This window comes from Saimiri boliviensis, chromosome 14 (assembly GCF_048565385.1).
Source record: "Saimiri boliviensis isolate mSaiBol1 chromosome 14, mSaiBol1.pri, whole genome shotgun sequence".
NCBI lineage: Eukaryota > Metazoa > Chordata > Mammalia > Primates > Cebidae > Saimiri > Saimiri boliviensis.
Window position 1 is genome coordinate 76,718,130 of NC_133462.1, and position 131,298 is coordinate 76,849,427.

Genomic DNA, 131,298 nt, shown 5'->3' on the forward strand with positions numbered 1-131,298 from the left:
GCCACCTGGAACGTCCACCCATGATGAAAAGATCCAAGCTACTCTGAGACTGTCTGTTGACGTTCCAGAATGCAGAGAGACAGGACAGGGATTGTGCTCTCAAAGAACCTCCCAAGAAAGAGATCCAGTTAGCCACAGGGAGTGATCAGGTGAAATCAGTGCTCAGGTGCTGTGAGCAAGGAGACTGGGGCGTCTATGCTCCTCTCCTGAGCTCTTGCACTGCGGTGGGGCAGTTCCCACGGTGGACCATTCTCTTTCAACAAGGAGGAGTCAGTGACATCCAATTCGACAGACATTCACTAAAGGCCTCGCCCCAGGCCTCACGCAGAATAGGTGTACAAAGTAGACGCTCAGTAAACTCAGAAAGGGAGAAGTGGGTTCCTGCTTGCTAAGACTTTGTAATCTAGCAGGGGAAGCAGATCGAGAAACCATAGCACAAAGTTGAAAATGGGAGCTTTCAGAGCCCCGGGGGCGGAGGAAAGAATGAAGATTCAGAGCGTGTGGGAACTTCATAAGGTGGCTTTCATCTCCACCCATCCCAAAGACGGGTCTTGAGCATTTAGTGTCTCCAGAAAGGTCAAATTGCGCGTCTCCTCTGCTAATACGGCATGTTGCCAACCCCGCCCTACCTAGGGTATCCTTATTGGTGGGCCCAGGTACGTTCCAGCCAGAACACCCTCCACCCTCCACAACCCATTTAATCAGGAGCAATGTGCTCCCCCGTTGAGATGGATCCCTTTATCTTCACCCCCCACCCTTGGATTCAGGATGTGTTAGGGAGGCTTGCAGAACTCAGGGGCCAGGCTGTTTGACCAACCTGGTACAGGGTCTAGCACATAGCAGGGGTGGTAAATAAATAGCTTTGATGAGGACAGGCAGGACCAAGGCAAGGGGCAATGCGGACCATGTGAGACACAGGCCGGGAAAGGCCCTTCCCCTGCTCTGATCGGGGATCCGACCCAGAGGAGGGAGTTCTGCAGCCAGCGGCCCGCACACCCGGGCTCCTCGGGGCTGCCCCTCCCGGGCAAACAGTCTTTCGGGGATGTGTATTGCGCCGGCGGGGCGGGTAGGCGGGGAAGAACACGGAGGGGGCCGGGACCCAACTTCACGCCTCCCTCCTGCATCCCGAGGCCGGCGGAAGCGATTATTCCCCAGTGTCTGGCAGGGCCGGGCAGGCTCGCACCTCGGGGAGACACGGGACTCCCCGCGCCCACCTTTGATCGCGCCGCGCCGCCGCCCCGCCCCCGACCCCGCCCGGGCGGGTATAAGTGGGGCCCGCGCCCCTCCGGGCGGCGCGCTCGGCTCCGGAGCGATGGCAGCAGCTGAGTCCCGTGCGCACCAGTTTGCCGAGGGCGCCGCGTTCCCCGCGTACCGAGCCCCCTACGCCAGCGGGGCGCTCCTGCCGCCCCCGAGCCCCGCGGCCGCACTGCTCCCTGCGCCCCCCGCGGGACCCAGCCCCGGCTCCGGTCCGGCGCCCTTCGCGGGCTTCCTGGGCCAGGACCCCGGGCCGGCCCCGCCGCCCCCCGCCGGCCTGGGCTCGCCTGCGCCCCCTAAAGGCGCGGCCGCCCAGTCGGCGTCGCAGCGCCGCAAGCGCACGTCGTTCAGCGCGGAGCAGCTGCAGCTGCTGGAGCTTGTCTTTCGCCGGACCCGGTACCCCGACATCCACCTGCGGGAGCGCCTGGCCGCGCTCACCCTGCTCCCTGAGTCCAGGATCCAGGTGAGGGCCCGCGGCGTTCGCAGGTGCGCGCTGGGGCGAAGGCGTTGCGGAGTCGAGGTCGAGACTTCGGGCTCCTGAGGCCACACCCCCGGGACGTTGCAGGCAAGGTGCTTCCCCTGAGCGTCTGTGTCCTAGATTGAAATAGGGGTGATGTCGGCACCTGCTACACAGGGTGATTGTGAGGCTTATGTGAAATAATTCAGGCCTGCACTGAACGATTTCTAACTCTCATAGTTAAATATAATAAGGGCTTCTAGGAGGCTAGCTGGCCCCTTGAAATGGCCAGAAAGTTAATTCCCAGCAGGAAGAGGATAAGTTTTGTACTTTTTCCTTATCCAGGAAGAACACACAGATGTTTTCGTCGGGCTTTGAGTGCGAGAATGGTAGCTGAGAGCGGGCAGGGCTGGCTCGGCAGGTTACCTCCTTATGCTGCTTTCTTAGCAAGTGTTGCGTTCTGGGACTTGGATTTGAAAGGATGTAGCATCTTGAGGTAAAGCGAGAAGAACCTAGAGCTTGTTGGCAGTTTGAAAAATCTAATGCAAGGCGTGTTTTATTTATTTATTTGAGATGTAGTTTTGCTCTTGTTGCCCAGGCTGGAGTGCAGTGGCCCGGTCTTGGCTCACTGCAACCTCTGCCTCTCCAGTTCAAGCGATTCACCTGCCTCAGTCTCCCGAGTCGCTGAGATTACAGGCGTCTGACACCATGCCCAGTTATTTTTTTGTATTTTTAATAGAGATGGGTTTCACCATGTTGGTCAGGCTGGTCTTGAACTTCTGACCTCAGGTCATCCACACCCGCCCAGGGCTTCCCAAAGTGCTGGTATTACAGGCCTGAGCCACCGCGCCAGGCCTTGTTTGTCGTCTGAAGTATTTAGATTAGAATCTTAGAGTTGGTAGGGAGAAGTCTAGCTTTTTGTCTGTTTGTCTGTAGCAGCTTGGTCGGTGTCCAAGCACAGTTTTAAGGAGCAGCCCTCATCTAAACACTGGGAGAGTGGACTTGTTCTCTCTGCATTCCTGGTGATCATACAGCTCTCAGTCTCAACAGCTGTCATGAGCAAAATACCTCCTTTGTTAGTTTGACAAGGGAGTACAGACCTTCAAGAATCGATTTTCTTATTTTTAATGCAGTTTTTTCCTAAGAATTCTAAGTGCTTCTATTTTTGTGACCCCCATTTTTCATGAAAATGTTTCTAACTAAAGAAGATATAGAATGAGGCGTTATTCCACTGTTTGCATCTGGGAATGGGGAGGCAAGGAAAGCCAGGTGCTCTGAGCTTCTAACCCTCAACCTAAGTGCTTTGGAGAGGAAGCCAGGGGATGTTAAACTGCAACTTACTAGTATGAACTGTGAACATTATGTTAGCATAAAAACTCCAACCAAAAGCAGTTTTTTTCCTCCCCTCTTCCAGGTATGGTTCCAGAACAGGCGTGCCAAGTCTCGGCGTCAGAGTGGGAAATCCTTCCAACCTTTGTCTAGGCCAGAGATTATCCTCACCCACTCTGCTCCTGGAACTGAAACGAAATGTCTGAAGCCCCAGCTGCCTCTTGAGGTGGATGCGAACTGCCTGCCCGACCCAAACGGGGCTGGAGGGGGCATCTCTGACTCTAGGTCTCAAGGTCAGAATTTTGAAATCTGTTCCCCTCTCTCTGAAGACATTGGTTCAAAGCTGGACTCATGGGAGGAACACATCTTTTCTGCCTTTGGTAACTTTTGAGGATTCTGGGAGAATTAAGAATAAGCTCTCAGGAGCCATGACTGACAGCCTGGGAGAGACACATCAGCATATTGTCCTTTCTCACACCCATGCTAAGGACATGGTCTTGTTAACCTTGGTGATGGTTTTGACAGCACCTCTCACATTTGAAGGTGCCCCCGCCACTTTGTCAATGAATTTTGAAGCCAACACTCCCACCCCAGAGTTCTGGCATTCAGTACCTCCAAGTCTGCACATTGCATTTGGTCTGCAGCCCTGTGCCTTCTTGCCAGGCCTGGTCTTCTTTTTTAGTGTGGTTGTTCAGAACTCATGATCTTCTTCACAAGAATGCCTCACCTTGACTCAGTTTCCCCTTGTGCTTGACAGCTGCCATTTTCTCCTGGTCCCTCCAAGCCTTATAACCCTAAACTTACTCTACCCCATCTCTTCAACCCTCATCCTAGTTTATTACTTTTTAAAATTGGGCCTATCATCTTCACATTTGATCATAGCTCCAATAACTCTGCATGCAAATTATTTCAACAGCCCCCCTGCCTCTAGCTTCTCAACTACTTTGGGCCAGGTGCAGTGACTCACTCCTGTAATCCCAGCACTTTGGGAGGCCAACTGGGCAGATCACCTGAGGTCAAGAGTTTAAGGCCAGCCTGGTCAACATGGCAAAACCCCATCTCTACTAAAAATACAAACATTAGCTGAATGTGGTGGCAGGCGCCTGTAGTCCCAGCTACTTGGGAGGCTGAGGCAGAAGAATCACTTGAGCCTAGGAGGTGGAGGTGGAGGTTGCAATGATCTGATATCGTACCACTGCACTCTTGCTGGGTGACAGAGGGAGACTCTCTCTCAAAAAAGAAAAAAAGAAAAAGAAAAAAAAAACTGTGGTTCTGTGGTAGCCTCTAGTTGCAACCAAATTATAAAAAGCTTTCAGTTCCCCTCCCAAATGACTGACATCATCCTTAGCCTGCAGAGCAGCTATGCAAATCTGAAGGTCAACTGTTCACAGTAGATGCTTTGGTCTCAAAGTCACTCCTTTCCATTTTGTATCAAATTCATACCTTTAGCTTTCAAGGTAGGACTCCCCTGCTCCCTTTCTGAAGTCTGAAATTTTCTCCAAGTAATCCTGATTTTGCAGCTGTTACTTCGATCACTCCATTACCCTTAGCACTTCTTATTGAACTTCCTGTGCAGCTTTTGTGGATTATTAAATGTCTTTCACAAATGTTTCAATGTAATTTCTATTTAAATGAATTATTTTAGATAAATCCTAGTACAGTGCTTCACTCTACAATTGTTCAGTACATACTATGTGGCCGTGAAAGACATTTCTTTTTTTTTTTTTTTTTTTTTTTTTTTTGAGACGGAGTTTCGCTCTTGTTACCCAGGCTGGAGTGCAATGGCGCGATCTCGGCTCACCGCAACCTCCGCCTCCTGGGTTTAGGCAATTCTCCTGCCTCAGCCTCCTGAGGAGCTGGGATTACAGGCACGTGCCACCATGCCCAGCTAATTTTTTGTATTTTTAGTAGAGACGGGGTTTCACCATGTTGACCAGGATGGTCTCGATCTCTCAACCTCGTGATCCACCCGCCTCGGCCTCCCAAAGTGCTGGGATTACAGGCTTGAGCCACCGTGCCCGGCCGTGAAAGACATTTCTTTTTTTTTTTTTTTTTTTTTTTTGAGACGGAGTTTCGCTCTTGTTACCCAGGCTGGAGTGCAATGGCGCGATCTCGGCTCACCGCAACCTCCGCCTCCTGGGTTCAGGCAATTCTCCTGCCTCAGCCTCCTGAGTAGCTGGGATTACAGGCACGCACCATCATGCCCAGCTAATTTTTTGTATTTTTAGTAGAGACGGGGTTTCACCATGTTGACCAGGATGGTCTCGATCTCTCGACCTCGTGATCCACCCGCCTCGGCCTCCCAAAGTGCTGGGATTACAGGCTTGAGCCACCGCGCCCGGCAAGACATTTCTAAAAGTTTCTGCAAATGTGGTTTTTAGCCAGTAAACAATATTCTATCAGCAGGCCACTGAGCTGAGAAATTTAGTTTGGTTAAAAACGTATTTTTGCTTGAATGTTTAGTAATATTTTATAAGTATTTTGGCTTTGGGAGATTTCTCTTTGCAATTTATAATTCTAAATGTATGTAAATAACTGTTTCTAAGTTAGCCTAAGATTAAAATATTTTGATACTTTGAGAGTTTTCAAACTCCTTTAGAGTCAAAGGAAATGGTTTGTGCATGAGGTGACTACAGGTGAGGTTTCTTTGTAAACTGTGCTTTAAAGTAGGCTCAGGCCGGGCACGGTGGCTCAAGCCTGAAATCCCAGCACTTTGGGAGGCCGAGGCGGGTGGATCACGAGGTCAAGAGATCGAGACCATCCTGGCCAACATGGTGAAACCCCGTCTCTACTAAAAATACAAAACATTAGCTGAGCATGGTGGCGTGTGCCTGTAATCCAGCTACTCAGGACGCTGAGGCAGGAGAATTGCCTGAACCCAGGAGGTGGAGGTTGCAGTGAGCTGAGATTGTGCCATTGCACTCCACCCTGGGTAACAAGAGCGAAACTCTGTCTCAAAAATAAATAAATAAATAAATAAAGTAGGCTCATGGGATGCCATAGCTACAAGGGCCAGAACATCTTTTTTGAGACAAAGTCTTGCTCTGTCACCCACGGTGGAGTGCAGTGGCACAATCTCAGCTCACTTCAACCTCTACCTCCTGGGTTCAAGCGATTCTCCTGCTTCAGTCTCCTGAGTAGCTGGGACTACAGGCATGTGCCGTCATGCCTGGCTGATTTCTGTATTTTTAGTAGAGATGGGGTTTCACTAGGACTTCATGTCTTGATGGTTACTAGAAGAGCCCGAACTATGCTGAATGTCCTAGAGACTATACATGCCAGATGCCCTCATTTTCATAGAAATGTTATTCAAGTGTTTTGTACTTTTGTTTTTTTGAGACAGAGTCTTGCTCTGTTGCCCAGGCTGGAGTGTAGTGGCATGATCTCAGCTCACTGCAACCTCTGCCTCCTGGGTTCAAGCAATTCTTCCTGCCTTAGCCTCCCGAGTAGCTAGGATTACAGGCACCCACCAACATGCCTGGCTAAATTTTGTATTTTTAGTAGAGACAGGGTTTTACCATGTTGGCCAGGCTGGTCTCGATCTCCAGTCCTCAGGTGATTCGCCTGCCTCGGCCTCCCAAAGTGCTGGGATAACAGGTGTGAGCCACTGTGCCTGGCCTGTACTTTTTAGAGTAGCAAACCCACCATTTAAAATAACTAGGAGCTGGGTAATAGAGCAAGACTGTGTCAAAAAACACCACCACATACAAAAATTAGCTGGGTGTGGTGGCGGGTGCCTGTAATCCCAGCAACTCAGGAGGCTGAGGCAGGAGAATCGCTTGAACCCTGGAAGCGGGGGACGTCACAGTGAGCCAAGATCGCACTCCAGCCTGGGCAACAGAGCAAAACTCCATCTCAAACAACAACAGCAGCAAGCAACAACAACAAACAAGAGTTTCCAAGCACTTAGAAGTTGAGGAAAAAAGCAAGCAAGCAAGCAACCAAGAGGTTGGGCACAGTAGCTCATGCCTGTAATTCCAGCACTTTTGGAGGCTGAAGTGGGAGGTCTGCCTGACTCCAGGAATTTGAGACCAGTCTGGGCAACATAGCAAGACGCTGTCTATATATATATATTTAAAAAAAAAAAGGCCGGGTGCGGTGGTTCACACTGTAATCCCAGCGCTTCGGGAGGCTGAGGTGGGTGGATCATGTGAGGTCAGAAGTTTGAGACCAGCCTGGCCAACACGGTGAAACCTGTCTCTACTAAAAATACAAAAATTACCCAGTGTGGTGACAGGCACTTGTAGTCCCAGCTACTTGGGAGACTGAAGCAGGAGAATTGCTTGAACCCAGGAGGCTGCAGTGAGCCGAGACTGGGCCACTGCACTCCATCCAGCCTGGGTGACAGCGTGAGACTCCGTCTGAGGAAAAAAAAAAACAAAAAATAGCCAGGTATGGTGGCATGTGCTTATGGTCCCAGCTACACAGGAGGCTGACATGGGAAGACTGCCTGAGTTCAGGAGTTCAAGGCTGCAGTGAGCTGTGAGCGTGCCACTGCACTGAACCTGAGTGATAGGGTGAGACCTCGTACTTGCCATTCCCCCAATAAAGAGCAGCCAAGACAACATAGTTGAGGCTTTAGCAGCCAACTGTACGTCTCAATTCTTTGAAAACCGTTTGAAAACAGAAATGAGCTGATTAACATCAGTTGTTGACTTTGTGCTTAGGACCGATCCTGCAGGAGCTCAGGAGGTCTCACAATCACAGAGCTTTTACATTTAAACTTGTGACATGGCCAAATGAAATACTACAAATACATTCACAAAACTGAAAGACAGCCGGGCGTGGTGGCTCAAGCCTGTAATCCCAGCACTTTGGGAGGCCGAGACGGGTGGATCACAAGGTCAAGAGATTGAGACCATCCTGGTCAACATGGTGAAACCCCGTCTCTACTAAAAATACAAAAAATTAGCTGGGCATGGTGGCACGTGCCTGTAATCCCAGCTACTCAGGAGGCTGAGGCAGGAGAATTGCCTGAACCCAGGAGGCGGAGGTTGCGGTGAGCCAAGATCGCGCCATTGCACTCCAGCCTGGGTAACGAGAGCGAAACTCAGTCTCCAAAAAAAAAAAAAAAAAAAAAAAAACAACTGAAAGACATATAACGCTTTAAACTTATGGTCCATTAATCATACTTAAGAACAAATCTTGTGATTATTGTATTATTGCTTTTATATTGTCTTACGTTGCTTCCTCAGTGAACAACTGTAAAACTCTAGAAATATGTAAATCCTGTTGTCACATTTTAAATTGTGGGATCTTCTAAGAAGTAGCCTGAAGCTCTCTCAAACTCTTTAAGAGGCCCTAACTGCTAAATGTGTTACAGACATTATCTATTTAATCCTCACACCTACCATGTAGACAGGGGCTAATCTTCCCACTTTAAAGATCAAGAAACTTAATCTAAGTAGGGGTTCACTATTGTAGAGCTTTTAAGTGGCATGGCCAGGACTCAACTCAGCCCACTCATTAGTCTACTACCATACAGTGCCTCCTACATTGCACTGGTCTTTTTAGTTAGGAATAATGATAAAGTAATGTGGTAGGTTTAAAAGCAATCCCCAAGTCAATTTATATATATAAATATATATATATATACACACATATACATACATATATATACTATATATATATATATAGTATATATATATATATAGAGACAGAGTCTTGCTCTTATTGCCCAGGATAGAGTACAATGAATGGCATGATCTTGGCTCACTGCAACCTCTGCCTCCCAGGTTCAAGCAATTCTCCTGCTTCAGCCTCCCGAGTAGCTGGGATTACAGGCACCCACCACTATGCCCACACCACCATGCCCACCTAAATTTTTTTTTTTTTGTATTTTTAGTAAAGATGGCATTTTGCCATGTTGGCCAGTCTGGTCTCAAACTCCTGATCTCGTGATCCATCCATCCACCTCGGCCCCCCAAGTGCTGGGATTACAGGCGTGAACAACCGTGCCCGGCCGCCAAGTCAGAATTTCTACACGCCAGTCACTGCTGTCTCATCTTTCAAAGAAATCATCATGGAAGACCACACACTTATTCCGATGACATTAATGTTGCTTAGAGCTTTTTTGAAACTCTCATTTGCCCATTCATTACACAAGTATTTATTTGTTGCCCATGAAGAGGCACTTTACCAGGACCTGGAAATGTGAACAGAAACAGAAATAGTTCCTCCACTCATGGAGCAGAGGCCAGTAGGGAGACAATAGATCTCCAAGAATTATTAATATTAAATTGCAAATGTGACAAGTGCTGGAAGGAGAGAGATATGATCTGGAGACATTGTAATAGGAGATGTGTTGTGGTCAAGGAAAGCTTCCTTAAGAAAGTAATGCTGAAGGTGAGATCTGGAGGATGATCAGGAGTTACAGAGGAGAGGAGAGGGAACGCAGGCCCTGTACATGCGAACTCTGTGGAGTAGCAAGCTGATAAAAAAGTAGGGAGCGCCAGACCACGTATGGCTTTGTAGGTCTTGTAAAAGAGTTTTGAATTTGTCCTGAAAGCCAAATGAAGACTTTAAAGGCATTTATAGACAGAGGGATAACATGATCAATTCTGCATTTTAAGATGATCCCTGTGGCTGCATTTGAAGAGGGCTGAGTAGATGCTGGAGGTGAGTTAGGAGACAACTGCAGGGTACAGGCTATTGACGACGGCAGCTGGGCTGCAAGTAGTGGTAATGAAGACGGAGAGGTGCATGGATTCAAAAATGCTAATGGGCAAATCTTTTTGTAGATTCTCAATGGTTGCGAGTGAAAATGACTTTTGGAACAAACTTAAAAGTAATCAAATCAGAACCAAATCCATATAAATAAAAGCCATGTATGTGCTTGCATGTTTGCTCAATCTGGCTTTGATAGAGCTTTCTTTAGAGCTCCAAAAATGGGTTAAGCAGTGGCATACCATTCAAATAGATCTACAGCTGATCCAACATGAGTACTTTGAAATCGAGATTTCTTCCTAAACAGAAATAAAGTTCAACTATAGACTTCGGCACAGTTTCTGCTGTCAACACATGAAGGCACTGAAAAACAAACTGTGCTCAATTAAATATGTGTGAAATGAGGTACTATTTCAGCATACGTAAGCCTGAAGAAATGTAAGAGAGGCCAGACAGGTGGTTCACGCTTGTAATCCCAGCAATTTGGGAGGCTAAGTGAATCACTTGAGGTCAGGAGTTGGAGACCAGCCTGAGCAGTATGACGAAACTCTTTCTACTAAAAATTAGCTGGGCATGGTGGCATGCACCTGTAATCCCAGCTACTCAGGAGGCTGAGGTGGGAGGATCCCTTGAACTGGGGAGGCGGAGGTTGCAGTAAGCCTGGATTGCACCACTGCACTACAGCCTAGGTGATAGAGGGAGACCCTATCTCAAAAAAAAAAAAAAGTAAAAAAGGCACAAAATACTCAATTCTAGGTAGAATATATTAAAATCAACTTTTCACTAGGTCTGTAACAGGCCAAAAAACTTACTTGCTTAATACCATACCACTGGATGGTATGGTATGGTAATAAATAAAATCTATACCATTGGATGGTACCTCAGAGTGACTTGGTAATTAATCTGTACTGCTTCCCCTAAAAATGTAATTTAATGGAAATTACAATTCTTCAAAACTTTCTAAACAGAAGGAATGCATATCAACTTGAATTAAAATATAGGAAATATTAATTTTCATTCAATTTATTTAGAATTACAAATATTAAGAATAGATTTATGCATTTAATTAACATAACAGTTTAGCTAAATATAAACTCTGCACTAAAGTTCTGCAGTGGCACAATACCAATGAAGAATACGGAAGCATTTTTAAACTATACAAAAATTTCAAATGGAAAATAATCTTGTTTCAGTTTTATTATACATTAACATATAAAAAGTCTCATTTGATGAGACATCTAAAGGAATTAAAATCACCTCTACAGCTATATCTTAAACTCCAAATTTGAAAACAATTTATTATATTTAGACTTTATAATATTCTATATTAAAACAAAGAAAATTCCAAATACATACTTTTTACAAGATTAACATTTTAGGCAGGATTTTCCTAAAAAAGAAAAACAATCAAAACAAACCTTTCTTCTGCATTTCACAGCACTGGTTATTATATCTGTTTTCCTTATAAAATCTTTTTACTTTACAAATTGTATACTGTTGGATTTTAACCAGTAATCTGGTTTAAAAGTTGTGCAAATAAACAAAAAAAAAATATGAAAATAGTGTGTTATCAGTCTTTTTTTTTTTTTTAAATAAATCTCATAACAATAGCACTTTTGACCTAAACTGATGGGAAGCTTTGCCAAATCCATTTGCAGAAATTTAGCATTTTGCAGTTATGTTTTTTCCCTATTCCTTCATTTTATTTCAACAGACAACAAAGGTTTCTTTTATATAAGTTATGATAAATTTAAATATTATTATAAAATGATCTATAGAACCATGTCACATTGCAAGTATATATCACATATACCTGTAAAGTCCATACTTCCCATCTATATTTCAGTGGCTTTCCTTAAAACTAGGACTTCCCACACTTCATGATGTTATCTTTTGAAGACTGAGATGGTGATTAACTAAATCAAGTGGAGTTGTAATTTTCTGGATGGAATTTCCACATTGCCACCGACATGAACAAAAAGACCAGGTTTCTTCAGACTCTCCATTGCAGCAGTTGTCTGAGTTGTCTCCATGTGTTGCGGTGAATTCATGCACGTTAAAAAAAATGGTCAATGCATTCTTCCATGAAATTATATTATGTTCAGATATTTTCAGTTTAAAAATATTTGCTAATATAAACATATGTAACATAAGCAATGCTACTGCATTTCAATAATAAAAGAAAAATAAATATAATGCTGGTCAGCAATGCTGGTTTAAAGAAGCAGTACAGTCTATTAAAATGCCTTATTTGGAGATTTAAATTTCCCTTGTTTTCCAGCAGTTAGGTTATTTGGTGTTGGAAGCCTATATAAAGGAAAAGAACAATGTCCTGTGCAGTTGGAATAATGAAATCTTCTACTCAGTCTCTGTTGGTGTTATTTGCTGCAAAGGCATGTAAGTTTCCCATCTGGCTCAGGCCACTCTGAATATGTGCAACATGGATTTCTACATTATTCTGAAAGCAGCTGAAGAAAGATGAAACATGGTTAACAACTTCATTTCAAAAAATTAAGAAAGTTTTTAAAAAGGAGAGCTGAATTTTAGTTAGGAAACAGCTATGATAAATCTTAGAGAAGGAATAAACTTCCTCTACTACATTAGCCATAATTCTACTTCAGTAGTCATTGAACAAACGTACTCTAAAGAAGCAAAGGAGCCATGGGGAGCTGGAAGGAGAGGATGAGCCTCTCACTGACTGGGGAAGCTCAACTTCAAAGCTGAACCTCCACGCTAACCCCAAACCTAAATATACTTCCTAATTTCTTTATATACAAAATCTATGTGAAATTTCTATTCTGTCAACAGGCTGGATATAAATGAAAAGCTCTTAAAAATATATTTAATGGAGAATAAAATAATACTTAACAAATATGCATAATTCTTTTTTTTTTTTTTTTTTTTTGAGACGGAGTTTCGCTCTTGTTACCCAGGCTGGAGTGCAATGGCGCGATCTTGGCTCACCGCAACCTCCGCCTCCTGGGTTCAGGCAATTCTCCTGCCTCAGCTTCCTGAGTAGCTGGGATTACAGGCACGCGCCACCACACCCAGCTAGTTTTTTGTATTTTTAGTAGAGACGGGGTTTCACCATGTTGACCAGGATGGTCTCGATCTCTCGACCTCGTGATCCACCCGCCTCGGCCTCCCAAAGTGCTGGGATTACAGGCTTGAGCCACCGCGCCCGGCCTAAATATGCATAATTCTTAAAACTTATACTGAAAATCACTACGAACTTCACATTAAAAAGATTAGAGTGTACCTAACAAATTACCTGATATTAGAAGCATCTATTGTACTCTTGATATCATTTAATGAGTCTGTAAGTGATTTGAATTCAAAGGAATTCAGGTCTCCTCCTTCTGCTAGACACTAAAGGGAAAAAAATTCCAAAACTTAATTGAATTATAGCTCAAATATAAAATACCTGATATAATCAATGAATTAATTTCTTTGCAATAAATCAGCATGGGTTGCTTTATGTCAAATTAAGAAAATATTTTCTCTAAGATTTACCTTAATTTGTAACAAAATAGCTGTAAGCCTGGAGATTAAGTCTGTCAGATTTTCATTTTCAACACAGGGCTGTCCTGTTGAGGAATTTGCATGCCGAACAATTTCCTGTGCTTCTTCCTCACACCTTCGTCTCATATCTGTCGGCTGATCTGCAGGCTGCAGCCCCTGGTCTGGAGCAAGCTGAATACAGATGATTAAAGCATGAGATGCATGTTTGAGAAGCCATGATTATTTCTGTATGTGTTTGTGCCCTATTTTCGATTTTAATTTTTATAAAACTAGCGTTTAAAACTAAAAGTGGTACTCTTACCTTTGAAGGTTTTTTCTTTAAGTTTCTAATTTGTTTCTATTTGTTGTAACTTTTAATTTTGATACAATTTCAAACTTCTAAAAAAAGTTAAAAGAATAAAACAAAGAACTCTTGATAACATTTACTTAGATTCACTGTTTATGTTTTACTACATTTGATCTCTCTGTGAATGTGTAATTTTTTCCCTTAGTAATTTAAGTTGGAAACTTTGTGCCTTATTACCTCTAATCACTGATTTGTATTTCTTTGATATTTTTGAAGAGTAGGAGCCAATTATTTTGTGTAATATCCCTCAACGTAGGTTTGTCTTGTTTCTTTATGATTAGACAGAAGTCACACATTTTTTGGCAGAAATACTACAAAAGTGATGCTGAGTTCTTTGACATCTTTATTAGAAGGCACCTGATGTTGACCTGTCCCATTACTGGTGATGCTATCTTTGGTCACTTGGTTAAGTAGTTAAGTGTCTGTCTGCCAGATTTTCCTACAGTAAAGGATTTCTTTTTCATAAGTACTAAGTAGTTGCGAAGAGATACCTTGAGGCTATGTAAACATCCTATTTGTCATCAAACTTTTACCTACCAATTTTAGCATCTGTTGATAATTCTTGTCTGTATCAATCCTAACTATGATGGTTGCAAAACAGTGTTTTTCTCATTCTTAACACTGCTTCTCTATTTATTACGTGGCCTTTTACTACAAAGCAGTTTCCCTTAAAAAATGCATTAATGGCCAGGAGCGGTGGCTCACGCCTGTAATTCCAGCACTCTGGGAGGCCGAGGCGGGTGGATGATGAGGTCACGAGATCGAAACCATCCTGGTCAACATGGTGAAACCCCGTCTCTACTAAAAATACAAAAAATTGGCTGGGCATGGCAACGTGTGCCTGTAATCCCAGCTACTCAGGAGGCTGAGGCAGGAGAATTGCCTGAACTTAGGAGGCGGAGGTTGCGGTGAGCCGAGATTGCGCCATTGCACCCCAGCCTGGAGTGCAAAACTCCATCTCAAAAAAAAAAAAAAAAAAAAGCATTAATGTTAGTATGAACCCATACTAATGTTAATTTTATTCTATGGGTTATAATCTCTTACTATATTTATTCTGAAGCTCAAATTGTCAAATTGTCCCAGATTTGGCCAGTGGGAACTCTGTCAAGCTGGCTCTTTTTGACACATCCCCATAATTTGGGGGCACATTTTACTTCCTTGGCATAATAAGGCGGGCCAGGCTTATCGTCTTTCTCTGCCCCAGGTCTGGGTCTAGGTGCATTCTTTGCTATTAGGGTGTAATTGCTTTTTTTTTTTTTTTTTTGAGACGGAGTTTCACTCTTGTTACCCAGGCTGGAGTGCAATGGCACGATCTCGGCTCACCGCAACCTCCGCCTCCTGGGTTCAAGCAATTCTCCTGCCTCAGCCTCCTGAGCAGCTGGGATTACAGGCACGCGCCACCATGCCCAGATAATTTTTTGTATTTTTAGTAGAGACGGGGTTTCACCATGCTGACCAGGATGGTCTCGATCTCTCGACCTCGTGATCCACCCGCCTCGGCCTCCCAAAGTGCTGGGATTACAGGCTTGAGCCACCGCGCCCGGCCTAGTGTAATTGCTTTTAGCTCTCTCAGCAGACGTATACACTGACATACCTATTTTATAAAAATAAAATAAACCATGAATTATTAGTGATTTCCCCTATTCCAATCTAATGCCACAAGTTTCACTCTAGTCTCCCCCATCTTCATAATTGCCTTCTTCAACAGTGAGAAACGTGGCTCCTGTTATCCACAATATGTATATACATACATACACACACACACACACACACACACACACACACACACACACATATATATTTTTTCTTTTTTTTTTTTTTTTGAGGCAGTCTCACTCTGTCACCCAGGCTCGGGTGGAATGGTGTGATCTCGGCTCACTGCAACCTCTGCCTCCCAGGTTCAAGTGATTCTCCTGCCTCAGCCTCCTGAATAGCTGGAATTACAGGTGCCTGCCACCACGCCTGGCAAATTTTCATATTTTTAGTAGAGATGGGGTTTCACCATGTTGGCCAGGCTGGTTTCGAACTCCTGACCTCAGGTGACTCAGCTTCCCAAAGCACTGGGATTATAGGTGTGAGCCACTGTGCCCAGAATCAATATACTTATTTGCTCATTTGCTCAGTCCTAGAATACACAGTAAGAGTTTCAGAACTGTTATGCATGTCACCAAGAGAAAAAATTCTACTAACTAAAATTCAGTGTTTATTTAAACTTTGGTTTAGACTAAGGGTATACAGTCAAAATACAGGTTGAGAATTCCTTATCCAAAATGCTTAGGACCAGAATTGTTTTGGATTTAGCATTTTTTCAAATTTTAGAATATTTGTATTATACTTAGTGGTTGAGAACCCCAAGTAGAAAACTCCAAAATCTGAAATGCTTGAAATGCATTTCCTTTGAGTTTCACTTCGGCACTCAAAAAGAAATTGGATTTTGGAGCATTTCAGACTTGCGATGCTCAACCTATGCTATCTTCAAGCTTTCCAAGTCAGTTTATAGCCCCTTCAGTGATAGCAAGTTTATATCACTCCTTTGAAAAATAGGTTCGTTTATTTCTGTTTGTTTTCCACTTTAGAGTTTACTTGCATTTGTTGGGGAAACAAACACTCAGAAAAATGTCACTCCTTCTTACTCATCAACTCTTACCCCAGTTCCAAATTAGTTTCTGGTGTATCCTGTGTTTCCTTTTGAAAAAATTAAGTTGATACATATATATTGTATTTCCACTTATTTCCTACTCCAAAGGTAATATACTTGGGAATATGTATGTGTATTTTTTGTATTTGCTTTTTGCAACTAACAATATATCCTGGAAATCACTCCGTATCAGTAAGTAGAGAGCTTCCTCTCTTACAGCAGCATAGTACTCTCATTGTGTGGATGTACCATAAATAATTTAGTCAGTTCCCTATGTGTGGGCATGTATGTTTTTTCCTAATATTTTATAATTACCAATAATGCTTCAGTGAATAACTGTATCCTCTAATACTTTACTAAAATTTTAATTGAGGCACACATAAGTATGTAAAAGTACGAAAATCATAAAGTGTACAGATTAATGAGTTGTCACAAATCAAGCATGCTTGAGAAGTCAGCAACTAGATAAAGAACTGGAATATTACCAAAGTCCCAGATACTTCAATAATGCCATTGTCCAGTACTACCTCCCTCAGGGTAACCACCATCCTGGCTTCTAGCATCATAGATTACCTTTTGAGCTTTATAAAAACAGAATCATACATTATATATTCTCTTGTGTCTGACTTTATTTATTAAACATTGTATTTGTGAGATCCATCCATGGCACTGAGTTGTAGTCAAGTTCATTCATTCTCCTTGCTGAGTAGTATTTCCACTATGTAGCAGTAATTATACCATGTTTATTGGTCCACTGTAGTACTGATGGGTATTTGGGCAGTTTCTGATTTCTGGCTATAATGAACAATGACGCTATGAACATTCTAGTATACGTATTTTGGTAAATACATGTTGATATATCTTTTTGGTATATATTGAGTAGAATTGCTTAGTCATAGTGTCCTCTCAGATATGTTCTTATTATTATTATCTTTTTTTTTTTTTTTTTTTTTTTGAGACGGAGTTTCGCTCTTGTTACCCAGGCTGGAGTGCAATGGCGCGATCTTGGCTCACTGCAACCTCCACCTCCTGGGTTCAGGCAATTCTCCTGCCTCAGCCTCCTGAGTAGCTGGGATTACAGGCACGTGCCACCATGCCCAGCTAATTTTTTGTATTTTTTTAGTAGAGACGGGGTTTCACCATGTTGACCAGGATGGTCCCGATCTCTTGACCTCGTGATCCACCCGCCTCGGCCTCCCAAAGTGCTGGGATTACAGGCTTGAGCCACCGCGCCCGGCCATGTTCTTATTATTTTTTTAGAGATGGGGTTTCACGATGTTGGCCAGGCTAATCTCAAACTCCTGACCTCAGGTGATCCACCCACCTTGGCCTCCCAAAGTGCTGGCATTACAGGCATGAGCCACTGCGCCTGGCCGATATGTTATTTTTAAAATCTATATTATAGTTCCTTAAGAGCTTTGAGAAGATTAAATCACTTTACTTCATTAGAAAAGGAGCCTATCACAAATGGCCTTGGCTACTACAAAAAGATTGATGAGCAATCCGTTTCTACATGTACCATCCTGTTATGTGTCATCCTGGGCTGCATAGTCTGCATGTTTTGTGAATAGTTGCTAGTCCAGGAGAGAAAATCTATTACTAATACAATGCATATTGTTAGGTGGATGACTGACAACTGTCAGGAAAATAAACCAACTGTTTAAAAATCTGTTATCACGGCCAGGTGCAGTGGCTCATGCCTTTACAGCACTTTGGGAAGCCGAGGAGGGCGGATCACCTGAGGTCAGGGGTTCGAGACCAGCCTGGCAGATAACCTGAGGTCAGGAGTTTGAGACCTCAGGTTTTGTATTTTTATTGTAAAAATACAAAATATTAGTTGGGCCTGGTGGTGTGCACCTGTAGTCCCAGCTACTGGGAAGCTGAGGCAGGAGAATTGCTTGAACCCGGGAGGCGGAGGTTCCAGTGAGCCAAGATTGCACCATTGCACTCCAACCTGGGCAACAGAGTAAGGCTCCGCCGTCTCAAAAAAAAAAAAAAAAAAAAAAAGGATCTGACATCACAAGTAGAGGTGGCTTTCCTGGAAACACACAACCCCAAAGTGTGCAAATGCAGGAGCATACTGAACTCACCTGAATCATTTTAATTCTTACCCTGTAGTAAGAAACTCAAACTTTAGATAAAACTGTTGAACCACTTTCATATATATAATCACATGTGAATGAAAATTCACAAATAACCTTGTGATTTATGTATTTGAAATTCAAGAATTCATAGTTCTAATGCTAATTTAAAGTTTAAAAGAGAAGGCAACAAAATTATATAGCCAGCACAATCAGAACTGTATGAGAAAAAGCATGCATTGTTTTAACACACATACACATACACACACACACACACACGACTAGAGAGAAATAAACAAAAATTTGGTCTCTGGGGCTGGGTACAGTGGCTTAAGCCTATAATCTCAGTGCTTTGGAAGGCCAAGGTGGGAGGATTGCTTGAGCCCATGAGTTTGAGACCAACCTGGGCAACATAGTGAGACTTCACCTCTACAAAAATAAACAAACAGGACATGTTGTGCACCCGTAGTTCTAGCTACTCAGAAGGCTGAGGTAGGGGGATAGCTTGAGCCTGGGAAGTTGAGGCTATAGTTAGCCAAGATTGTAAGACCAGCCTGGTCAACAGAGGGAGACCCTATCTAAAAAAAAAAAAAAAGAAAAAAGAAAAAAGAAAAAACAACAAAATTTGGTCTCTGGGGTAGTGGAATGAAGAGTAATTAGTTTTCTGGATTTTTCCAAATTTTTTTGGAGAGCTTTATCATTTGTAACTTGAACCAAAAAACTCAGAACTGACAGCTAACTGTGTATAAAGTAGTCTTCAACATTGATGCTAGAAGGAATAAGAAACTTTATATAACACAGTTCTGCTAAAGGACTTTATAAAGATATTGGCTTGGTATAGATTTTCTTTTTCTTTCTTTCTTTTTTTTTTTTAAGACAGTCTCGTTCTGTCGCCTAGGCTGGAGTGCCATGGCACAATCTTGGCTCACTGCAGCAATCTCCGTCTCCCAAGTTCAAGCAATTTTCCTGACTCAGCCTCCTGAGCAGCTGGGATTATAGGCGCACACCACCACGCGCGGCTAATTTTTGTATTTTCAGTTGAGACAGGGTTTCACCATATTGGTCAGGTTGGTCTTCAACTCCTGACCTCATGATCTGCCCACCTTGGCCTTCCAAAATGCTGAGATTACAGGTGTGAGTCACCACACCGGGCCTGGCTTGGTATGGATTTTCTAAAGTGTGAAGGTAAAAGTATTAAGGTTCAGAGAAAAATACGGAGGGAAATCTATACATATCACTTACCTCATAGCAATACTGTTGAACTTTATGCAAAACTTTATTTAGGTCCTTGTTCAGCTGTTCAAGCTCTAGAACAATAGTTGCATATCTCCGCTGAAATTCAATGCTGATGGGCATGGAATATGATTTCTGAGAAAAAAAAAAATCAGATCTTGGCAAGAGTTTGTTTTTTAGCAATGCAATTTCAATGATGTAAAAGGAGATTTGACTTATCTAAAAAGCAAACTAAAGGTTATTAAATGTCTGTTCTAATTGTTATAGTTCTTGTCTGTGATAACGGCATTGCTATTTAGGAGATTGTCCTTGTTCACTGGAGCATCATGTCTGCCATTTGCTTTTCTGAAAAGGAGATCTGACACGGAGATAAATTAAATGAAGCAAAATGTTAACTGATAAATGTGCATGCAATGTTCATTATGTTTGTCTTTCAACTTTTTCATAGGATTGTTAGTTGTTAAACTGTATGTCCTCATTTGAAACATCCTAGATTTTTAAACCAATTGATGCTGTACCTGGAATCAATTCAGTATAGCATAAAATTAAGAGCGTGAGTGTTAGAATAAGATGATATATGTTCAAATTCCACCTCTTATCACCCCCTAGCTGTGTGATGTTAAGCAAGTTCCTTAATCTTTCTGTGCCTTGTGTTCCTCAACTGCAAAACTGGGATACTAAGAATATCTACCTAGCGGGGTTGTTGCAAAGATTAAATGAGATAATACATGTTACCACAGTGCCTCCCACATAGCAAATGCTCAATGAATATTAACTTTTTATTGTGTCATCATTCCATATATGCTCTCTACCAACAAGTGTTAATGGACTTCAATGCCATTTCCTTCTCTCTCTTCACAGTACTTCCAATAAATTATACTCTCCATTTCATTTCTGCTAAAAATGCTGGCAATAAAACCTCTCTAGTCAAGGATAATTAAACCACATTTTTTTTCCAGAGGATTTCTGAGAAAGCACATTGTCATGTGCTGAGGAAGCAAAACTACTCCTTCTAGTAAGTATAGGTAGGGAAAAATAAACTTTCCGAGGCCGAGGGATGAACTACTTATATAGGTCCCAAATAACAGAATTATAGACTGAGCTAACAGAAAACTCAGAGATCATCTAGTTAAGCTATGCCATTATACAAAGAAAACTGAGGCATAGAAAAGTTAAATGACTTGTTTAATAGCACATACTATTAAAGATGTGTTGATTACTTAATGATGACAGCAACAGATGTACTAAGTAGAGCTGACTAATGTGCCATGCACTAAGTGTGGTTTTGTGGTTGTTTTTGAGATGGCATCTTGCTATGTTGCCCAAGCTAGACTTGAACTTATCGTCTGAAGCAATCCTCCTGCCTCAGCCTCCCAAGTAGCTCAGATTATAGGCATGTGCCATCACACCCAGCTTATTCTAAGTTTTTTTTTTTTTTTTTTTTTTTTTGAGACAGGGTTTCATTCCCATCACCCAGGCTGGAGTGCAATGGCGTGATCTCCACTCACTACAACCTCCGCCTCCTAGGATCAAGCGATCCTTTTGCCTCAGCCTCCCAAGTAGCAGGACTACAGGTGCACACCACCACACCTGGATTTTTGTATTTTGAGTGGAGACAGGGTTTCACCATGTTGGCCAGGCTGGTCTTGAACTCCTGATCTCAATGATGCACTTGCCTTGGCCTCTCTAAGTACTGGGATTACAGGCATGAGCCACCACGCCTGGCCTGTTGTTTTTTAGAGATAGGGTCTCACTCTGTTGCCCAGGCAGGACTGTAGTAGCACAATCATAACTCAGTGCAGCCTCAAACTCCTGGACTCAAGGGATCCTCCTGTCTCAGCCTCCCAAGTAGTTTGGACTACAGGCATGTGCCACTACGCTTGGCTAATATTCTAAGTGTTTTCAAAGGATTTCCTTGAATCCTCACAATAACCACATGAAAAGGATATTACTTTTTATTGTCTCCACTTTACATATGAGGCCCATGTACTACAGCTAGTAAGTGGTGAGCTTGTGGGATCTGAAGCCAGTTTGCATCAGTCAGAATTCCTCTGCCACTATGGATCTGAAGCAGTAAAAGATGAAAAGGGGAGGGAATGCCACAATGGGAGCAGGGAAGGGATAAGTTCCATGTAGACCTGGAATCATATCCAGGACATCTTACTTTTAGTTTACCTAATTGGTGCTTCCTGAATTGCTTCCTCTTTGTAAACCTCAAGTTTTTGTTAAAACCATTGGACCATTCAAAAGATTTTCTATAAGAATGCAGGGATAATGCTGGACATGCTGAATATATTTTCATTTCCTTGTTGGCAACTGGGGGTTACTGAGGACACAGTGTAACGTAAATTGTAACAAAGTATTTGATCAAACCTCTTCTCGGGGATAAGTGTATACTTCTACAGACTCAGAACCAGTTGATCAAAATGACAATCATCTCTCTTTTTTTTTTTTCTGAGACGGAGTCTCGCTCTTGTTACCCAGGCTGGAGTGCAATAGTGCAATCTCGGCTCACCGCAACCTCCACCTCCTGGGCTCAGGCAATTCTCCTGCCTCAGCCTCCTGAGTAGCTGGGATTACAGGCACGCGCCACCACGCCCAGCTAGTTTTTTGTATTTTTAGTAGAGACGGGGTTTCACCATGTTGACCAGGATGGTCTCGATCTCTTGACCTCGTGATCCACCCGCCTTGGCCTCCCAAAGTGCTGGGATTACAGGCTTGAGCCACCGCTCCCGGCCCTTATAGAGAATTATTTTTGAGGGTGTCAAAAGTCTCTATTTTCATCTTTTGTGTTCAACATTTTAATGAATTACTTAAAGATGTACAAAGGGTTTACATATATAGTATCCATCAAAACAGGTAAAAAAATGTATGAAATTGAAAGATGGCTAACGCATTACAAAATAAGATGATGTAACTAATGAACCATAAAAAAACCCCAAAACTAAACAGATATATACTTCCCTTCAAAAGTATTATCTATTATATATTCAACTTCTAAAAATATTTTTGAGACCCCTTTTTTGAAGCTGTTCTCAAAGTCTTTATCTTTTTGAATATCCCGCAATGATGAAAAAAAAAATTCCCTTATCTTCTTAAACATCTAAAAAAATGAAGTGTTAATATAGAAGAATAAATGTACAAAAGTGACCAGCCAATTCTGAAAGAGAAAGACAAATGGAGGGACCTGTACTGTTAGTTATCAAACAGTGTAGTGTTCACATGGGAGATAAATACACTAATGGGAGAGAACAGTGGCCAGTCTTTATACTAAATTCCAACATATATGTATATGTATGCCTGGCACATATGCTTGTGTATGAGTGTATATTCATGTTTGGGAATTTCACATATAATAAAGTTGGCCTTTCAAATCAGTGGGAAAGGATGAACTATTAATAAATTGGGACAATTAGCTATTTGAGGAAAAAAGTTACATCTCTATACTCAAATCATTCACAAAAGTAATTTTAGGATGTATCGAAAAAGTAAATATAAAAAAGCTATAAAAGTACCATGAGAAGACAGGAGAATATGTTTATGAATAAGAGGTAAAGAAGCTATTTTAAACAAGTTACAAAAAACAAAAACCAGAAAAAAGAACATACAGTTGACCCTCAAACAACACAGGTTTGAACGGTGCAGGCCCACTTACATTACTTAAATGCAGATTAAAAAAATTTTTGTAACAGCCCACCAGATCGTATACGTGTAGATTTTTTCAAAAGTTATACCGGTGTGCCTGCCTCTCCTGCCTTCCCTTCCATCTACTCTCCCTCTTCTGCCTCTGCCACCCCTGAGACAGCAAAACCAAACCCCTTCAATTCCTCTTCCTCCTCAGCCTACTCAACGTGAAGATAACAAGGATGAAGACCTTTATGACCTACTTCTACTTAATACTGAATATGTTTTCTTTATCTGATGATTTTCTTAATAACATTTCCTTTTCTCTAGCTTAATTTATGTAGGATACAGTATATAAGGCATACATAAGACATGTATTCATCTACTATTTAGGTTATCTATAAAGCTTCTGGTCAACAGTAGGCTATTAGTTAAGTTTTGGAGGAGTCAAAAGCTGTATGTGGATTTTTTTTTTTTTTTTTTTTTTTTTGAGACGGAGTTTCGCTCTATTACCCAGGCTGGAGTGCAATGGCACGATCTCGGCTCACCGCAACCTCCGCCTCCTGGGTTCAGGCAATTCTCCTGCCTCAGCCTCCTGAGTAGCTGGGACTATAGGCACGCGCCACCATGCCCAGCTAATTTTTTTTTGTATTTTTAGTAGAGACAGGGTTTCACCATGTTGACCAGGATGGTCTCGATCTCTTGACCTTGGGATCCACCCGCCTCGGCCTCCCCAAGTGCTGGGACTACAGGCTTGAGCCACCGCGCCGGCTGTGTATGTGGATTTTTGACTGCTGGTGAGGGCTGCACCTCAACCCCCACATTGTTTGAGGGTCAACTGTATTGATTACACCAAAATTTAAATTTTCTGTACTATGAGAAATAATTTTCTTAATATTAATAAAAATGACCAATTAACATACAAAAAGATGCTTAATTCCACTAGTAGCCTTAGAAATACAAAATAAAACAATGAGTTATTTATATTTCACCTATCAGATTGCTAACAATTTAAGGATTTTCTAATACTAGGATTGAAGAGTCATCCATATTTACTAATACTATAGAGTGAAAGGCAGGATGTTATGCAGTGTAACATTTATTTAAAAATGTCCACCTTGGCTGGGCGTGGTGACTCACACCTGTAATACCAGCACTTTGGGAGGCCAAGGTGGGCAGATCACAAGGTTAGGAGTTACAGAGCAGCCTGATCAACATGGTAAAACCCCATGTCTACTAAAAATACAAAAATTAGCTGGGCATGGTGGGGCACATCTATAATCCCAGCTACTCAGGAGGCTGAGGCAAAAGAACTGCTTGAACCCAGGAGGCAGAGGCTGCAGTGAGCCGAGATCACGCTACTGCATTCCAGCCTAGTGACAGAGTGAGACTCCATCTAAAAAAAAAAAAAAAATGTTTACCTTTGGCCGGGTGCAGTGCTCACACCTGCAATCCTTGCATTTTGGGAAGCCAATTTGGTGGATCACTTGAAGTCAGGAGTTCAAGAATATGGTGAAATCCCATCTCTACTAAAAATACAAAAATTAGCCGGGTAAGATGGCACATGCCTGTAATCCCAGCTACTTGGGAGGCTGAGGCACGAGAATTGCTTGAACCCAGGAGGTGGAGGTTGCAGTGAGCTGAGAGTATGCCATTGCATTCCAGCCTGGGCAACAGAGCGAGACTCTGTCTCAAACAAACAAAAAAGTCCTCACCTCAAAAAAAAAAAACCCATAATATATATCCTATAGGTATTTATACATTAAAAAATACAAAGAAAGTAAACCACATCAAATTCAATAAGAATGGTAATTTTTTTTTTTTTTTTGAGATGGAGTTTCGTTCTTGTTACCCAGGCTGGAGTGCAATGGCACGATCTCGGCTCACCGCAACCTCCGCCTCCTGGGTTCAGGCAATTCTCCTGCCTCAGCCTCCTGAGTGGCTGGGATTACAGGCACGTGCCACCATGCCCAGCTAATTTTTTGTATTTTTTTAGTAGAGATGGGGTTTCACCATGTTGACCAGGATGGTCTTGATCTCTTGACCTTGTGATCCACCCGCCTCGGCCTCCCAAAGTGCTGGGATTACAGGCTTGAGCCACCGCACCCGGAAAGAATGGTAATTTTTAAAGAAAAGTACATTTGCTTTACCCATACAATTAAAAATTATTATTATTATTTTTTGAGATGGCGTCTTGCTCTGTTGCCCAGGCTGGAGTGCAGTGGCGCAATCTTGACACACTGCAACCTCCACCTCCTGGGTTCAAGCAATTCTCTTGCCTCAGCCTCCTGAGCAGCTGGCATTTCAGGCACGGGCCGCTGTGCTAGACTAATTTTTGAATTTTTACTAGAGACAAGGTTTCACCATGTGGGCCAGGCTGGTCTTGAACTCCTGGCTTCAAGTGATCTGCCCACCTCGGCCTCCCAAAGTGGTGGGATTACAGGCATGAACCACCATGCCTGGCCTAAAACTTACTTTGGGAGGCCGAGGTGGGCAGATCACTTGAGGCCTGGAGTTCAAGACTGGCCCTCATGGTAAAACCCTGTCTCTACCAAAAAATATAAAATTAGCTGGGCACGGTGGTGTTTGCCTGTAATCACAGCTGCTTGGGAGGCTGAGGCAGGAGAATCACTTGAATCTGGGAAGCAGAGGTTGTAGTGAGCCGAGATGGTGCCACTGCACTCCAGCCTGGGGACAGAGTTAGATTCCGTCTCAATAAATAAAATAAAATAAAAATAAGGCAAAAATATGACATCAAATTAGACCTGTATGTATAAGGTGAGGCATTTGAACCATTAGAAATAACAAATACATTCTGATAAAAAAAACAAGTATGATCACAAAGTAATAAAAAATTTTCTTGTGTGTCTTATAGGTTGATGCTGAAAGCAAACAGTCGGTAAAAATATGAGTTTTTAGGGGACAAGATGGAAAATATCAGATTTAGCAAATCATGATTAAGGGTGTGGATTGATTTGACTAGTCCTCGACAGATATTCATTTAACCATTTACAATTTTTTGCTATTACAAACAATGCTGTGATGAACATCCTTGGAATCCTGCACATCTTTGGAATGATGCTCTAAAAGTAAAATCCCTGGCCCATCAATATGGCCAAGTTACCTTCCAAAAAGTCTTCAATTAACTTATATTCCCACCTAGAATGTATAAAATGTGCTCACTTCACCTGTTCACTAATACTTTATTTGAAATATTTACAAATCTGATGGGAAGACCAGTAATATTTAGTCTGAATAGGAACAGAAGATGGTAGAAATGTAGGTTGTCTTCAAATTACTTTTTATTTTGTTTTACGTGCGCAGATTGTATAATGATCAAGTCAGAGTATTTTGGGTATTACCCTGAGAAACAAGAGACCTTGAAATGGATTTTAAAACTATTAAAAATAAAGTTGGAGATAAAACCAGATGATAATTTTGAAAAGGAGAATACATTCATTTTGTTTTAGAGTTTCTTCATAGTTCATTAGTCACATCACTCTATTTGGTAACATGGCAGCCATCTCTCAACTTTGTACATTTTTTTTTTTCTGAGACAGAGTCTCACTCCGTTGCCCAGGCTTGAGTGCAGTGGTGCGATCTCGGCTCACTCCAACCTCCGCCTCCTGGGTTCAAGGAATTCTCCTGCTTCCGCCTCCTGAGTAGCTAGGATTACAGGTGTGTGCCACCACACCCAGCTAATTTTTGTATTTTTAGTAGAGATGGGGTTCCACTATGCTGCCACGCTGGTCTCAAACTCCCGACCCTCAAGTGATCTGCCCGCCTCAGCCTCCCAAAGTGCTGGGATTACAGGCGTGAGCCACTGTGCCTAGCTACTTTGTACATTTTTATGTATACCATATATGTAAAACCCTTTGTCCATCTTAAAGTGATTCATTAAAATACTGAACACAAAAGATGTAGACTCTGACACCCTCAAAAAAAAATTCTCTGTAGGAGATACTGAGTGCTTAATAATTTTCATTTTGATTAACTAGTTCTGAGTCTGCAAAAGTATACATGTATTCCCAAGAAGAGGCCTGATCAAATACTTATAGTTTATGTTACACTATGTCTTTGGTAACCCCCAATTCCCATTTGAAAAGATAATTCCAATCTGAAAGACAAATACCTCATATTCTTACTCATGTGGGAGCTAAAAAAAACACGAATTCATGGAGATGAAGAATAGAATGATAGATACCAGAAGGTGGGAGGGGGAGTATTACCCAAAATACTCTGACTTGATCATTACACAATCTATATATGTAAATACTCAAGGTATTACCTTGAGTATTTATTATCTCTAATGTGATTATAGCATTTAAAATCCTCTCTTCTATTTTGAAATATATATTTTTGCTATAGTCACTCTAGTCTGTTATCAAAAATTTAACTTACTTATTCTGTTTGTACCCATTTAACAACCTCTCTTCATTTCCTCCTCACACCCTTTGGTTTCTATCATTCTATTCTCCATTTCCATGAGTTCAAGTTTTTTTTAGCTCCCACATGAGTAAGAATATGAAATATTTGTCTTTCTTTGCTTGGGTTATTGCACTTAAAATAATGACCTCCAGTTCCATCCAGGTGGCTGCAAACGACAAGATTTCATTAGTTCTTACGGCGAAATAGTATTCTATTTCTTTATTCATTTATCCATTGATGGACACTTAGGCTGATTGCATATCTTTGCTATTGTAAATAGTGCTATTATAAACATGTGAATGCAGGCAGAAAATCAGAAATATACTGATTTTCTTTTCCTTTGGATAGACACCCAGCAGTGGGACTGCTGGATCGTATGGTGGTTCTGTTTTTAGTTGTTTGAGGAATCTCCATATGTTGTACGTAGTGGTTGTACTAATTTGCATTCCCACCAACAGCGTATAAGAGTTTCCTTTTCTCCACATCCTTGCCAGCATCTGTTATTTTTTTGCCTTTTTAATAACAGCCATCCTAACTGGGGTAAGATGATATCTCACTGTGGCTTTGATTTGCATTTTCCTGATGATGAGTGATGTTGAGCTTTTTATTTTTTTTTGAGATGGAGTCTCGCTCTGTTCCCCCAGGCTGGAGTACACCGGTGGGATCTCAGCTCACTGTGACGGCTGCCCCCCAGGTTCAAGCGATTCTCCTGCCTCAGCCACCCAAGTAGCTGGGATTACAGGTTTCCACCACCACTACAGGCACCCAGCCACTTTTTGTATTTTTAGTAGAGTCAGGGTTTTACTATGTTGGCCAGGCTGGTCTTGATCTCCTGACCTCGTGACCCACCCCCCTCAGTCTCCCAAAGTGCTGGGATTACAGGTGTGAGCCACTGCACCAGTCAGAGCATTTTTTTCATATACTTGTTAGTTATCTTTATATCTTCTCCTGAGAACTGTCTATTCATGTCCTTTGCTCACTTTTTAATGGAATTATTATTACTTTTATTGTTGAGTTGTTCTACTTATTAGTCCATTGTTGCATATATAATTTATAAATACTTTCTCCCATTCAACTGGCTGTCTCTTCACTCTGTTTTCTTTAATGTGCATGTTTTAGTTTAAAATTGGACCATTTGTCTATTTTTATTTTAGTTGACAGTGCTTTTGAGGTCTTAGTCCTAAAATCTTTGCTTCAACCAATGTCCTAAAGGGTTTTCCTTATGTTCTCTTCTGTTGTTTATAGCTTCAGATCTTATGTTTAAGTCTTCAGTTCATCTTGAGTTTTGCATATGATCAGATAGGGGTCCAGTTTCATTCTTCTTCATATGGATTTCTAATTTTCCCAGAATCATTTATGGAAGAGGGTGTCTTTTCCTCAGCGTATGTATGTTCTTGGCACCTTTGTCAAAAATCAGTTGGCTATAAATAAATATATTTCTATGTTCTCTACTCTCTTCCATGGGTCTATGTGTCTATTTTCATACCAATATCATGCTGTTTTGGTTACTGTACTCTTGTAATATAATTTGAAGTCAGACAGTGTGATGTTTCCAGATTTGTTCTTTTTGCTCAGAACTGCTTTGGCTATTCTGGCTCTTTTTTGTTTCAGTATAGATTTTAGGATTGTTTTTTCTATTTCTGTAAAAATAACATTGGTATTTTGATTGGCATTTTATTGAATCTGTATATTGCTTTGGGCACTATGGTCATTTTAATAATATTCTTCCAATCCACGAGCATGCAATATTTTTCCATTTGTTTGTGTTATGGTCATTTTTAATGATATTAATTCTTCTAATCCGTGACCATGAGATGTCTTTCCATTTGTTTGTGTCCTTTTCAATTTATTTCATCAGTGCTTTTCTTTGTTGAGATCTTTAACCTCCTTGGTTAACTGATTCCTAAGTATTCAATTTTCTGGCTGGGGGCAGTGGCTCACGCCTGTAATCCCAACACTTTGGGAGGCTAAGGCGGGCAGATCACCTGAGGTTGGGAGTTCGAGACTAGCCTGACCAACATGGAGAAACCCCGCCTCTACTAAAAACACAAAAATTAGCTGGGTGTGGTGGTGCCATGCCTGTAATCCCAGCTACTCGGGAGGCTGAGGCAGGAGAATAGCTTGAACCTGGGAGGCGGAGGTTGCAGGTGAGCCAGGATTACATCATTGCACTCCAGCCTGGGCAACAAGAGCAAAACTCTGTCTCAAAAGAATTTGCTTTTCTTTGTAGCTACTGTAAATGAAACTGCCTTCTTGATTTTTTGGCTACTTGATTATTGGTATGTAGAAACATGACTGATTTTTTTATGTTGATTTTGTATCCAGCAACTTTACTGAATTTGCTTATCAACTCTAAGAGTGTTTTGTTGCAGTCCTATGGTTTTATTAAATATAAGATGAAGTCACCTGCAAAGAGGGACAATTTAACCTCCTCTTTTCCGATCTGGATGGCTTTTCTTTCTTTTCCCTTGGTTGACTGCTCTGGCTATGACTTCCATTACTTTGTTGAATAAGAATGGTAAAAGTTTGTTCCAGTTCTTAGAGGAAAGCCTTTCAACATTTCCCCATTCAGTATGAGATCATCTATGGCTTTTATTATTTTGGGGTATGTTTCTTCTATGACTAGTTTGCTGATGGTTTTTTTTTTCTTTTCTTTTTTTTTTTTTTTTTTTTGAGACGGAGTTTCGCTCTTGTTACCCAGGCTGGAGTGCAATGGCGCGATCTCGGCTCACCGCAACCTCCGCCTCCTGGGCTCAGGCAATTCTCCTGCCTCAGCCTCCTGAGTAGCTGGGATTACAGGCATGCGCCACCACGCCCAGCTAGTTTTTTGTATTTTTAGTAGAGACGGGGTTTCACCATGTTGACCAGGATGGTCTCGATCTCTTGACCTCGTGATCCACCCGCCTCGGCCTCCCAAAGTGCTGGGATTACAGGCTTGAGCCACCGCGCCCGGCCCGGTTTTTTTTTTTTCAATCATGAAGGAATATTGGATTTTTATCAAATGTTTTTTCTGCATCTATTGGGATGATCATGTGGTTTTTGTCCTTCATTCTGTTGATGTGATATATACGTTTATTGATTTACTTACGTTAAATCATCCTTGGATCCCCAGTATAAATCCTTTTTTTTTTTTTTTTTTTTGAGACAGAGTTTCACTCTTGCTATCCAGGCTGGAGTGCAATGGCACGATCTCGGCTCACCGCAATCTCTGTCTCCTGGGTTCAAGCAATTCTCCTGCCTCAGCCTCCCGAGTAGCTGGGACTACAGGCGTGCACCACCATGCCCAGCTAATTTTTGTATTTTTAGTAGAGATGGGGTTTCACCATGTTGACCAGGATGGTCTCGATCTCTTGACCTCGTGATCCACCCACCTCGGCCTCCCAAAGTGTTGGGATTACAGGCTTGAGCCACCGTGCCTGGCTAAATCCCTCTTGATAATGGTATACTATCTTTGTTATGTGCTGTTGAATTCAGTTTGCTAGTATTTTATTAAGGATTTTTGTGTATATATTCATCCGGGACACTGGACTGTAGTTTTTTTTAGTTGTGTCCGTATCTGGTTTTGGTATCAGGGTAATGCTGGCCTTGAGATAGGGAGAATTCTCTCCACTTCAATATTTTGGAATAGTTGAAGGAAGATTGGTATTAGTTCTTCATATATTTGGTAGAATTTGGTAGTGAATCTACATGGTCTTGGGCTTTTCTTCGTTGGGGAGCTATTTTTATTACTGTCTCAATCTCACAACTTGTTAGTGGTCTCTTCAGGTTTTCTATTTCCTTCTGATTTAATCTTGATAGTCCATTTGTGTCCAGGACTTTATCCATTCTCTCTAGGTTTTCCAGTTTGTTAGCATATAGTTGTTCATAACAGTCTCTGATGATATTTTGTCTTTCAGTGGTACCAGTTGTAATGTCTTTTTTCATTTCTGATTTTATTTAGTTCTTCTCTCTTCTTTTCTTTTTTTCCTCCAGTACTGGGTATAAGCAATTATCTCTTCTTTTCTTGGCTAGTATAGGTAGCAGTTTATAAATTTTGTTTATTTTTTCAAAAAATCAACTTTTCATCGATCCTTTGTATTATTTCGTTTAGTCTCTACTTTGCTTAGTCCTGTTCTGATCTTTATTATGTTTTTCCTTCTGATAATTTTGGGTTTGGTTTGTTCTTGCTTTTCTAGTTCCTTGAGGTACATTGTTAGATTGCTTACTTGAAATTTTTACCTTTTGGATATAGGCATCTATTGCTATAAACTTCCCTCTTAGAGTTGATTTTTCCATATTCCACAGGTATTGGTATGTTATATTACCATTTTCATTTGTTTAAGATTTAAAAAATTTCCATCATAATTTCCTCATTGACTCAATGGTTGTTCAGGAGCATGTTGCTTAACTTCCACATATTTGTATAGTTTCCAAAGTTCTTCTCAGTATTGTTTTCTAGTTTTATTCTATTATGGTCTCAGAAGATACTGAATATCTTGGAGAATATTCCATATGCTGATGAGAAGAATGGGTATTCTGTAGTTATTGGATAAAATATTCTGTAAATGCCTGTTAGATCCATATGATCTAAAGTCCCTTTTTTTTTTTTTTTTTTGAGATGGAGTCTCATTCTGTCACCCAGGCTGGAGTGCAGTGGCACAATCTTGGCTCACTGCAACCTCCGCCTCCTGGGCTGAAGCAACTATCCTGCCTCAGCCTCCTGAGCAGCTAGGACTACAGGCACACACCACTATGCCCAGCTAATATTTTAAAAATTTATTTTTAGTAGAGATGGGGTTTCACCATAATGGACAGGCTGGTCTCAAACTCCTGACCTCGTGATCCACCTGCCTTGGCCTCCCAAAGTGCTGGAATTACAGGCATGAGCCACTGCACCCAGCCTAATTTTTGTATTTTTTTTTTTTTTGAGTCAGAGTCTCGCTCTGTCACCCAGGCTGGAGTGCAATGGCGCTAGCCTGGCTCACTGTAACCTCCGCCTCCTGGGTTCAAGCGATTCTCCTGCCTCAGCCTCCCAAGTAGCTGGGATTACAGGCATGTGCCACCATGCCCAGCTAATTTTTGTATTTTAGAGTAGAGATGAGGTTTCACTACGTGCTCTTGGCCTGTCTCTGCAGCATTCCTTCCTTTGGGTATGAGGCAGTATCCTGTCTGGAATGAAGGTCTTATGACCTATAGTCAAAGTAGATCAAATAATTCCTTTACAGCCAGTTTTCACATAGAAAGGTGACGGGGAAGCTGGAGTAATATTCTCAGGTTTTATGTAAAGCTGGCTTCGGGGAAAAAGAGTTCTGGTTTCTGTGACCTGCTTTGTGGGGGGGATGGATTCTGGTGTCTATGGTTAGCCTCAGAAGAAAATGAGAGATCAGATAGGTGGGCAGAAAAAGTCAGGGAGAGCTGCTACTGAGGCTTTCATTTCAGGGTATCACTTTCTGAGACCCTATACACCCTTCATAAAAGGTGTACCAATTTATGTGTAAGAATGCCTACTTGTCTACCTCCTTACCAATAGTTTTGTTAAAGTTTCTTAGTTCTGCCAGTCACATATTTGAGTCTTTTTTTTTTTTTCCAAGATAGAGTCTTGCTCTGTCACCCAAGCTGGAGTTCAGTGGTATCACTCTAGCTTACCACAGCCTCAAACTTCTGGGTTCAAGCAATCCTTCCACCTCAGTCTCCTGAGTACTTGGGACTATATCATGCCTGGCTAATTTTTCTAAAAAAACCATTTTTTTTTTTTGGAGACAGAGTCTTGCTCATGACAGATACTGATAATCAGTCATAGCACTTTGTCCCTGGGCATAGTCACTGAGCCCTCCCTTTCATACTTCTATAAGGTCATCTTCAATAAACTGGAGATGGTACATTTTTTTATAACCTCTGTTATTACAACTCCTTTGGTCACAGGTACCAGTCTGAGCAATTCTAGAATCATGTAAACTGTTCAAAGAACCTCACATACCCATTAATCCTATTCAACTGTACAGTCAGTGGCATAATGAGGTCTGGGGCAATGCATTGCCAGTTTACTTAGCATATGTTCAGTACAACAAGAGTTAGTGATAGCAATGAGGATTTGCTTTTTTATGTATGTATGTATGTATGCATGCATGTATGTATGTATCTATTCCTGTATTCATTAATTTACTGAGATAGGGTCTCACTATCACCCAGGTTAGAGTGTTGTGGTAGAATCGTAGCTCACTGCAGTCTCTGACTCTAGGCTCAAGCAATCCTTTTGCTTCAGCCTCCCAAGAAGCTGGACTACAGGCGTGGACAACCTCATGCAAATGAGGATATAAAAATAATATTTATCTGAAGGTTTTCTCCCACAGATATTTTTAAATCATTAGATATAGATGGTCTCACCATTTTAAAATTAGACAAGCAAATGAAGAAAAAAAAGAGAGGAACAAATTCTTACCAGTTTTTCTGCTTCTGTGTTCATTTCCCTTAATTTCTTGATATGTTCCTTTTTAATCATGAGAATTTTTGATAATCTGGTCTACAGAAAAAGAAGATATATTTTAGAATAAACAGAGGTATTTAGGTATATTAGTTAAACATTAAATTTCCAATTTTTAGTAAGATATTTTAGCATAGATTTTAGTGTTTCAACATATATATATAGCATAGCATTGTCTTGTGTGGTTTTTCTTCTGAGACACAGTCTCGCTCTGTTGCCCAGGCTGGAGTGCAGTGGCTCAATCTCAGCTCACTGCAACTTCTGCCTCCCAGTACAAGCAATTCTTGCCTCAGCCTCCTGAGTAGCAGGTGTTACAGGTGCATGCAACCACATCTGGCTAATTTTTTTGTTTTTGTTTTTTGAGATGGAGTCTTGCTCTGTTGCCCAGGCTGGAGTAAAACAGAACAATCTTGGCTCACTGCAAACTCTGTCTCCCAGGCTCAAGTGATTCTCCTGTCTCAGCCTCCCAGTAGCTGTGATTATGGGCGCTCACCACCATGCCTGGCTAATTTTTGTATTTTTAGTAGAGACGGGGTTTTGCCATGTTGGCCAGGCTAGTCTCGAACTCCTGACCTCAAATGATCCACCTGCCTCGGCCTCCCAAAGTGCTAGGATTACAGGCATGAACCAGGGCACCTGGCCATTTTTGTTTTAGAAGAGATGGCGTTTTACCATGTTGGCCAAGCTGGTGTTGAACTCATGACCTCAAGTGATGTGCTCACCTTGGCTTCCCAAAGTGCTGGAATTACAATGAGCCACTACACCCAGCCTCGTAGCACTGTATTTTATATATCTGATCAGCTGACAAGCAAATAGTATTTAAAAAATCCATTGCAGGCCGGGCGCGGTGGCTCAAACCTGTAATCCCAGCACTTTGGGAGGCCGAGGTGGGTGGGTCACGAGGTCGAGAGATCGAGACCATCCTGGTCAACATGGTGAAACCCCGACTCTACTAAAAATACAAAAAACTAGCTGGGCGGGGTGGTGCGTGCCTGTAATCCCAGCTACTCAGGAGGCTGAGGCAGGAGAATTGCCTGAGCCCAGGAGGCGGAGGTTGCAGTGAGCCGAGATCGCACCATTGCACTCCAGCCTGGGTAACAAGAGCGAAACTCCGTCTCAAAAAAAAAAAAAAAAAAATCCATTGCAACTAGAACATGTCAAAAGGACTAAGGAGTCAATCTGAACAAGCTTTCACTGGTTCAAAATTCTGATCTTCATAGCAGGGTCTGCCCTCAGGAAAAACTATTTAACCAGAGGCTAACATGCTAGGGTTTTAGCAGAGGCTAACTGACCTTCGCTGGGGAATAGAAACACCCAACCCCAGCCCACTCTAGCCATACTGCAACACCTAAGAGGAGGAAAAACTGAGATGCATTTGTGAAGTTCACAGTCCAGAGGCTCAGGCTGACCAAAAGACTGAAACCTACTCACAAGACTATAGAATGCTTCATCATATCCCCTACACCTTACCACCATTATCACAAAAACCTATTTACCACAGTTCCTTTTACATAGTCTATCATGTTTGGCAATCAAGAAAAAATTACAAGGCACACCAAGAAGGCAAAAAACAGTTTGAAGAGACAAAGCAAGCATAAAACCCAGCCTCAGATATGGCAGGGATGTTGAAATTTGCAAGAACTATGAGTAATACGCTAAGGCCTCTAATGGATAAAATAGTATGCAAGAACAGATGGGCAATGCAAGCAGAGAGATGAAAATTGCTCGAGCGTGAGGATATATTATTTCTTTTTCTTTTTTTTTCTTCCACAAGAGTTACCTCAGAAGAGGATATATTAATAGGAACTTCCAAAACTAAAAAGCAAAGAGAACAAAGACCGAAAAAATCAGCACAGAATGTCCAAGGACTGTGGGACAACTACAAAAGGTATAAATTAAGCTTTAATGAAATACAAGAAGGAGACAAAAGAGAGAAAAAAGGAAGAAATATCTGAAATATGAGAATTTTCCCCAAATTAATGTCAGATACCAAACCAAAGATCTAAGAAGCTCAGAGAATACCATACAGGAAAAATGCCACAAAACCCTCAACATTTACATATAATATTCAAACTACAGAAAATCCATGATAATGAAAAAATTCTGGCCCAGCTATGGCGGCTCACGCCTCTAATCACCGCACTTTGGGAGGTTGAGGCAGGCAGATTGCTTGAGCCCAGCAGTTCGAGACCAGCCTGGGCAACATAGCAAAACCGTCTCCACATATTTAAAAAAAGGAAAAAAGAAAAAAAGTCCTGAAAGAAAACAGTTCACTGATACATAAGCAAAGATAAGAATTTCATCTGACCTCTCCTCAGAAACCAGACATGCAAGAAGATCCTGGAGGAAGATATCCTGTGTTGACAGAAAAAAAAATCTGGCAGTCTAAAACCTCTGCACCCGATGAAATTATCATTCCAAAGTAAAACAGGACTGGGCATCAAGGCTCACACCTGTAATCGTAGCATTTTGGAAGGCCAAGAGGGAGGACTGCTTAAGCTCAGAAGTTCCAGAGCAGCCTGAGAAACACAGCTAGACCTTATCTCTACAATAAAAAATAAAAATTTTTAAGTGAAAGAGAAATGAAGACCTTCTCAGAGAAAAAACTTGAGAAAATCTGTCACTAGTAGGCCTGCCTTATAAGAAATGTTTTCTTTCTTTTTTTTAAAGACGGAATCTTGATCTGTTGCCCGGGCTGGAGTGCAATGGCACAATCTCTGCTCCCTGCAACCTCCACCTCCTGGGTTCAAGCAGTTCTCATGCCTCAGCCTCCCACGTAGCTGGGACTATAGGCACACGCCACCACACCTGGCTAATTTTTGTATTTTTAGTAGAGACAGGGTTTCACCATATTGGTCAGGCTAGTGTTGAACTCCTGACCTCAAGCAATCTGCCCACCTCGGCCTCCCAAAGTGCTAGGATTACAGGCATGAGCCACTGCATCCAGCCAGAAATGTTAAATTATGTTCTTCAGAGAAAAAGAAGATGACACATATCAGAAACTCAGATATAAATAAAGGAAGTATATCAAAGAAAGAATAAGTTGAAGGTAAAATAAAAACTTCTATTTTCCTTATTCCAACACATAACAGTTTGTTCAAAACAATAACAGCAACAGTGTATTTGATTATGTATGATTATGTGTATATATGCTTATGCATGCTTAGGTATAGATAAAATAGTGAAAGCAGTGATACGAAAAAAAGGGAGGGGTGAATTAGGATTATTTTGTTATTACTGGGTACTAGTACTACCCATGAAGCTGTCTGGTGTTATCTGAAAGTGGATGTGGATTAGTTGTAAAAGTATATCATGTAAACTCTAGAGCAACCATTAAAGAAACGTAAAAGAAAAAAAGTATAACCAACATGCTAAGAAAGCAGAGAAAAATTGAATTATATAAAGTAATTAAACCATGAAAGGTAAAAAACAGAGTGGAATGTAAAAACAAGAACAAGGAATATGAGCAACAAATACAAAATAGTAATAAATATGATAGATATTAATTTAACTATATCAATAATCACTTTGAAATCTACTTTTAAGTATAAAGACACAGATAGATTAAAAGTAAATGGATGGGGCAGGGCGCGGTGGCTCAAGCCTGTAATCCCAGCACTTTGGGAGGCCGAGGTGGGTGGATCATGAGGTCAAGAGATCAAGACCATCCTGGTCAACATGGTGAAACCCCGTCTCTACTAAAAAATATAAAAAATTAGCTGGGCATGGTGGTGCGTGCCTGTAATCCCAGCTACTCAGGAAGCTGAGGCAGGAGAATTGCCTGAACCCAGGAGGCAGAGGTTGCTGTGAGCCGAGATCATGCCATTGCACTCCAGCCTGGGTAACAAGAGCAAAACTCCATCTCAAAAAAAAAAAAAAAAGTAAATGGATGGAGACTAGGTGTGGTGGCTCATGCCTATAATCCCAGTACTTTGGGAGGCCGAGGAGGGTCCCATTGCTTGAGCCAAGTAGTTCAAGACCAGACTGGGCTACAGTGACACCCCATGTCTATACGAAAAGATAAAAAATTAGCAGGTGTGGTGGCTTGTGCCTGTAGTCCCAGCTACTTGGGAGGCTGAGGTGAGAGGAATGCTTAAGCCCAGGAGGTTGAGGCCATAGTGAGTCAAGATCATGCCACTGCACTCCAGCCTGGGCTACAGAGGAAGACCCTGTTCTCAGAAACAAAACAAAACACAACAAAAAGGGCTAGGCTCGGTGGCTGACGCCTGTAATCCTAGCACTTTGGGAAGTTGAGGCAGGCAGATTGCTTGCAGTTAGGAGTTCCAGACCAGCCTGGCCAACATGGTGAAACCCTGCCTCTACTGAAAATACAAGTATTAGCCAGGTGTCGTAGACCACACATATAATCCTATCTATGTGGTAGGCTGAGGCACAAGAATTGCCAGGAGGCAGAGGTTGCCTGGGCAAAAGAGCAAGACTCTGTCTCAAAAAAAAAAAAAAAAAAAACAAGGGATGCCAAGGCAAGTGGATCATGAAGTCAAGAGATTGAGACCATCCTGGGCAACATGGTGCAACCCCAACTCTACTAAAAATACAAAAATTGGCTGGGTGTTGGCAGGTGCCTGTAATCCCAGCTACTCGGGAGGCTGAGGCAGGAGAATTGTTTAAACCCTGGGAGGCAGAGGTTGCAGTGAGCCGAGATCATGCCACTGCACTCAGGCCTGGGTGACAGAGTGAGACTCCATCTCAAAAAAAAAGTAAATGGATATAGAATATGCCATGCTAACACTAATCAAAAGAAAGCAGGAGCAGTTATATTAATTTCAGACAAAGCAGACTCCAGAGCAAGAAAACATGTAAGGAAGAAAAAGGGGCATTACATAATAAGAAAGGGGTCAATGTTCCAAGAAGACATAACAATACTTAATTTTTTGTTTTTCTTTGAGACAGAGTGTTGCTCTGTTACCCAGGCTGGAGTGCAGTGGCATGATCTTGGCTCACTGCAACCTCCACCTCCTGGGTTCAAGCAATTCTCCTATCTCAGCCTCCTGAATTGCTAGGATTACAGGCGCTCGCCACCACACCTGGCTAATTTTTGTATTTTTAGTAGAGATGGGGTTTCACCATGTTGGCCAGGCTGGTCTTGAACTCCTGACCTCAACTGATCTGCCTGCCTTGGCCTCCCAAAGCACTGGAATTACAGGCATGAGCCACCATACCCCACCAACAATACTTAATATTTATGTACCTAACAAGTGAACATCAAAACATGAGGTAAAATGATGGACAAACTATTGACAAACAGATCAATCCACCATTATAGTTGGAGATTTTGATCTCTCTATCAGAAATAAACCAATCCAATGGGCAGAAAATCAGCAAGGACACAGTTAAACCAACAATACCATCAATTTACTGAATATAATTGACATCTATAGACTACTTCATCGAATAACTGCAGAATATTCTTTCTACCAAAGGCTGTAAGGAAAATTCATGATGATCTCATTCTGGGCCACAAAACACACCTTAACAAAATTAAAAGAACAAAAATCATACAATGTATGCTCTTAGACCACTACAAAACTCTACTAGAAATCAATAACAAAGAAAGCTGTAAAATCTGAAGACACGTCTAAATAATACATGAGTCAAAAAAGTAATCTAAAATAGAAATGGAAAAAAATTCTGAAGTAGATAAAAATAAAAAGACAACTTGTCAAAATTTGTGGGATGCAACAAAAGCAATGCTTAGTGGGAAATCTGCAGTATCAAATGCATATGTTAGTAAAGAAAAAAGACCTAAAATCAGTAATTTAAGCTTCCACCTTAGGAAACTAAAAGAAAAGAAAAGAAAATTGAATACAAAATAAGCAGAAGAAACAATATAAATTAGAACAGAAATCAATAAAATTGAAAAAAGGAAATAGAAAAAAAAATTAACAAAACCAAAAGCTGATTCTTAAAAAAGATCAATGATATTGATAAGCCTCTAGCTAGGCTAAGAAAAAAGAGAGAAGACACAAATTATTAACTTCAGAAATGAAAATGGGACATCACTATAGATCCTATGGACTTTAAAAAGATAATAAAAGAATACTATAAATAACTCTATGTCCACAAATTTGATAACCTTAATAAAATGAACAAATTCCTTGAATGACACAATTTCCAAAACTCACACAAGAAAAAAATGGAGAGGCTCTGAATAGGCTTCTATTAAATGAATTGAGTCAATAATTAATAACCTTTCAAAACAGAAAGCACCAGGCCCAGATGGGTTCACTGAGGAACTCTACTAAACATTTGAGGAAGAAATTACACCCAATATCTACAATGTTTTGGAGGATAGTAGTACAGGAAATACTTCCTAACTCATTCTCCCAGGTTATCATTACCTTAATACCAAACTCTGACAAAGACACTATAAAGAAAACTATAAGCCAGGCACAATGGAATGTACTCATAATCCTAGCTACTGGGAGGCTAAAGTGGGAGGATCACTTGTACTTAGGAGTCTGAGCCCAGCCTGGGCAACACAGATCCCTTGTCAAAAAAGGAAACAAAAAAAACTATAGCCTAGTATCTCTCATAAACACAGACACAAAAATTCTCAATAAAATACTAGCAAATTGAGTCCAATGATGTATAAAAGGATTTAAGATCACAGCCAAGTGGGATTTATCTGAAGTATGCAAGGCTGATTCAATGTTTGAAAATTAATTAATATAATCCCTCACATCAGTAGGCTAAAGAAAAATCACATAATCAGACTGATACAGGCAAAGTATCTGACAAAATTCAACACTCACTCATGAGAAACTCTCACTAAACTAGGAATAGACAACTTCCACAACCTGATAAAAGATATCTACAAAAAAAACCTCCCCATATTTAATATCATACTTAATGGTGAGAAACTAGAAGTTTTCCCACTAAGATCACGAACAAGGCGACACTGTCCTCTCTTATCACTCCTTTTCAACATCATACTAGAAGTTCTAGCTAATGCAATAAGACAAGAAAGAGAAATAAAACGTAGAATAATTGGGAAGGAAAAAAAACACTGTTTTAGGCGGGTGACATGACTATCTATGTAGACAATCTGAAAGAACTGACAAAAAAAAATCCCTGGAACTAAGTGACTATAGCAAAGTTGCAGCATACAAAGTTAACATACAAAAGTCAATTGCTTTGTCATATATCAACAATAAACAAGTAGAATGTGAAATTAAAAATACAATATTGTTTACCTTAACACCCTCCAAAATTAAATACTTTTATAAATCTAACAAACTATGTGTAAGACCTATATGAGCAAAACTATCAAACTCTAATGAAAGAAATAAAAGATCTAAATAAATAAGAGATATTCCATGTTCATGGATAAGAAGACACAACACTGTCAAGATACCAGTTCTTTCCAATTTGTTCTATAAATTCAATGCAATACAAGTCAAAATCCCAGCAAACTGTTTTATGGATATTAAGAAAATGATTCTGGTCTACACTGAAAGGCAAAAGACCTACTATAGCCAACACAACACAGAAGTAGAACAACAAAGATGAAGGACTGACACTACTCAACTTTGAAAGATACTATAAAGCTACAGTAATCAAGACAGTGTGGTAGTGGCAAAAAATAAAATAAATAGATCAATGGAACAGAATAGAGAGCCCATAAATAAATCCACATAAACAGTCAACTGATCTTCAACAAATGAGCAAAAGCAGTTGCCCAGCAAATTGGCAACAGTGGAGAAAAGTCAGTCTTTTCAAAAATGGTGCTGGTAACAACTGGACATCCACATACCAAAAAAAAAAAAAAAAAAAGAATCTAGACAAAAAACCTTATACCTTTCACAAAGGGAATCACAAACACAGAAGTAAAATCCAAAACTGTAAAACTATAAAGTGGCCAGTCCAGTGGCTCACGCCTGTAATCCCGGCACTTTCGGAGGCCCAAGCAGGCAGATCACCTGAGGTCAAGAGTTCGAGACCAATCTGATCAACATGGAGAAATCCCATCTCTACTAAAAATACAAAATTAGCTGGGTGTGGTGGCACATGCCTGTAATTCCAGCTACTCAGCAGGCTGAGGCAAGAGAATCGCTTGAATCTGGGAGGTAGAGGTTGCGGTGAGTTGAGATGGTGTCACTGCACTCCAGCCTGGGCAACAAAAGCAAAACTCCGTCTCAAAAACAAACAAACCAACCAACCTCTAGAAAGTAACACAGGAAAAAAAATCTAGATGACTTTGGTTTTGTGACAACACTTTAGATATGACACCAAAGGCATGATCCATGAAAGAATGAATTGATGAGCTGAACTTCATTAAAATAAAAAACTTCTGCTTGGTCAAAGACATTATAAAGAGAATGAAAAGACAAGTCACAGACTGGGAGAAAATATTTGTAAAATATACATCTGATAAGGAACTGCTTTCCAAAATATACAAAGAACTCTTAAAACCCAACAATAAGAAAACAATTGGATTTTAAAACTGAGCCAAACACCTTAACAGACACCTCACGAAAGAAGATATACAGATGGCAGATAAGCATATGGAAAGATGCTCAATGAGGAAATATGTTATCAGGGAAATGCAAATTTAAATAATGAGATACCACAACAAACCTATTAGAATGGCCAAAATCCAGAACACTGACAACACCAAATGCTGACGAGGATGTGGAACAACAGGAAATCCCATTCACTGTTGCTGGGAATGCAAAATGGTACCACCACTTTAGAACAGTTTGTCAGTTTCTTATACAACCAAGCATACTCTCAGCATATGATCCAGCAATTACACTCCTTGGTATTTACACAAAGGAGGTGAAAACTTATGTCTATACAAAAACCTGCACACAGATATTTATGGCAGTTTTATTCTTAATTGCCAAAATTTGAATGCAACCAAGATATCTTTCAGTTTGTCAATGAGAAAATAAACTGTGGTACATCCCGACAATGTAATATTACTCAATGCTAAAAAGAAATGAACTATCAAGACATGAAAGAAACTTAAATGTGTATTAGTAAGTGAAAGAAACCAATATGAAAAGGCTATATACCATATGACTTCAAATATGTGACAGTCTGCAAAAGACAAACATCAGTGACTTCTGGGGCTCAGGGAAAGGGATAAAAGGTGAAACAGATTTTTAGGGCAGCGAAAACAACTCTATATGATACATAATGGTGGATACATGTCATTATACATTTGTCAAAACTCTTAAAATGTTCCACATCTTTAAATACATTAATGTGAACTATGGTCTTTAGGTGAAATGATGTGTTAATGAAGGTTCATTGATTGTAACAAATGTACCACTCTGCTGGGGGAGATAATGGGGGCAGACTACACATGTGTGGGGTCAAGAAGTATATGGGATATATCTGTATATTCTTTTCTATTTTGCTATGAATCTAAAACTGCTCTAAAAAATAAAGTGTTTTGAATTAAAAATCAAATATAACAAAAGTCAATAAAAATACTTTAGACATAGTGTAGTAGTACTTAGCTTCTGGATCCCTCTTTTACAGATCTCTCTCTCTCTCTCTCTCTCTCTCTCACAAACTCTCTCCAACACACACACAACACCTGTTCAAATATAAAATACTAGCTTTGTTTATACTTCCACTATTTAAAAGAAAGAATTAAAAACAAGTGTCGTGGAAAGAGTAAGTCTTGGCTTTCATCACATTTTCAATCTTTCATATAAAAACATCCATCTGCCTTGAGAAGCCAAAGGTATAAGAAATTTTATATTGCAAAGATAACTAACAATGTATCATTAGCTAGGCATGATGGCCTAAGCCTGTAATCTCAGCACTTTGGAGGACCAAGATGGGAGGATCATTTGAGCCCAGGAGTTCGAGGCTAGCCTGGGTAACATAGTGGGACCCCATCTCTACAAAACTAATAAAAAACATATTAGCTGGGAGTCGTGGTACATGCCTGGGGTCTCAGCTACCTGCGAGGCTGAGGTGGGATGACTGTCCGAGCCCGGAAGGTTAAGGCTGCAGTGAGCCATGATGGCACCACTATCCCCCAGCCTGGACAACAGAGCGAGACCTTGTCTTAAAAAAATAAATAAATAGGCCAGGTGCAGTGGCTCATACCTGTAATCCTAGCACTTTGGGAGGCCGAGAAGGGCAGATCACTTGAGGTCAGAAGTTCGAGACCAGCCTGGCCAACATTGTGAAACTCCATCTCTACTAAAAATAAAAAAAAATTAGCGGGGCTTGGTGGCGTATGCCTATAATCCCAGCTACTTGGGAGGCTGATATGGAAGAATCACTGGAACCCAGGAGGCAGTGGCTGCAGTGAGCTGAGATCATGCCACTGCACTCCAGCCTGGGAGACAGAACAAGACTCTGTCTCATATAAATAAATAAATAAAAATTTAAAAATGAATTTAAAAAATGTGATTGAGGAACACAGAATACTATACACATACACACACACAACTGACAAGACTTTTCCTCAAAATAACATCAACTGCAAAAGGTAAACACTATGAATATTTTCATGGATTATGTTTTATATATATATATATATATATATATATATATATATATATATATATAGAGAGAGAGAGAGAGAGAGAGAGAGAGAGAGTTAGTTAGTTTTGCTCTTGTTGCCCACGCTGGAGATCTCAGCTCACTGCAACCTCCACCTCAAGGTTCAAGCAATTCTCCAGCCTCAGCCTCCTGAGTGCTGGGATTCCAGATGTCCGCCACCAGGCCTGGCTAATTTTTGTATTTTTAGTAGAGTCAGGATTTCATCATGTTGCCCAAGATGGTTTCAATCTCTTGACCTCATGATCCGCCTGCCTCGGCCTCCCTTTTTTTTTTTTTTTTTAAATATTTTGAGTTGGAGTCTTGCTACGTCACCCAGGCAACCTCTGCCTCTTGGGTTCAAGCAATTCTTGTACCTCAGCATCCCGAGTAGCTAGGATTACATGCACAGTCCACCACACCTGGCTAATATTTGTATTAATATTTTCAGTAGAGGCAGGGTTTCACCATGTTGGCCAGGCTGGTCTGGAACTCCTGACTGCAAGCAATCTGCCTGCTTCAACCTCCCAAAGTGCTGGGATTACAGGTGTCAGCCACCGAGCCTGGCCCTTTTTGTTGTGTTTTGTTTTGTTTCTGAGAACAGGGTCTTCCTCTGTAGCCCAGGCTGGAGTGCAGTGGCATGATCTTGACTCACTACAGCCTCAACCTCCTGGGCTTAAGAAATCCTCTGACCTCAGCCTCCCAAGTAGCTGGGACTACAGGCACAAGCCACCACACCTAGCTAATTTTTGTACTTTTAGTAAAGACAGAGTTTTGCCACGTTGGCCAGGCTGGTCTCGAACACCCTACCTCAGGTGATCCATGTGCCTTGGCTTCCCACAGTGCTGGTATTACAGGTACACCTGGCCTGTTGTAAACAGTTTTATTTATAAAAATCATATCGGCTGGGAGCGGTGGCTCATGCCTATAATCCCAGCACTTTGGGAGGCCAAGGTTGGGGAATCATTTGAGGTTAGGAGTTGAAGACCAGCCTGGCCAACATGGTGAAACCCCATCTCCATTAGAAAAAAAAAATTAGCCAGGCATGGTGGTATGTGCCTATAATCCTAGCTAATTGGGAGGCTGAGATAGGAGAAAAGCTTGAACCCGGGAGGTGGAGGTTACAGTGAGCCAAGATCACACCACTGGACTCCAGCCTGAGCGACAGAACGAGACTCAGTTTCAAAAAAAATAAATTACTAAAAATAAAGATCATATCTACTCCAAGCCAAAGTAGTTTTTATTTTCCAAAAAGGAAAAGAAATGAAACAATACATGAGTAGACTATGATTCAAACTAAAAAAATTATTTAATCTAATTTTCAAACTCATTACATTTTTAAGAGTCTGACTATTAAGAAAACTTTCCAATATAATACTTCTCCACTTATTTCAGTTTAGGCTTAGATTTCTTAGTACTTAGCAAGTGAATACCTGTTTCTAGTCTCTGAAAAGAAATAAAATTTATTCTAACCATATAAGCATCATAACTGTTGAATTGACTGATGATGGCAGAATATGCTGAGGTTACTAAATAAAAGCCTTCATAGTTATCCAAGTTATTAACAGCCAAACATTCAGAATTTCACAGAACATACGCTAGAATGTTTGAGCCCTTAAAATAGCAGAATAATAAGAACTCAGACAAAGACACAAGACAAAGCTCAAGAAGAAAGATCTGTAACTCTTTTTTTTGGTTTTTATAACTTTTATTTTCAGGCTTTGTTGGAAATAGCAGTTCTTAAAACCTACACGGTGATAAATATGTGGTCCTAGAAAAATTTTCAACTTTAATAACACAGAAGACATTGAGTTTTTAGACAAACTGCCAAGATATTCAGAACAATTCTTACCACTTGTATAAGAAATTCTACTGGAAAACCACCTAATGTTTCAGTGTCAGAGCCAGAAATTTTACTTCTCCATGGCGACTGTCCTAATAAAGGATCATTATCCTATGGGAATAAAAGAGAATCATTTAATCATTGACTATTCAGAGGAGGTATCTTATTTTCAGAAAAAGAGAAAATTGTTATAAAATCCAATGAAAAGGAAATATTTCTGGAGTTGAAGCAAGTATTTATTTTATTTAACATTTTCAACTCAAAATAGTGTGCATACCTTTTGAAGTTGTTGTAGTAGATGTGTATTTCTTAAGAACAAAGTTCACCTTTATAATAATCAATCAAATTATTGATGGTATTTCTAAAATATGCTTACTGTAATTGGTGACTGGAGAGGAGGAGTATAATGTAAACGTGGTGGGGTCATAAAAAATCGAGAAGGCCGCTGTTTTTGTCCAAAGGCAGCAATTGGCATTGTCTCATGAGGCTCGTTACTCTGAGAAAACAGAATAATCCACAAAACTTGAAATTTACCAATCATTTATGCTTTATAATCACTGGGCTTCAGCTTGAGATATATACTCACACATATTCTATGATTCATATAGAATTTATTACTTATATTTTATAGAGTAGTATATTAGTCTATACAGATCAAAGGCTAGAACATAAAACAGAATATGAAAACACTACTTTACTCCCAAAAGAATGAACCTACAAAAGAAAAAAAGAAATAAAAAAAAAAAAGGCCAAAATAGTTTAGAGAATCAAAAATTAATATTAAAGTGTTCTATGGCCACCTTTGGTTATCTTCATTTAGGCTGTCTGAATATATCCTACAATAACTAAAATTAACTCTTATTTAGTCAGGGAGAAATATTTGGGTGATCTCATAAAAATAGTTAAATTAATTAAACAGAGACGCAGTTTACTTGTTTTTTTGTTTGTTTTTTTGAGATGGAGTTTCACTCTTGTTGCCCAAGCTGGAGTGCAATGGCACAATCTCGGCTCACTGCAACCTCCACCTCCTGGGTTCAAGCAATTCTCCTGCCTCAGCCTCCCGAGTAGCTGGAGTTACAGGTGTGCACCACCACACCCAGCTAATTTTTTGTATTTTACTAGAAACAGGGTTTCACCATGTTAGCCAGGCTGGTCTTGAACTCCTGACCTCAGGTGATCTGCCAGCCTCAGTCTCCCAAAGTGTTGGGATCACAAGCATGAGCCACTGCACCTGGCCAATTTACTTTTTTTAAAAAGAGAGTTTAAAGATTTCACCCTTTAATGTAAAAACTTAAGAACAGTGTACTTTGCTATATATTTAGTTCCAATTTTCTTTCTTTCCTATTGTGGAGAGATATCAAGAAATACTGTATTTCTGCATTTAGGAGATAGAGAAATATATATATATATATATTTTCTAGGTGGAGGTTGCAGTGAGCCAGGATCACACCACTTCATGCTAGCCTGGGCAACAGAGCAAGATTGTTGATTCGAGTTTCAGCCTAACAGAAAACCAGATCTAGAGCCTTGAATAAATTACAAATTGTACTTTATGTCTGAGATGTCTGAGTTTCACCACGCAAAAAGTGAAGGTAATTAACACCCATCCTGCATACCTCTGAAGATAAAACAGGAGAACAAATAAGCACATGATGTTACTTCATACTTTAAAAATAATTTAGCAAGAGGACTACACTTTAACCTAACAGCTGCAATGAAAATGTTATGTAGCTTCTTCTCCAAGGTTATTTCATCAGGACTCATCAGTTTGGTTATACTAAAGTGCTGTGTCATTAAGGTCCAACAGACGAATCCCAGTTCCTGGAAAACAGAAGACTTAAATATATTTCTGAACTAGGGGTCTAGCAGATAGGGCTGGGGACCGCTAAGGATCTCTTCCTCTGTGAGCTAAAGTCAATTCTATCATAAAACACAATTTCTAAAAAAAACTCTACATAACATATTTAACAGGCATAAAACACAAATGTATTATGAAATACTACTTACAAGAACTTCATAGTCAGGGATGGTATGGGTTCCAAGTCCTGTCCTATCAAAAGTTACTCTGTAAGTAGCATTAAGAGTATCCACAGCATCTATTTGTCCAGTGAACAAACCATCATGAACACCACGTAATCGTGCTGAGAAAAGAAAAAAGGCATTATGATGTGTGGGAGATACAAAGAATAGTCAAATATAAAACTTCCAAGCATGTAATTTAAATCACAGTACAGTATTTTGTCTATTAGAGTTTGAAAACAAGCACATACTTTATTTTTGGCTTAGAAAAACAACAGAAAGATTTTTTTTTTGAAACAAAAACCAAAACTATAAATGATGATCCCTAATTTCATATATGAATAAAATTACATTACTTCCAAATTAAGAGAAAATTATTTTTAAATCATTTGGGGTTCAAACCCCTAATTGCAAAAAAGCCAACAAAAGAAGTTTGGTCATTATACTCATGAGTGAAACACCAGAAGTAGTTCAATTAAAAAAAAAAAAAAAAAAGAAAAAAAAAGACAAAGATGTTGTATAGAAAAGAATTAAAGAATTTAATACAGCAGGCCTGAGACTGCTATACTTAAATAAAACTCCTTGCAAGGCTGGCCCTTGTCTGGTATCTGGGAACTTGGCTTTCAGAAGTGTTCCTACTGTTCCCTAATTAATAATGGTGGTTTACTGTGTATACATTGTGCAAACGATGTGGTTAATGCTGGACACCTGCTTTCCCTCTGGAAGACTGGGATTTTAGTATATACTAGGCAAAAGATGCCTAAATACTTAGTCCCCAGTAGAAACTGATCACCGAGTCTCTAATGAGCTTCCCTGTTAGAAAACACTTATAAGCGGGCCGGGTGCGGTGGCTCAAGCCTGTAATCCCAGCACTTTGGGAGGCCGAGGCGGGTGGATCACGAGGTCGAGAGATCGAGACCATCCTGGTCAACAAGGTAAAACCCCGTCTCTACTAAAAATACAAAAAGGTAGCTGGGCATGGTGGTGCGTGCCTGTAATCCCAGCTACTTAGGAGGCTGAGGCAGGAGAATTGCCTGAGCCCAGGAGGCGGAGGTTGCGGTGAGCCGAGATCGCGCCATTGCACTCCAGCCTGGGTAACAAGAGCGAAACTCTGCCTCAAAAAAAAAAAAACCAGAACAAAAAAAAACAAATCTTAGTCATGAGTACATGTGCTGAGTACTCTGAATATTTCTAGTGAATCACCAAAACTAGTAGTCTTGGAACTGATGACAGATGAACTCTGTGTCACTATTACCTAAGTCCAGCCTAAAAGAACATCAGAGAAATCCAAACAAACATTCAGCATGAGTGAAAAATATAAGAACAGCATTATGGCTTTAAACTGGGCAAAGTAATACATTTTATACTAACCAAAAAATATAATACACAACATTTTAATAAAACACAGAAATACACAATGCAAAACTGTTTAAAATAAAAGGGTCAACTGATAACACAATTGTAGAGGACTAAAATCTCTCTCAGTTTCTGACAGAAAGGGAAAAGTAAATATGGATATAGAAGATGTGGAAAATAAAGTTGAATAAACAAATGTAAACACAGAAAAGGACTTGTAGTTGTGGTGGCATGAAGAGGTTAAATTCCTCTCCATAAAAAAACAAGTACAAACCTGAACGAGATTGTCAAAAACCAACATTCCAGGGTACTGGAAATGGATCAAATGCAAAAAACAAGAAATGTTTACCGTTGAAAAAGTGCTAGAGCTTCAGATTAGGGTAAGGGGAGTCGAGGTTATTCACACACCCACCACTACACTACGATCAACTTGGTTGGTGAGAATGGTTTTATTAGTTCAAGGTTGGTCACAAAAACCAGCAGTGTTGTTGCCAGAGGGAACAGACTCAATGTTAATCAGTAGGTAAAAACTACTCTGAGTGGTGAATTCAGTTAGGAAAGAACAGGAAAAACGCACAGCTTTGTAAACCCAAGGTATGGACCTGGCTGAGACGATTGGCAGACAACCAGAAATTTAACAGGCATATCCTGGAAACTCGAAAGCCATAAAAGGGCGGAAATAAGCTCTCTACCATCCATGGCTAACTGGGTTACTATGCAAATGGACAGAGAAGATCCAATAGTCTAGCAAAAAGTAAAAGCTAAGGATGACATGAAAATTAACAGCAACTTTGTATATACATTCCCCAACTTACATACAAATCAATGTGAGGCTTTTCCCAATCAAGATGTTTGAGCATAACCTCTGTTCAAATCATTAGGTGACCACTAAATTATTATTATTATCTGAGATAGAAGTCTTGCTCTGTTTCCCAGGATGGAGTGCAGTGGCACAATCTCAGCTCACTGCAACCTCTGCCTCCTGGGTTCAAGTGTTTCTCCTGCCTCAGCCTCCTGAATAGCTGGGATTACAGGTGCCCGCCACCACACCTGGCTATTTTTTTTTTTTGTATTTTTAGTAGATACAGGGTTTCACTATGCTGGACAGGCTGGTCTCGAACTCCTGACATTAGGTAATCCACCCACCTCAGACTCCCAAAGTGCTGGGATTACAGGTGTGAGCCACCCCGCTTGGTCCTGACCACTAAATTATATGCAGACACAGGGGCAACTCCTTGGAAACCAGGTTTAATAATAATAATAATATAAGAATAAAAAAATGAAGCAGAGACATCAGTGTTTCCATAGCCAATACTAAACCAAATCCAACAACTCTCCAAAAAATCAGAATACACCGTTGCTACAATATATTACCTGAAATATCAAGTTTTCCACTAGAAATTACTAGACATGTAAAGAAGTAGAAAAGCATGGCTCTTAATCAAGAAAAAAGTACAGTAAGAAATTGACAGAGATAATATATTTACCAAAGACTTAAAAAGCAGCTATTATAAATATGTTCAAAGAATTAAAGGAGGGTGGGCGTGATGGCTCATGCCTATCTATAATCCCAGCACTTTGGAAGGCCTAAGTGGGCGGATTGCTTGAGCTCAGGAGTTCAAGACCAGCCTGTGCAACATAGTGAAACCCCATCTCTACAAGAAAATTAGCCAGGCATGGTGGTATGTGCCTATAGTCCCTAGAGGCAGAGGCGGGAGGATTGCTTGAGCCCAAGAAGTGGAGGCTGCAGTAAGCCAAGATCATACCACTGCACTCTGGCCTGGGAGACAAAGCAAGTCTGTCTCAAAAAAAAAAAAAAAAAAAAAAAATTGTGCATGTATGCACTTTTTTCCTATTATCTTCATTTCTATTTTTTGAAAAATTTATTTGATAAAATGTTTTTCTTTTCCATTTACTCCTTTAATTTGGATAAACTACAGAAAATCCCAGATAACCTGGGATTATTGTCCATTTATGAAGATTACTTTTAGGATAGTTCAGATTCTTATAATTTCTTAACAAAGCAATGATTTTAATATCTTTTTTAACACTCTGATTTCTCGAGGGGCAAACAACTGTGGCTTAAGTATCATGTCTCAAACAACTTCCTATATGCTGTAGCTAAAGTATCAAATCTAGACATTTTCCCAAACTTCTCTACTATTCAAATTTTCCATTACTTTGAAAACCCAGTGCATCTGTCAAAACTCTTGTGCTTCTAACTCTGCATATAACAATCACAAAATCCAGTCATGTTTTACCTGCTAGATTCTTTGTTCCTACTGCAATAATTAGAAATGGACTATTTTTAGACCCAAAGTCCACGAGAGCAATGGCGTTTGTGAATTAACCAGACAAGGCTAGCTAGTTAGGAAAGGAAAACAAATTAACATAGAAGAAAAATACAGAGTAATTTAAAATTAAAAAAAATTTCCAGCCAGGTGCAGTGATTCATGCCTGTAATCCCAGCACTTTGGGAGACTGGGGCGGGAGGATTGCTTGAGCCTGGGAGGTTGAGACCACAGTAAGCCAAGATCACACCAATGTACCCCGGCCAAGGTGACAGAGTGAGACACGGTCTCAAAAAAAGAAAAAAGAAAAACCTACAGAAAACAAAAACAAACTTTTAAATTATACATAGCTATACTTTCTCCAATAGATTATTAAATTTCATCTTTGTGGCAGTTTGCTTTAGTTTATATTGTAGTAGATGTTACTTTGAACCAGTATGCTTTTTCCTAATTACTTTGAAAAATAGATTTCATGAATGAAGAAAGAGTAACTTCTATAGTAAACTGCACAGAGCTATAGTTTAAGCTTTCTTTCTTTCTTTTTTTGAGACGGAGTTTCGCTCTTATTACCCAGGCTGGCGTGCAATGGCGTGATCTCGGCTCATCGCAACCTCTGCCTCCTGGGTTCAAGCAATTCTCCTGCCTCAGCCTCCCGAGTAGCTGGGACTACAGGCGTGTGCCACCATGCCCAGCTAATTTTTGTATTTTTAGTAGAGACAGGGTTTCACCATGTTGACCAGGATGGTTTCCATCTCTTCACCTCGTGATCCACCCACCTCGGCCTCCCAAAGTGCTGGGATTACAGGCATGAGCCACCGCGCCTGGCCTTATAGTTTATGCTTTCTAAATTTAAAAGCCATTTCTCGAATACAGATTATCTGGGTTACTTATACCTTCAGAATTTTGTTCCATGTGTACATGTACACATGTCCTAATGAAAAATTGAAGTCATTAAGGGAAAAAAAAGATCAAGTGATGTGTACTACAGAACCCCTACTCCATCCCTGGGCATCAGCCAGGCTCAGAGGGAATTAAGGGACAAGGATAGAGTAGTGAGGATTAACAATGTTTATTGTAAATATTTGTTGGTAATTAAAAATAAAAATCAAAGAAACCAAAAAAGATTATCTTGATTAAAAATTACAAGTCAAAATAGTAATTAGCTTGTTTTCACTTACCTGTAACTTTGGTTCCAATAACCAGAGGCAAAGGAATTTCATCTGGAAGATCTTTGAATTGTGAAACATCTGCAACTTTCCTTTGTTGTAAGAGCCTTATTTTCTGCCGTTTCTGTTTTAATGCTGATCTCTCTTCCTCAAAAAATGCAGAAGAACATCTAGAATAAATTATAAAAACCATATAAACTGGTAACTACTCTACATAAAAACTTAAAACCCTTTTTTTTTTTTTTGAGATAGGGTCACACTCTGTCACCAAGGCTGGAGTGCAGTGGCACAATCTCAGCTCACTACAACCTCCACCTCCTGGGCTCAAGCGAATCTCCTGCCTCAGCCTCCTGAGTAGCTGAGACTATAGGTGTACACTACCATGCCCAACTAATTTTTTGTATTTCTGATAGAGATGGGGTTCCCCATGTTGTCCCGGCTGGTCTCAAACTCCTGGGCTCAAGAGATCCACCCATCTTTGGCCTCCTAAAGTACTGGGATTAAAAACTTAAAATTAGCCAGGAGCAGTGGCTCACACCTGTAATTCCAACACTTTGATGCGCCGAGGTGAGCAGATCACCTGAGGTCAGGAGTTCAAGACTAGCGTGGCCAAAATGGCAAAACCCCATCTCTACTAAAAGTACAAAAATTAGCTGGGTGTGGTGGCAGGCACCTGTAATCCCAGCTACTGAGGAGGCCGTGGCAGGAGAATCACTTGAACCTGGGAGGTGGAGGTTGCAGTGAGCCGAGATGGCACCACTGCATTCTAGCCTGGGCGACACTCTTATCTTAAAAAAAAAAAAAAAAAAAAAAAGGGCCGGGCGCGGTGGCTCAAGCCTGTAATCCCAGCACTTTGGGAGGCCAAGGCGGGTGGATCACAAGGTCGAGAGATGGCGACCATCCTGGTCAACATGGTGAAAACCCGTCTCTACTAAAAATACAAAAAATTATCTGGGCATGGTGGCATGTGCCTGTAATCCCAGCTACTCAGGAGGCTGAGGCAGGAGAATTGCTTGAACCCAGGAGGTGGAGGTTGCGGTGAGCCGAGATTGCGCCATTGCACTCCAGCCTGGGTAACAAGAGCGAAACTCCGTCTCAAAAACAAAAAACAAAAAACAAAAAACAAACAAACAAACAAAAAGAAAAAAAATCTATCCATCCATCTCACTATTCCTTTTTTTCTTCTCATTAAGTATACCATATTCAAAAATAGGTTCTTAAAAACTGTTTTTGGCTGGGCGCAGTGGCTCACGCCTGTAATCCTAGCACTTTGTGGGGTCTGGGCAGATGGATCACCTGAGGTCAGGAGTTAGAGACTAGCCTGACCAACATGGCAAAACCCCATCTCTACTAAAAATACAAAAATTAGCTGGGCATGGTGTCAGGCACCTATAATCCCAGCTACTCAGAAGTCTGAGGCAGGAGAATCGTTCCAGGGGACAGAGGCTACAGTGAGCCAAGATCACACCATTTCACTCCAGCCTGAGTGACAGAGTGTAACTCCATCTCAAAAGAAGGAAATTGTTTCTTTTTGGCCAATCGTGGTGGCTCATGTCTGTAATCCCGGCACTTTGGTAGTCCAAGGTGGGGTAACTGCTTGAGCCCAGTTGAGACTAGCCTGGGCAACACAGTGAGGCCTCGTTTCTACTAAAAATAAAAAAATTAGCTATGCGTGATGGTGTACATCCAGCTACTTGGGAGGCTGAGGCGGGAGGATCATTTGAGCTCAATAAGTTGAGGCTGCAGTGAGCTGTGATTGTACTACTGCACTCCAGCCTGCAGGAGTGCAGAGAGAGACTCTGTCTCCAAAAAAAAAAAAAAAAAAAAGAAAAAAGAAAAAACAAAACCTGGACAAGATGGCTCATGCCTGTAATCCCAGCACTTCAGAAGGCTGGGGCAGGTGGACTGCCTGAGCTCAAGAGTTTGAGACCAGCCTGGGCAACATGGTAAAAGCCTGTCTCTGCCAAAAATACCAAAAAACAAACCAACAATTAGCTGGGTGTGGTGGCATGCACCTGTAGTCCCGGAAGGCTGATGTGGGAGAATTGCTTGAGCCCAGGAGACAGAAGTTGCAGTGAGCCAGGATTGCACCACTGCACTCCAGCCTGGGCAAAAAAGCAAGACCTAGTTTCAAAAAAGAGAAAGAAAAAGAAACTTTCATTTCACAGTAAATTACCTTTTATTTTTTAAAAAACAGGACCATGCAAGACTCATATACAAAGCAGGTTATTCCTTCCTACAAAGCAAATTAATTTTACCATCTTTTGATAAAACTGTGCCTGGAACCTAGATCTCATACAGACAATGTTCAATTTCAATATTCTACCCAGAAGAACATGACATTTTCTCTGTGACCCAGTAAACACACCAATATGAGTTAAAGATGAGACTTGCTACTTTGTAAACTTTTAATCATACTTTCTGCCTTAAAAGTATAAATGCTGAATTCCCTCTTATTTCTAGAGTCTACCTTGCTTCCATTTTCAAATCCCAGGATGAAGCAAAGTATTTAAACATCACTTTCATGCCATATTATGGTTTTCAGTTTCAAAGGTATATTATGAGCTCTATTGTCATTTGTCTCAAAAACTAAATAAAAACAATGAGAAAAAGAATGTAAAGACTAGCAATGTATAAAATGAATTGTTGTAAGCAAGGATGAATAAGGACTGGAAATATACAGAAAGATCTTAGCTGATAATATGACATATTGTACATTATGATTTCTAAACTTGTTGAATATTGATTCAAGCTATATATATGGCAAGAATATTAGATTTAAAAAAGGGTAATGGGTTACTAGTAAGCTAAGTAGTACCATAAAAACAGACTTGCTTCTGCCGTACGTAACAACTTTTAGAAGTCTTTCTGGCATATAGCCATTATGGAAATTAGTAAGGAGGTTCCTCAAAATACTAAAAACTACCCTATGATTCGGCAATCCCATGGTTATGTGTATATTCAAAAAATGAAATGAGTATATTAGAGAGAGGTATCTGTACTCCCATGTTTATTATAGCATGATTTACAACAGTCAAGATATGGAATCACCCTAAGTGTCCATCAACAGATGAAGGGAATTTTAAACTGTGGTATATATGCAAAAATGGAATCTTATTCAGCCATAAAAAATAATGAAATCCTGTCATTTGCAGCAACCTAGATGATACTGGAAGTCAATATGTTAAGTGAAATAAGCCAGGCACAGAAAAACAAACATCATACGCTCTTATTCATACATGGAAGCTAAAAATGCGGCTCTCACGGAGGTAGGAATTATTAACAGAATGGTGGTTACCAGAGGCTGGGAAGGGAAAAGGGAGGGGAGGATGAAGAGAAGTTCGCTAAGAAAGAATAAGTTCTAGTATTCAATGGTATAGTAGGAAAAGTATGGTTAATAATTTATTGACTCTTTTTTTTTTTTACTTTTTTTATTGACTATTTCCATATAGCTAGAAGAGAAAAATTTTCCCAACACAAAGAAAAGATAAATGTTTGGGGTAATGGGTATCCCAATTACCCTGATTTGATCATAATACATTGTATACATGTACTCCCAAAATATGTATAACTATTATATATCAATTTTAAAAAGATACCAAAGAAGTCTTCTTGACATAAAAACCCAGGGCCCATACTTCTCCCTATAGTTGACAAAAAAATTTTTTTTTATTTTTTATTATTTTATTTTATTTTATTTTATTTTTTTGAGACGGAGTTCCGCTCTTGTTACCCAGGCTGGAGTGCAATGGCGCGATCTCGGCTCACCGCAACCTCCACCTCCTGGGTTCAGGCAATTCTCCTGCCTCAGCCTCCTGAGTAGCTGGGATTACAGGCACGCGCCACCATGCCCAGCTAATTTTTTGTATTTTTAGTAGAGACGGGGTTTCACCATGTTGACCAGGATGGTCTCGATCTCTCGACCTCGTGATCCACCCGCCTCGGCCTCCCAAAGTGCTGGGATTACAGGCTTGAGCCACCGCGCCCGGCCAAAAAATTTTTTTTTTGAGACGGAGTCTTGCTCTGTTGCCCAGGCTGGAGTGCAGTAGCACAATCTCGGCTCACTGCAATCTCCACGTCCCGGGCTCAAGCAATTTTCCTGCCTCAGCCTCCCAAGTAGCTGGGATTACAGGTGGCCACCATCACACCCAACTAACTTTTGCATTATTTTTAGTAGAGACGGGGTTTCACCATGTTGGCCAGGCTGGTCTTGAACTCCTGACCTCAGGTGATCTGCCGGCCTCAGCCTCCCAAAGTGCTAGGACTACAGGCATAAGCCACCTCACCTAGCATAGTTGAAAATTACACTTGTTTGCTTCTGTGCATACCATGATTCCCACTTCTTCTCTTGTACCTACTTTCCCCAATTAAATTTTAAATTTTTTATTATTGCTTTATTGAGGTATGATTAGCATACAATAAACTGTAAATGTTTGAAGTGTACAATTTGATGTTTTGACATATACACATATATAAAATCCATAAACCCCTCACTACAATCAAGATAATGAATATACTAACATATCTCCAAAAGTATTCTCTACCACTTTAGTCTTCCTTCACATTGCTTCTGTATCTCTACTTCTCAAGCAATCATTAAGTTGCTTTCTGTCATCATAGATTAGTTTCTGTTTTCCACAATTTTATACACGTGGAATCATCTAGTCTGCATTATTTTGTCAGGCTTCTTTCACTTAGCGTAATTATTCTTAGTTTTATCAATGTTGTTCCATGTATTAATGGTTCATTCCTTTTTATTTATGAATAGTATTCATAGATGTGTTACAATTTGTTCATTCACTTATTGGAAATTTGAGCCATTAAGCAACTTTATTTAAAAATAAAGTTACTTTAGGCCAGGGGCAGTGGCTCACACCTGTAATCCCAGCACTTTTGGAGGCCAAGGCAGGCAGATCACTTGATCTCAGCACTTTGAGACCAGCTTAGCCAACATGGAGAAATCCTGTCTCTACTAAAAATACAAAAATGATACGGGCATGGTGGGAGGGACCTGTAATCCCAGCTATGCAAGAGGCTGAGGGACGAGAATCACCTGAACCCACGACACAGAGGTTGCAAGGAGCTGAGATTGCACCACTGCACTCCAGCCTGAGTGACAGAGTGAGACTCTGTACCAAAAGAAACAAATAATAAAATTGCTTTGAACACTATGTATCGGCTTTTGTATAAACACATCTTTTCAATTCTAGTGGATAAATGGTTAGGAGTGAAATGGCTGAGTCACATGATAAGTATATGTTTAATTTCTTCAGAAACTGTCAAATTTTTCCAAAATGGCTGTACTATTTCACATTCCCATCAGCAGTGTATGAGTTCAAGTTGCCCAACATCCTAAGTAGTGTAAATTTTGGACACTGTGGTTTAATTTGCATTTCTTAGCGACTAATGATGTTGAGTATCTTTTCATGTGCTTATTTGACACCTTGTATCTATGGTGAAGCATCTATTTAAGTCTTTTGCCAATTTGTTAATTGAGCTGTTTGGTTCTTATTGAATTTTGAAAAGTTCTTCATTCATTATGGATATAATATACATGGTTTCACCAGTCACATTTTACTTAAATAGTATTTTTTGAATAGTTAATAGTTACTTTTTAAATATAATTTACATGATGTGTAATTTAAAAGGTTCAAAAGACACTGAAAAGTCAAATACCTGTGTTCCTCATTACCCATCTGCTTCCCAGAGGATCATCGTTACACTTTTTTCTTTTCTTTTTTTTTTTTAAGACAGAGTCTTGCTCTGTCACCCACGCTGGAGTGCAGTGGTGCAATCTTGGCTCACTGCAACCTCTGCCTCCCAGGTTCAAGCAATTCTCCTGCCTCAGCCTTCTGAGTAGCTGGAACTACAGGTGTGTACCACCACACCTGGCTAATTTTTCTGTTTTTAGTAGAGACGGGTTTTCACCATATTGTCCAGGCTGTTCTTGCGCTTCCAGGCTGTTCTTGTGCTTGACTTCCTGATTTGCCTGCCTCGGCCTTCCAAAGTGCTAGGATTATAAGTGTGAGTCAACGCGCCCAGCCTTCATACTTTTCTTATAGATCCTTCACTGATACCTTAGACATATACAATTTAAAAAATTCATATGTTCCCCTATTTTCCTCAAATAGCTACAATATGTACTGTTGTGTATTTTGCTTTCTTTTCTTGGCACAGCATAGCAATCATTTCTATTACATAGAAAGCATCTTCTGTTTTTGTTTTATGTTAAATGGTTTCAGAGTCTTCTATTATATGGAGTACCATAGTATTATCATTTCTCTCTTTATGGACTTTTAGGTTGTTGCCAATCTTTAGCTACTACAAACAACGCTGCAATAAATACCTTTGTACCTGTAATTTTATCTGTGTGCAAGTAGTTCTGTTATATATTCTTAGAAGTGCTACATCAAGGAAATTTGTAAATTTTATGGATATCACCAAATTGTCCTCCACAGAGATTATATAAAATTAATCTAACACCAGTAATACATGAGTGACTATCTAACCATACCATTACTAACCCAACATATTAAAACCTTTATGAGCTCTGTCCATCTGATAATTAAAAACAATACCTCAGCATACTTTGATTTTGCATTTCCCATTATGAGTAGAATGGAATTTTTTTTTCATGTTTCTAAGAGCCATTTCTTTTTCCTTTCCTATGGAATATCTGTTGTTGTTTTTAAAGAGACAGGGTCTCCCTTTGTTGCCCAGGCAGGAGTGCAATGGGGCAATCATAGCTCACTGCAGTCTCAAAGTCCTGGGTTCAAGCTATCCTCCCACCTCAGCCTATTAAGTAGCTAGGACCACAGACATGTGTCATTCAACTGTCTATTTTTATTTTTATTTTATTTGCTTATATGTGAGGCATTGTCTTATTCTGTTGCCCAGACTGGAGTGCAGTGGCATGATCAAGACTCACTGCAGCCTCAACATCCAGAGCTCAAGTGATCCTCCACCTCAGCCTCCCAAGTAGCTTGGACTACAGGCACATGCCACCATACCCGACTAATTTTTGAATTATTTTTTGTGATAGAGATGGGGTCTCATCATGGTGCCCAGGTTGGTCTTGAGCTCAAGCTCAAGCGATCCTCCTGCTTCAGCCTCCCAAAGTGCTAGGACTACAGGTGTGAGCCACCACACCCAGTCTGAATTATCTATTTATAATCATTTTTATTATGGGTTACTTGACTTTTTTTATTGATAGGAGTTCTTTACATAATAGGAAATGAGCTCTCAGTGATAAGATCTGATAGATATTTCTGTTGCCGTCTTTCAACTCTGCTTATGGGCTTTTGTTTTGGCCATGTAAAATGTTCTTATTTTTGTATAGTCAAATTTATTAATGTTTTCTTTTATGAGTTCTAGGTTTGAAGCCTGTTAGAAAGGTCTTTTCCAGGCCAGGTGTAGTGACTCATACATGTAATCTTAGCACTTTGGGAGGCGGAAGCGGGCGGATCACCTGAGGTCAGGAGTTTGAGACCAGCCTGGCCAACATGGCGAAATCCCATCTCTACTAAAAATGCAAAAGTTAGCCCGGTATGGTGGCAGGCACCTGTAGTCCCAGCTGCTCTACTCAGGAGGCTGAGGCAGGAGAATCACTTGAGCTTAGGAGGCAGAGGTTGCAGTGAGCAAAGATCAATACAGAGCACTGTACTCTAGCCTGAGCGACAAAGACTCTATCTCAAAAAAAAAAAAAAACAAAACAAAAAGAGAGAAAGTCCTTTTCCAATTCAAGATTGTAAAACTTTCCTTTGTTTTCCTCTTGTGGTTTTAATCTTTCATTTTTAAAAATATTTAAATCTTCAATCCTTTTCAAGTATTTCCTAGTTGAAAGGGATGAGAACAACCTGTTTTTTCTATAGACTGCTAAACAGTAGTCTCAATTTCCATTAAACAAATAATCCATTTTTTCTTCACCATGTACTTGAGAAGCAATCATTGCAACTATTATACTAAATTCCCATGGGTATCTGTGACTGTATCTGGGTTTTCTCTTTTTTTTTCATTCATTTTTCTGTTTATGCATCACTACTACTCTGCTTTAATTATAGTCACTTTATAATCTATTTTAAAGTGCTCTTTAAAGTGGAGTTTCTCTTCATTATTTTGCTTTTTCACAATTTTCCTGCTTGATGTCTCCCTTCTTAAATGTGAATTTTAGAATTAACTCATCTAACTAAAAAAAAAAAAAAAAAAAAAAAGAGGTCAAATGTGGTGGCTCATGCTTGTAATCCCAGTACTTTGGGAGGCTAAAGTGGGTGGATCACCTGAGGTCAGGAGTTCAAGACCAGCCTGGCCAACTTGGCAAAATCCTGTCTCTACTAAAAATACAAAAATTAGCCAGGCATGGTGGCAGGCACCTATAATCCCAGCTAGTTGGGAGGCTGAGGCAGGAGAATCACTTGAACCCAAAAGGCGAAGGCTGCACTGAGCTGAGATTATGCCACTGCACTCCAGTCTGGGCGACAAAGCAAGACTGTCTCAACAACAACGACAACAGACCTGTTAACAGTTTTATTGGGACTGATTTTAATTTATAGACTAATTTAGGATGTTGAGTCTTCTTTTCCAAGATCCTGCATGTCTTTACATTTGTTCATATGTATCTTGCACATTTCCTGTTAAGTTCCTTACTAGTAGTTTATCTTTCTTTGTTTCTTCCTTTTTATCTTCCAACTGGATGAAGTTTCACCAGCTGATTTTTAAAATTAAGATATTATTGTATCAATAATTTGTATTATACCTGGACTTCCTCAAAGAAGGGAAAACCACATACTTTATTGAAAAAAGACTTCAACAATTAATTAACCTTGATGAATTAAAGGACTATAAGAGTAAATATGCTATGGTAAGAGAATAGAAGATAAATTAACAAGAGAAATATTATAATGACACTCAAATAAAGTACAGAATTATGAAAAAACAGTAAAATAATAACCAACATCCCACTCTGATGGACAACAATTAGAAATAGTGTAACTTAATTTGCTCAAACATGCAAAATGATAGCAAAAAGCTCCAAAATAGCCTACTATAATTACCAAAGGCCATAAATTATGAGTATGAACTACACTAAATAAAATAAATTTTAATCATAATAAATATTAAAAACATCATCAGCAAGGTCATCTTTTAATACCAAAAAAATTGGCAGTTTAATTAAAAATTATCCTTCTATTTCATCACCATCAAAAGAGATCATTAATCTAAATTCCATTTCTATTTGTCCAAGTCACTTTATATTTACAGATCTTCCTTGAACTTTCCCACCATTTAAAATGAAAAAGTCTTACACATACTTTTTACCAGGCAGAGAGACATAATGTGAGAACTAATGATCTAATTCTTCTAACATATTTCCAATTTTCACTCAAAAGTAATATAAGGTTTTCCAATGTGTTACCAGGATAACACTGGAAAAGGAAAAAATCATTTCACACAAAGAGTAATTCTCAGAAAGTAATGTATTAGATAGATTGACTTGTTTTCTACTTTTATATAAAGTAAAATAGATACTTCTGGGAAGGCTCCTGAGGTGATAAAAGGATTTCACAAAAGATAACCAAAATGTAGATAGAACTTAATAGCATCCTTAAATACTTTTTAGGACATTCTTAAATATTTTTTGGAACACTGAGGGACACAAGTAATGTAAAACAAAAAAAAATTACGTTCAAAACCTATGATCCTAATAAAATAAAATTGTGCATTTAATTTAAAATGCATAAGTATAAACAGCATCTACATTAAAGTTGGTTTACAGGGTATATTTAACACATAATCAATTATTCCAAAAAGTTATGTTTTGGTACTAGTCGTTTTAAAGATTAAAAAAATCAATGTAGTAATGATACTAATCACTATTATTTATTGATTTTATTTTTAAATTCTTTTTTAGAGGAAGGGTCTCACTATGTTGCCCAGGCTGAAGTGCAGTGACTATTCACAGGTGTAATCACAGAATACTACAGCCTTACACTCCTGGCCTCAAGTGAATGCCCCATCTTAGCCTTCCAAGTAACTGGGATTATAAGTACATGCACTGCTCCTGGCTTGATTTCATTTTAAACAAAAACATTATTTTTACCTCCGTGGTTTTCCCATAAGCCGCCTGATTTTTCCCCATTCTACTCTTGTTAATTTTCTTGTTTTCAAATTAGGAAAAGATTCCTTTAGACATACACAGAAGTCATTATCACCTTCAAAAAGTGGTCTGTAAAACAGAAATAGTATTTTAATGGTTACATACAATGTGTTAATTTCTTAAAACACATAAGCAACAAAATGCTTAACTTTCACTTCTACCCCATATACACACAGACACACACACACACACAGACACACACAGACACACACACACACACACACACGAAATAGGCACAAATTCAAAGTGCTAAAACAAAATCCTTGGCATTTGTGAAACATCTAATGTGGTGTGAAAGTTGCTCAGGAAATATTATTTGTGCTGTGATTCCAAGAGACACTGATTTTTGCTCAATCTCTTATACAGAGAGGCTATCCTGGCCCTAGCCTTATATCAGGTGAAGATAAACAAAGTTAGCTACAAATTATCTTTGTCCCAAAGGAATACCATCACCAAGGAGTCCTCTTTGGAATTAAACCAGTCTTGGGACACTGGAGGACTCTAGACGGTTAGATTAGCTTGGGGGATCCCAGAAGAACTCAGATCACACTGAGACACCAAGAAAGCTCTCTTAAGCCTATGGACAAAAATAAAATAATTCTATTCATAAGTCTGTGAAACCAGGAACCAGTGTTGGCAATGACACATAAATGCCTTGGGCTCAAATACAAACATTCATGAGATTCACAAGCTCCAGAGTAGGCAACTGGTTTGGAAAACAGAGAAGGGAAGTAAACATAAATATCCAGCAAAGCAAGCAGCAATGACATGCGTACTTACCATATCCAAACTAGAAAGACTACCTTCCTAAAAATCTTAAGCCATTTTTACCATTAATAATGGTTTCTCTATGATATACCAGCACTTAACTTCTCAATTATAAAATGAATCTCATTCATTGCAAATAATGTTATTTTAAGGTATCTCTACTCCAGTCTTTAAAAATTATAACACCGAAATTATACTCCAATTAATTCTTCACAAAAATGTATATTTTTCTTCCCCAAAAAGGATTAACTTTTCTTCCCCAAAAAGGATTAATGGGGAAGAAAACTATGACAAACAGAATAGATTCAACTGGAATGCGGAATAAAAAAATAAATTCAGGAAAAAATAAGATCAAAATAGACCTTTAGAAAATGTTGTAGCTTAAAACACTTGAAAAACTTAAATTTTGATTCAAGTAATATTCATGATATAAGCCATGATACATACTTATCTATATTTGAATAGAACCACTCGTATATACACCATTTATGTGCTTTGGGAAGCTTGAGGAGATTACGTAATCGAAAACCAATCTTCTGTGAAGCTTTCTTATCTGGTGTTGACATTGTTGCTGTAAATTTCTATACAATAAAAAAAAGATTAATTTATAGCTCCATTAAGTAAAAATGAACATTTACAATACTGAATAAATTTGCAAAAGGTAAATTATGTGTAAGTACTCAAAGAGATTCAACAATATTCAACATGAAATTTTTGTTGCTGTTTTAAACACTGAATATTTCTTAGAAAGTTAAAGCCTTCAGTTTCATAACATATTCTGACAAGGAAAGTGAAATGTTTGTCCCTCCATGTTTGCACTGCAATACAATTCCAATTTAGGTATATAGAAGCAAGGGGTTTGTATGAAATATTCCTAGATTTCACAAGACAGTAAAGACCAGTAAGAAGAACTCTGCTATAAGAGACAGAGAGACAGGCTGGGCTCGGTGGCTCGCGCCTGTAATATCTCAGGACTTTGGGAGACTGAGACAGGTGTATCACTTGAGTTCAGGAGTTTGAGACCAGTCTGGCCAACATGGCAAAACCCCAACTCTACTAAAAATACAAAAATTAGCCAGGTGTGGTGGCTAACAGCTGTAATCCCAGCTACTTGGAAGGCTGAGACATGGGAATCCCTTGAATCTGGGAGGCAGAGGTTGCAGTGAGTCCAAGATCACACCACTTAACTTCAGCCTGGGCGACAGAGTAAGACCCTGCCACAAAAAAGAGAAAAAAAGAGATAGACACACACACACACACACAAATGTGCATGCGCTTGCGCGAAGACAGAGAGAGACAGAAATAAAACACTAGGTCCAGAAATTTTCATCACTGAATTCTGTAACAAGTAAGAGAACTTCAATTCTATTTAAACGTTTCAGATCACTGAAGGGAAAAAACGTTCCCAACTTTATTTTTTTAGATGGAGTCACACTGTGTCACCCAGGCTGAAGTGCAGTGGTGTGATCTGCAACCTCCACCTCCCAGGTTCAAGCAATTCTCTTGCCTCCTTGCCTCAGCCTCCCAAGTACCTGGGATTATAGGAATGTGCCACCACATCTAGCTAATTTTTGTATTTTTAGTAGAGATGGGGTTTCACCATGTTGGCCAGGCTGGTCTCAAACTCCTGACTTCAAGTGATCTGCCCACTTCAGCCTCCTGAAGCGCTGGCATTACAGCCAGCATAACAGATAACATCTGCCAAAATATAATGAAAGAAAACTTCAGAAAATGTCACTCATGTGAATGGACTTTCAAAATCCCATTTTAAAAAAAGAAACAGATAATCAACATCAGAGTATCAAAAGAATACAACACAACCCAGTGGAATTCAAGGATCCAAGCATATAGATGGGCACAATGGCTCAGGCTTATATAATCCCAGCACTTTGAGAATCCAAGTAGGGAAGATTGTTTGAGCCCAGGAGTTCAAGATCAGGCCGAGCAATGTAGTGAGACCTTGTCACTACCAAAAATAAAAAAAATGAGTCAGACATGGCGGCATGTGGCCTATAGTCCCAACTACTCCAAGAAGTTCAGGCGCAGGTGGGAGAATCATGTGAGCCTGGGAAGTCACGGCTGCAGTGAGCTGTAATCACAGGTACCACTGCACAGCAGCCTGGGCAAAAAAGCAGGATCTTGTTTCAAAAAAAGTAAGTGTGGTCCTGTAATAAGAAACTATTAATATAATATGCCATTATTAATAAATCAAAATAAGAAAAGTTCTATGATGTTAAAGGCATATGAACAATATCTATTAAAAAACATTCTTGTAGTGGCATGTGCCTGTAGTCTCAGCTACTCGGGAGGCTAAGGCAGGAGGATCACTTGAGCCCAGGAGTTTAAGGCTGCAGTGAGTTATGATTGTACTCTGCACTCCAGCCTGGTGACAATGTGAGAACTTGTGCTTAAAAAAAAAAAAAATTATCAGAACAAAAACAGAAATAGAGGCACAACATACCAAAAATTAAATGATACAGCAGACATAGTGCTTGGAAAAAATTTTAATTTATAAACTTCAATTTTAAGTCTAACCTATATTCCAAAAGAAAAATATCAAATTAATAATCCATCCTTCCACCTTAAAAAACTAGAAAAAGAGCAGAGTGAACACAAAGCAAGCAGAAAAAAAAGGAATTTAAAAGAAAAGTAAATAAGATAAAATGTAGAAAAAAATAAGTAAATAAAAAAATTCTTTGAAAAGAATTAACAAAACTGAAAAGCCTTTAGCTACACTGATCAAGAAAACAAATGGATACTTTTTTAACCTAATAAAAATTTCTCCCCATTCCAACCCAAAAACCAGTATCATAGTATTACAAGACAATTAGAATGACAAAGATTCCAACTGCTACCACTTACTTAGTATGACAAACATTTCAATTACCACCACTATTTCATAACACTGTTTGGAAGAAGTTGGCCAATCAGGTAAGAAAAATAAAATTTATTTCACTATTTTTTTCAAGACCAGCCTGGCCAACATGGCGAGACGGGGTTTCACCATGTTGGCCAGACTGGTCTTGAAAGAAAGAAGATCAAACTATCATTTCTTTGTAGGTGAAAACACAAGAAAATCAACTGTAACCATTAAAAACAATAAGAAAATTTAATGAACTGGGTAAATATAAAGTTGATATATAAAAATCAAGATTTTAAAAAATCACTATCTTTTCTATATGTAAATAATAACTGGTTAGGCCATAAAAGAGAATATCCTGTTTATAATAGCAAAAAAAAAAAAAAAAAAAAAAAAAAAAGACATAAAAAATGAAATAACTACATTGTGGGGGAGCCAACAAAGTAAAAAAAAAAAAATTAAATAACTAGGAATACACTTAAGAAACATAAGATTGACATGGAAAAAAATGTTTAAGTCTACTGCAGAATACTAAGAACTTGAGTAAGTGGAACTACAATCAGTTCTTAGGTAATCTCAGTGTTACCTATATGTCATTTCCCACAAATTAATTTATAATATTAGTGCAATCCCAGTCAAAATGCCAACAGGATTTTTTTTTCCTGGTCAATTCTAAAGTCGACATGGAAAAATAAATGCATAAAAATATTTAGGAAAAATAAAGAATATGCATTAATGTCTTACCAGGCATTAAAACACAGTATAAAAGCATGTTAAAACAATTTTTTGTGTGTGTTTTTTAGTTTTGTTTGTTCTTTTGAGATAGGGTCTCTCTCTGTCACTTAGGCTGAAGTGCAGTGGTGCAAATATTGCTCACTGCAGCCTCTACCTCCTGGGCTCAAGCCATCCACCCACCTGAACCTCCCAAGTAGCTGGGACCATAGGCATGTGCCACTACACCGAGCTAATTTATATATTTTTTATGGAGACAAGTTCTCACTGTTGCCCAGGTTGGTCCTGAGCTCCTAGGCTCAAGCAATCTTCCTGTCTCAGCCTCCCAAAGAGCTAAGAGTACAGGTGTGAGCTGCCATGCCCAGCCAAAATGATATGATACCAGCACATACGGAGATATGCTAGACAAAGAGATAGAAAGCCTAGAAGTAAACCAAATACATATACAAATTTAGATTTGATGAAGGCAGCATTTTAAATCAATGTATAAAAAGATGGATTACCCAATAAATGTTACTAGGATAACTAAGTAGCCCTCTGGAACAAAGAAAAAAAAAAACAACTAGGTTGCAATCTTACCTCATCCCTTACTCCAAAATAAATTCCAGATGTACTGAAGATTTAAACCAAAAAAATGAAATAAGAAATATGAGAGAATTCTACAACTATAAATTTTAGTGTAGAAAAGGTCTTTCTGAGCATGACAAACTCACGAAGTCATTTAAAAGGTAAGAAAGTTATATTTGACCCTTAAAATATTTAAAAATTCTATGTCGAAAAATACAAAGTCAAAAAAAAAAACTATAAACTCTAAACAAACAAACAAAAAATGGCCATTATAAACCGCCAAAGGCCAACATTTTTAATATATATAAAATTCTTATAAACTAGGAAAAAAATGACCCACAATCCAATAGAAAAATAGGAAAAAGACATAAACAGTTTACAGAAAAGAAATCATTTTTAAATATATCAAAAGTATCTCAACTTTGCTCTTAGATAAAATGCCAACTAAAACAAGTGAGAGGCTATTTCTATATATCAGATTAGCAAAAATCTGGATGCTTGGTTCTGTACCGAATTGGAAGCATTTGGAAAACATATTGGTAGTAGGAAATATAAACCAGCACAATTTTTTTTTTTTAATTTTTTTATGTTTTAAATTTTTTTTATTTTACTTTTTCTTGAGATGGAGTCTTCGCTCTGTCACCCAGGCTAGAGTACAGTGGCGCAATCTCAGTTCCCTGCAACCTCCGCCTCCCAGGTTCAAGCGATTCTTTGGCCTCAGCAGTCCTGAGTAGCTGGCACTACAGGCATGTGCCACCATGAACAGCTAATTTATTTATTTATTTATTATTATTTTTTTTTGTATTATTAGTAGAGACGGTGTTTCACCATATTGGCCAGGCTGGTCTCAAACTTCTGATCTCGTGATCCACCCACCTCAGCTTCCCAAAGTGCTGGGATTACAGGTGTGAACCACTGCACCTAGCCATTTTTAATTTTTTTTAACACAGCATCTTGCTCTGTCACCCAGGCTGGAGTGCAGTGGTATGATCAAGGCTCATTGCAGCTTTTGCCTCCCAGGTTCAAGCTATTCTCAGGCCTTAGCTTCCTGAGTAGCTGAGACTATAGGTGCCTGCCACCACACCTGGCTAATTTTTCTGTTTTTAGTAGAGACGGGGTTTTGCCATGTTGGCTAGGCTGGTCTTGAACTCCTGACTTCAGGTGATCCAACCACCTCAGCCTCCCAAAGTGCTGGGATTACAGGCATGAGCCACTGTGCCCTGCCCCATTACAATTTATTTGGAGAATATTTGTTACTGATTTAAAAACTTTAAATGTGCATATTCTATGAACCAGCAATTCCACATCTTAGGCATCTGTACTAGAAAAACACTTGCAAATTTATATAAACATGCTCAGAATGTTCACTGCAGCATTATTTGTCAAAGTAAAAACTTACAATTTAAATGCTCCCAAATGGGAGAATTTATAATGATATGATATTCAATATTATTCAACAGTAAAAAGAAACATTGAATCCTTCCTATCTATCTATCTATCTATCTATCTATCTATCTATCTATCTATATCAATCAACATGGCCAGATCTCAAAAAAAGACAGTGAAAAAATTACAGAATGACACATGGCACGGCACGATACCATGAAAATACTACAAATGTAATTTTTAGTATACATTTAGAAAAAGGAAAAAACATATACATTAAACAATATTATTTATTTTCTACGAATACATTAAAGTATATTTAAAAGGTCTCAAAAGGATAATCTCAAAATAATAATCAAACTAATTATTATTGTGGTTACCACTCTATGAGGAAAGTACATATTAGGATGGTGAGTTAGGGTCAAAATTTCAAAATTTTTTTATTATAAACTTTGTATTTTGGAAAAATTGTAGATTTACGGGCAAGTTGCAAAGGTAGTACATATTCCCATATGCTCTTCACCTAGCTTTCCCTATCATTAATATCTTAACAATAACTATGGTATATTTGCCAAAACTGGTGCAATACTATTAACTAAACTACAGACTTTATTTGGATTTCACCAGTTTTTCACTAACATCCTTTTTCTGTTCCAGAAATCAATTCAGGATATTACACTGCATTTAGAAAAACAACTGTTTTTCCTTGTTTTCCCTCAGTGACCGTTCTCAGGAGAAAAAAAAAAAAAAATCAATGTTAAAAAAAGAAAAATTTTGTAAGTGAGGAGATATTTAGCATAAATAACCAAATAACTATAAAATACTCATCACAAAAAGTGTTATTTCTTGCTACTACATTATTGTTATTATTTCTTGAGACAGAGTCTTGCTCTGTTGTCCAGGCTGGAGTGCAACGGTAGGATCTCAGCTCACTGCAACCTCCACCACCCCAGTTCAAGCTATTCTCCTGCCTCAGCCTCCTGAGAGTAGTTGGGAGTACAGGTGAGCAACACCACACCCAGCTAATTTTTGTATTATTAGTAGAGAGGAGGTTTCACCATACTGGCCAGGTTGGTCTTGAATTCCTGACCTCGTGATCTACCCACCTTGGCCTCCCAAAGTGCTGGGATTACAGGTGTGAGCCACCGCATCCAGCCTCTACTACATTATTGACCCAGATTCTTAAATAGGGTATTGGCAGCTCATTGAATATAAAACTATATTAAAGACTCCTCTGCTGGGTATGGGAAAATAGATTCAAATTGTTAGAGGGAATCTTTTATTGATTGATTGGGACAGGGTCTCACTCTGTCACCCAGGTTGGAGTATAGTGACACAATTTCGGCTCACTGAAGCCTCTACCTCTCAGATTCAAGTAATTCTCCTGTCTCAGCTTCCTGAGTAGCTGGGACTACAGCGTGTGCCACCACATCCAGCTAATTTTTCTATTTTTAGTAGAGACGGGGTTTCACCATGTTGGCCAGGTTGGTCTGGAACTCCTGAGCTCAAGTCAGCCACCTTCCTTACCCTCCCAAGTGCTAGAATCATAGGTGTGTGCCACTGCACCAGACCAGAAATATAAATTATTAAAACTGACAGAGTCTCTGTTCTGTTGCCCAGGCTGTAATGCAGTGGCCTGATCACAGCTCACTACAGTCTCGATCTCCTGGGCTCAAGTGATCTTCCCAGTTCAGCCTCCCAAATAGCTGGTACCACAGATGTGCATCACCACGCCTGGCTAATTAAAAAAAAAAAAAAATTGTAAAGACAAGATCTCACTTTGTTGCCCAAGCTCATCTCAAACTCCTGAGCTCAAGCAATCCTCCCACCTTGACCTCCCAAAATGAGCCACTGTGCCCAGCCAAATTGTATGCTTTAAATAGATGATTTGTATATGTAAAGTATATCTCAAGAAAGCTGGGTATTTTTCTTTTTAAAGTAGGACTCTGGAGACAGGCTGCCTGACTGTTAGTAGCCTTTAGTTCCTAGCTTTGACGTCTTGAGCAAGATACTTATCTGTGTCTGTTTTCTCATCTACAATATGGGAAATAACGTAACAGTAACCTATCTCATAGGAGTTGATGAAGATTAATCAAAGTAATATATATGAAGTGTTTCGAACAGGACTCAACACATAATAAATACTCAATGAAAGTTCGTTTTTATAATTTTTCAGCTCTGGGTGATGTTCTTTAAACAAACATACTGCCAAAATGCAACAGATTTAGAAGACATGACTAGGAGGGTAAGGGAACAAGCCATGTCAGGTAAATGAAGATGGAAAGAACTAGAGATGCTACAACTAGTAAAGATAAAACTCAGAGGATATAAAAACTTTTCACATATTTCAGGAAGTCTCATATCATGTTTATCCTACATTATATTTGGTCTGAATTGCTCAGAATTCTCTGTATGGCTATAAAGGACTCTGTAAAATAGTCCCAGAAGAAGTGATGTGCCCAGGAAGGCAGTGGATAGAGTTGGGACAGAACAGTGTCACAGTCATAAAGATCAGTTTTCTGTATGTTTGTGAATCATCTAGAATTATCCTAGTAACATAGCTCTTCCAAAGTCTAGCTAACAAAATTGATTGTGTGTGTGTGTGTGTGTGTGTGTGTGTGTGCGTGCGTGTGTGTTTTGAGACAGAGTTTCACTTTTGTTACCCAGGCTGGAGTGCAATGGCGTGATCTCGGCTCACCACAACCTCCACCTCCTAAGTTCAGGCAATTCTCCTGCCTCAGCCTCCTGAGTAGCTGGGATTACAGGCACGCGCCACCATGCCCAGCTAATTTTTTGTATTTTTAGTAGAGACAAGGTTTCACCATGTTGACCAGGATGGTCTCGATCTCTTGACCTCGTGATCCAGCCGCCTCAGCCTCCCAAAGTGCTGGGATTACAGGCTTGAGCCACCGCGCCCGGCCTAACAAAATTGTTATTTAACTATTTCTTATATTCATTCAACCTTGTATTCAACAGCTAACTTAGCCAAGAAATACACATTGCATTTTGGTTTCAACAAGATCAAATTACTATTATTCTTTAATTTATTTTAATTAATTTATTTTTTGAGACAGAGTCTTGTTCTGTCACCCATGCTGGAGTGCACAGCCGTGATCCTGGCTCAGGGCAACCTCTGCCTCCCAGGTTCAAGTGAGCCTCCTAGGTTCAAGTGAGTAGCTGGGATTACAGGTGTGTACCACCACGTCCAACTATATTTTTGTATTCACTATAGAAATAGCATTTTGCCGGCCGGGTGCGGTGGCTGAAGCCTGTAATCCCAGCACTTTGGGAGGCCGAGGCGGGTGGATCACGAGGTCGAGAGATCGAGACCATCCTGGTCAACATGGTGAAACCCCGTCTCCACTAAAAATACAAAAAACTAGCTGGGCGTGGTGGCGCGTGCCTGTAATCCCAGTGACTTAGGAGGCTGAGACAGGAGAATTGCCTGAGCCCAGGAGGCGGAGGTTGCGGTGAGCTGAGATTGCACCATTGCACTCCAGCCTGGGTAACAAGAGTGAAACTCCGTCTCAAAAAAAAAAAAAAAAAAAAAAAAAAAAAGAAATAGCATTTTGCCATGTTGGCCAGACTGGTCTCAAACTCTTGACATCAAGTGATCTGCCTACCTTGGCCTCCCAAAGTGCTGGGATTACAAGATCAAATTTTTAGATGCTCATGTGCACTTGTCTTTGACAACTTTTTTTAAACTTCAAGATACGTTTCTGTTCATTCTACAGAACATGAACATATTTTCCTGTTTAAAATTATCATAAGGCATGTAAGAGTTTTTATTGGTAGATTGCTAGTCATGCTTTTAATTTATTTAATGCTAAATCCTTGAGTCGGGTGTGGTGGCTCATGCCTGTAATTCCAGCACTTTGGGAGGCTAAGACAAGCAGATCACTTGAGGTCAGGAGTTCAAGACCAGGTTGGCCAACATGGCAAAACCCTGTCTCTACTAAAAATACAAAAATTAGCCAGGTGTGGTAGTGTGTGCCTATAGTCCCAGCTACTCAGGAGGCTGAGGGACAAGAATCGCTTCAGTCTGGGAGGTGGAGGTTGCAGTGAGCCGAGATCATGCCATTGTGGTATGGGAAAAAAAAAAAAACCTGGCCAGATGTAGTGGCTCACGCCTCCCAGCACTTTGGGAGGCCAAGGTGGGTGGATCACCTGAGGTCAGGAGTTCGAGACCAGCCTGCCAGCCTGACCAACATGGAGAAACCCATCTCTGCTAAAAATACAAAATTACCTGAGCATAGTGGCGCATGCCTATAATCCCAGCTACTCGGGAGGCTGAGGCAGGAAAATCACCTGAACCTGGGAGGCGGAGGTTGCAGTGAGCTGAGAGTGTGCTATTGCACTCCAGCCTGGGCAACAAGAGTGAAACTCCATCTCAAAAAGAAAAAAAAAAAAACACAACCTTGAGAAAATTACCTCTATCATCCATTATACAGCGAGTACTCGACTTACGACCACGGTCGGGACCGCGGAATGGTTGTAACACAATTTGGTCGTAAGTTGAGTAGGCTACATGTACAGTTGAAATGGTGCACGCGGAGATGGCAGTGCTGCCAGAAGCTGGTCCGCACTGTCGTACGCCCAGCTGGGCAACGTTTGAGCTGCCAGATGCGGAGCAGTCGTGGCTAGCGATTGTGGTCGTAAAGTCGAATGGTCGTAAGTTGCATAGGTCATAAGTCGATCAATACCTGTATTAGAAAATCTTGTTTTGTAAGACTTTGGAAAATAATGAAAGAGAAGTAGGGAATGATTATATCGGAAGAAAAAAATTACATTACCTTTAAAGTTAGCATTTTCCTAACCAGTTTTCATTCCTTTGATTTTTACAGGTCCACTACTTTTTTTTTTTTTTGAGACAGAGTCTTGCTCTGTCACCCAGGCTGGAGTACAGTGGCATAATCTTGGCTCACTGCAACCTTCACCTCCTGGGTTCAAATGATTCTCATGCCTCAGCCTCCCAAATAGCTGAAATTACAGGCATGTACCACCAAGCCCAGCTAGATTTTTTTGTATTTTTAGTAGAGACAGGGCTTTGCACCATGTTGGCCAGGCTGGTCTTGAACTCCTGGCCTCAAGTGATGCACCCACCAAGGCTTCTCAAAGTGCTGGGATTATAGGCATAAGCCAATGTGCCCAGCCCACTGTGAGTTTTTAAATGTCAAAAATAAATAAGGAGATAAGACTTCATGCTAAATATTTTCCTCTCAGCTGGGCTAGGTGGCTCACACCTGTAATCACAGTACTTGGGAGGCTGTGGCGGGTGGACCACTTGAGCTCAGGAGTTCGAGACCAGCCCGGTCAACATGGTGAAACCCCGTGTCTAGTAAAATACAGAAATCAGCTGGGCATGGTGGTGTGCGCCTGTAATCCCAGCTACTCAAGAGGCTGAGGCAGAAGAATCACTTGAACCTGGGAGGCAGAGGTAGCAGTGAGCCGAGATCAGGCCACTGCACCCTAGCCTCGGCGACAGAACGAGACTCTGTCTCAAAAAAAAAATTTTCTCTCTTGGATAAAGGAAGTCTTCAACATACTTCTCTTAGTGACTAAGTAAAACATTTTTTCCCTCTTATTTCTGTGCAAACCTACAAATTGATTCCATGTTGTCAAATTCCTCCACTATCTCCATGCTTAAAATAAAAGTGTGCATTTGTAGGGCTGATAACTGGCTTTCTTTTCTATTGTTTTAAAGTTGATTTTAAAAATATAAGGTTTTCTAGGTAACTAAAACAGGACCAGAGTAGCAGTACTGATTTAAAGAACTTGTTACTCAAAATGTAACAGAATATAAACTTTATTAGGTTGAGCATTTGCTTACTTCCTTTCCAATGAAACAAAATTTTAGCACACACATACCTGTGGAACCATTGCAACCCTCTGGTTTCTTTTAGGTGACCTTGTATTTATTTGCCTATCATCTTCATCAGAAAAAAGTCGACTTCGTTTTGAATTTCTGAAAGGCTATGATAGAAATGTTTTCATTTAATGAAAAACTGAACCCTCCCATTTTTGTTCCAAAATACAATTTTATACTTGGAAAACTGAGCTAACTCTGGATTATCAGCAGTATGGAAGGATAAAGTATGGGCAACGCAAAGCACACAAAGCCAAATATAAAATCTCAGATTTAGAAAGCAGTAAGAGGTATTTATGCAAGTTGCTTATGAATGAAACACCTAGCTGGTATATAAAGTAAAACTTGAACTCCAAGTCTCCTTAGTACACTGGCAGCCTTGGACAGTGATGATAGGAAAATAAGTTCTGTAAATTCCAGTTCAAATTATGTTGGTGCTTGGGTTAATACCAACTGGGTGTGTGACATGATACATCTGCTGCATAGGGTTGGGCTAGGCCAAAGATTCTAAATCACTCTAGAAGAGTAAGCCTAAATATGTATACTATTATACTAGATCTGTTGACAAAAATTGTTAACCAAATTTTCATCTATAAATAAGAATACAAGATACATAATGATAGCTATCTGACAATTACCCACAGAACTAGAAAAATTGTTTAAGTACCAAATATACATCATACACTTAAGGGTCTGTAGTAGGAAAAATTTTACAGTTCGCCCTAGGTTCAGAGGTTTCATTAACAGAAACAGAAATGATATCTAAGATCCACATCCTTTTCAAAGCCTTCTCCCATCACTCATGCCTATTTGGAAGAGAAACAGGTGCAGAGGGCTAACAACATATGGGCAGCATCCACTCAGGTATATGAACCCTTGAAATCAAATCCACTCTGGCTGGGCACAGTGGCTCATGCCCATAATCCCAGCACCTTGGAAGACCAAGGCAGGAACATCACTTGAGCCCAGGTACTAGCCTGGGCAACATAAGGAGACCCCATCTCTACAAAAAAAAATTTAAAAAATTAGCCGGACATGGTGGCACACACCTGTAGTTCCAGCTATTTGGGAGGCTGAGTGGGGAGGCTCGCTTGAGCCTGGAAGACAGAGGGTGACAGAGCGAGACCTCATCTCAGAAAAAGAAAAACAAAAAGAAATTAAACCCACTCAGTCTTGATACTCTAAACATGAACCCCTGACATGAAGTCTGTTCTACACTGCCCCCCTTCTATGACCACAAGCAGAGAAGAGGAAGGGAATGAAGATGATGGAATTACATAGTAAGGAAAGCCCCTCACATTCACTGTGGTAAGTTGGCCAGGCTAAAGTGACTGCTGCTGTCTATCCCAACCCTGGGACTATTTTATGACAGACCCTTAAAACCTTCTGGTTACCTGGTAGGGCAGGAGAGAAAAAGAGTTCCTAAAACTGTTAGTCATGTCAGTTATATGCTCATCTCTACTTCCCACTTCTAAATGCACTTACCTTTGACCTACACAAGGATTTTTTTTTTCTTTTTGGCTATACAAGATTTTGATACCTTACTACTTTGATACTTTGCAGGTAACAAAGCCATGTAAAATTTTTTACATATCTAATGAAAATATAAGTTGTAGGGTTTTTTTCCCTAATTAAAGAAACTATTATACAATTATTGAACAAATGCTAATGATAACCAGATTATCACTGGCTACAGATGAATTTACCTAAATAAGATCAAATAGTGCCTAATGACACTTGAGGTTGGGAAAAAAGCTTATAAAATTTTACTGTGCTGCAAGAATTTACACATGACAGTAATATAGACAACTTAGCTATAATTATTCTAAACTGTAAGAAAAACTCACTCCTTACCATTTCCACAGCAGGGCTTGTATTCCTGCCTTTCCAAACAGGTGTTTTCTGTAAAGAACTGTACTTTTCATTCCATGTGTTAGATAAGCTTCCCTCTGTAATAAATAATACTCATAAAATTTTGGCTGAGTTCAAAGGATTTCACACTATGAATACTGTCTTTTTAATAATAGCCATATATCTAAAATATTTACCAATACGAAAAAAATATACTGAACATAGTAATTTTAGTCTACTATATATGAAAAAGCGCTTCTGTATATTTTTCTTTCAAACTCTCTAAATAATTTGATAAAGCAATGCATCTTGAAAGTATTAAATGTCCACACTGAAACATGTAATTTTTTTTCTTTCTTTTTGGATTTTTAATAATTTCTCCATTCCAATTTGCCAAGAATGATCTCATAATTTTTGGTACAATTCTGAAAGCATGGGAAAAATAAAAAATGGAAAAAGCCCTTTCTAACCTTGAATTTAGAGCATTTTTTTTTTCTGTGAGACAGAGTACTTGCTCCATCACTCAGGCTGGAGTGGAGTGGCACAATCTTGGCTCACTGCTATTTCTGCCTCCTGGTTTCAAGCAGTTCTCCTGCCTCAGCCTCCTCAATAGAAGAATTACAGGTGTGTGCCATCGTGCCTGGTTAATTTTTGTATTTTTAGTAGGGACAGAGTTTCTACATGTTGGCCAGGTTGGTCTGGAACTCCCGACAGCAAGTGATTCTCACCTTGGCCTCTCAAAGTGCTGAGTTCACAGGAATGAGTCACAATCCTGGGCCTGTATTTAGGGCATATTTCTAAATATTTTCTGCTTTAATATATGAAACATTTGATATATAAAAAGAAAATTAGGCAAGGTGCAATGGCTCATGCCTATAATCTCAATACTGTGAGGCTGAGATGGGTGGATCATTTGAGGCCAGGAGTTGGAGACGAGCCTGGCCAACATGGTGAAACCCCATCTCTACAAAAAATACAAAAATTAGCCAGGCATGTTGATGCACACCTGTCGTCCCAGCTACTCAGGAGGCTGAGGCATGAAAATGGACTGACCCAGGAGCTGGAGGTTGCAGTGAGCCAGGATACTGCGCCACTGCACTCCAGCCTGAATGACAGATCAAGACTCAGTCTCCCCCGCCTCAAAAAGAGAGAGAGAGAAAGAGAGAGAGAGAGAGAGAGAGAGAGAGAGAGAGAGAGAGAGAAATGAGTTTAATATTGGGAGAAACAGAATAATGGAATACTTTTTAAGGATCACAAAAGAACAGAGATGGGATGGAGTTGATCCTGCTAGGAAAAGAAATTGCGGCATTCTGGAAGACAAGTGGTCTTCTCAAGCAAAAAGGATTTAATTTGGTAAATCACAAATCCAAAGTACAGCAAAGTAGCTTTGAAGACCAAAAGTACTTATGAACCTTTGAGAATACTTAGCTTGGTTCCAAATGTATTTACCTATTAAAATCTTAATCAAGAGGTAAAATTTTAAAGAGACTATGTTAAAAGGGTTAGTCTAATGTACCTGCCAAAAGAAATAGTGAGACCAAGGAACATGTCAAACTTTTTCTTAGAATCATTCCTTTATTTTAAGGCATTATTACTTAGAAAGCAATACTTTTGTTTTGTTTTGAGACAGTCTCACTCTGTCACCCAGGCTGGAACGCAGTGGTGCGATCTAGGCTCATAGCAACCTCTGCCTCCCAGCTTCAAGCAATTCTCCTGCCTCAGCCTCTCATGTAGCTGGGATTACAAGAGCCTGCCACCACTCCTGGCTAATTTTTGTATTTTTAGTAGAGATGGGGTTTCACCATGTTAGCCAGGCTGGTCTCGAACTCCTGAGCTCAAGTAGTCCACCCGCCTCAGCTTCCCAAAGTGCTAAGATTACAGGCATGAGCCACTGTGCCCGGAGAAAGCAAAGTTCTTAAAAATAAACTATTATAGGCCACGTGTGGTGTCTCACAACCATAATTCCAGTACTTTGCAAAGCCGAGGCAGCAGGATTGCTTGAGCCTAGGAGTTTAAGACCAGCCTGGGCAACAAAGTGAAACCTCTTCTCTACAAAAAAATAAAGAAAATAGCTGGACATGGTGGCATGTACCTGTGGTCCCAGCTACATTAGACGCTGAGGCAGGAGGATCACTTGAGCCCAGGAGATCTAGGCTGCAGTAAACCATAATCACATCACTGCCCTCTAGCCTGGATGACAGATCAAGACCCTGTCTCAAAAAATAAAGAAAAATTCTTCTGGGCACCGTGGCTCACGTCTGTAATTCCAGCACTTAGGGAGGCCAAGGTGGGCACATCACTTGAGGCCAGGAGTTTGAGACCAGCCTGGCCAACATGGAGAAATCCCATCTCTACTAAAAATACAAAAATTAGCTAGATATGGTGGCACATGCTTGTAATCCTAGTTAATTAGGAGGCTTAGGCACAAGAATCACTTAAACCTGGGAGGCAGAGGTTGCAGCGTGCCAAGACTGCACCATTGCACTCCAGCCTGGGCGACAGAGAGAGACGATCTCAAAAAGAAACAAACAATTATGCAAACATATAGCTCAGCACAGTTGTTTAACAAATGCCTTTAACGTAAACAAGATATTTATGGAATGTTTAATTAGAGTTTTTTAATCAATAATTTCAGAAATTTTTAAAAATAATTTTTAACAACTGAGGATCAATTCTCCTATAAAAGCATATTAACTTAAGGTTATCAGTAAAAACAAAGACTGAAAAGCTATAATGAATTATAACTTAGAAGGAAAATGGAAACACTATATCCAAATTAATTTAATAAAATAGACTTCTAGCTATGGTATATCTAAAAAATGCTATACTTCTTACCTTTTAAACTGACAAGGGCTTTTGCTGAAGAGCCTGCAATTAAAAATAAAACATATTAATAATTATTTCATTTAGAAATGAGGGAAAAAGAACTTGGTTTGGGGGCAAAAGTGATCCATTTAGTTTTAGTAACGTTCAGTTTGAAGAGATGATGGAATGTGCAATTAGAAATATCTAGCAGACAATTCAAACTATAGAACAGAACTCAGAGAAAGAAAGAAGTGGAGAGAGACATATGAGAGTCTTGCTGAGGTTGTGAAAATTGGAGACCATTCCAGAAGAATAAAGTGAAGAAAGAAGAAGAGTGGGGACAGAGGTAATTTTGGATCCTCATCCAGGCATGCTGTGGTGCTGGAAGAAAGGAGAAAGGACACTGATACCTATTGAGGCAAAGACTGATACAGTAATGGACTGGAAAAACAGACAATGGAAATGATTCAGGGACTGTCAGAGCAAGCAATAAGTCCCTTGAAAGTCTAGAATGCAATACTTCAAGATCTAAGCTGGAGAAAGGAATACAGAACAGCCAAGATGGGCTAGAATAAAGCTGGAGGGGTCCACTGGATAAAACAAACTTTAGTTTACATTAGAGGTCAGGTGTGATGGCTGACACCTGTAATCCCAGTGCTTTGGAAGGCCAAGGTGGGAAGGATCGCTTGAGCCCAGGAGTCCGAGACCAGCCTGGGCAACACAGGGAGACCCTAACTCTTAAAAAATTTTTAAAATTCACTGGGCATCCTCCAGTCTCAGCTACTCAGGAGGCTGATGTGGGAGGCTTGCTAGAGCCTGGGAGGTTGAGGCTGCAGTGAGCTGTGATCACGCCACTGCACTCCAGCCTGGGAGACAGAGTAAGACTCTGTCTCAAAAAAATAAAAAATACAAAATAATTTAGAATAACCAGGAAGCTCCTCATACACGTACAATCTATACTGAATCTATATTATTAATAAATAACAGGGGATTCTGTTGCAGGTAACCCACTTGGAGAAACATCACGCTACAGGTTCTGGTGTGAATGAATGATAGGATCTATGGGTAGGGAAAGCAGAAGAATCAATAGAAAAAGAAGTTTTTTGAGAGAAAGAAACCACTAAATTAAAAAATCTCAGAACTGAATGTATACATTGCAAAGTCCAAGTCATCTGAAAAATAATAATTAAGGATCATCTCAGGGGATTAAATAAAAAGAACATGAACTAGGAACAAAAATCAGACAGGATAGATTAATCCTCCTTGCTATTTAACAAAGGCAGCTATGATTTACATCTCATATAAATGGATAATAGACTTAAAATGAGAAGCAACAGATAAAGTATGGCAGTTATGAATCACTTCATCTCAGATCCTTAAACACTATGCATCTCAGATCACTAAACCTCAACTGACTTTTTCCTCCACAGGTCAGTATAAGAGACCTGTAAAACAGACACCTATTAACACTAAAGACACTTACTTTCACCCTACTCTCTTGCCTAAATATGAACAATAGTTAACAGGATACCATAACAGCTTCTGTACAGCAAATGAAGCTTAATGACAAAAGGCAGTAAAGTCATGGAGAGTGAATGACATAAAATCTTGCTAAAGCCGCCATGTTGGCCAGGCTGGTCTCAAACTCCTGACTTCAGGTGATCTACCCGGCTTGGCCTCCGAAAGTGCTGCGATTAAAGGCATGAGCCGCTGCACCCAGGCATTTTTTCCTTTTTCTAGATGCAGGATAGCATAGTGGTTAAGAGAATAGGTTTCAATCTTGGTCCTGACACTTTCTTGCATGTTACCTTAAGCAAGTTACTTTGTCTCTCTGTGCTACTGTTTCTTCATTTGTAAAATGAAGATTAAATGAGTTAATATATGTAAAAGTGCATAGAACAATGCACATATTACACAGTGAATTTTGATACAATGCTGTTAGTATTATTTCTTGAGCAATCAAAAAAAAAAAAAAAAAGGTTAATGGCGGTGGGATCCCCCGCCCCACCCCACCTTTTAAAAATAATAATAGCTTAAGAATATGGATTTTAGCCGGGTGCGGTGGCTCAAGCCTGTAATCCCAGCACTTTGGGAGGCCGAGGTGGGTGGATCATGAGGTCGAGAGATCGAGACCATCCTGGTCAACATGGTGAAACCCCATCTCTACTAAAAATACAAAAAATTAGCTGGGCATGGTGGCGTGTGCCCGTAATCCCAGCTACTCAGGAGGCTGAGGCAGGAGAATTGCCTGAACCCAGGAGGCGGAGGTTGCGGTGAGCCGAGATCGTGCCATTGCACTCCAGCCTGGGTAACAAGAGCGAAACTCCATCTCAAAAAAAAAAAAGAATATGGATTTTTAAGTCAGGCAAATCTGATTAAATTAGAATCTTGCTCTAACAAGGAGTGTTCATTAATCCCAAAGATTCTACCCTTTTGTAGTTCATAAGCATGATGATTGGGTTTTCATACTCATGTGTGAGATATGACTCCCTAAAACCTTGTTAAAAGTCAGCACATTACCCATGTGGAAAAAAATTTTATTGAATGCCTACCATAAGCTCTGTTAGGGGGTAGGGTTAGTTACCCCAAGAAACAAGACAGACAAAGCCTCTGCTCGCAGGGAGCTTAAATTCTAGTAGGAAGAGACATATATATGATAAACAAGTACACAATAATTACAGCTCACGGTAAAGGAAATAAACAAGGTGATATTGATGGGAGGGGGAATCATTCTACTTTAAGTACTAACTACTTTACTTTTGAGTACAGAAGGTTTCTCTGAGGAGGTAACATCTTAAAAAACTAGCTGTGAGAGAGCAGGAAATCAAAGCAATGAGTCTGGGCAGAAGAAACAGTAGGTTAAGTCCTGAGAAGGGAGGAGGGGTGACTGCTTGCATAGGGAAGAATGGCTTGAAAGATCAGAGGTAAGCCAGGTGTTGTGCATGGAGCTGGGAATGCAATTAGGAAGACAGAAACCATACCTGCTCTGATGGGGCTACTAACCAAACAATCACATAAACAAATACAAAACTGAAACTGTAATAGCTGCCACTAGGAAGTTACACAGTAGTACAAAAAAAATTTAAAGAACACGGACCCTGGCCGGGCACGGTGGCGCGTGCCTGTAGTCCCAGCTACTCAGGCGGTTGAGGTGGGAGGAGTGCTTGAGCCCAGGAGTTCTGGGCTGTAGTGCGCTATGCTGATCGGGTGTCTGCACTAAGTTCAGCATCAATATGGTGACCTCCCGGGAGCGGGGGACCACCAGGTTGCCTAAGGAGGGGTGAACCCACCCAGGTCGGAAACTCCCGTGCTGGTCAGTAGTGGGATCGAGCCTGTGAATAGCCACTGCACTCCAGCCTGCGTAACATAGCAGGACCCTGTCTCAAAGAAAAAAAAAAAAAAACTGAAGAAGAAGGGTACTGGCCTGGCACATTGGCACACCTGTAATCCCAGCACTTTAGGAGGCCATATGAGTTAAGGTCAGGAGTTTAAGACCAGCCTGGTTCTACTAAAGGTACAAAAATTAGCCAGACTTGGTGACACACACCTGTAATCCCAGCTACTCAGGAGGCTGGGGCAGTGGAACTGCTTGAACCCTGGAGGTGGAGGTTGCAGTGAGCCAAGATTGCGCCACTGCACTCTAGCCTGGGTGACAGAGCAAGACTCCATCTTTAAAAAAATAAAGAACATGAGCCCTGCATTGTGGCTGAAGCCTGTAATCCCAGCACTTTGGAAGGTCAAGGCAAGAGGATCGCTTGAGGCCAGGAGTTTGAGACCAGCAACAGAGGGAGACCTCGTCTCTACAAAAAACAGGAAGAAGAAGAAAAAAAAACTTAGTTGGGCATGGTGGCACATGCCTGTGGTCCCAGCTACTGGGGAGACTGATGTCAGAGGATCTCCTGAGTCCAGAAAATCAAGGCTGCAATGAGCCATGATCATGCCTCTCTGCACTCAAGCCTGCACAACAAAGGGAGATCTTGTCTCTTCAAAAAACAAAAAACAGATTTAAAGAAGACATAATTTAATCAAGGATGGGAAATAGCTCTCTGAAGAAGCATAAAATGGAATCTAAAAGATAATTAGAAGTGAACTGAAAGTAAGGAGGTGTGGGGAAGAGCATTCCAAGTTGGGAAAACAGAATGTGCAAAGACCCTGGAGAAAAGGGGAGAATGGTGAGTACAGGGAATAAAAAGATCCAATTTAACCCAAAGGGATATAATGAGGAAATAAGTGGTACAAAAGGAAGCTGAGAGGTAGGGAGCAGCCAGATCACAAAGGGTTTTGTAGCTACTAAAGGGTTTGCAACAGGAGGATGACATATATTCATTTTGAAAGGATCCTTCTGGCTTTGTGTTTGTGGGAAGGTGGCTGAATTAATGAGAGGCTGAGGTGATTGGTAAAGAGAAGAAATGGTGACAGTCTGGGCTATGGTGATGGTAAGAAATAAGTAGAATTGATAGAGATTTAGAAGGTAAAATTTACAGACTTAGTAAAGGCTTAAATATGGGAAATGAAAGAGAGGGAAGTGGCCCAGCGTGGTGGCTCACACCTGGAATCCCAACACTGGGAGGCTAAGGCGGGCAGATCACCTGAGGTCAGAAATTCAAGACCAGCCTGGCTAACATGGTGAAACCCCATCTCTACTAAAAATACAAAAATTAGCTGGGTGTGGTGGCACATGCCTGTAATCCCAGCTACTCAGGAGGCTGGGGCAGGATAATTGCTTGAACCCGGGAGGTGGAGGCTGCAGTAGCGGAGATCAAGATCGAGCCACTGCACTCTCCGTCTCAAAAGGAAAAGGAAAAAAAGAAAGAAAGAGAAGAAGGTGCCCAAGATAATCTCTAGGTTTCTGCCCTGCCAGGTGACTGCATAGTGTAACCATTCATTAATACAGGAATCGCCAGAAGTATCTGTCCTGGGGTGGGAATGAGGTGGATTTTGAACCTGTGCAGTTTGAGGGGCCTTTGAAGCATCTAAGAAGAAATGTGAAATAGGCAAGACATCAAAAAAGGAGCTAAGGAAAGATCTGGGCTGAAGATAGCCTTGATTTCCTCATATAAAACGTGAGTACTTACAACAACTGAAATGAAGATTAAATGAGCAAATACATATAATATGCTTTGCATGACATCTGGTTCATAGTAAATACTCAATAAATGGTAGCTTTCATTATTGATAATGTTGTATCAACTACTGCATAATGTATTAGCTAGCCCCCTTGACTAAATGTGGCAAAAAAACATACTTCAATTTTCAGTATCATATTGAAATCGATTTTCCTTTTCAAGACCCTGCTCCAGTTTCATTAATAATACCTGTTACTTTGTATTCAATTCCATAGAAAGCAAGTATTTATGGATATTTAACTTGTGGCATTGTATGACAAACAATGAAGGAAAATCCCTGGTTTCAACAAAGCTGAAGTCTGGCTAAATAAGACATACGCTTCACAAATACACACCAATGTACCAGAGACGTCATAAAGCAATATAAGTGATTAGGTTATGTTAATTTTAGAGTGGAGCTGGAATTTGAACCCTAGTATAAATCTCAAGTTCCTACAAAGAACCACAGTAAATTGTCAATAAATGTTGGAATGATATGAAGCAAATATCCCTAATGGCAATTGTAAGAAAGCCACTTAAAACTCCTCTCATTAACCAAAATAGTGGCCCTAGTGATCATGACACCAAGAGGTGATAAGACATCTTTATGATAAAGATAGCAAGGATGATGAAAAACATTTTTGGATGACAAGTACACTGTGCTTAGTAGGTCCACACTCATTTGGGAACATTCTAAATCACAATCAATTGTATTCTACAAATAAACAATACAACTTATGGCTGGTCAACAGCTGTGCCCTATCCAATATAGTGGCCACTAGCTACATGTGACTATGCAAATTAAAATTAAATAAAATTCAAAATTCAATCCTCCATCCCTCTAGCCACATGAAATGTTCCATGGCCACATGTGGCTTGGCTACCTTATGGGATATCACAAAAGAAAACAATTCCATCATGGACAAAGTTCCTTTGGGACTTGGCGCTGCTTTCTATCAAATTTAAAACACAAACATTTTTAATACAACTTTTCACCAGCTTGGCAACTTGAATTTTTAACTTTATAACTTATTAACAATACATGACCTCACAAAGAAAATGGAATCAGCAGTATGCTGAGTTCTCATTTTTAAAGTCCATTTGCCTTGTGTACAGATAGATTCAACAGTGATTGAGCCTTTCACAAATGTTTTAACTTTATAACTTAACTTATTAATAATACATGACCTCACAAAGAAAATGAAATCGGTGGTATGTTGAGTTCTCATTTTTAAAGTCCATTTGCCATGTGCACAGATAGATTCAATAGTGACTGAGTCTTTCACAGGTATGTATAAACTGAATAGTGAATGTGGATTCAGGACCTTTTTGTAATTAACATATTTGTCTTTTCATATAATTTATGCAATACTGTAAATTACAAAATCAAGTTCCATTGCCCTTAAACTATGGAACTGGTGCTTTTACTTACTCAACACAAGTGAGCATACATGTCTTAGATGTCGGGGTGAGTAAACACGGTTAAAAGAGGCAATGCCCTAGGGTGGGTGTCAGGGAGGGTACTGCACACATACGCTGTGTTGGCCACATCCATGCAAAATAAAGGTACCTTCATGGCTCTTGAGACACATACAGAAAAAAGTCTTGCGGGACGGGGGCTACCTGAACACTAAGTATCCGGGCTGGATGATCTCGGGAAAGGTCCACAGCCACCTGTGGTCCCAGGGGAAGGGGCCAACCCTCTGACACGGAAACACTTCTAGGGGTGGACACCCCAGTGGGGGGGCGGGGAGGACAGTGAAGATCAGAAGTGCCCGTAGAGGCAGGAGCTGTGACAGGACAACATTTGAGGCTGGGGCAAGAAGATGGGGCCGTGGACCACCCCGTGCCGAGCCCGAGCCCTCCCCCGGCCCCGGGACAGGCGAGTTACATAACCCCTGCGAGCGTCTCTCCGCGCCGGGCGAGTGGTGCAGGCGGCGAGGACAGCCCCCACGCCCGGGGGCCGCTCTCACCCCCACCTCGGCCGGGGCCCGGAGTCGGGCCAGGGAAGCAGCCACCGCCTCCGCCCGGCACAGGCTGGACTCCCGGGCTCTCGGTTTCCGGCCCTGGCGCTCACACAACCCTAGAAACCAACACACAGACACCATAACAAAGGCGGCGACGCGGCGGCAACACCGGAGTGGGAGGACTAGGGGACCACGGTGGAGTTGGCAGTCAGCCCACCTGCCCAGCGGAGGGCACGGCCGGCCGTCCCGGCCGGTGCAGCCGCGGAGCAGGCGGCGGGCTGGAAGTGGGGGTGCTTTGAGGTGCTACTCACTCTCGTCAGGCAACTGGTCGAGCTCCGCCATCTTGAACGAGCCGCGCCGCTTTTTCAAAGGCTGCCCGCCGCAGTGCATTGTGGGGCGGAGACTGTCTTTGCGAGGGAGGTTCGAATGCGGAGCTCGCTGCCCGCGGCGCCGCGCTGCGTTGCTCCCGCCGCAGCCGGCTGAGGCGGGCCCGGCTCCGCCCGCGCCTGCCCGGGGAGGAGGTGCCGCCGAGTGGGGGCCGCGCCTTTCCCCTCCGCCGCCGCCTTCAGCTGAGCCGGCGGGAGAAAGGAGGCCGCGCGGAGAGGCCCGGCGCCGAAGCGCGGGGGGAGCAGCGGCAGCTCCCGAGTCCCGCCCGGGCCCCGCGCCCGTCGCGTGTTCCGCGGCCCGCGCTGCAGCTGCGGGGACTGCAGGCTGTTTGTTCCGAGTGGAGAACGGGAGAGGCCCCGGCAGTGGGGAAGAAGCCCTCGGTTCTGGGTCTCATTGCCCTAGGGGACTCTATGCAAAGTGAAATATTCACGGTTCCCGAAACCCACGTTGCTCGGGCGCCTCCCTCTTCCCGAGAGTCTGGCCGCAGCAGACCCCTGCGCGTCGCGACCTCCGGGCCCCGCGATCCCTCGTGAGCCCGGGACGCCTCTCCCGCATGTTGGAAGCTGAGCTGCATGCAACCTCGGAGCGAGACCTTGAGAGGTCATGAAGTTAGTCATTTAGGCCGACAGCTGAAGAACTGTTCTGCCCAGCTCTTTCATCCATTCCGCACTAGATCGTGCAATGGGCTGGGAGTGAATTAGAAAACGAGTAACAGGAGGCTTCGAAAGGATACAGAAAGGAACAGTGACACTACAAGGTGATAAAGTACTTGATCCAAACGTTATGACAGTGCTGGACGAGAATTCAACGAAATTGAAAGAAGCCCAAGGGAAAATTTCACGATTTCTGTCTGTAACACTTTCCAGTAATAAAATACTGTTGCTTTTGAAAAATTCATTTAACAAATGTCAATTGAGCTCCAATCCTTTTCTCTAGGAACTTACGGGAGTTGGAGGAATGGGACAGTTAAGCAGTCAAAAGACAACTTGGGTGAATTCCAGGAACTACAAAGTTAAAACGCAGTAGACTGAGAGGCCCACACAGAGGCCCATCCAGGGAAGGGGTTGAACTTGCTTAGTCCACTGGAGCAATGGAAGAGTCGGGTTTTACCTAAAAAGAGGGCATGTTTCTATTTGTATTTTAGAACAAAAATATGGAAAATGGATTGGTAGGGGACAAGATGAGAGCCTAGAAACCAGTCAGGAGGAAGCTTATTTGGGGCATGCAAAGGACGTGAGAGAGATGCCTGCACTGGTAGCTAGAGAGGTGCAGAGGGGGCTCTGGAGCCCCATGGCCTCAATGGGAAGAATCCAGAGTTGGGGGGCTAGTTGTATAATCTCAGGCACGTTGGTTTGTAACTGAATTCTCTGTGCCTCTGTTTCTTATCTGTAAAATGCAAATAATAACAGGGTTGTTTTGAGGGCTAAATGATTTGATAGATGTAAGGACCTTCTAATAGCCGCTAGCACCCATCAGCTAGCCACTACCACCACCACCGCAACAGCATAGGCAGTATTAGAGGCGACAGCATGCACTCCACCTCTCAAGACGTGTGGAAAAGAAAGGATTGGGTGAGTCACTGGGTGTGAGGAGAAGGAAGTAGCATTGCTATTGCCAGCTTTGTGCTTTAGGTAACTGGGTGCTGCCATGCTAAGATAGGAGGGAGAGCAGGGAGGGTGAAAGTTCAATTTTACAAAGTAATCCTTCCTCCAGAGCTAGCTTAACCTCTCCTTTGCCTTCTAAACACCCTCTGATCTGCTCTCTAAGAAGATTAAAACCCTGCTCCTTGTCAGCACCTGGGCGGGGGGGGGGGGGGGGGGGGGGGGGGGGCTTCAGCAGCTTGCACTTCATCATCAATTTGGAGATGAGATCAAGAAAAGGTCAGCCCTTTGAGAATGAAAGAATAGAAATTTAAAAACATGAAGGTTATCAGAGTGGGAGAAGCAAAAGTTTTGTGAATGTCATGATAGTCAAGGTGTCATTAGACCAGGGCAAACCTGGTTTGATTCTGAGGCAGTTTTCAGTACACACGACAACAGAACTACTGTTTGAATCAGTGTTTTTAGGCATGTCCCTGATAATCTGCGTTTAAAACAAAGACTGTAAGTGATTCTTCTCATAAATCCAAAGCCTGAAGAGCTGTATCCCAGCCCCAGATCTAGCACTTAGCTGTGTGACTGAAGCCAAAGCACACCTAACTCTTCAGTAAGGTGTTTTTTTGTTGTTTGTTTGTTTGTTTCTGAGACAGAGTGTTGCTCTTGTTGCCCAGGCTGGAGTGCGATGGCATACTCTCGGCTCACTGCAACCTCCACCTACCGGGTTCAAGCGATTCTCCTCCCTCAGCCTCCTGAGTAGCTGGAATTACAGGCATGTGCACACCTGGCTAATTCTGTATTTTTAGTAGAGATGGGGTTTCTCCATGTTGGTCAGGCTGGTCTTGAACGCTTGACCTCAGGTGACCTGCCCACCTTGGCCTTCCAAAGTGTTGGGATTACAGGCAAGAGCCACTGCGCCCAGCTTCAGTAAAGTTTTTTGTTGAATATTTATGAGAGGTTTTACAATGATTGGCTTACTTGATTCTCCCAACAACTTGATTATTTGTCCAAAGACAATGGCAAGCAAGTACAAGAATCAGGAATCTAGCCCACTTTTCTGTGCCTCAGTGACTCCCTCTGTGATGGGAGGATTACACGTATGTCTGTGTCCGTTTGTGCTGCTATAACAAAATATCTGAGACTGGGTAATTTATAGACAATAATAATTTTTTTTTTTGAGTTGGAGTTTTACTCTTGTCATCTTGGCTGGAGTGCAATGGTGTGATCTCAGCTTACTGAAACCTCTGCCTCCCGGGTTCAAGCAATTCTCCTGCCTCTGCCTCCTGAGTAGCTGGGAATACAGATGCCCACCACCACTCCTGGCTAAGTTTTGTATTATTAGTAGAGACTGGGTTTCACCATGTTGGCCAGCTGGTCTTGAACTCCTGACCTCAAGTGATCTGCCTGCCTCAGTCTCCCAAAGTGCTGGAATTATAGGCATGAGCCACCGTGCACAGCCGACAGCAAGAATTTATTTCTCACAGTTTCAAAAGTTGGGAAGTCCAAGATCAAGGTGCCAACATTGGTGTCTGGTGAGGACAGCTCTGTTTCTAAGATGGTGCCTCGTTGTGTATCCTCTGGAGGGGATGCATGCTGTGTCCTCACATGGTAGAAGGGATAGAAAAGCAAGAGAACACTTCTTTCAACCTTGAACCCTTTTATAAGGGTACTAACCCCATTCATGAGAACAGAACCTTCATGAGTTAATCACCTCTCAGAGGCCACACCTCTTAATACTGTTGCATTGGGGATTATGTTACAACTGAATTTTGGAGGGGATACTATCATTCAAACCATAGCAACATGCAACACAGGGGTATTAAATTTCCTGCAATCACTTATTCCACATTAAAATGACACGATTGTGTGTGTGTTGTTTTCTTTTTTAAAGAAACGAACTATGGTATGGATAAGGTCATTAAGTCATGAAAAACCTAAACAAAAATACAGAAACATCTAAGGTATCTCATAAATATATATTCCTACTATGTACCCACAAAAATTTTTTTAAATAAAAATTATTAAAAATACCATAGGAAAAATAAACATGGCAACATTTTAGAAATACCGGGTTTGACCATTTCTAGTCCTGTGGCCTATTTATCAATTATTGGGTTGGATTATTTTTGTGAAAACAGTTGCAATGACTAAAGATAAAATGTGTGTTAGGGGAGCCTGGCACAGTGTGTCACACCTATAATCCCAGCACTTTGGGAGACTGAGGCGAGTAGATTACTTGAGCACCTGAGACAAGGAGTTCGAGACCAGCCTGACCAACATGGTGAGACCCCCATCTCTAATAAAGATACAAACTTAGCTGGGCATAGTGGCTTGTGCCTGCAATCCCAGCTACTCAGGAGGCTGAGGCAGAATTGATTGAACCCAGGAGGTGGAGATATTGTAGTGAGCTGAGATCCTGAAATCGTGCCACTGTACTCCAGCCTGGACAACAGAGTGGGACTCCATCTCAAAAAAAAAAAAAAAAAAAAAAAAAAGAAGAAAAAAGAAAAGAAGGAAGGAAGGAAGGAAAGAAAGAGAACTATTTGTGTGTATAGTATGTGCATGAATGTTTTTATAAATACTGACAAACTTGGGAATTTGAGTTAATAATGAAAAAACAAAGACAATACAGCTTGCCTTGCTTGAGAATCTCAGCCATAATGAGGTAAAAAGGCACCTCAGCCTATACATATATATACACACATATATATACACATATACACACACACACACACACACACACACACACACACACATATATATATATATTTAAGTTATGTTGCTGGTAGGACTCCAGACTCAGTACTTCCTCTTACTGCATCCGAGTACACCACGAGCAGTGATGGCCCCAGGATCTAGGTTCAAATTACAGTTCACCTACTTCCCTTGTGTGTATTCATGAACAAATTACTCTCAGTAGTAGCTTTTAGTTTTCTTCTCCCTTTCCTGAAGGGTTAGTATGAAGATTAAATGATATAATATAGATTAAGTGCCTATCGAGATCTCCAGGACTGCTGTTGTCCTTCTTTGATGAGAACCCCTCTTTTACAACATAAATATTCTCAAAAATGAGCCCCGTGGCCGTCTTGGTAATGCCCTTCAGAATTCTTTCCCTGAACATGTTCTGAGCAGTGGAAACAGGCGCCAGGAGTGAGAGCAGAAGACATGGGTTCTGAGCCTTACTTTACTCCCTGTAAGCACCATGATCTTGGACAAGTCATTGACCCTTTCTGCTTTCGTTTTTCCCATTTGGGGAGTGAGCATAACTACACTGTCCTAGCTAGATCACAATGTGAGCATTCATGTCCATAAAATTGAGATAATAAAAGACAAAAATCTCTACATGTGCTTGATATTATGGATAACACATCCAAGTTTAGTGGAGTTTAGTATGTTACACTACTCTAATGAAAACTATAACAACGCTTTTTAAAAAATCTTATACAATGCAAATGTGAAACTCATAATGAACCAAAGACCTAAATGTAAAAACTAAACCATAAAAATTCCTAAAAGAGCCAGGCGTGGTGGCTCAGGCCTGTAATCCCAGCACTCCGAGGGGGGCGGATCACGAGGTCAAGAGATCGAGACCATCCTGGCCAACATGGTGAAACCCCGTCTCTACTAAAAATACAAAAATTAGCCAGACGTTTGGCATGCGCCTGTGGTCCCAGCTACTCGGGAAGCTGAGGCGGAAGAATCACTTGAACCCAGGAGGCGGAGGGTGCAGCAGTGAGCCGAGATTGCACCACTGCACTCCAGCCTGGTGACAGAACAAGACTCTGTCTCAAAAAAAAAATAAATAAATAAATAAATTCCTAAAAGAAGATATAGGTGTAAATCTTTACAACCTTAGATTAAGCAACAGTTTCTCAGATATGACACAATCAACCAAAGAAAGTATAAATGGGACCTCATAAATATTTAAAATGCGTATGTTTCAAAGGACACTATTGAGAAAGTAGACAACCCTTAGAATGGAAGAATATATTTGCAAATCTTATATCTGATAAACACTTGTATCCAAAACATTTAAACACATTTAAAACTCTTATAACTTGATAATAAAAAGAAAACCCAATTCAAAAATGTGCAAAGGATCTGAACAGACATTTCTCCACAGTAGATAAGTCAATAAGCACACAAAAGGCTGTTCAAGATCATTATTATTGGGGATCTACAAATCAAAACCACAATGAGATACACACCCACTGGGATAGCCATGATAAAAAAGACAGATAATAACAAGTGTTGGCAAGGATGTAAAGAAATCAGAACACTGCGTACTGCTATTGGGAATGTAAAATGGTACAGCTGCTATGGAAACAATATGGTGGTTCCTCAAAAATTTATACCTAAACATACTATATGATCCAGCAATTCTACTCTGAATATAAATATCCAAAATAATTAAGAGAAGAGACTCAAACAAATATCTGTACACCCATGTTCCTAGAAGTATTACTTCACAATAGCCAAGAGTTGGAAGCAACACAGTGTTTATTGGTAAATGAATGGAAAAAGAAAATGTGGAATATGAATACAATGGAAAATTATTTAGTCTAAAAAAAGGAAGAAAATTCTGTTATATATGAGGGGCCTTAAGAATGTTCATGGAAAATGCACATTATGAAAAACCTGGCCATGCACAGTGGCTCACACCTGTAATCCCAGCACTTTGGGAGGCTGAGGCAGATGAATCACCTGAGGTCAGGAGTTCAAGACCAACCTGGCCAACATGGCAAAACCCCTTCTCTACTAAAAATACAAAAATAAGCTGGGAGTGGTGGTGACCGACTGTAATCCCAGCTACTCACTCGGGAGTTGGAGGCGGGAGAATCGCTTTAACCTGGGAGGTGGAGGTTGTAGTGAGCTGAGATGGCATCACTGCACTTCAGCCGGGGCAACAGAGTGAGACTCTGTCTCAAAAGAAAAAAGAAAAAAACGAAAAACTATGCATGGATTCGAAAATTTTTTGCACCAAAATAAACTTGTACTTACTTGTTATAACATGTCTGAATGGGATCTAGTCTGAAACACTAAGAAGGATAAGAGATCAGTTTGATTTTCAGAGCAAAATAAATTCTGCTAAAATTGAAACAAGAACAAACATCAATGGTGACACTTGATGGTGGACAAATGGAAGCTTTACGGTGAAGCTTGGGTGGAAGAATGGTGAAATTACTGAGCTCTTAAAGCAAACTAAACGTGGCCTGAGAAGGACCCCGTACTTCTATATCTGAATCCTTATGGATAAACCGTAACCTAACTTAATAGGTTGATGAGATTGAAAACTTAACTTAGGAATATGTGCCTGTAACAATCGCTGAGTCTTGGCCAGTCCCAGCAGCCATACTTCAACCACTTACACACTGCTGAGTGTTCAAACTGTGCTCAAATAAGGCAAACGCCAACCTGTAGCCAATCCAGCTGTTCCTGTACCTTACTTCTGCTTTCTGTACATCACTTTTTTTTTTGTCTACAAATTTGTTCTGACCATGAAGCACCTCTGGAGTCTCCCTGAATCTGCTGTGATTCTGGGGGCCGCCCAATTTTCAAATTGTTCATTGCTCAATTAAACTCCTTTAAATTTAATTAGGCTGAAGTTTTTCTTTTAACAGTGCTTTGCAAAAAGTTTATAAGGATGATGCCCCAAAGAAATCAGCAGTTTGCAAATAGATAACTCATTTTAAGAGAGGACAAGATGATATTAAAGATGAAACCTGAAGCGACAGAGCATTCACATCAATTTTCAATGAAAAAATTAACCTTATTTGTACCCTAATTGAAGAGGATCATTGATTAACAGCAGAAAGAATAGCCAACACCATAGATGGCTCAGCTTACACAATTCTAACAGAAAAAATTAAAGTTGAGCAAACTTTTCATGTGATGGATGCCAAAACAGTTGCATTCAGATCAGCTGCAGACAAGAGAGCACAGCATTTTTTGTTTGTTTGTTTCCATGTCAGACAGGTAATGTGTGATGTTGTAACAAGATTCAAGGGTGGTACATTTCACATATGAGCATGAACACCCAATCACCATGCTCAGGAGCTACAAAACGATTGAGAAGAGCTTTCAATGGAAATTTGAAACAAGTGCGATCAGGAACCTGAAGCACTTCCTTGAAGAATTATAACAGGAGATGCACCATGGCTTTACCAGTATGATCCTGAAGACAAAGCACAATCAAAGCAATGGCTACCAATAGGCGGAGTGGTCCAGTCACAGCAGAAGTGGACCAGTCAAGAGCAAAGGTCATGGCAACAGTTTTTTTGGATGCTCAAGGTATTTTACTCGTTAGCTCTCTGGAGGGCTAAAGAATGATAACGTCTGCTTATGATGGGAGCGTTCTGAGAAAGCTAGTCGAAGCTTTAGCAGAAAATGCCGGGAAAATCTTCACTAGCGAGTCCTTCTCCACCACAACAATGCTCCTGTTCATTCCTCTCATCAAAAAGGGTAATTGTACAAACACGAGTTTCAACAGGCTGGACGCGTTGGCTCATGCCTGTGATCCAGCATTTTAGGAGGCCAAGGCGGGTGATTTGCTTAGCCCAGGAATTAGGGACCAGGCTGGGCAACATGGTGAAACCCTATCTCTACAAAAAAATAGCCAGACGTGGTGGCACATGCCTGCCGTCCCAGCTGCTCTGAAGGCTGAGGTGGGAGAATTGCTTGAGGCTGGGAGGTAGAGGTTGTGGTAAACCGTGATTGTGCCCCTGCACTCCAGCCTGGGCTACAGAGTGAGGCCCTGCCTCAAGAAACAACGAAATAAATAAATAAGAATTTCAAAAGGAAATCATTAGGCATCCACCTTACAGTCCTGATTTGCCTCCTTCTGCCTTCCTTTCATTTCCTAATCTTTTAAAAAATCGTAAAAGTACATCTATTTTTCTTCAGTTAATAATGTAAAAGAGACTGCACTGACATGGTTACGTTCCCAGGACCCTCAGTTCTTTAGAGATGAACTAAATGGCTGGTATCATTGCTTACAAAAGTGTCCTGAACTTGGCAAAGTCTACGTTGAGAAATAAAGTTTATATTTTTTATTTTAACTTTTTTGACAATTATTTAAGATCTTTATTAACAGGTGCTTGCAGTTTGTTGACTTTTTTGAAAAAACACTACATTGTAAACTTTTATGACAAATTTAAAATGAAGTTCTTAAGTCTCAGCTTGATCAGATATGAAACAATTTAAGAATCTTTAGAGGCATATAGAGAAAAGCCCAACTTTTTTTTAAAAAGAAAATCACATTTATTATTACCAGAAAGAGATGTCTTTAGGAAAAAAATATTTTTAAAAACCCATGCTGCACAGATAATGAAGATAGTTCTAGTAATTGGTTAGCAGCAAAAAGCAAACACGTAATGTCTTCGGCTCCTATCTTTTGCTCATTTCTTTCTTTTTTTTTTTTTTTTGAGACGGAGTTTCGCTCTTGTTACCCAGGCTGGAGTGCAATGGCGCGATCTCGGCTCACCGCAACCTCCGCCTCCTGGGCTCAGGCAATTCTCCTGCCTCAGCCTCCTGAGTAGCTGGGATTACAGGCACGTGCCACCATGCCCAGCTCATTTTTTGTATTTTTAGTAGAGACGGGATTTCACCATGTTGACCAGGATGGTCTTGATCTCTTGACCTTGTGATCCACCCGCCTCGGCCTCCCAAAGTGCTGGGATTACAGGCTTGAGCCACCGCGCCCGGCTCTTTTGCTCATTTCTTATTGTCGCAGTTTCACATTTATTTCTTCTTGTTGTATGACGAAAGGGGATGGTGGTAGAGATGGTAAGCTGGCATTTACTCAGCCCCACCCTGCTCAGCCTTGGAGGTGGGCAAATTTTCAGCTGCTTTTGTCTCTTTGTCATCTTGTGGTTTAGGGTTTTCTGGGTCTCCAGCTGGACTCCGACACTGCTGCTGACCTGGGGTCTCATCTCCTTGTTGTTTTTTTTTAATCCTCTTCATCACCATCCTCTCTAGGCTGTCTTTGTCGAGGAGGGCCCCAGCGGAATCATGGCCTATAGCCACATACATATCCTGCCTCACTGGCATGTGTGGTGCTGCTGCACCCTGGCCGTCAGCACCCTCCATCACCGCTCCCTGCACAGGAGAGCTGGAACACCGTGGTCCGCGTCCACAGGGTCTCTGCAGGCAGTAGGGCGGGAACCGCTCCTGAGGAAGGGCCAGTCTTGCTGGGCCTGGCCTTTGGGAGCACTCTCCCATCCTTCCTTCTTTTCCCCACGCTGACTATTCTGGTAATTCTGTTGGTAATTGTGTGGAGGACCCCCAGGACGTGGATAGCTTCTATAATGGTTACAGCCTGCTCCATGTTTACTGCCCTGCACTTGAACTTCACCAGGGCCTGTGACATCTGCTGCCTCCGCACCCTTTTCTCCTTCAACGCCAGACTCCACAGTCTCTCCAGCTCCTATACTCCCCACTTCCTGGGGCTCTTTTTTTATGGCAGATCCATTTCTTACATTGAACCATTTTCCTGTTCCCAAAATCTTTGCCATGACCTTCTTGTCCCTACCCACAGAACCGTGGATGTGAGGCCAAGGAGGCTAGTACTCCCTGGACAGCCAAGTCTGGTGGTAAAGGTGTGGCTGCTCTCAGGGCTCTTTAGGGTATGCTCTCAGCTCCCGATAAAGCTTTATTATTATTACTATTACTATTATTATTTTGAGACAGGGTCTCACTCTGTTGCTGAAGCTGAAGTGCATGGTACAATCGTAGCTCACTGCAGCCTCAACCTCCCTGGCTCAAGGAATCTCCCATTTCAGCCTCCCAAGTAGCTGGGAATACAGATGTGCAACACCACATATAGGAAGGAGACATCTGGGGATGTGCTCTAAAGGATTTGGCTCTGCAGACTCAGAGGTTACAGATGTATCCATCCTTCTTCATTAAAAGATAGCACTCCCCCCATGCGGGAAGACCTGAAGAGTTCCCTATGTGCCAAAATAACGTATTTCCACCTCAGGAGCTTCCCCCACCTCCTCTCTTGGCTGCCAGGCTAACAACCAGGGTTAAATTCTATTATAGCCTAACCTGGCAGAGGATATGTTGGGCCTGATAAGGAAGGAGAGATATCATACCCTTGTCTAGCCTCAATAATTACCTAGTACGTAATTACCTAGCAGGACCAGGACAGTATACCTGGGAGTAGATTTTCAGGGTTGTTGATTAGAAAGACCAGAATATAAAACTGGATGAGTGGGTGCTGTGGCTCATGCCTGTAATCCCAGCACCTCGGGAGGCTGAGGCGGGCAGACCACCTGAGTTCAGGAGTTCGAGATCAGCCTGGGCAACATGGCAAAACCCTATCTCTAATAAAAAAATACGAAAATCAGCCAGATATGGTGGCGCACCCCTGTAGTCCCAGCTACTCAGGAGACTGAGGCTGAGGCAGGAGAATGAATAGCTTGAACCTGGGAGAGGATGTTCAGTGAGCTGAGATCGTGCCACTGCACTCCGGCCTGGGCAACAGAGCAAGACTGTCACAAAACAGACAAACAAACAGACAAAAACTGGATGAGCAAGAATTCATGAACTTGAGTACCTTTTCTTGGGACACACGATTTAACGCCCTGGCAAGGATCTCAAGGGATGCTGGAGGGTAACTGAGAAGTCTGGAAAAAGCAATGGCCCACACTAAATGAAGTGGAAATCCTTGAGTTGCTCTGACAGATGATAGAGGAAGGAATCAAAAGGCTCAGGGAGATGGGTACACTGGACTGAGTATATTATGTGAGCTTAGAAGCCCCACTAAGAGAATTATGTTACTCTGGAAGACCCAGAGAACACATTTGCCAAGACTAGCAGGAATGTTATGATGGGAAGGATAGCAGCGTCAAAGAGGTGACTCCTCTGTATGCCAGATGATAGGAGAGACAGTCACAGGCTGGGTAATGGGCCCCCACTGAGAGTAACAGAGACCAGGTGGTATGCTTAACCGGAAGTCAGGGGGCCGAACTGACCATAAAAATTGTCAAGGTTGGAGGCACAGCCAAGGGGTGCTGATCCACAGGGATATGTGGAAATGGGAATGGCTCATGGAATGTGGTGTCTTTAGTGGCAAAATAGACGGGCAGCCAACAAGGCTGCTGCTCAATATCCACAATCAAAAGAAGACAAAACTAGAAGAGTAGGCAGCCAAGAGCAATCACCCCAGGAAGCCACTATCCCTTGCCCAGTTCTCAGAGCTGCACAAACTTTCAGATTTGGAACTCACTGACTGAAGACATGGCCAGGACCCTAAGAGGAAGGACCCTGCATCATGATGGCAAATGTTTAGTACTGTAATGATTCCCCAAAGGGACCACTTATTCAAGTGACTGCACACTGAGGAAAGAGGGATACACCTATATTTCAAGGGCTATCAGGAACAGGGTCTGAGTTGACATTAATAGTCTACACTGGCCGGGCGCAGTGGTTCACGCGTGTAATCCCAGCACTTTGGGAGGCCATGGCAGGCAGATCACGAGGTCAGGAGTTCGAGACTAGCCTGACTAGCATAGGAAAACCTTGTCTCTATTAAAAATACAAAAACGAGTCAGGTGTTGTGGTGCGCACCTGTAATCCAGCTACTTGGGAGGCTGAGGCACGAAAATTGCTTGAACCTGGGAGGCGGAGGTTGCAGTGAGCCAAGATCGTGCCACTGCACTTCAGCCTGGGAGACAGAGCGAGACTCTGCCTCAAAAAAAAAAAAAAAAGTGTACACTGGAAGTCATCATAAACCACCTTTAGAGTTGGGGCAGTCAGGGTGGAGGTGGGTATTAAATAGAATCCTGGCTACAGTGTGGCTTACAGCATGTCTGCTAGGTCTGTGGACATACTTGATGGTCATTTTCCCGTCTCTCATGGGAGAAGTTGGCAGTTGGAATAATCCCCCTCATTAGGTCCCTGGCTACTACAGTCGGGGATGGTTAAAAAGGTAAGTAAAAGTCCTTGAAACTTCTCCCTGCTTTCCTCGCAACATATTAAAAAAAAAAATCAGGCTGGGGAGGTGGCTCACGCCTGTAATCCCAGCACTTTCAGAGGCCAAAGTGGGAGGATCACTTGAGCTCTGGAGTTCAAAACCACCCTGGCCAACGTGGTGAAACCCCGTCTCTACCAAAAATACAAAAATTAGCTGGGCATGGTGGCATGTGCCTGTAATTTCAGGTACTTGAGAGGCTGAGGCAGGAGAATTGCTTGAACCCAGGAGGCAGAGGTTGCAGTGAGCTGAGATCCTGAGCAATAGGGCAAGACTCCACCTCAAAAAAAAAAAAAAAAAAAAAAAAAAAAAATTAAATCCTGGGATAAGGATGGTGAAGACCAAGATTTAGATATTAAATATCTAAAGGGGCTGGGTGCAGTAGTTCATGCCTATAATCTCAGCACTTTGGGAGGGTGAGGTGGGAGGATCACTAGAGCCCAGGAGTTTGGGACTACCCTGGAAAACATAGCAAGGCTCCATCTTTACAAAAAATAAAAAAATTAGGTACGCATGGTGGTGCGCCATTGCACTCTAGCCTGGGCGACAGAGCAAGACCCTGTCTCAAAAAAGATCTAGAGGATGTCAGGTGTCAGGTCTGCTCTTCGATTTTTTAAAAAAAAATCCTAATTTTAATATAGATATTTTTTTTTAGCATTTGTGAAATCATTCAGCTACACTTGCATGTTCTAAATATTTTCCCATGTTCAACTGATTTAAATGAAGTTATTCCACCACTTAAAGAGAAAAGTCTGTGCAAGCATTTTAAACCTTGAAGTTATCTTAATTTCACCACTAAGATAGCAATAGCTCTTAATCTCACTAGGATCTGGATCCAAAGTCACATTCTTCCTCACTATATGTAATCAATTTTGTGTTCACCCAAATATCATCAGATTAAGTCTTGTGGATTTATCTAAAATCATTCACATCTTCTGGAGAAACTTGTTCCACTGGAATTCCTTTCAGCTTGTAAAGGCCCCTGTGCTGCCCTTTTTACTCTGATTGCGTCATTTTTGTCAAGGTCTCTTGGATGGAAGACTACAGGTATTGGCAAACACCCTGGAAAGGTCATCTTAGTGCATAATCTTGCTGTACTGTAGCTTATTTTCTGTGTTTAATAAGATGACATTGGCCGGGTAAGATGGCTCACGCCTGTCATGTCAGCACTTTGGGAGGCTCAGGCGGGAAGATTGCTTGAGCCCTGGAGTTTGAGACCAGTCTTGGCAATATGGAGAAAACCCATCCCTACATAGAATTCACACCTGTGGTTCTAGCTACTCAGGAGGCTGAGGTAGAAGGATCCCCTGAGCCCAGGGAGGCTGAGGCTGCAGTGAGCCGAGATTGCACCACTGCATTCCAGCCTGAGTGACAGAGTGAGACCCTGTCTCAAAAAAAAAAAAAAAAAAAAAAAAAAGGGAAAGAAAGAAAAATGAAAAAAATGTTAAGGTGCAATGCAATAGTACTTTTTTAATGTGTTCATTCAGGTGAATGAAACAATTTGTTTTGGTTTCATGTTCAGTTTTATTGTCATTCTTTTTTGTTTTTGTTTTGTATTTTAAAAATTATTATTGTCATTCTCATCACTCAAAATATACATCACTAGGCTGGGTACATTGGCTCATGCCTGTAATCCCAGCACTTTGGGAGTCCAAGGCGGGTGGATCATTTGAGGTGCGGATGGATCATTTGAGGTCAGGAGTCTGAGACCAGCCTGGCCAACATGGTGAAACCCCATCTCTGCTAAAAATTACAAAAATTAGCTGGGCATAATGGTGCACACCTGTAATCCCAGCTACTTAGGGGTCTGAGGCAGAAATCACTTAAACCTGGGAGGCAGAGGTTGCAGTGAGATCATGCCCCTGTATTGCTCCAGCCTGAGTGAGAGCAAGACTCCGCCTCAAAGAACAACAACAACAAAATAATATATGTCACTGCCCGAATCGGAAATTTTTTTTTTTTTTTTGAGACGGAGTTTCGCTCTTGTTACCCAGGCTGAAGTGCAATGGCACAATCTCAGCTCACTGCAACCTCTGCCTCCTGATTTCAAGCGATTCTCCTGCCTCAGCCTCCCGAGTAGCTGCGATTATAGGCATGCACCACCACGCCTGGCTAATTTTGTATTTTTAGTAGAGACGGGGTTTCTCCATGTTGGTCAGGCTGGTATCGAACTCCCGACCTCTGGTGATCCACCTGCCTCAGCCTACCAAAGTGCTGGGATTACAGGCATGAGCCACCTCATCAAAAAAAAATTTTGCTTATCAAAATTGTCGATATTTATTTCAGGCATGTTTAAAATATGTCTCATCTGTCCTCAATATTCTTGGTCCAGCTACAGCAAAGGGTCCCATGGCTAAATCAGACAGCAAGAACCACACGCATGCCTCAGGGCTTGAATGTGTCCCCTCTAGGCCCACAGTGGAATGGTTCACAGGCAACTCCTACCAAGTATTTTCTTTCCTACGCCTTGCCCCATTCGCTGACTCGAGGATGGGCACCTAAGTCAATGAGTCTCTTCTATAGGGACTGGGAAATGGGTCCAGAAAAGTGGATTTAATCACTTTCCAAGTGGCTACACCAAAAGGCACAAATCTGTCCTTTCCTTTGGCTATATTTTTCACCAAGTGGCTAGAAGCAGCAGAAAAGGGCAGTCCACGAAGAAAAGGTGGTGAACTCTCAGGAGCCTCTAAGAGTCAAGAGGGCAAAGCTGCGGCAGTGCTGTCTGCCCTGGTCCCATTTCTCTCCTTCCTTAAGCCTGGCTGCACCCTCACCCTGGGGTTATTTGCAACCCGAAGCCTCACTAACCTATATTTCTATGCTGACGTCAAACTAAACTATGCATACGTGCAAAGGATGGCAAGCAAAGTAGAAAAATGAAAACAACTTATTTAGGGGGTGTGATCACGGGTAAATGTTTGTCTTTATTATTAGTAGTAGTTTTTTAGAGACAGGGTCTTGCTATGTTGTCCAGGCTAGTCTCAAACTGCTTAGGTTCAAGAGATCCACCCACACCAGCCTCCTGAGTAGCATGCATACAGCAGGGGAGGAATATTCCTTTTTTTTTTTTTTTTTTTTTTTTTTGAGATAGAGTCTCACTCTGTTGCCAGGCTGGAGTGCAGGGGCCCATTCTCAGCTCATTGCAACGTCTGCCTCCCAGGTTCAAGTGATTCTCCTGCCTCAGCCTCCTAAGTAGCTGGGACTACAGGCGCACACTACCATGCCCAGCTAATTTTTGCACTTTTAGTAGAGATGGGGTTTCACCGTGTTGGCCAGGAAGTCTCAATCTCTTGACCTGGTGATCCACCCACCTTGGGTTTCCAGAGTGCTGGGATTACAGGCATGAGCCACTATGCATGGCCGGATATTCCTTTTTATACTTGCAAATAGTTTGCACTAAAACTAATTTTTAAAAATTAAAACATTCAGTGAAGTGCATAAATCTTTAGTTTACAACATCTTGACAATTTGTTTCTTTTTAAAGTCAACTATTTTAGCGATATGTTGGTCAGGCTGGTATCGAACTCCCGACCTCAGGTGACCCACCTGCCTCAGCCTCCCAAGGTGTTGGGATTACAGGTGTGAGCCACTGCACCCAGCCCATTTATTCTTAATCTATTGTCTTTGTATTCAAATTAGATTTCCTTATTGAGTGTATAGTTTGGTCTTACTCTTTTTTTTTTTTTTTTTTTTTTTGAGACAGAGTGTCGCTCTTGTTACCCAGGCTGGAGTGCAATGGCACGATCTCGGCTCACCGCAACCTCCGCCTCCTGGGTTCAGGCAATTCTCCTGCCTCAGCCTCCTGAGTAGCTGGGACTACAGGCATGCGCCACCATGCCCAGCTAATTTTTTGTATTTTTAGTAGAGACGGGGTTTCACCACGTTGACCAGGATGGTCTCGATCTCTCGACCTCGTGATCCACCCGCCTCGGCCTCCCAAAGTGCTGGGATTACAGGCTTGAGCCACCGCGCCCGGCCTTTTTTTTTTTTTAAAGACAGAGTTTTCCTCTGTTGCCCAGGCTGAGGGCAGTGGTGCAATCTCGGCTCATTGCAACCTCTACCTTCCAAGTTCAAGTGATTCTCTTGCCTCAGCCTCCTGAGTAGCTGGGATTACAGGCACGTGCCATCATTCCTAGCTAATTTTTGTATTTTTAGTAGAGATGGGGTTTCACCATGTTGCCCAGGATGGTCTCAATCTCTTGACCTCGTGATCTGCCTGCCTTGGCCTCCCAAAGTGCTGGGATTACAGGTGTGAGGCACAGTGCGCAGCCTCATTTTTTTTTTGAAAAGTTCAATGACATACAATTCATTAAGAATAAAAATATAGCCGGGCGCGGTGGCTCAAGCCTGTAATCCCAGCACTTTGGGAGGCCGAGGCGGGTGGATCACAAGGTCAAGAGATCGAGACCATCCAGGTCAACATGGTGAAACCCCGTCTCTACTAAAAATACAAAAAATTAGCTGGGCATGGTGGCACATGCCTGTAATCCCAGCTACTCAGGAGGCTGAGGCAGGAGAATTGCCTGAACACAGGAGGCGGAGGTTGCGGTGAGCCGAGATCGCGCCATTGCACTCCAGCCTGGGTAACAAGAGCGAAACTCCGTCTCAAAAAAAAAAAAAAAAAAAAAAAAAAAAAAAAGAATAAAAATATATTGTTTCGCCAGGTGCAGTGGCTCATGCCTGTAATCTCAGCACTTTGGCAGGCTAAGATGGTACATCCCTTGAATCCAGGAGTTTGAGACCAGCCTGCCCAACATGGTGAAACCCCATCTCTACCAAAAATACAAAAATTAGCTGGATGTGGTAGTGCATGACTGTAGTTCCAGCTACTCGGGAGGCTGAGGTGGGAGAATCGCTTGAACCTGAGAAGTAGAGGCTGCAGAGAGCCGAGCAGGCACTGCACTCCAGCCTGGGTGACAAAGCGAGATTCTGTCTCAAAAAAATAAATAAATAAAATAAAAATACATTGTTTCAAACTTAAAATAATTTAATATTCTCTTTGTTATTTCATATGTATCTGGAAATGGAACAGATACATGTTCTGATCCTGTCCTGAGGTAGCATTCCAGCAACTGGTACAAGGTTCCCAGATAGAGTTAAAGTGACGTTCCTCTTGCAACCATTTCCATTGCCAAGAAAATCTTTTGTTTTCATATATTTCAAGAGTAGCTTCAGATTAATACCTCTCAGAACAATCTCCTCCTAAAGGTCAATTTGGTTCAGAGCCTTTAAGTACAAACGATTTCCAGGTGACACTAACGACCAACATAAGGGTAACTCAGGTAAAAAACGTAGAAGCACATTTCAGTTCCACGAATTTCACTTTCGTATTTTAAGTCTATCACTTTATACCTTCAGTATCAACACTAAAATAGAACTTAAGAAGATTTCTGTTTGAGCAACATTCTATATAAATATCTCCACCTCTACCCTACTTGAAACAAAAGCTCTAAATCAGACTAATTAGTTTTCAATTATAATTGATAGCTTTAAAAAAATTTTAATCTAATAGTTTAACAGCTTTTTGATTATAAAACTTATTCTCAATTGTAATTTATATATATATATATATATATATATATATTTTTTTTTTTTTGAGACGGAGTTTCGCCCTTGTTACCCAGGCTGGAGTGCAATGGCGTGATCTCAGCTCACCGCAACCTCCGCCTCCTGGGGTCAGGCAATTCTCCTGCCTCAGCCTCCTGAGTAGCTGGGATTACAGGCACGCACCACCATGCCCAGCTAATTTTTTGTATTTTTGGCAGAGACGGGGTTTCACCATGTTGACCAGGATGGTCTTGATCTCTCGACCTCGTGATCCACCCGCCTCGGCCTCCCAAAGTGCTGGGATTACAGGCTTGAGCCACCGCGCCCGGCTTTGTAATTTATATTTTTTTAATTTAATTTTTTTTTTTTTTTTTTTTTTTTTGAGACACGGTCTTGCTCTGTCATCCAGGCTGGAGTGCAGTGGTACTGTCACGGGTCACTGCAGCCTCAACTTCCTGGGCTCAATCAATTCTCCTCCTTCAGCCTCTCCAGTAGCTGAGACTACAAGTGTATGCTACCAAACCTGGCTAATTTTTTAAATTTTTTGTAGAGACAAGATGTCACTTGTTGCCCAGGCTGGCCTTGAACTCCTGGGCTTAAGTGATCCTTCCACCTCAGCCTCTCAAAGTGCTGGAGTTACAGGCATTAGCCAACCGCACCTGGCATTTAATTTACAATTAAAAAGACTAGTTCAAGTACTTAGGTGGATGAATCCCATACAACACCAAAACAAGGAAAATTATTCTCAATAGGCAGAGATATAATCAATTGCAGATATATGGCTTAATAAGTCTACCAAAACAGCTCATGCCATATATCTGAAAACAAAAAATGCCTGGGCCCAGGAGATTGAGGCTGCAGTGAGCTATGATTGTCCCAGCCTGGGTGACATAGTGACACTGTATCTCTTAAAAACAGAAAAAAGTGCCAGGCGTGGTGGCTCACACCTGTAATCCCAGCACTTTGGGAGGCCGAGGCGGGTGGATCATGAGGTCAAGAGATCGAGACCATCCTGGTCAACATAGTGAAACCCCCGTCTCTACTAAAAATACAAAAAATTAGCTGGGCATGGTGGCGCGTGCCTGTAATCCCAGCTACTCGGGAGGCTGAGGCAGGAGAATTGCCTGAACCCAGGAGGCGGAGGTTGCGGTGAGCCGAGATGGCGCCATTGCACTCCAGCCTGGGTAACAAGAGCGAAACTCTGTCTCAAAAAAAAAAAAAAAAAAAAAAAAAAACTGAAAAAAAAAGTTGTACTGATATGGATTTTAAAATAATCTCAGAAAATACAAAATTTTAAAATAATCTTTCCAGTTTTTGATTACATATCTTCATAATGAGAATTTTAATCACAGGTCTCAAATTTTGATGCAAATATATTGCCATTAGCTCTCTAATCGGAGACTGCTTTTTGTTGAATATTCTGCTGACAAATAAACAATTGCTTAACATTCCAATCAAATATATTCTCAGAATTAACTACAAGACTGATGCCACTACTGGGAAATGAGCTGAGTTAATCAAATGTAATGAATCGAAATCACTTCTTTCTGTAGGTCCACTGAAGTTGTCTACGTTTTTCAGCTTGATCCTCGAATCATTGCAGCCGCACCGGGACCCTTCCTTCTTTGAAGGCAGTGGTGGTGATGAAAGCAGCTGAAGGTGAGCACCGCCGTCAGGCTGAGAAGCGGCAGAGTTCACCTGTGCCACCACCGCGTTGTTCTCCCACGATCCTGTGTCCACATGCACGCTCAGGCTCCTGTTTCGGGAGCACGTCACATATCTTTAAATATTGTTATGCTACTTTATGTATCATGTAGGAACCTTTTAATAATGCAACTCTATTTCCCTTTGGAATCTTTGTGCTATTGTTTTAAGACATTTCATTTCCATTTCCATTATAAAATCCAAAATATATTTTTATATTTCCTTTAAATGGTCAGTGATATTTTTAGAGAAATTTTTTAAATGAAAAAAGTATTTTATATTTACCATGTATTTACATCTCTATTTCTCTGTGTAGATCTCATTTTTCTATCTGTCACCCAGGCTGAAGTGCAGTGACACAATTATGCCTCACTGAAACCTCAACCTCCTGGGCTCAAGCAATCCTCTATCCCCAGCCTCCTGAGTAGCTGGGGCTAAACGTGTGTGCCATCATACTCAGCTAATTTTTCTCTATTTTTTGTAGAGATTGTGTCTCGCTAGTTGCCCAGGCTTGTCTTCAACTCCTGGCCTGAGGCAATCCTCTCCCCACTGCCTCCTAAACTGCTGATTTGCCGGGTGCAGTGGCTCATGCCTATAATCCCAGCACTTTGGAAGGCCAAGGGAGGGGGCAGATCACTTGAGGTCAGGAGTTCAAGACCAGCCTGGTTAACATGCCAAAATCCCCTCTCTATTAATAAAAAAAATTTTCTTTTTTAAAAAAGCAACAACAAAAAGCCTAAAGTGCTGGGATTACATGCATGAACCACCATGCCCAGCCAAAAAAACATTTCTTATAATGCAGTTCTCTGGAAATGACCTCTCAGTGTTTATTTGTCTGAAAAGGTCTTTTTTTTTTCTTTTCTTCTTCCTTTCTTTTTTTTTTTTTTTTTTTTGAGACGGAGTTTCGCTCTTGTTACCCAGGCTGGAGTGCAATGGCGCAATCTCGGCTCACCTCAACTTCCGCCTCCTGGGTTCAGGCAATTCTCCTGCCTCAGCCTCCTGAGTAGCTGGGATTACAGGCACGCACCACCATGCCCAGCTAATTTTTTTTTTGTATTTTTAGTAGAGACGAGGTTTTACCATGTTGACCAGGATGGTCTCGATCTCTTGACCTCGTGATCCGCCCGCCTCAGCCTCCCAAAGTGCTGGGATTACAGGCTTGAGCCACCGCGCCCGGCTTCTTTTTTTTTTTTCTTTCTTTTTCTTTTTCTTTTTGAGACGGAGTTTCGCTCTTGTTACCCAGGCTGGAGTGCAATGGCACGATCTCGGTTCACCGCAACCTCCGCCTCCTGGGTTCAGGCAATTCTCCTGCCTCAGCCTCCTGAGTAGCTGGGATTACAGGCATGCGCCACCATGCCCAGCTAATTTTTTGTATTTTTAGCAGCGACGGGGTTTCACCATGTTGACCAGGATGGTCTCGATCTCTTGACCTCGTGATCCACCCGCCTCGGCCTCCCAAAGTGCTGGGATTACAGGCGTGAGCCACCGCGCCCGGCCTTTTTTTTTTTTTTTTTTTTTTTTGAGATGGAGTCTCACTCTGTCATCCAGGCTGGAGTGCAGTGGCACGATCTCAGCTCACTGCAACCTCTGCCTTCTGGGTTCAAGTGCTTCTCTTCTCCTGCCTCCGCCTCCTGAGTAGCTGGGATTACAGGTGCATGCCACCATGCCTGGCTAATTTTTGTATTTTTAGTAGAGACGGGGTTTCACTGTGTTGGCCAGGCTGGTTTTAAACCACTGACCTCAAGCAATCCGCCCACCTTGGCCTCCCAAAGTATGGGGCGTTAGCCACCAAGCCCAGCCAGAACGTTGTTACTTTTGATATTTGTCATTTTTTTTTTCTTCACGCTCACGGACTCATGCAACTTTTGACATCTGGATTGACAGATTCTTGGCACTGTTGACACTTCTTTGTTGTGAGCCTGTCCTGTGCGCTACGGGATGTTCAACAGCATCCTGGGTGCTACGGTTGAATGTTTGTGTCTCTCCCAGATTAATATGTTGAAGTCTAACGCGAATGTCATAGTGTTAGGAGGTGGGGGTCTTTGGGATTGGTGTCCTTATGAAAGAGGCCCCAGAGAGCTGCCTTGTCCTCTTTTGCCATGTGAGGAAGCAGTGAGGACACATTCTCTAAACCCGGAAGTGGCTCCCATCAGACACCAAATCTGCCAGTGCCTTGATCTAGGACCTTCCAGCCTCCAGAACTGTGACAAATAAATTTCTGTTATTTCTAAGCCACCCACTGTTTTGTTATAGCTGCATGAGTAGACTAAGACCCCTGGCCTTTACCTTCTAGATAGGTAACATCTTCCCAGTACATCGCAAAATATCCTCTAGGGAGTAAACTCACCCATGGCTGAGAATTGCTGTTCTAGGGCTATTTTAGCTCTCCTCCTAAGGTATAACCCTTCAGGCATCCTTACCACACACCCTGAGTTTTTAATCAGGTCTCTTCACTCAGAGTTGGAACTCAAACATACCCCAGTAGTGTGTGGGCTCTGGGAATTGTCCAAATTACATTTCCCCATGGTGATTTTTTGCGTGGCTTTGTGGAGTTTCCCGGTAGAAATACAGCTCTGTATTCAGTACAAGACTCCAGGGCACTGTTATGCAGATTTCCTGGGCTCTTTCTCTGGACACTTTTCTCTGTGTTACTTTGCCTTGCAAATTCCAGCCACCTTATCCTCCTGAAACCATTCTGTGTCCTTCAATTTGGTGAAACGACCATACTCTGTTTAGGTTGTCTTTTGCACCCCAGCAGTCTGGGAAGTATCTCCTGGCAGACAGCCTAGGTCATTTTTGGACTCAATTTCTTTTCCTTCTCACAGTCTGGAATTGCCTATAGTACAGGTCTGAACATTTGTTTCACATACTTTCCCCAGCTTCCTTATAGCAGGAGGGCATGTGTGGTACTCATTACTGTCAGGCTGGAAACAGCAGTCTCCCTCAATAATTGCATTTTTAAGCATTTCATCTGCTAACATGCCCTGTTGACATTGGTCTTCTTTCCTGTAACTCTTTGCTACTTGTCTTTTCTAAACACATAATTACTGAGTAGCCTAAAAAAGACATTTTGAGTAAATGCTGCTTTGTTTTCTTTGAGATTGCCTTTTCCAAAATGTGTCAGATCTCTATTTTGCTTTTGGGCAATCACATTCATCCTTGGGTAAATACTGACCATGTCCATTATTTGCTGTACCCAAGGCAGATACACTTGCATTTCAAATTAGAGGTAGGCAGGATGGTCCTCTGTTCACTGATACAGGAAAATGATGACCTAGGAAAATGTTTAGCCAGGTGTGATGGCTCAGGCCTGTAATCCCAGCACTTTACGGGGCTGGGGCAAGAGGATCACTTGCACCCAGGAGTTTGAGACCAGCCTGGGCAACAAAGTGAGACCCAGTCTGTACAAAAATTAGCCAGGGATGGTGGTTTGCACCTGTAATTCCAGCTACTTGAGAGGCTGAACTGGGAAGATCACTTGAGCCCAGAAGTTAGAGGCTGCACTGAGCCACGATCATGCCACTGCACTCCCTGGGTGACAGAGTGAAAGCTTGTCTCAGAAAAAAAAAAAAAAGAGAGAGAGACTTGAGGTTCAAATGGACTCCTAGCCTGTTCCACCATGTGCGGACATAACAAGAAGGTGGCATCTATGAACAAGGAGACAGGCCCTCACTAGATACTGAACCTGCTGCATCTTGATCTTGGTCTTTCCAGCTCCAGAACTGTGAGAAATAAATGTCTGTTGTTTAATCTGCTACCAAGTCAATGGTATTCTGTTATAGCAGTCCAGACGGATGAAGACGATAATAGTAGTAGTTAACATTTACAGACTACCCACCACACACCAGTCACTAGTTAACACTTTACCTACGTGTTTCTCAGTTATCCTCACAACCTTCTGAGAGGGGCAGCCTTATTATCTCCATTTTACAGATGTACCAAGAGTTGAAACAACTTTCCAGGGTCACATGGCCAGCAAGCAGCAGTCAGGTGGCTCACGTCCCTCACCATGGCATGGCTGTGACAGCTCCACTGTCTTTACAACATGGGCACCAAGCTTTACAAAGGCTCTCTCTTTCAGCAAAGCTTGTACATGGCGCCCGTTTATTAATTCAAAAATGTTCAAGTTGCTAACATTGAAATGAGTGACATAAAGATTGTATTCGTCACTCTCAAACTTTTTCATGCATTTTTCTATTTGAATGGAATACTTTGCATTTTTTGAAATGGAAAACAATTAGTCACACATCAAATTCTACTGCATCAATAATATGCATGTCTCTCGAGCATAATACTAGGGATTATTTGGCCTGCCACGGCTGCCAGAGATCTACAATTGCAAATTCACCCACCATGTTGTCATTAAGTCACTGCATTTTCTATGCTCAGATAAATCCTCTGTCTCGAGTTGATTCAATAATTATTTATTGCATGCATCTTTTGTGCAGGATAAGTGCTCTCGGTTGTTGGGTTTTTTTGTTGTTGTTTTGAAAGCAAATCTGGTACTTTGGTTGTAAGTGTTCTTAGATTTCTTGTGTCACCTGCATGAGCAAACACAGACTAGGTATTTAGTAACCATCTGTGCATTCACTGACTCCCACCCCTAGTCCTGTGACTTGTTCTTTCTTCTACTGCCTTAGTGCTTTAATTCCAATCCTTCTCCTGGGCCTCTGTGTTGAGGAAACCATGTTACATCTCCATTAATCATCAGTATTCTTAAGTTCTCAAAGTTATTAAGTACCTCCTCTTAATTTGTTCCTGTGTCATTCTCATTCCATTTCTAAAGCATAATTTCCTCTCAAACTATATGTATGGATTGTTCTCTATATTTAGCCCTTGGTTTTTCTAATCCCCTGTCCCTCCTTTCCCCACATACTCTGCTTCGTTTGCTCCTGATACATTCTTGTTCCTCTTCCTTTAGGGAGAAAACTGACACACATACACATATACGGAGGCCTCCCTCCAACAGGAAAATCTTTTTTTTTTTTTTTCCTAGAGTCTTGCTCTGTTGCCCAGGCCGGGTGCAGTGGCCTGATCTCGGCTCACTGCAACCTCTGCCTCCCAGGTTGAAATGATTCTTCTGCCTCAGCCTCCCAAGTTGCTGGGATTACAGGTGCCTGCCACATGCCTGGCTAATTTTTGTATTTTTAGTAGAGATGGGGATTCACCATGTTGGCTAGGCTGGTCTTGAACTCCTGACCTTGTGATCTGCCCACCTCAGCCTCCCAAAATGCTGAGACTACAGGCATGAGCCACTGCATCCAGTACTTTTTTTTTTTTTTTTTTTTTTGAGACAGTCTCACTTTGTTGCCCAGGCTGGAATTCAGTGGTACAATCTTGGCTCTCTGTAACCTCTAGGGCTCAAGTAATTCTTGTGGCTCAGCCTCTTGAATGGCTGGGATTACAGGCATATGCCTCCATGCCTGGTTAAATTTTGTATTTTTAGTAGAGATGGGGTTTCACCATGTTGGCCAGGCTGGTCTTGAACTCCTGACCTCAAGTGATCCGCCTGCCTTGGCCTCCCAGAGTGGCTTTTTTTTTTTTTTTTTTTCAAACAGGGTCTTGTTCTGTTGCCCAGGCTGGAGTGCAGTGATGCAATCATGGCTCACTACAGACTCAACCTCCTGGGCTCAAGTGATCCTCCCTCATCAGCATTCTGAGTAGCTACTGGGACTACAGATGAGTGCCACCACACCTGGCTATTTTTTGTAGAGGTGAGGTTTCATCATGCTGACCTGGCTGGTCTTGAACTCCTAGGCTCAAGTGATCCACCTGCCTTGTCTCGGATGAGACTTTGGACTGTAGACTTTCGAGTTAATGCTGCTGTGTTGGTTAGGCTGGTCTCGAACTCCTGACCTCCTGATCCGCCCGCCTCGGCCTTCCAAAGTGCTGGGATTACAGGTGTGAGCCACCGCACCCGGCTGTAAGTCTACTTATTATATGGCAGAGGTTTCCTGCACAAGCTCCCTTTGCCTGCTACCATCCATGTATGGTGTGGCTTGCTCCTTGCCTTCCACCATGATGTTGAGACTTCCCCAGCCACGTGGAACTGTAAGTCCAATTGAAACTCTTTTGTAAATTGCCAGTCTTGGGTATGTCTTTATCAGCAGTGTGAAAACAGACTAATACAATTGGTTTGGGATTTGCCTGGACAGAGGGCTTTAAAAAATCTTCCCAGGTGGTTCTAATATATTGCAAGATTGAGAATCATTAGCTTAAATTCCTCAGGATTTACCCTGAGTTAAGAGGGGCAGGGAGTAAATATCAGGAAAGAAATGGGGCCAGGAAGGAGGGAAATGATTGTTGGGACTGGCAAAAAAATAGTATCTGCCTCTCTCATGCATCTTTATCAAAAGTAAAGTATGCTTCATTTATTTTTTAATTGATTCCTTTCCTTTTTCAGCATTTTTTGGGCTTCTACAATGTTCAGGAGATGAGAAATTAAAGGACACTGTTCGCAAAAGAGAAGTTATATAGGTCAAATAAAATAGACAAAGTACACTGCCTCCAGGCAAACACAACCCCAATGCACAAGCCTTGACTAGGGAAGAAGAGGCTGGATTTCAACCCTTATTCCTTCCCTTGGCTAGGCATCCTTATGCAGTGTGCAAACTCAGCTGTGCAAGGAAGCCAAAAGCATCTAAACAGGACACAGGCTCTGCCTGTCAAGACCTCATCATCTGAACCAGGGAAACAACAGGTAAACATACCAACTGCTTTTAATAGTTTAAGATCCATCAGGGGTAGCCATAGAGAGTAGAAGGAATCTGGAAGTTATATTGTTAGATTACATTTTATGGTTTTTCAGGAGACAAATGCTTTTAATTTTTTTAGCCAATTTTCTAACTAGAAGAGTGATTATGTATGCATACATATTTTAAGAGACAGGTTCTCACTCTGCCGCCCAGGCTGAAGTATAGTGATGAAGTGGGGCGATCATAGCTCCTTGCAGCCTTGACTTCCTGGGTGCAAGAGATCCTCCCACCTCAGCCTTTTGAGTAGCTTGGACTTCAGGTGCTCACCACCACACCTGGCAAATTTATTTATTTTTTTAATAGAGATGTGGTCTCACCTGGCAAATTTATTTATTTTTTTATAGAGATGTGGTCTCACTGTGTTGCCCAGGCTGATCTTGAACTCCCGGGCTCAAGTGATCCTCCTATCTTGGCCTCTCAAAGTGCTGAGATTACAGGTAGGATCCACTGTGCCCAGCCTTGTGTATCCCTATGTAATGACATCCTGCACAGCACTAATTCATTAGATTTTTTTTTTTTTGAGACAGAGTCTCACTCCATCACCAGGCACCAGACTGGTATGCAGTGGCATGATCTCGGCTCACTGCAACCTCCATCTCCCAGGTTCAAGCAATTCTCCTGCCTCAGCCTCCCGAGTAGCTGGGATTACAGGCACGCGCCACCACGCCCAGCTAATTTTTGTATTTTTAGTAGAGACAGGGTTTCACCATGTTGGCCAGGATGGTATTGATCTCTTGACCTCGTGATCCACCCGCCTCAGCCTCCCAGAGTGCTGGGATTACAGGCGTGAGCCACCGCGCCCGGCCTTAATTCATTACACTTTTGTTCATTTGTTTGCTTTTGTGTTTTTGAGACAGAGTCTCACTCTGTCGCACAGGCTGGAGTGCAGTGTCAACATCTCAGCTCACTGCAACCTCAACCTCTGAGGCTCAAGTGATTCTCGTGCCTCAGTCTCCCAAGCAGGTGGGATTACAGGCGTGTGCCACCATGTCCAGCTGATTTTTGTATTTTTAGTAGAGATGGTGTTTCACCATGTTGGCCAGGCTGGTCTTGAACTCCTGACCTCAGGTGATCTGCTGGTCTTGGCTTCCTCCAAAGTGCTGGGATTAGAAGGTTATTTGTTGCTAGAAATGTTTGTCTTGTAAATAAATTGCTGGGTATGGTACCATTTGCCTGTAGTCCCAGCTACTTGGGAGGCTGAGGCAGAAGGATCTCGAGCCCAGGAGTTGCAGGCCAACCTGGGCAACATAGTGAGAACCAGATTTTTTTACACCTGGTTTTTTGTTGTTGTTGTTTGTTTGTTTTTGTTTTTTTTTAAGACAATTTCCCTCTGTCGCCTAGGCTGGAGTGCAGTGGCGTGATCTTGGCTCACTGCAACCTCTGTCTCCTGTGTTCAAGTGATTCTCCTGTCTCAGCCTCCCAAGTAGCTGGGATTACAGGTGCACATTGCCATACCCAGCTAATTTTTGTATTTTTAGTAGTGATGGGGTTTCATTGTGTTGGCAGGCTGGTCTCAAACTCCTGACCTCGGGTGATCCAGCCACCTCAGCCTCCCAAAGTGCTGAGATTACAGGCATAAGTCACTGCACCCAGGCCCTGTCTTAAAAAATAAAATAATGTTTAAAAATTTAAATGCTAAAACAAACAACAAACAACAACAACAACAACAACAAACTTTTCACAGCGTTTGTTAAAAGCCATTCTGTTCCCTGTTCTGAGAGTACTGAGGATGGATGCATCTCAGCCAGGGAGAGCCAGAGGTACCGCCCACCCAGAGCCAGTGAGCCCAGGGAAGTTCGGCAATGGCACAGCTCTCAGCCAATGAGTCTCCTATGCGTTCTGCCTGGTTGAGTGAGTTCTGTGACGCTCTGGCTTCTCTTTTTGCATTTATCTTGGTTCTGGCAAGTAGTTCAGACCCACGAAGGCTGGCTGTAGAAGTTATAGGACTGGAACTATTTTAGAGAAGCAAAGGGAAAATATGTTGGATTTTAACAGAGACTGAAAGGGCTTGCAAGGAAACAGTCCAAGAAGAGAGAGATTGGCAGGTGGGTGAGGACTGTGGGAGTCCTCTGACTACATGAAGGAAATCAGAGATGTCACTGCCCCTCAGGGAAACTGACAGGAAGAATTGTGGCTTCGAGTATGATATGGTTTGACTCTGTGTCCCCACCCAAATCTCAATGGTACTCCCATAATTCCTGCATGTTGTGAGAGGTACCTGGTGGGAGGTAATTTGAAACTTGGGGGCGGTTTCCCCTGTACTGTTCTCGTGGTAGTGAATAAGTCTCACAAGATCTGATGGGTTTATCAGGTGTTTCCACTTTTGCTTCTTCCTTATTTTTCTCTTGCCGCCACCATGTAAGAAGTGCCTTTCACTTCCTGCTGTGATTCTGAGGCCTCCGCAGCCATGTGGAACTCCAAGTCCAATTGAACTGCTTTTCCTTCCCAGTCTCGAGTATGTCTTTATCAGCAGTGTGAAAATGGACTAATACAAAGCCTGTCCATAACCTCAGGACATTTGGAGAGAAAGGAGAAGCAACTGGCAGAGGCTAATGCCCTGAACGCCAGCAGGGACTACTCAAAACTGATTTGCTTAATGTTACGATTTCCAGTAGTGCTAAACAGAATATGCTCTATCCTTGCCAGCAAATACTTCCAGAGTAGCAGGAAATAGTTCAGTCAGTTAACAGGAGTTTAAAGTAAAAAAAGCAAGGGTCTGGCATGGTGGCTCACACCTGTAATCCTAGCACTTTGGGAGGCCAAGGCAGGCAGATCACCTGAGGCCTGGAGTTCGAGACCAGCCTGGCCAACATGGTGAAGCCCTGTCTGTACTAAAAATACAAAACCTAGCCAGATGTGGTGGTGCACACGTGTAGTCCCAGCTACTTGGGAAGCTGAAGCAGGGGAATCGCTTGAACCTGGGAGGCAGAAGTTGCAGTGAGCTGAGATTGTGCCACTGCACTTCAGCCTGGGGACAGCCACTGTCCCCAGTGAGACTCCACCTCAAAACAAACAAACAGAAAAAGCAAGGCGTAGAAAAGCTAAGTCTTGATAGGGACTGGGAAGCTGGGAAGGAAATTTGAAAAAAACACAGGTCACGTGCCACAGAGATGGGAGCTGGAGTAGCAGATTTGGGCTCCATATAAAATACATTTTTCTGTTTAACCACAAGCTGAGTGACCTTATAAGGTATGATTATTAGAATTATTCAAGCTGTGTTGGTTTAATCAATCCTTAAGGAAGTCATGCAAAAAAGTTGTACATGAGCTAGAAGGCTGGCCTAGATCTAGGGTTCTTACCCCTGAGGCCCCAAAGAAAGGTAAAGTCCTGGCTGGGTGTAGTAGCTCACTCCTATAATCCCGGCAATTTGGGAGGCCAAGGCAGGTGGATCACTTGAGGCCTGGAGGTTAAGACCAGCCTGGCCAACATGGTGAAACCCTGTCTCTACTGAAAATACAAAAAATTAGCTGGGTGTCATGGTGGATGCCTGTAATCCCAGCTACTCAGGAGGCTGAGACAGGAGAGTCACTTGAACCTGGGAGGTGGAGGTTGCAGTGAGCCGAGATCGCGCCACTGCACTCCAGCCTGGGGGACAGAGTGAGACTCCTTCTCTAAAACCAGAAATAAATAAGTAAAAAGAGGGCAACGAGGAAGCCTTTTATGACGAGTTTGTTAGAGGCAAGTTACTGACTACAGCCTTCACTGACGGGAGAGGACCTGGCTTCCACGGGTTTTTTGTTTCTGTTTTGTTTTTTAACCCCTCTCCCCGGCTTCCACCATTTGAGGAGAGAATCATCAAAGAGTCTGTGGACATATTTGAAAACCAGCAAGCCTATACACAACACAATTCTACACGTTAGGTTCAGTGTCGCACACTCCAGAGTCCGCCCATGGAATCCCTAAATTAAATACCCCTAAGGCTCCTTCCAGCTCCAACGGATAAAACACAGTAACTTCCGATCAAGACATCTTCAAGGACAGGTAAAAACGAACAAAGCAGTAAAGCCTCGGGATTCTATCTGCAGTCCCTGCGTTCACGTGACACCTTCCTTTCCTCCTCCTCCTGGGCTTTCCATCCAGGGTCCTTGCAACTTACTGTGTCACTGGATTTCATTCCAAAGCAGGACTGAGGGGCTGACATTTACTCATGAGCCTTGAGACTCCACTTCAGGAGAAAGATTAGCTGAGGTTTCAAGACGCCCCACTCCCACCATTTAGACTTCATGCAAGGAGCACCGACAGTAATGCAAGTAAAGGTAGTTCTTGAAAATGGGCTACAGCCAGGTTCAGTGACGCATCGACTCAAGGATGTTGTGGGCTGATTCCCTGAGGTTTAATTTCAGTCCCTTCATTTATTTGCTTTCCATTAATCATGAGCAATATGCCCCTGGAATGGTGGTCCTAAGTGGGTTCTTGGAAAAAGAAATTAGAGTCCATTTGATTTTTTAACTTAGTTCTCAAGATTTTCTGAAGAATCATTTCTCGGTAGTGATTTTCTGTTTTCAAAATGGAGAGGGAGGTGCTTCTGGGTGTAAAATGGCTTCCTCAATCCAGCACTTTGATGGATCAAAGGAGGGAGACAGTAATAGATGTATTTGGTGACCCGCCCTTGAAGCTCAGGCAATCTCAGCTGAGCACTTAGGGAAAAATACCGACGGAGCAGAATGTTTTTACAAACAGGGCCCAGGCATTCTTCCCGGCCTGGAAATGCTGCCAGTTTTACTTCTTGCCATCCCTTTGATCACCTTTGGAACAAGCAGGGGCTGTGAAGAAAACAGTCAGGCTCAGGTACCACGTCCCTTTCCTTAGGAGTCCAAGTGTTATTGGGAGGTGCTGACCGAATGGCGTCTGTGTGATGGGGTGGTGGGGGCCTCCCTTCCCGGGGCCTCTCAGGATGGGAGAGGACAGTGCTTGTGGTGTGCGCAAGAGGAACCATGAGCCCACCCCTGGGGCAGCAGAGACGACCTGTGGGACTCTCGCACATGGGCAATGAAACCTCTATATCCTCATGCCCGGGGCTCACCCACTGCAGGCCCCATTTATCACCCAAGGGTGCAAGGAAAAGCTAGAGCACAGCGTAGCCAGGCGGGTTCATTTCACAAACAGGACCTGAAAGAAGGAGGTCCTGGGACTGTTAAAGTCAGGGTCTCACTCTGTCACCCGGGCAGTGGTGCAAACACGGCTCACTGCAGACTTGACCTCCTGGGCTCAAGCAATTCTCCTGCCTCAGCCTGCTGAGTATCTGGGACTTACGGCCTGTGCCATCATGTCTGGCTAATTTCTCTCTCTGTCTCTTCTTTCTTTCTCTCTTTCTCTCTCTTCCTTCCTTTATCTCTCTCTTCCTTCCTTCCTTCTTTTTTTCTCTCTCTCTCTCTCTCTCTCTTTCTTTTTTGAGATGGAGTCTCGCTCAGTTGCCCAGGCTGGAGTGCAGTGGTGCAGTCTGGGCTCACTGCAACTTCTGCCTCCCAGGTTCAAGCAATTCTTGTGCCTCAGCCTCTCGAGTAGCTGGGATTACAGGCACACACTATCATAGTCAGCTAATTTTTCATATTTTTAGTAGAGACGGGGTTTCACCAGGTTGCCCAGGCTGGTCTCGAACTCCTGAGCTCAAGTGATCCACCTGCCTCAAACTCCCAAAGTGCTAGGATTACAAGCATGAGTCACTGAGCCTGGCCTCGGGCTAGATTTTTTGTGTTTTGATTTTTTGGAGAGACAGGGTCTTGCTATGTTGCCAGGCTGGTCTCAAATTCTTGGCCTCAAACCATCTTCCTGCCTCATGCCTCAGCCTCCCAGTGTTGGGATTAAGGCCTGAGCCACCGCTGTACTTGGCGGGGTCCCGCGTTCTAAAGAAGCCTTCTCCGGGTTCACTGAGGGTGTGGGGTTGTGCTGGGGACTCCACCCTGAACTCTGCGCTCCTCAGGCCCATCCTGCATCCTTCTGTCCTCTGCGGGAGGCCCTGGCCCAGGCCTCCACCCACGCTTCCCCTCCAGGCCTGTGGCATGGGGCCAGAGTCCCCTGCTTCCCCTTATGGCTGCTGTTAAAGGTAAATAAGCAGACTCTTTTACAACTCCAGGGTTTTCATGCCGGTTGTTACGGGGAGCAGGCAGCTGTTAGCAATCAGCAAACTGGGCACGTTCCTGGAGCCCTGCTCCACGGGCGCTGCTCGCTTATCTTGAATCAGGCAGCAGGTTTCCCGATTTCCTCGCCTTGGAGCCTACCTTTGGCCAAGGGGAACTTCTCCTCGACAAAACCCAGCGTCTTAGTCACAAGTGAGAGTCAGCCCTTTGGAAGTGATTCAAGCAGAAAAAATGCACGCAGCTTTGTTTCTCTCCAGCGGGTAATTATGCTCCCCCAGGGGATGAGGCCCCAGGAAGAAAGTTTCCTTAGAAGCTGAGGCCAGCAGCAGCCTTTCCGGCGGGCGTTCTGGAGTAAAGGCCAGGAGCTTCTGGGAGGTAACCAGTACTGGCACCGAGCTTGGCAACCTCGATGTGGCTGGTGCTATGGAGCCGGAGGAACCAAGTGATGCCTGCTGTGGAGAGGAGGCAGCAGCAGAAGGCACCCCCATGTCCCCACGTCCCCAGCCACAGTGCCTTTCGTCCTGGGCTGAGAACACCCACGGTTAACAAGGGGAAAGTGAAGAGGGTTAGGGAACGCAGGCCCAGTGCTTATCTGTGGTACACAGCAGGGATGATGAGAGTGTGACAGGAAAATAGAGACTTCCCAATTCCATTCTTTTCTTTCTTTCTTTCTTTTTTTCTTTTCTTTTTTTTTTTTTTGAGACGGAGTCTCCCTCTGTCACCCATGCTGGAGTGCAGTGGTGCAATCCTGGTTCATTGCAACCTCTGCCTTCCAGGTCCAGCGATTCTCCTGCCTCAGCCTCTCGAGTAGCTGGGATTACAGGTTCACGCTGCCACGTCTGGCAATTTTTTTTTTTTTTTTTTTTTTTTTTTTAGTAGAGACAGGGTTTCACCATGTTGGCCAGGATGGTCTCAAACTCCTGACCTCATGATCCACCTGCCTTGGCCTCCCAAAGTGCTGGGATTACAGGCGTGAGTTACCGTGCCTGGCCTCCAATCCTATTTAAAAGGTTGATGGTTTTTATTATCTTATTGTTCAGGCTTATTGTGAAAAAAAGTGAAAAACCCCAAAGATAAAAATTACTCTTGGCCGGGCGCAGTGGCTCAAGCCTGTAATCCCAGCACTTTGGGAGGCCGAGGCGGGTGGATCAAGAGGTCAAGAGATCGAGACCATCCTGGTCAACATGGCGAAAACCCGTCTCTACTAAAAATACAAAAAATTAGCCGGGCATGGTGGCGCACGCCTGTAGTCCCAGCGACTCAGGAGGCTGAGGCAGGAGAATTGCCTGATCCCAGGAGGCGGAGGTTGCGGTGAGCCGAGATCGTGCCATTGCACTCCAGCCCGGGTAACAGGAGTGAAACTCTGTCTCAGAAAAAAACAAAACAACAACAAAAAATTACTCCTATGTTTACCACTACAGACTGCTACATTTCCATTTTGGGGTTTTCTTTTCAATCCTTTTTTCATAAAATGCATGTTTTTTTTTTTTTCTCACAAAATCGCATCACACTGTATAATACAGATGTACTTCTATTTTAATTTTTTTTGAGACAGGGTCTCACTCTGTTGCCCAGGCTGAAGTGCAGTGGCATGATCTCAGCTCACTGCAACCTCTGCCTCCCTGGTTCAAGCAATTCTCATGCCTCAGCCTCCTGAGTAGCTGGGATTATAGGCACACCGCCACCATACCCAGCTAATTTTCGTATTTTTAGTAGAGATAAGGTTTTGCCATGTTTGCTAGGCTGGTCTGGAACTTCTGACCTCAGGTGATCCACCCACCTTGGCCTCCCAAAGTGATGGGATTCTAGGCATGAGCCACCATGCCTGGTCTATTTTTATTTTATTTTATTTATTTATTTATTTGAGATGGGGTTTTGCCCTTGTTGCCCAGGCTGGAGTACAATGGCGCAATCTCAGCTCACCACAACCTCCGCCTCTCGGGTTTAAGCGATTCTCCTGCCTCAGCCTCCTGAGTAGCTGGCATTACAGGTGCCCGCCACCATGCCCAGCTAATTTTGTATTTTCAGTAGAGACGGGGTTTCTCCATGTTGGTCAGGTTGTCTCAAACTCCCAACCTCAGGTGATCCGCCTGCCTCGGCCTCCCAAAGTGCTGGGATTACAGGTGTGTGCAACCGTGCCCAGCCTCTATTTTTATTTTTTGAGACAGGGTCTTGCTCTGTTGCCCAGGCTGGAGTGCAGTGGTGCCATCTTGGCTCACTGCAATCTCTGCCTTCCATGCTCAGGTGATCCTCCCACCTCAGCCTCGAGTAGCTGGGATTACAGGCATGCACCAACATGCCCAGCTATCTTTTGTAGTTTGTAGAGAAGGAGTCTCACTGTGTTGCCCAGGCTGGTCTTGACCTCCTGGGTTCAAGTGATCCTCCCATCTCAGCTTCCCAAAATGCTAGGCTTACAGGTGAGAGCCACCACATCTGGCCTATGATACAGATTTAAAAAAAATAAGCCTAGCCAGATGTGGTGGTTCAAACCTGTAATCCCAGTACTTTGGGAGGCCAAGGTGGGCGGATCATTAGGTCCGCCTATTTATTTTTATTTATTCATTTAAATGAATAAATAAAAATCTGATTGAACAAATTTGAAATCTTCAGTTTTTTTTGTTTTTGTTTTTATTTTTGAGATGAAGTCTCGCTCAGTTGCCCAGGCTGGTGTGCAGTGGTGTGATCTTGGCTAACCACAACCTCTGCCTTCTAGGTTCAAGCAGTTCTCCTGCCTCCGCCTCCAGATGGGACTACAAGTGTACACAACCATGCCTGGCTAATTTTTGTATTTTGTTTTAGTGGAGATGGGGTTTCACCATGTTGGCCAGGCTGGTCTTGAACTCCTGCTGGGATTACAGTCGTGAGCCAGCGTGCCTGGACTAAATCTCCAGATTTTATCAAATTAATATATGTATGCATAGGGTGACAAGCAAGTGCGGTAGTTGAAAAGTTTAAAATAGAATGGGGCGGGGCGGGGTGGGGGGGCAGTCCGGGCGCAGTGGCTCACGCCTGTAATACCAGCACTTTGGGAGGCCGAAGCAGGCAGATCACCTGAGGTCAGGAGTAATGAGCCGAGATTGTGCCACTGCACTCCAGCCTGGGCAACAGAGTAAGACTCTGTATCAGTAAAAAGAATAAATAATAAAATGGAACGAAGGCTGGGTGTGATGGCTCACAGCACCTCAGAAGGCTGAGGTGGGAGGATCCCGTGAGCCCAGGAGAGACAGGCCTGGGCAGTGAGACCCCTCCCATCCCCCGCGTGCTGCACACACTGTCAAGGCTCGTGGATGGAGAAGACCCCCCAGCTGGACTGACTCAAGTAAAGAGGAAGCTTTATGAGAAAGTGACGAAGCCTCTCAGTATCCAAAGGAAAGAAGGGGAGGATCAGGTCTGTGGGAAACAGGAAGTGGAAGCAGAAAGTCGCCATCTTCTCTCCCCTGAGGTAGGAGGGGCATGGCCTCTGGAGAACTGCTCACTCCCTTCTTCCCTTTGACGACTTCTACCAGCTCGCTGTGCAGAGTCTAACTTGGTCCACCTGTGACATCTTAGCTCTAATTTTTACCACTGAGGGGCAGGAGTTACTTTTTTCTTGAATGGCATTTAAAATCAACTTTTATTTATTAAGGTGTAATTTATCTCCAGTAAGCTATCTAACGTGTGCGACCCAATGGATTTGACACCATAATCGACAAGCACATTTCTGTCACCCGTGAAGAGTCCCTAGAGGTGCAACAATGTTTTCTTTGTACAGGTGGCTGGTGTATTGCTCGCTGGTTTTGGGTTGAGGGAAGTTGTTACTTGGTCCACTCACTAAGAAGGGGTCAGGCAAGGACAGGCCTATTTAAACAGTCGGGCATAGTGGCTCATGCCTGTAATCTCAGAACTTTGGGAGGCTGAGAAGAACTGCTTGGACCCAGGAGTTCAAAACCAGCCTGGTCAACATAGTGAGACCCCATGTCTACAAACAATAAAAATTAAAATTAGCCGGGCGCGGTGGCTCAAGCCTGTAATCCCAGCACTTTGGGAGGCCGAGGCGGGTGGATCACGAGGTCGAGCGATCGAGACCATCCTGGTCAACATGGTGAAACCCCGTCTCTACTAAAAACACACAAAAAAAGTAGCTGGGCATGGTGGCGCTTGCCTGTAATCCCAGCTAGTCAGGAGGCTGAGGCAGGAGAATTGCCTGAACCCAGGAGGCGGAGGTTGCGGTGAGCCGAGATCGTGCCATTGCACTCCAGCCTGGGTAACAAGAGCGAAACTCCGTCTCAAAAAAAAAAAAAAAAAAAAAAATTAAAATTAGTCAGGTGTGGTGGCACGCACCTCTACAGCTACTGGGGAGGCGAGGCAGGAGGCTCACTTGAGTCCTGGAAATTGAGGCTGCAGTGAGCCAAGATGGTACCACTGCACTGCAGCCTGGGCAACAGAGAAAGACCCTGTCCCCCCCAAAAAAGAAAAAAAAATCAAAGTTTTAATGGGGACTTCAAGATAAAATATGTGAAAAGGAAATGGTCTGTGAAGAGCTCCATGATTTCTGGAAGCTTCAGCTAGGTTAGGGATACAAAAGTGGTTAGAGTGTGGAGAGGGAGGGAGCATTTCCTAAGAAGGTTATGCTAGGCCAAGAGCCCATGCTCTCCCCAACTGAAGGGAAGAGACTGACTTGTCTCCTTGGAGTTTATTGGTAACCCCTCAGCTGGGGGTGTGGTGGTCCAGGGTCAGTCCCCTCCTCTTGGAGACACAAGACTGCTTTTCGGGGAGCAACTGCAGAGCTTCGTGGGGACTGGCCAACCTCCCAGAAATAGTCAAGATCAGGATGTGTGAGTCAGGTGGACCAGGTGTGGGTGTCCAGTGGGAGAGAGCAGGGTCTTGTCCAATGGGGAGCCCAGCTAAGTGCCTGACCACTAAGAACTGCACAGGGGGCTACCGCAGCAGGTGCCTGCCTGGTTTAAGGGAATGCCTTCTCAGGGGGCCAGCAGGGATCCCCTGAAAAGCTGATAAACGTACCCTAAGGAAGAGCCAGTGCCACATGCCTGCCAGAGCTAGACTAACCGGGTGCCAGTGCAGGGAAGTCCTTTCCTATCCCCCAGAAGCTCCCTCCTTTCACCTTCCCTGAAACTGCCTAGAAAGCAGGACGGGAAGAGGAGAGGCTGAGAAATAGAGGAGAAAGCAGCTACTTCCCTTTCCTACTGCAGGCCTCCAGCCCAGGGAGGGAGAAACGTTAACGCTAAATCAAGTTCAGAGATTTGTTTGTTATGGACTAGACATTCCAATTACTGAGCTGGAACCGTGAATCTGCGAGTGACCAGGGGAAACTGTCTATCCCAGAAGGAAAGGCCTGCAGAATTTTCTTCCAGTGGTAGGGGAAGGTGTCCTCTCTGAACAAATGTAAAGGGCCAGTGTGAGAAAAGCAAATGGTTTGATCACAAGTTGTGTTTGTTCAACTAAGGTAGATGAGACGTGTTTTCCCGAGTGTCCATTAGTTTAGCAGAGGTGTCCTGCATTTCCTCAGTACCGTCACAAGCCAGGGCCTGGCACCAGTGACCAGTGCAGCGAGCCAAGATTGCGGGAGATCCCGAGAAGACCACACTGAGGTTCACTGGGCTAGTCCTTAGGGAGTTGCTAACCCTGCCCCAGAGATCTCAGAGGTCATCACAGGCCGTCGGGGCTGGTCCTGCTGTCCTGGGCGTTACCACCATGGCTGCCCATCCTACGAGGGAATGGACTTGCCACCAGTGTAACTGAATCTAGTAACTGCTCAGGCAAAGGATTGTGGCCCCAGACAAGGAAAACAGGACCATCCCGTGGGTAAAAACACAAGTTGACAGCGAAAAGACAAGCTAAGGAGGAAAAGAATACTTCAGTTGTTAGACAGTGACCTCCGCACGGTCATCACATGAGCCTGTGAGGTGAGCACTAACTACCACCATTTAAAATATTCTGGGCAACTGTTTCTATTTCTGTGATGGTTGCCATCTTTCTTCACGAAATCAAAGAACGTTAAGCAGCTGAGGGAGCCTTAGTGATGATGTGCTACTGCAGTTCTGCTTTTTTTATTTCTTTTTTGAGACAGAGTCTTGCTTTGTTGCCTAGGCTGGAGTGCAGTGGCACGACCTTGGCTCACTGCAACCGCTGCCTCCCAGGTTCAAGTGATTCTCCTGCCTCGGCCTCCCGAGTAGCTGGGATTACAGGCACTTGCCACTACGCCCGGCTAATTTTTGTATTTTTAGGAGGGATGGGGTTTCACCATGTTGGCCAGGCTGGTCTTGAATTTTTGACCTCGTGATCTGCCCGCCGCCTCGGCCTCCCAAAGTGCTTGGGATTACAGGCATGAGCCACCGCGCTCGGCCTGCAACTGCACTTCTAAAGTCCTTAAGCTCATGGGCTGCTGAGAATGTGATTGGCGTATGGACCCACTACCCACAAGAGTGCCTGTGTCTCAGCTTCTGTGCACAATTTCCAGGGCATGACATGCTCCCAGGCATTCTTCAATCTCCTTGTCCTTGCTGAGAGCCCGCACCTGTGCCGGATACTCTATGTCCAGCCTTGCTGCCGCTGTGGGGCACGGCCATGTGCCCCAACCCCTAGGCAATGAGATTAGGCTATTGGGAACAATGGAGAAAAGTTTTTCTCTCTGGTAAAAGGATGAGGGGGTAACTCCTGACTCTGGATGGTGGTGCTAGGTGTCCATTTGCCATCTTGCAACCAAGAAAAGAAAATCAAGAGAAACACAGAGAAGCAGTATTAACCAATACTGCAAACATCCAATTTTTGTTATTTATTTATTTATTTTTTGAGACGGAGTTTCGCTCGTTACCCAGGCTGGAGTGCAATGGCGCAATCTCAGCTCACCGCAACCTCCGCCTCCTGGGTTCAGGCAATTCTCCTGCCTCAGCCCCCTGAGTAGCTGGGACTACAGGCACGCGCCGCCATGCCCAGCTAATTTTTTGTATTTTTAGTAGAGATGGGGTTTCACCACGTTGACCAGGATGGTCTTGATCTCTCGACCTCCTGATCCACCCGCCTCGGCCTCCCAAAGTGCTGGAATTACAGGCTTGAGCCACCGCGCCCGGCTCTGCTGGGACCTCTTACCTCTCAGCCTGTTTCCACATCTGCCTACTTCACATTAGGTTGTCACGAGGAAAACGCCAAAGTAGGTTCTTGCTGGCATCTGGTAATTTCTTCCTGACCACAATCATTCCACAGCATGAAGATGCAGCCTACCACCTCTAAGTGGTTCAAGGAGGCTGAGTTGGCTGCTGTCTTCTTTCACTTTGGCCAGGAGAGCAGTGAGAGCAAAGTGCACCCAGGTACTGAGGCCCTGCCACCGGTCTATTATCAGGGGGAAGAGGCAGGAGCTGGTGCCACCATCTGCTTCTCACCACCCTCCACCAACACCCTGCTGGCCTGACTGCCTGCCGGCTCCATAGCTTGGGTTCTTGCTGGTTCACAGAAACAAAATCCTTTAAAATTGTATTTCTGGAATCTTGTAAAGTGCTAGGCAGACGCAGAGATCACAACTCAAAGCTTTGTTATTGGCTCTAAACCAAAGTTGCCTCTCAACCAAAGTTGCACACTGTCTTATTCAAATCTAAAAAGCCCAGTCTGGTCCCTGGGTGAGTACCACATGGCTAAAATTAGCCTGGCCATCTGCTGAGACAGCAGCTGGGCTATTCTGAGCCCTAGCAGGCCTGCCTGAAGTGGGGCTGGGCCTGGGGGTAAGTGCTGGAGAGGCTGGACACAGGGAGGGACATGGAGGATGAGGCCACACTGAGGGGGAAGGCCAGTGTCACGGCGGTTTCACAGGATACAAAAAGCGCAGGATGGTTTCTGTGTCCTGTTCTCTAGTTTCTCCTCTTACCTGGAGCTTCCTTTTTTGGATTCAGACTCGAGCAAAATCATTCTTTGGGATTTTAGCAATAATAGCTAAGCTTTATGGAGTACTCATTATAGGTCAGGAACCACACGAGGTACTTTACAGGAATCAGCGCACACACTCCCAAGACAACTCTTTGAGATCTGGGGGATTCAGAATGGCTTGACTGTTCCTTTTACAGAGTTCATGAGAAAAAGGTTTGGTTGAAAGCACCACATGAGCGAGCCCTGGCTCAGACAACCCCAAGAATACATGGATTCCCTCCTGCAGGCCCTTACCTCTGCCTTCCTTCATCTCTGGAAAGGACCGAAAGCATCCTCAGAATCTGGAATCCATTGAACTAAAGGGTAAGACCCTTAGGGGTATAAATGTGACCGAGACATTTATAGGTGCCCTGTAACTAAGAACTTGAGTGTATGTATAGCCATTGTGAAACCCTACACTCAGGTTGGACTTGTTCTGTGGCTTAAAACTGCAGTGTCTCCACTGGGTGGACTGGCTCATGCCTGTAATCCCAGCACTTTGAGAGGCCAAGGCAGGCGATTCACTTGAGGCCAGGAGTTTGAGACCAGCCTGGCCAACATGGTGAAACCCTGTCTCTACTAAAAATACAAAAATTAGCTGGGTGTGGTGGTACGGGCTTGTAATACCAGCTACTTGGGAGGCTGAGGTGGGAGAATACCTTGACCCTGGGAGGTGGAGGTCGCAGTGAACTGAGATTGTGCCACTGCACTCCAACCTGGCCTGGGTGACAGAGTAAGACTCTGTCTTAAAAAAAAAAAAACAAAAAACAAAAAACAAACAAACAAACAAACAACCCAACCAACCAACCAAAAAACCCAAAAACCTCGTGTCTCTGCCCCCCCGCTAGCTGGGTGCTTTGATCTTTATAATTGGTCATGAAGCCACAGCTGACATCTGTGACTTTCCTTCTAGTATCCATTCCTTATTTCATTTGCCCTCAGCCAGAACCTCAGTTGATTAAAGTGACCCAAGGCTTCATTCCTGAAGGATCTGAATTTTCCATAGTGCTGGCACTTTTTGGAGTTACAGCATTTTTGGTTGCGGGACTTCCCCTTGCCTTTACCACTGGACATGGCAGCACTCGGCCCTCCTGAGACTCTCCTGGGCTCTGGATGAGGTCCTGCTCACCTCCCGGTGCAGCATCCCATTTTCTCCTTGCTAATCAGGATCAGGCACTCCTACCAGCAGGGCCACTCCCCTCCTCTGCACATTAATTCAGTGGTACAAGGAGCCCCAAATAGCCAAGTGGTAGCCTCATCTACCAATTTGATTGTGAACCCTAGAGGCATGTCTTAGGGACTAAGACCTCCAAACACAAGCCCTGTGAGTGGGGTATCCGGTGTGGTAACAGCAAGAGGAACTACTTCCACCTCACCCACTGGTTCCCAGACCCATGCGCTTTGGCTGCGGGGTAGACACCGAGTCGGCCTGATTTAAAGCCTCTACTGCATCCTGTAAGATCAAAGCCCATCCCTTCAGGACGCTGTCTCACAACTGGCAACATTGAGAGTCATTCTACTCTTCATTTAGGTCATTTCTGGGTGGTGGGGCATGTGGCAAAACCAGTTAATTCATGAGTCCAAGCCTGATGCTGAACTCTGCTGTACAATGAGGTCAATGATCAGAAACAAAGCTGTACGGAATGGCACAGTGGTGGGTGGCACCGAGTCCACATGGCCCACAGGACACACACCAGCTGTCCCTATTACCAACACTGTTCCCTAGGCCAGTGGGCAACATTTTTCACAGAAGGGTCAATTCACTGAGGAAGATGTTGACAGGCTGCATTTTCTTTACCTTTGAAGTCTCCAAAATAAACCTCCTTAGAGCCTAGATGACCTACTCTGGAGAACAGTAAAATGAGAAAACACTGACCTCTTAAGCCACATAAATGGGCATATTTGGCACATGCCAGTGGGAAGCTGCTGTCTAACCTTCCATGCTGAGACTGAACAGCAGAAGCGAGTGGGCAGTGGGGTGCTGCTAAGCACTGTACCAGACCTCCTGAAACCCTACTGGCCCCAAATGAGACTCAATTTGGAAGACCTGGCCTGAAGAAATGGTGAAACACTATGCCTTAAAAAAGCAACTGCCAGTCTTTGAGGAGGCAAAACACAGGATTTAAGGGAAAGGAAATGACACCACTTTGGGAAATGTGAAATCCTAAAGCACCTGGGTATACTAGAGTGTAATAAAACCAGCCCAACAGGTCAGAGGTGAATGATTCCCGACTTCAGATCTTCACAGTGAGAAGACTTAGGTTTCTGAAGGTCAAAGGACAATGCACCTTCTAGGTTTTTAGTTAAAGTTTCAGTACATACTATGCACCCATCAGTGTCAAGGCCACTATTAGATTTCATTCCTAAAAGAGGTACTTGGGTTTGCCCTAAGGCAAAGTTCCAGGCAAATTAATTCTATAGCAGCTTCGCCTTGGCACTCTGGGACACGGAAGGAACGGCTCTCCACCTCCTGTGTAGCAAGAGATAACCAATGATGCAGAATCCATTGGCTGAAGCATTACTATGTACATAGTGGATATTTTATAGATGGATGCATGCACCGCCGTGTGGAAGAGAGTGGTCTGAAATGTGAGCCCAGGACTGCCTTGGGCAACTATTGGTGGCCCAGGGCACTTCCAGAAGAGGAAGGAGGAGGGCAACTCGCCAGGAGAGGCAGAGGGCAGTGCCTCTCTCTTCCCTCATGGAGCACCCTGAGTTTCTATGCAAGGTTGGTTTTAATTTTTAAATTCTCACATTTTAGCTGCTTCCCTGAGATAGGACTTGAATTTTTTTTAAAGCCGAGAGAGAAAAGCAAAGAGAGAATGTGAATACTAAAACATAAAATGCTAGTTTCCCTCTTTTGAAAAGAAAATAGATTGAGAAATGTGAATCTTCCTTAGGGAACGCATTAAGTAATCACTCCAACCTAAAAATACTTTGTTTAATCAGGTACTGTGAGGGTAATTGCCTTTCTCTGTGCTGATAAAAAAGGTAAAGTGTGCAGAATACTCAGGAGCCCAGGAGCCAAAGAGACTGGATTGCTGGGTAATCAGGAGAGAGGGTCTCCA

At 42.2% G+C, this 131,298-nt stretch overlaps 2 protein-coding genes, 2 non-coding genes and 1 pseudogene across 6 annotated transcripts; 2 read left to right on the top strand and 3 right to left on the bottom strand.

The window, feature by feature from the left end:
• The first annotated feature begins 1,294 nt into the window (after nucleotides 1–1,294).
• Nucleotides 1,295–4,655, top strand: MIXL1 (Mix paired-like homeobox). 2 transcript variants are annotated; one of them, XM_074385749.1, is made up of 3 exons: nucleotides 1,295–1,717; nucleotides 2,762–2,763; nucleotides 3,104–4,655. In XM_074385749.1, exons 1-3 carry the CDS (start codon nucleotides 1,313–1,315, stop codon nucleotides 3,429–3,431), a joined length of 735 nt encoding a protein of 244 aa, XP_074241850.1. In that variant the 5' UTR covers nucleotides 1,295–1,312; the 3' UTR covers nucleotides 3,432–4,655. The 2 variants fall into 2 exon arrangements, with proteins under 2 accessions (XP_074241850.1, XP_010339333.3); XM_010341031.3 differs by lacking the exon at nucleotides 2,762–2,763 and having other exon boundaries at nucleotides 3,126–4,655.
• Nucleotides 4,656–10,708: 6,053 nt separating this feature from the next.
• Nucleotides 10,709–87,998, bottom strand: LIN9 (lin-9 DREAM MuvB core complex component). Of its 2 annotated transcripts, XM_039464251.2 has the most exons (15): nucleotides 87,612–87,998; nucleotides 80,259–80,291; nucleotides 77,427–77,521; nucleotides 75,575–75,679; nucleotides 64,609–64,742; nucleotides 63,337–63,462; nucleotides 53,253–53,410; nucleotides 48,416–48,549; nucleotides 46,785–46,904; nucleotides 46,418–46,519; nucleotides 33,997–34,077; nucleotides 19,536–19,661; nucleotides 13,220–13,399; nucleotides 12,978–13,075; nucleotides 10,709–12,174 (listed from the first exon to the last, which is right to left on the bottom strand). In XM_039464251.2, the coding sequence occupies exons 1-15, from the start codon at nucleotides 87,688–87,690 to the stop codon at nucleotides 12,069–12,071; spliced, it is 1,677 nt and encodes a 558-aa protein (XP_039320185.1). In that variant the 5' UTR covers nucleotides 87,691–87,998; the 3' UTR covers nucleotides 10,709–12,068. The 2 variants fall into 2 exon arrangements, with proteins under 2 accessions (XP_039320185.1, XP_039320186.1); XM_039464252.2 differs by lacking the exon at nucleotides 75,575–75,679 and having other exon boundaries at nucleotides 87,612–87,997.
• On the top strand, nucleotides 82,656–82,758 carry LOC120362123 (small nucleolar RNA U13). Its single transcript, XR_005578116.2, has one exon. It is a non-coding gene; the product is annotated as a small nucleolar RNA U13 (small nucleolar RNA).
• A 7,250-nt stretch (nucleotides 87,999–95,248) lies between the features above and the next one.
• Nucleotides 95,249–95,351, bottom strand: LOC120362124 (small nucleolar RNA U13). The gene has a single exon (XR_005578118.1). It is a non-coding gene; the product is annotated as a small nucleolar RNA U13 (small nucleolar RNA).
• Nucleotides 95,352–97,230: 1,879 nt separating this feature from the next.
• LOC101031262 (Y-box-binding protein 1-like) lies at nucleotides 97,231–120,825 on the bottom strand (annotated as a pseudogene).
• Nucleotides 120,826–131,298: the final 10,473 nt, after the last annotated feature.

What these genes read in the sequence shown, in the direction of transcription:
- MIXL1 (XM_074385749.1), top strand. Translation starts at nt 1,313, where the DNA reads ATGGCAGCAGCTGAGTCCCGTGCGCACCAGTTTGCCGAGGGCGCCGCG.
- LIN9 (XM_039464251.2), bottom strand. Translation starts at nt 87,690, where the DNA reads ATGCACTGCGGCGGGCAGCCTTTGAAAAAGCGGCGCGGCTCGTTCAAG. An exon ending in CGACCAGTTGCCTGACGAGA is followed by an intron (nt 80,292 to 87,611) that starts GTGAGTAGCACC and finishes TTTTAATTGCAG; the next exon opens with GCTCTTCAGCAAAAGCCCTT. An exon ending in TATTGGAACCAAAGTTACAG is followed by an intron (nt 48,550 to 53,252) that starts GTAAGTGAAAAC and finishes TTCTTTTCTCAG; the next exon opens with CACGATTACGTGGTGTTCAT.